General features: G+C 35.7%; 2 protein-coding genes across 3 annotated transcripts; both read right to left on the reverse strand.

Annotated features, from left to right (window-relative positions):
• Positions 1-3,078: 3,078 nt before the first annotated feature.
• Positions 3,079-97,467, reverse strand: LOC145673412 (uncharacterized). Of its 2 annotated transcripts, none has more exons than XM_081743098.1 (3): positions 96,545-97,467; positions 65,654-66,205; positions 3,079-8,478 (listed from the first exon to the last, which is right to left on the reverse strand). In XM_081743098.1, the coding sequence occupies exon 3, from the start codon at positions 8,448-8,450 to the stop codon at positions 7,677-7,679; it is 774 nt and encodes a 257-aa protein (XP_081599224.1). In that variant the 5' UTR covers positions 8,451-8,478; positions 65,654-66,205; positions 96,545-97,467; the 3' UTR covers positions 3,079-7,676. The 2 variants fall into 2 exon arrangements, with proteins under 2 accessions (XP_081599224.1, XP_081599223.1); XM_081743097.1 differs by lacking the exon at positions 3,079-8,478 and adding an exon at positions 24,902-29,863 and having other exon boundaries at positions 96,545-97,400.
• LOC145672616 (uncharacterized) lies at positions 97,003-98,844 on the reverse strand. The gene has a single exon (XM_081741774.1). The coding sequence runs from the start codon at positions 98,842-98,844 to the stop codon at positions 97,003-97,005; it is 1,842 nt and encodes a 613-aa protein (XP_081597900.1).
• Between the last annotated feature and the right edge of the window lie 45,335 nt (positions 98,845-144,179).

Genomic DNA, 144,179 nt, shown 5'->3' on the forward strand with positions numbered 1-144,179 from the left:
GTCATTGAATTGCGAATGACTTCAATCTTTTCAAACATGAAAATGGCCTTTCACATGTAGCACTAGAAACTGATACAGTTATAGAGATAGGCTGGTTTTTAGGAATGCGCTTTTGTAGACGCAAACATCAACAAAATTCATCAAGGAATCAACTTTGGTTTTCTCTCGTTTTCATACAACTTAATTGTGTTTGGGAGGATTTTGAGTTCACGTTTGAGTATTTCCAGATCACTTCCATAATAGTGGGCCATAGGCTCCACACTGTTGTAATTTAGAAAGTTTTCACTTTTCGGACGTAGCGTGGTGATTGACCTAATGATTTTGCTACATGATCCAAAGCATTTTTCCGTCTTACTGATTGCCTTATCAATATTAGGCAGAAAAAGTCTCTTAGTACATTATGTTTAGAAAATTGATTTTCTGCCTCCAATGAAGGAAGAGCTACCTTCAAAATAAATTTTTGATGTTTCCACGAGGAACCCTTATAGTTTATCAGTTCCCGGCTCTGGAATTTCAAGACCATTTTCTTTGAATATCTCCAAACATTCATGATAAATTTGTTCGAATGTTGTTTGTTGAGAGTCATATTCTCTGGGCCTCATCTTCCGCAGGTTTGAACTGGTGAATCTACAAGAATCAAACGTTCCGACATGTCTGCATCTACTTCAGATAAAGCGAAGTTCAAAGTTATAGCATTGCAGCAGTCACCTCAAATTTTATCAGCTCGAAAACATTCCTCTTCGTACAGATCACACTAATTTCCTTGATAGAATAATGGAAGTAAATAAATATTACAAGTTCCAGACTTGGTTTAATACTGCATAATTAAATAAAAAGTTGTTTGGTAGATAAACTGTATTAATACTAATAATAATAAAGTAAAAAGTAATGGACAAGGACAAATGTTCTTAAGAGACAAACGTCGCACAGAAACAGGAGCTGAACTCTAACAGGACGCTGATTTGCCGTCCCAGCCCACTTTAAATTTTAAGCCTTTTTTTTTTTTTAAGGTTAAGTTTCACTTTAAAGTAAACTGCCAATAATTATCATGTATTCTTAATATTTCAGAAAAATGTCCCGATTTCAAGCTCTAAAAAATGGTAGGCTAATCAGTGAGGAAACTATACATTTGGTGCTCAGGGCAAATTTTGCGATAAGCATTCCCTTCATCTACGTCAATAAACACATAGATTAGTTTGCTGGCGCCCGGAGCAACTGCCGTAGCATCTGGCCGTAGTTTAATTATTTTTACTACTTTTACCCTTGAGCTCTAAAACTGAGTAATGAGTGTGCCTTTACTTTATTAAAATGATAAAGTGAACACTTTTTGAAGCAAAAAGAGGAAATGCGTTTTTCTTTCCCTAATATCAGTGTTAGAACAGACATTTCAATCGGGACTCCTTGCAGCAAAAGAAGTATACGTGGCATTTATATTTTTCTCGTTTGTTTACCTTCACTAGTTTTTAGAATTTGACGTGAATTCAAATACATAAACATTTCACACCCACATTGAATGGCCAAAGCTCAGCGTTAGACCATCAGCTTAAGATTAGGAAGATGGTGTGATCGATCTCTCGTGGATAAATATTTCGACTGAGATTACCAAGATTCTTCCTCGGTATCACTGGGAAACTTTTTATGCCCCTAATTACTCAGTTCCCTCATTTCTATCCTACGAGGCTCAGATGTGCCTTAAAATAAATTCAGAAGTAGTTTAAATAACTTAACGCTACTATCCTGTAGTCGATGCTAAATGAATATTGTTAGTTTTGAGATTAGATTTGAAGGAGGGTCATTAATTAGTATATCCTGTTGAATATTAAAAACACCACTGATTTACTGTTCTGTATAATTCCTACATTGTAACTTTCTCAGAAATTCTTAATGCATAATTTTCTCAGAAATGCATATTTTGACGAAGAACAAATATAAATCTGTGATAAAAATGGGTATTCACTGACTGAACTTACTGAATGGAATATCTCTGGACTAGTCCCATATACTCTGATATATCTCTGATTACTAAACATCATATAACGAGATGACACAATCTGGTTACGGGAGTAACTACCACTTTTACACAAAATAGCATTACCGTCGCGACTAAGTTATATCATCTCGCTATCTACCTGATGGTTAGTAATCAGAAGATTGTAGCACTGGCTCTGTGATAAACTTCGTATTTCCTCTAGTAGTAGCAATTTTATGAATTTTTTAATCGTTTAAAATCGTTTAAAAGAAAATACTTTTGAACGATTTATTTATAAAGCATCACTGCTTTTTGTTATCCTCATTTTCCCAGGCTTAAGTAGTATAGGTCCACAAGTCGCTGACTCCGTTTTTCTTGGAGATCGCTAGTATCGCTTGTTAACATCGCATCAGAAGGCTTCTATTGAGTTGCCAACGGCCGAGAGCGTTAGGAAATTAGAAGTACTAGAGACAAAACCAGAAGATAATCGAGAAGGAGAACCAATATCAGTAGCAAATAGTAGGTGTTAGTAGTATTCAGTGTCTTAATTTTCTCGAACGATTGGGATACAAACAATGGAGAGAATGACAGAAATAATCAAAACTTCTGCTCCCTTCTTTTACTGTATATTAAACAAGACGGCAATATTGTATAATAATTATAATAATAATAATACAAAATTATTTAATGGATTATTACAGTATGTGGTTCGTGTCCAGCAGTTCCCTAGGAGGGCTTGGGCTTTTACAACAGTCCGAGATTCGATCCTCTAAGTTTTAAGCGTCTCCTTTAAACTTTAATAACAATTTGGACTTTTTGCCAAAGCCGACCATATAGCCACTGGACAACACGGTTCAGAGTTCGGGTCAGGACATTCTGGGAAATCGACATAAAAGCTGACTCTAATCGTATTCTCAATGCAGATACAATGTAATAACGCGGAAATTATTATGTTGTATAGGCATCAGTTATTTATGCTGGAAAGAAAAAGTAAATTAGGTTATTTCTTAAAACTAGAAAATATAAATTTACACCATAATCATTATTTTGGTAAAGGATATGCAAAATTTTACTTTTCGCTTTAATAAATAATACTAAAACTGCACGAACACATATTACATTATATTTTGGCAGTTTAATTTGAATGATTGAATATGATAAAGGAATTTAATACTCGGCCCAATTACTATTATTACAGTAACGGAAGGCGCGGTAGTCGCGGATTACCGGTTGTGTTTCGATACATCGTTGGTTTCCACAATTTCATACTGTCACTTTTCACTCACTTTGATGCCGAAAGAAAATTATTTTTGGTGGTTCCAGGGGGGATGTCCTGAACGTTGCGGGGTGCATTCCCTTTTCTACCATTTTGTCTTTTTTTGGATAGACTTGAAGTTTCTTCATTATGGTGCTGCTCCTTGCAGTCGAGATGATTTTAAAAGTATCTATTACGAACGAAGATTTTAAGATTTCAATCTTTCCCTTTGAGGCAACATTTTCATTATCATCCACGCACCATATAATTTGCATTGGTTCATCGTCACACCATTTACATTTGCCACATTTTGCACTAGTTAAAATAAAACATTATTTTGACACTAAGTGGTCACACGTTGTTGTCATGTTAGTTGCACCAGTCAGACTACAGAATTTTTCTCCCCGTCTCCTCGCATTTCTACGCAGTGGACAGGCTCACAATGCAGCCTGGTGATGTCAAAGCTAAAAATAGCTATGACAACCCATAGGCAGGAATTTTTAGAGACGAAGTTTTTTCTCTGTGCCGAATTTTAGCACCTTATTTGGGGAGACGAAAGGATCCCCAAGATTTCCGTCGCAGACGCGACGCACACACACATATGCATATTCGTCTGTTTGCTGAGAGAAAAATTTCTTAAGAGTGCTTTTATAGGAGGTTCATTTAAAAATTAAAAATTTTCTTCATCAATATTCGATGAGCTAGACCATATGGTTACATAGGCGCTCGACAAGACGTTTGTTTTGAGGGGACTGAAAAACAAACAGAACCCTGCAACACTGATCACTTTACTATTGTCACCAAATTTCTTCCACTAGTCTTTAAAGGATTAACATCAATTAAGTCTTCTTGTGGTAGTATGACGAAAAAATTTTTAAGTCCATTCGGAAGTACGGTAACGAACACGTGGGCCATACAAGATGAATTTCGGATTACGGTAGGGCCATAATTTTAATAAAGCTTATTAATGTATTTTATTATATTAATATTTGTCGTTTTAAAATACTTAAGTGCCGCAATTTCAAACACATCAAAATATTAACCAAATTATTATCATTTTCTTTCAAAATAGTATATTTGATAAATTGAATAACTAATTACTATCGTTGTTTATCATTAAACACAAAAATATTATACTTATAAGTATACTGAATAGTTATTGTAACATAAAATATTTTCTAGTGTAGTGCCTTGTACTCTTAAGTTTGACATGAAATAATTTTATTACTGTTATAAGAAAGCATTCATATTCAATATTTACTTTCATTAAAAACAACTTCGAACACATTGGAAAACTAACACAATAAATGTATACTTGTTTTCATTTTTTATTATTAGTAGTATTATTTTAATTTTCATTACTACTATGAAACAAGGATATGGCACACAATTTAAATTCAAGTAAGAATACACGTACATATTTTCAAAATATTAGTTTCGATATCAAAAATTTAGTTAAATCTACAACAACACTAATTGATCCTGATACTTTACATTTATTACATTCTGGCTAAGAATTGACCAAGAATGGACTGAGCAGTGGATGGTTTGTCAGACCATTACACTTTTATAGTGCCTGCCCTCCTAAGTTTAGAAGATACCACCCACATTAAAGTTATTTATTTCCAACCCGGAGATGAGGGTTAATTATAGAGTAAAAGGTTAAAATTTAAAAGAATAAAAAGGGGAATGATACGAAAATTACCTGCGCCGGGCTTTACATAAATATAATGTTAACCAAAACTGGGAGTGAATCTCATCTCATGCCTTGGTAAGCCATTTAGCATATGTTTTCTTCTTTAATAAAAAGGCTTCGGCCGTCCGGAAGTCACATAGTGTGTCACGGACGCCTACTAACGCCAACACCATAGATGGACATATCAAAGTGTTTTTACGCAACCTTTTTTTTGAATTACCAAAATCATTGCAAGTGTCAACTTCATAAGATACCAGCAGTCCGGCTAAACGAGATTTTTGTTTACCCTACACCTACTTTAGGTTTTTTCAACACAAAAACAATTTCGAAAGATTTCATTTGCCAACAGACAACTAATATGAATGTATAAACTACTATGTGGTTTTCACCAATTGTAATTGCTTGAGGAAGCAGTAGCTCAGAACACAAAATTGGTTTCTCAACATATATGACCACTGCATTACACAAGAAATTGACTAACTTATTACTGCTTAAGTTGCAATTACTTTTCTTTCGTGATGTTTTTCTATGCACACCAATTTCACTGTATTCACACTAGATTGCCTTTTTCGTTTCACTAGGTTTTTTCGTTTACCTGTGTGCTTGACCTTCGCTATGGCGTCACAATCAGCTGATGGAACATCACTAATAGTAATTGGTGATTGACATTTAATCTTCCTATTACATTCATTTTAAAATCGCTTAAACGTAAGAGGTTTATTCACCCAATTACCACATTCTCCCTGAAAAGGTTTGTGATTTTTGACTGCAGGTGATGCGTGGTCAGCACCTGACTTCTTTGCTAAATCATTAACTGCTAAACTTCTAGTATGATTCGATTAAAAATTTTGATCACCTGTTTCAAGAATACATGTGGAATATTGGTTATCATGGTGTGACAACAAAACTTTACGTTTACGGCTACTTGTTGATACATTGTATTGACTATGTCATTTATTTCTCAAAGAACATTTACGAGCAAACTTAGAAAATTTAGAAAAACGATACAACATACGTTTAACTCTTTTTAATTTCCGTCTGACTTTATGTACTTTCTTTTTATGTTGCCGGTGCCTTTTGCTACGACGAACTTGCAAATTATATTTCCTTACAATTTGACAAACGACATATTGTAACCTACTAAAATGTTCTTGACAGGTTTTTAATTTCTTTTCCAACGTTACTGAGTTGTAGATACTATCATAAGGCCTACAAGGCATAAAGCCATTTTTAATATCTTCTAAATTCACGATTTGTGTGCAAATAACTACGCAGAAAGTAACGCATCTCATTTGTTTTATCTGTATTTCTTTGACTTTCAACTCACAGCTTAAAAAAACTACTCTGCTCTTGACGTACTTCAACAACCGTAACAGACACAAAAAATGAACAAGTTTTGTAAGAGGGAACACATTTTAATTTATTGGCTAGCAAGGTGCTATAGAAGCAGTTTTGCTTTAACAAACATAATACACTACAAGGATGCGTGAATGGGCTACTCTTGCCTTCATTTTCAACGCAATTTATTACTATTTTATCTCAGGGATATCAAAAGCACTGTTTTCGTACGGGTTGGACGCTTCTTGCTCTTGATTGCCACTATCAGGAATGCTTTTCCGGTTCTCAGAACCTGGTATCCCTTTGTGTACTTTCTTTCTATTGCCAGAACGCTTGTTGTTTTCTTTCGCTGAAAACTTCTCAAGGCGATCCTTTTTTCGATTTTCTTTTTCTTCTTCCTTCCTTCGTTTCATTTCTTCCTTTCCCTCATAATAATTTTTCCATTCTGTTGAAGATATGGCAAATGGAATTTTGTTCGAAGATCTCAATCTAGTTCCCCGGTAACGTGTTTTCTCAGAGTCTACCTTTGTTGGCCACCACAGATGCTGCTCAAAATTTTCCAATGAAGCTTGATTACTTCCACATTCGGGAGGAACATCTTGCCCGCTGCTGAGAGGAGAATCATTAAATGTCAATGGACTAGTGCTTGTATGCCTAACATCAACTGCTAAAGCCTCAGGAGTTGAGAGTAAGGAGCATTGTTCATTCTAAGTTTCACTGTTGTGTTCAGTTTGTTTCTTTGCTTTCTGTTGTACTTTCAGCCAGAACTGAAATAACATTGTTTCTTCATCACGTACACTTGATTCGCCCTGCGATTCTCTCACCATCTCAAATTTGTCCAATGTTTCCAATTCTAGTTCATACTTCATCATTTTAAGAGTATTTCTATATGCCGCAACTGTTGGCTCACAAGCTGATGGGGTTTCACTCGTAGATTGAGGTGGTGGGATTTCACACACACTTACCGCGTGACTGGATTGTGAGGCGTTTGGTGGGACAATGTATTTTGTGTAATCAGCGGCATTTGGGTCAAAGGGAAAGAATCAACACTTTCGAAAGGCATTCTTTATGATTTCAGGGCTGGCACGATTTTGTATAACTTTAACTAGAAGTGGACAAAAATCTAACTTTGTTAGGATCTTATACGAATTTTCGGCTTGTCATTTGTGGACAGCTTTCCGCCAAGCAACCATTAAGCTTCTAAATACACCTACATTTGCCGGTTGTAATATGTGGGTCGCGTTGGGGTACAAGGCATACAGAATAATACCATTTTCAGGGCACAAGTTACTAGTGTTCAAGTTTAAGTGAATTCTATGTCCGTCAACGAGGAAAAGCACGGGAAACTTTGTATTTCTTCTTTTCAACCAAGGGAGCAAAACGTTAGCAATATATTCATAGAATGTTTCAGATTTCATTCACCCACTATCAGATAATCTTAATCCCCATTCTTTTGGTACAGTATTTATCAAATCTTTGACTGGCTTCACATAGGGGAACACTACCATAGTTGGCAAAATGCTTCCTACAGCATTAAATTCAGCTAGAACTGTGATTGTATCCTTTTCTGTTTCAGGAGCCACTTCATATAAGTTTTTCCAACCTTTGGGTCCCAAAATTACCCCAGTTCGAAGACACAGTTGAAAGTTTTTCTCATCAGCATTTAGAATTCTTTCTGGATCTTCCAGCAAATCACGACAATTAACACTAGTTAGGTACTCCTTCAGTTCCTGAAACCAAGATCTGATTGCAGTCTCTGTAACACACGCACGTGCTTTAGATACTGTTTCCGCTGTCCTCTCAGTCACTTCTGGGTGCCTTTTCAAAAATGAATGATACCAGGTAGGACCAGGTATTCCATTCCTGAACGGCGTCGTTCTGTTATTATGCTGAACAATGAGTTGAACGGCATTTAATAAATCGTCCTTCTTCCTTGGAAAGCCCAATTTCGCCGCGGATATTAACCACTCAGCGAGCTTATTCTCCTCTTCTTTGGACAAGACTGTTTTGGGGCCCATTTGTCGACCTTCTGGACATCGGCCACTCAGCTTATCGAGTTGCGTTGTTTTTGGCACACAGTATGATTCTGAAGCTTTACGCACACTCATGTTCCTTGATCGTACAGCGTGAAGAGCATTCTGCAATGCTTCCTCACTATATTTCAACAGTTGTCGTTTTTTGAATGGAGCCATCACGTAAGCCTCTTGTAGGATAAGTTATCTGTAATGAAAAAAGAAATAAAAACATAAGTGGACCCACGCCATCTCAAATCTTTAATACTGAGCAGATAAGCACACAGAATTTTTGGTTGGGGTGTATTTCTGATACGCAATTAATTCTTAGTAAACAAATACAACTATATAGTATCTGAAGCGGTGTGAGTTGGATTGAACGAAAAAGTGAACATGTATTCGAACTACGCAATGTACTTTTAATTATCATGAACTCGAAAAATTAGAAAAAAATAGAAGCGCGACTGATAAGCACCAAACATCAAAATTTTACAAGGCATGAAATATTTGTTGACGTCAAAGCCCCACACCTCAAAAACCAGAAAAAAGATTGCCTCATCAACTAACCGTTGTCTTGTCCAAGCCAGTTCCTTCATGTCAGAACTTGGAAACTTCCTGCAAATTAATCAGAATGTTGAAAATTTCCTACATTTTAAATGTATCGTACATGAACATAACACTAGTTGATTATAGAAAGTGAAAGCTCTACCTCTGCTGTGCCCACAGGAAGTAATAGAAGAACATTTGCTACTTCGGACAGAGTTGGGAACATAATTCTTCTTTCTTCTCCACAGGCAAGATCCAAGAGTTTTTGATGGATGCTGATGATAAGACCTGTAGGAACTTTTTTGTAAATGTTATACTCTAGTTCGAGTTTAGATTTACTAACATTAGAAATGCTGGCCACTTCAGTTATATCCGGTGAGTCGGGGGTGCTTTTAAGCACATCATAGAAGCGAGACAGCTGTTTGAGAGGACCGCCAAGCCTTTCCTTCATGTTGCTAATAATTTTTGATTTGTAACTGGAGAGAAGAGCCTTGAATTCTTGGGGTTTCATGTTTTCTTCCATTCTGGCAGCCTGAGAGTTGTGTTCAGCCTTTCTTACAACTCTTTCAGCACGTTCTGAAATCTCGTCAAAAGTGATACCTTCCAAATGTGCAATGACACCTTCTACCAACTTCAGAGCTGTAACCATATCATTTCTACTTGACATTTGCAGATTTTGCTTAGTTTTGCAAGTGGCTACAAAATGTATTTAAGAGTACTAGTGTAAAAGTTGTCGATGACTTACTTAATTCCAGCAATAGTCCACCAGCTGTCTCTTGCATCAACACAGATATGCTCTAACGCAATGCACATTGCAGCATAATGTTTGATGAACACATAAATACTGCCTTCATATGAAAGCCCCCTAGTGGAAGCAGATTGCACCATTTTGTGGGAAGTAGTGTCTATTGAAGATTCTACTTCCTGCAGAACTTTCAGCCGCTTGTGACTCCCATGAAATGCTGTGTACAGTTTAGTCACTACATTTACAACACTTTTAATATCTTTTCAAGTTCCACGTGCTGTTATCAAAGTCAGTTGCAAAAAATAGTTTTTGCACTGAAGGAAAATCAACCTAGGTGAATCTTCTTCGAGACGTGCATGAACTCCAGATTTTTCACCGCTGACATTTGAAGCACCATCAAAAGCCACAGCAATCAGTTTGCAGTACTAAGCCCTACTTTATGTATTTCTAGTTGTCTCTTTGATGATTCCTTCCTAAAGTAGACTGAACTGGAACAGTACAAACGAAGGTCTCCTTCAGTTTGCAAGTCTTTATGTAACGTATACAATTACTCAGAATTTCTCTTCCATTTGTATCTGTGCACTCGTCTGACATGAGTGAGAATTTACTAATTCTAAAGAACTTGGCTTTTGTACATTCAGTGGTGGCAATACCAAAAGATTCTAGAGTAGAAGGAATAGAATAATGCGACAAGTGATGTGCATTCTATGCTGAGTTTCTTATATACTACTTTATTGTTCCTTACTGGTTTAGCGATGCCATTGTACTAACTAGGAGCCTCCGTTTGGATGTGTGTGGTATTTCTTCGGAAACAGGAAATATTTGATTTTGAATAAGTCTTCGGTTACTACCGAAATTCCTTCACGCTGAATGTTAAACTGCTGATCGACTTGAGTAGCAACACTGTTCCTTTGCAATCAGGTTTGTACCGAGCACATAATGGACTTTACGTTTGTCATGTTTTCTTGCGTTTTCTGAAAGTTCTCTAAATGAATATAAAAACACAAGGAGTAATAATGACAGTGCGCTTTTTTCAAATTATTCTGTCCATTCATTTGACAGACTTATGCTCTCACACCACCATTTCTTGTTTCAAGATTGTCATCGAGTGAATGAAACAAGAACAGTTTTCAATGCTGAAATTGACCGAACTGCCTCCGTGCGCCACTATCACGGATAGCGTTTCAAGTTTCTATTGCTCGTTTGGAGTTACCTAATTACCTTTATTTTACTGGTTATAGTGAGCCAGCTGTAATGTACCATTAGTCAAGGTAATGAAATTTTTGTTTGGAGGAACCGTACTTTTCGAACGTACCGTGTGCTGTAAATTTTTCAACATACGATTTTCGGACTATGTATTAAATATGTTTGTTCTGCAGTTAAACAAAAATTTAATGTGGAAGCTTCGGAAAGTATTCTAGAAAAAAATATATTTTGGGGAATAATTTCTTTACTTATATATTATTTCATTAAAAACTCGTATATTGCTATTTTTCATTTGCTTTGTAATTTCCGCAGTTAAAATTCTTTGCTCTGATTGGAACTATATTTTCCGCCTTAGTATTAAGGCGCGCCTTCACGTTATTCGGCTTGACGTTGGGCTACATCAATCCTGCTCCTGGTAAATTGAGATTTTGACAGGAAAACTAACCAGAAATCACGTGATACTCTACAAATGGGACCGCGCCAAGGTTGGACGACGACAAGCCTGGATACTTTTTGTGTCCAAGCTTGTCGTTGGCCAACTTTGTCGTCATCGACTGAAAATGAGATTTGCCAAGCATCTCGGGGTCGATCCCGACAAGCCTGAACACCTTCAGGAATATGTCCAGGCTTGTCGTTGGTCAACCTTGTCGTCAGCGACCCAAAATGAGATGTGTCCAGGCTTGTCGGGATCGACCACGACAAGCTTGGACACCCCAGGAATGTGTCCAGGCTTGTCGTCAACGACCCAATTTGAAATGTCTGTTCCAATAAACTACCAGTTAAGGCGTTTTCAGTTCATACATACATGCCCTTCAATATAGAGTTGCATGGCTCGCATCTATATCACGGTGGTATAAAAATAACACTGCAGTATAATCAGAGAGAACAATTGCCCTTGTACATTGATAACACTAACTGACCTTGTACACCCGTAGAAGTGAATAAACAGTTGTATTTGTCAGATCATTTAATTTAGAAAACGAACATCTGGTTGCTTAGTGGATTAATACCAAGGTTCTTCGAGATCTTTCGTATTCACCCACCAAATGACCACAAATGATGGTTAGTTGTCCAATATTGAAGGATATGACGAACACAACTATATAACCATTTATTTATTAAGTTTCCAGGCTTGTTGTTGGCCAACCTTGTCGCCAGCGATCCAAAATCGATCCCGATAAGCCTGGACACCTCAGGAATGTGTCCAGGCTTGTCGTCAGCGACCCAAAATGAGATGTGTCCAGGCTTGTCGGGATCGACCACGACAAGCTTGGACACCTCAGGAATTCGTTCGAGTCTGGCGCAAGAGGATACATTGAGAAGTGTCCAAGCTTGTCGTTGTCCAACCTTGTCGGAAGCGACCAAAATTAAGTGTCCAGGCTTGTCGTCGTCCAACCTTGTCTGCGTCCCGTACAAATTAATTAAATAAACACTTCAGAAGTAAAAGTGAGCCCTGAACAGTTAAATTCTCCAGTGGAAACAGAGTGAAAACCGTAAAATATAGAATGCTGCTCAAAAGACGCCATGTTTACATTAACAAGTAGCTGTGGACAGGTTCATACAGTGAAGTGAGTTAATTTTCCGATATTGTGATTTCATCAGTGTACGTGTGAAATTAGTGCCTTTCATTAAAACTCTTTCTTCCCCTAAAAATTGAGAATCGGGTTGCGGTAGTCTGTCCAGATATAGGTAGTTGTGTGTAGTATATGTGATATTTTTATTAACATGGCTGTATTTGTAGGCCTCCTTGTAATTAAGTTAAATTTTATTATGTCAGTGTAAGTTAGCACGAGACTCTCATTTATTCCTAAATTGATCACAACTTCCAACGCATCATGGGTTAAAAAAGTCAAAAAGGTTCTTTTCCCTTCAGGAAAGGGACCTTTCTTCGTTAATAGTTTCGATATGTCCCTCCAAGGGCATTGAGATAATCTTGTAATTGGAAAAATGAATTAGTTTGATGGAAGGGCCATTCGGCTCTGATTGTTGCCATCCTTTCCAGTTCCTGAGCAGGTTGAGTGATTTGTTCAGATTAATATTGAGGTGGGGTAATATTAGTGATTTGTTAAGATTATACCTAGTAATTATGTATTGTTATATGTGTTAGCATATATATGTGTACTTTAGTATGTAATATAGCACGAGTGATGTGTGTGAAAGTATGCTTTACTTATTTAAAGACAGTGTATTGTTGCTCATTATTCATCTCTTTTGGTCGATCGTAATAAGTGCAATGATTCATAAGGAAAATTTATAGTAATTCCGTACAGTTATTCCATAATATACTACTTTTAGTTAACCGATAATAGAGTATAAAGCGTGTTTAGTAGTGCAAAGTTTTTCATACTACCAACTCCATCTCGTGCCGGGCTAAGAACCTCTCGCCGCTAGTGTTTTGTTTCTTCAAAACTTAAGAATCTAGTCATGTCGGAAATTACCTTTTTTTTTTGTAATTATTGATGCATAAATATTAGTTCGGACCCATATGAATAGATACGTAGAAAAATTACATTATAAATTAGCTTTTGTACTGAAAGAATCTAGTATTAGTTCATACAAATTCTCGCGTATTGATCAATGTACTATAGTTCACGTAGTGGCTTGTTGATTTTTATATGTAATGACACTGTTTTGTACATCTAGGACAGAATGATGGAACAGGATGCCTATAAAGGAGTATGTTATAAATGACAATAAATATACATGAATTAAAATAGTGATAACTTATATATTGTAGTAAGCATGAATAAACAATAGGAGAGCCATGCATATATGTGCCCAGTTGTTATTTTTGCCACAAAGTATTGATTATATATATATATATATATAATAAATGTTTCGTGCACTGAATTAGAATTTTATTGTTACGTGAGAATTTTGTGTGAGGATACTGTGTCGTGTGAAAATGACGGCTTGTATTTTCACTTCGTGGCCCGACATTTAATAGTAACCATACATACTAACTGCTCATCTGGTGTGGCGATGCGAACAGTGGCTTATGTAGCAAATGATTCCGGATAGTTTCCAAGTAACCACAGAACAGAATAGCGGTTTGCAGAATTGGTAAAGTTTAAATATATGCCTTCGGCTTACATTTGCGATACTAGTCTCCAACTTTGATTTTTTTCCCACGTCATTTGACTAAGCCACATTCATTACTGTTCGCAGCGGTAAGGAAGTGGATAGGACTGAATAATATAGTAAATTTATTACAGTAGAATCTCTTATTTCCGAACCAAGCTGTCGATCCTCCCCCCTAAATATTTACATTTTCATTAGTTTCTGAACCAAGTAGTGCTTGAAATTAAATGACACTTCAAGATGTAGCGAATCTTGCGGATTGGGAGCTATTAGCAAGATTTTGGCAATCAACTCACTAGCACAAAATTTATTTTATACTTTTTTTTTTATTTTGGCAAATCCCTCTTAGATTTTGTCTAGTTATTGACTTTATTCTAGTTTCCATACTTTACTCGGAACTATTCTCAGCTCTTGAGGGATCGCATATTTTTTTATTTAGAAATTCTAAATTAGAGACCACACTGACCTTTCGGTAGGGTTGGAGTCTCCAAGGTTTAAGCCGAACATGGCGAGAAGTAGGATTTCCAAAAGGTCAGTCTTTGTAGAAGTCCAGCTCACAACGCAGACTAGGTTGTGGGCTTGGAGATACATATTTAAGATAAATATTTAGTAGGGTACCTATTTCGGCATATAAAATTATATTTGGCTGTGGATTGTTATATGTGTAAATTCGACCACTTATCTTTGTAGTATTTAGTGTGTTTTTCTTTGCCGCACCGCTTTTTCTTTTCTCTTCTCTATCTATCTCGCTATTCTCTTCTTCAAGATTTTTTTATTTTTCCGATCTTCCCTCCCAAGTTTTAACTAGACAGATATCAACCACTTAATATATATCATTTGAACCTGAATTTCCGACTGAGATGTTGCGAGACACGATTCGTTGAAGTATTTCTTGATGTAGAATATCAAAGGACCGTTTTCCATCACAATTGGACACACCGCGATAGTTCAGTGTATGATTCAATTTTTGCTTTCGTTTCTGTTATCGCTATACATTTGAAATTCTCTGTGGTACTATTCGTATTTTGTACTTTTGTTTGCATTGATTAACATAGAGATATATGTTGTTTAAATTTTGGGCTCATAAGTATTATTGTCATTGTTAGAGTCGTTTATATATATATATATATATATATATATATATAATTTCAGTGTTTACGTGCGTGCCTTGTACATTAAATGACTACTTTTTTAAAAATTATTTGAGAATATAAAGTTTCATTATTATGCTCGGTTAATCAGTTGTATAGTCGAATTTTCCTTATGTGAAGTGTTGCAACCTTAGAATTTTATTAATCGAGGTCATTGATTTGAAAGATTAAATGATAATTGAGTATATGTATGTTGAGATGTAAATACGTGTTGAATATAAATGTGATATCTAAGTAAAATGTATAATGTTGAATTACATATGTGTTAAGGGGCTTGATATCTTGCCCTGAACGGTTGTTGGTTGCCATAGTTTTTCTTTCCTTTGAATTTCTCTTTTCGCTTACAAAGACGCCACAGTTCCTTGGAACTCAACTTTTTTACCAAAATATTCTATCATGTATTTATTAAATCATGTCAAAATCTATCACTAACACTTGATTAGTTACGGAAAAAAGAAAACTTATACTAAGTAAAGCACATTCTGGCGAAGCCCTTGAATTTACAGAAAAAATATTTTGTAAAATGGTATTCGCTTATTTTTGTTTTAAGACAATATATATATACGATTGAAACATATTGAAATTTCTTAAGATTTTTTTTCTTTTACTCAATTCACAGAAAAAAATAATCCTATAAAAATGTGTTTATCTTAACTGTAAGCCAATATTTGCATGATTCAAACATTGTTAAAATTCTAAAAGCATGGCTTCCTTCCCAAGACCACCTTGAAAGTGTTCCAACCATGCAATTTAGATCCGTTTTGTAACATTGAAATTATTACAAATTTTTCAGATATAGAAATGGATAATGGTGTATTACGTAGCTATTAAGATATTCAAGATACTCTATACTTTCCCTAGCTATACATTGATTAATTAGAATATCTTTTATTGTGGACAAGAATTTGTTAATTGTAATGGAGCTATAGAAAATTTCTAACTATTGAAACTTATATAATTATCAATTTAGGTCTGAAAGCCCGTAAAAATAATACATTGCTTGAATTATCATTGATGAAACATTTACAGTCAGGAAACGTGGTAAATGATCCATAACTAATATAATGATTCCATTACATAATGACAAAAAATAAATGACGCTAACATAACAAATGATGTTAAATGAACATGTTTCGAAACATTTCCAAAATACTGCATGTTGTGTAAACAGCATTTTAATATTATTTCTAACTATTACAGGTTGCATTCAATGTTACATAAAAAAAAATAATGACATTAGTCTACACATATTTGTGAGGTCTCACTGGGTTTGGTCTTTATGTAATGATACATGTTTAAGATTTATGATCGCAATACGGCCTATCAAAGTTAGCACTCATCTTCTGAATACTCTGAAATGAAATGAAATCTTTAAGCTTTACGTCCCACGATTATGTCGGCTAGACTAAACGAGACGGTGATGATGAGAAATGAAGATGGTGGAATGAAGAAAATGGAAGGAAGCGGGAGAACCCAGAGAAAACCAACACACACAGTGTCTGTCCACCACAAAATTTACTTGGAGCGAGCTGGAATCGAACCAGGGACCCCATGCACCAAGGGTGAACACCCTACTTCTGAGCCACTGCCCCCTTGAATAATCTGAAATATCTCATAAGCTGCCTACTGGCAGGAGATTAATATTATTTTCTTTTCCATCATCATCAACTAAAGTATGAGTACTGCCATCCGTAACCAAGGTATTCAATATATTTTTAGGTAAAACGGGACCCTCTGACCACATCGGTTCTAAAAACTTTTCAAAAATTTGCCAACCATGTAGAATTGGGCTTGGAATCTCTGGATTTGGTATACGTGATTGCTAGCATGTACCACATCTATAATTTATACGATTGATATGTGGAAGTAGCGAATGTTTGCATTGTGGCAACTGAAAGAGGTCTACTTTGGAAGAACCTTTTATCAGTTTATTTTCTCCAACCATTATCTTCAACATAAACATGCAAACTTTATTAACGTCTTTCAAGCAAAAGTGTCCATACGTCAAGAAGTAAATTCATTTAATTTTACTGTTAATGCTTCAGAAACATTCCATTCGTTTCCTAAAGCAGCAAAAGTGTCCTGAAATTTTTTCTTCTCCATTTTCTTCAAAGGTATATCTTTATCTTTCCCCTTGAAAGCGCTGTTGCAATTGCAATCCACCCCCCCCCCCCAAAAAAAAGGATCACAAAAAGCTTCGCAAAATTTCCTTGCAATATCAGAAATATTTACAAGTCGTCTGTTTCGTCCATTTCCTCTATGCAAATAAACTAGCAAGGGATCTAAAATATGTCACTATCAGGTTCCGAACAACTGCATTCTTAATTATTTTATTTCCAGTAAACGAGGAACAATATTACTGTAGTATCTTTTTCTTCTTGAGTAGAATGACGAGACTCAATCTCTCTCTCCTCAACTGATTTTCAATCAGATGTCAAAAGGAAAATCTTTCCTTCAAAACATAACTTTTTTTTTTTACCAACAAGTAGTGTTGCAACTGAGTCACTCTTCCACACACAATGCATTAGGTCCACCAATCACTCCTTATTTTCATCGTTTTGCAGAAAAGCGTGGAAATCTAAAAGTTTTCTGAGTTCTGTTAGTTTAGGTCCTTGAAGTAATAGTTTCTCATTACATCCCCGAGGCAAACGTCTTGAGATTTTATAGAAATCTCCACGTCAGTATCAATTGAAAATATTACATGTGCTTTACGACTGTGGGAGTCCAGTACTTTGAGAAAAATTTCCTCAAAAGTTGGTGGTAGACCCTTCATTGCATGAAAATGGGCATTGCGATCTTCTATGAAAAGGGTTTCTTCTGTAAGAGGAGGATATGCAGTATCTAGAAAATCTCTAGTAAGGAATTGCACTATTTTGCTCTTGTTTGTTTTCGCTACTAATCCATTAGGTGTGCCCTGACTGTGAGGAACAGATATTATACAAGATATCATGAGCTCATCAATGTTCACAAGTTGTTCTTCAAGCTGAGATTTAATAGTATTTTGAAAGCACCATCACTCTGTTCGTGGTATTTTATAAGTATCGCATCGAATGCTTTCTACTTGGACATTTTACTTTTGTGGGCCATGGATTTCGATTAAATTGTGGCAGTCTGTCCAAGTATTTTTTTTTTTTTTTTTTGGGAGGGGTTACCTAACTTTCTTAAACTTGAAGCCTCTCCTGTAGAAATTTCTTTTTCTCTCTCGTTTCTCTGCTCTTTGAGCAGCAGAACATCGCATGCCATATCTGAAGGAAGAGGAGCACAATATCAAATTATGTACAAATTATTTTTATCAGCAAATGCAAACGGATTAACAAAACCCTGTAGTGTATCCATTACACGCTGAACTGGAACTTCGTTTCGACAAATTTCCGTTCACGAAAGTTTAGGATGTTTGCCGTTTTGGAGAGTGTCTTCACCGAGAATCATTCCAGTCATTTCATAATACTTGCTTCCTTGAGAAGTTTAACGGATCCAACATTGGTGAAAACCACAGTTAACCATGACACCACTGAGTCCAGCTCTACGAGAACTAAGACGAGATTCAGCAAATCTCATGAATGTTTTCTCCAGAGTTCTATCAACAGAACACCGGTTACCTCGAATGAATGAGAGAGCGACTGAAGTGCCCCTTTATTCAACATCTGAGTAGCTGCTGGATGAGTGGTTTCGATATTTGCAAGGAACACATCAAACTAATTTAAACTACTCACCGAGCAAAACAATACGAGTGGTTTAATCCGGTTTTAAGTCTACTAAAACAAAGCTTGTACAATGGAAAATATTTCATCAAAAAAGTAAGGTAACGGGCATAATTGTGGCCACTAAGGCTGAAGAATTGATTCGCCATATTTCCCATACATTTATGAAAAAGCATGCATTTGTTTGTCTTGACTTCGTACAACAGCATGAACACAAGCTGAGCATGGTCCAAAAAGCTTAATCAGAACTTGACAGTTTTGCCTATTTCGCCATTTCTAAGTTTCTCTGAAAGAGAATCTAATCTTTCATCTGACGTTGGGTAATAGCGACTTGGAGAGCTGTGTCAACATTGTTGGCAGTGCAAGTTTTTACTAGAGTTTCATGTAAACGACTCTTTAAGATCTCATTAGTTTTTCGCCATATTATGACAACTATGCGTCAAGAAATAGACGTTGCAATGCTTCACTTACTATCCTCAAGCACCACAAATTTGTTGTAGTTTTTCCCATTAAGGACGCCATTTAAGTAACCGGCAGACATTTGGTTGGCTTCCAATATTATTTCGGAGTAACCTGATCCTTCCACCTTGCGGTCAATCATATTTAAGAAGTTCATTATCATATGAAAAGCTCCAATAAGCACTAAATGATATGCATATTCTTCTGGATTACTCCAATTAACTGCAAGTGCTTTCATACATACCCCTAGATCAAATGTGATAGTGTTTACCTGACCCACCTCTGCTGTAGCCTCTTCACGCCGTTTAAAAAGTTCTATCACAACATTGTACTCCGTGATAGGCTCTGCGATTGACGGAAAATTATCAATAGTTTGTTAGGCGAGTTTCTGTCTATCCGGTTGCTGATATTTATCCTTTAAAACTAGATACTTTGCTATTTTGTGCTGCGAGTACATATTATTGAAGTGCCGATATTATATGAAATAACATTATTTTAAATTTGCACTTATAACTATGATCAAGTACTAAGAAAAGTTATTTTGAGAAGGAAACCATTCTTTTAGAAATTTAAATATGTTTCAATCTTATATGTATTGTCTTAAAATGAGATAAAGGGACTGGTCTTTATATTTTTTCTGTAAATTCAGGGTTTCACCAGGATTTGCTTTACTCCATATATTTTTTTTTATCCGTAACTAATCAAGTGTTACTCAGAGATTTCCGTATGTCGTCGGATACATGATAGAATATTTTGGTAATAAACTTCACTTAAAAGTAACTGTGGTTTCTCTGTAAGCGAAGAGAAATTCAAAGGAAAAATGTATATTTCTGATGTTTCTTCTTTTTTCTTCTAAACCTAAGAAATATGGGGACAATAATACACTACGCTCTTAATTGCTTGTTATATACCAAACAAAACAAGGTATGTTTTATAATTCTATTGTTGTTAATTTTTGTTCTGTAAATCTTTGAAGAAAACAGTTATTTCATACGTAAGGAATGTTGCGACTGGCGGCCATCTTCAATTTTCATTCTTCAGAGCACTTTTTTCTTTTTTTGCGTGTTAACATCTTAAATCTGATTCACGAAAGTATGAAGCTTCTGAAAAGATTACTTTCATTTAGTACTAGATACCTAGATACCCTACTATCGATATTAGTTGAGAAATAATTGTTAATTGAGAAACAAAAACTACTCTGCTTCGCATTTTATACCCATTGCTTTCTATTAAAATAATTGGTGAAGTTTGTGTTTATTATATGGAGCGTTCAGAGTAGAATGCAATCAAGCGATAAAGTTGTGAGCAAAATAGACATAAAATTTGTACTGTAAGCTTAATTACACGGAAATTTTAAGTTTGTTAGTAGGGTTAATTATAGGCAGAAGTTATGCATTTTCTCATTTACTTTGATCTACTGTACCTTGATTTGGGACTTTCAAGTTTCAACCTTTTTTTTTTTTTTTTTTTACTGAAAAGTATCTAATTCAACAGGGAAATAATTATATATAATACTTAAATTGAAATTCACCGTAATATGGCCCACCATTTTATATCGTAAAAGTCAGATTCACCGGTATTGTAATGGAACGGTGTTCGAGCCATTGCCCATAGAAATTCAAACTCCGATTAATGATCATTTCATAGCTTTGTTTTATTACAAGTGTAAACTCGTAAACTCTTTAAAGTTTGGGAGACCTGGGATCGATTCCCAGCGGGAGTTCATGTAGTTCAGATTCCATGTTTCATATAGCTTCGCTGCTGAAGGGATGTTAAATTGAAATCAACTTAACTGATTAGCGGAGAGGAGGGCGAGGATCATGTATTTTTATGGCTCACAATGGGTCAGGGTGGTTCATGGTGGGTGGTAGGCCAGAGTTGTGGGTCAGAGTGAGTGATAGTTGGTCGTGAGTTGTGGGTCACGATGGGTGGTGGTCAGTGGGTAGTAGGTAAAGTTTTCATTGACCCACGTCATCTCTGGTAAAAATGTGGTTTTAGGGCAGTAGGACTCCCGCGAATTTGCAACCCTGATTGTAACGCTTTGTTAAGATTGTGCGGGAAGTAAGTATGCGTGTGTTATTTTCGTAAATAATTCAGGAATAGTCGTACGTGTAGTATCATCAGAATGCCCGAATGGACCAAGTGTGGATTTTTTTTTTTTTTTGGAAATCCATTTTCTGACTGTTCATTTGAAAATAAGTGCTTCTGAAATAAAGTAGACCAACACTGAAACTAAACATTGCGGACAAAGATGGTACCTTAGCTACAGATTTCGGCGCCTCTACACTCACCTTAAAAGCTTTTATTTCTTCTTTTTGTTTACAAATATAGAAGCAGCTTATGTTGTTATGATACACGGAATTTTTATGAAACTTCTTAGACAGATCATTACAACAATCAAAATTGATCATTATGTGTAAGAGGTGTTTCCGAGAGGCTTATCTCGGAGTTCATTTAATTAAACTTAATAAAACCATGTTTGGTTGTACTATACAAATCCACTTGGAGAAGTTATGGAACTTTACAATTATTAAGAAAGTTTCATAGTATCGATAAGAAATTAAATTTCAATTCATCATTGTAAATTTCTGTAATTTTATTCTGTACGTGGCCACATAAATAGCATTGTAACAGGAGCGTCATTTCAGATTTTGCTTGGGGGGGGCAAAACCCCTTGATATAAGTCACATTTCGCGTATTTCAATGATTTACTACTATTTTATTGATAAAATTTATAGAAATTTCAAACACAGGGGGGGGGGGCAATTGCCCCTTCTTGCCCCCCCTAAATGACACCCCGGCATTGTAACTTCGATTCTTTTACGGCAAAAAAATGAAAAACGAATATTTTGTAAATGTAACAGAAGTTCAGAAGGAGCCTTGTTTGTGAATTTCTTAATATTGATAGATGGAGGTGAAGAGTATATTTATTATGTGTATTTAAAGTCCAAAATATACTTTAGCTAGTACATGTGTTTGAAATTATAATAATTACTGAGTTCCTTAACGACTGAATATTCTGAGTTTAAAGTTACTTACTATTAATTGACATATTAAAACATACTCTCATACACATTATATGTATATATACATATATATATATACAGGGTATCTGAAAAGTCCCATGACATAGCGTAGCTGTTCTGTACAATGTATTACGCCCACTGTCAAGTGAAAATGCAACGTTGTCATTTACCTGTTAACATATTTCAACAAATTTTACTGCATTTAGAAGGTGTATGTTTGATCTATGGAACTCTCAGTTCAGATAAATCATATCATCCTCCTCCTATCAGCCTCCTATCTTGATTCATTTTTGAGACTCTTCAGATCGCTTTAAAATATATAATCACTAAAGAACAGGAGAAATAGGATTTCGTTGCCAAATTAATTGTAAACAGAAAAATATATTACTTTGCATTAATTGATTATTGGAATAATGCATAATATTAGCACTAACAAAATACAAATACTGGCAGTTACAACGTCATATATTAATATTCCGTTCTTTCTTCACATGAACAAAATACAATCTCGACCGAACACGGACCCGAGCAGTGTTTTTCTAGCAAAATATATGAAAATGAAATGATATCTTTGAGTTTTACGTCCCACGGTTATGCCGGCTAGGCTAAAGGAGACGGTGATGTTGAGTAATGAATGAAATGGTGGAAACGGTAGAACCCCAAGAAAACCCACGCACACAGTGTTTGTCCATCACAAAGTTCACTTGGCGGGGGCTGGGATCGGACCTGGGACCCCAAGCACCAGAGGTGAACGCTCTACCACTGAGCCACCGCAGCCCCTCTAGCAAAATATAATTTGAGGTACACATAATTTAATATTTACTTATGCTCAATATTTTTTTTATTAACGTAGACAAAGTCACTCCCTTTCACTAAAGAAAGTAAAGAGCGAAATATATAAACAAACATACTACGACGAATAATCTTCCATCAATGAAACTACTTGTGCGTGTATATCTTTATGAAGGGTAAAAGTGGATTTGAAAAGGTGGGGGACAGTAAGTAGCGTAATGACGTCAAACCGTTCCCTCAGTTTATTTTTAATCACTGTAATTTTTGAAAACTGGAGGGACTCTGTACATATTTTTTCAAAGTGGGGTAACGGCATTCCCCCTGATTTTTACCCCTGTCTTTATAGGAATAATCAGAATAAACGTCAGATAGTAAAGGAAAGGAATATCATAATTATTCACTTCTTTAACGCACACACTTTGAATACCGGTTTTGAATGTCGCGTATAACTTAGCAGTTTAAATATTATAAGTAAGCTTATATAAAATAATATCGCAAAGTTGTTCACAGAATATAACATCTGAGATATATAGATCTATTAATTTTAATATTTATTGACAATCTATGCAGAATAACTCAATATATCTAAAAAGAGAAAAATATACTCATAAATACTTACGTTAGCCTCGCTTTATACATCTAGAATACGGAACTGGAACATCAGTTTTGATACAAAGAGCAGCTACAAGCAAGGGATTTACAAAGGTAACCAAAAAGGTTCTGTTGGCTTTTCTGGAGGTCTGTGTTAAATTGGCTCTCATGCCGTGAGTTGAATGCAAATGGAGATAAGTTGAAGGTCAGTGTAAGTGTGAGTATATCCAATATACAACCTGGTTGTGGCAGTTCAATTACACCGTGAACATGCGTAAGGACAGAGTAAACATGGGACTTCCACAGAGCGTCATAAGGACGTATATGCTGGACGCTTCAAAACTGGAGTCAAACGCTGCTGCAGCGGGACAGAAGATACGCCTGGCCTTTGGTGAGGGTGTCGTGACTACGCGGACAGTGCGGCGGTGGTTTAACAAGTTTAAGAACAGAGACGAAACACTCGAAGAGTTATCATGTGAAGGAAGACTAACACATGTACAAAATGAAGATCTTCAGGCAGGAAATGAGGCGAACAATGGCGAGATATGTGAGGAAATTGGACTACGATAAACTGTGAGTGAAAAAAACATTCAGCATGACCTCAATCAACTTGGGAAGAACTACAATTCCTGTCGATGTGTCCCATATGATTTGACTCCAGGCTACAAGGCAATGCGAGCAGGGACCTGTGTTTGTTTACTATCTCGTCTGAGGAAGGAGCCATTTCTGGACAGAGTGTTGACATGTGATGAGAAGTGAGTCTTGTACGAAGCTCCATGGCGCCGTCATCATTGGTTAGCATCCCAAGTACCGGTCCAAAGCAGCCGAAACCAACACTGCACCAGAATAAGGTCCTCCTGTGTGATCGTGGACTGCTCGCGGCATCTTGTATCGGGAACTCCTATCAGCTACTAAGAACATTAATGAAACTGTATACTGTCAGCTGTTGAGCCGTGTTCAAGAAGGACTCAAAACTCTGGAGCCAGCAGTTCTGTATCGGTTTCGGGAACTCGTGTTATAGGACAACGCTGAACCCCACGCCAATGGGATATCCCGGGAAACGATTCTAAGCCTTGGATAAGAAAACCATTGCATCCGCCATACTCTCCGGACATTGCAGCGTGCAATTATCACATTTTCCTTTCCTTGTACAACCACCTTTGGGGACTCCAGTTCAAATGAATGGTGAAGGTGCAAAATGCAGTTACCTTCTTCGCCTCATGGCTCACTAAATTCTACCGCGATGGAATCTATGGGCTTCTCGACAATTACCAAAAGGTAATCAATACTGATGGGAATTATGGTGGAAGATGTTGATGATGCAGAATAGTGGAAGGAAAAGCGACAGAACTTTCTTGGCTAAATTTATAATTTAAATTCACAACGATACACTATATAATATACTGAGCCGTTTATCTAGGTAACACCTTGCTATCACTGCACATTCTGTTGGATCTGCAGGCCACCTCTACTGGCTATTTTCCGGTACCTACGTTCCGATTCCAGGAGAATGAGTTCCAGCTGAATCACGTGTATGGCACGCTATCCCCGTTTGCAGAATTTTCACACGCCAGTGACGGTGCGGACTGGATGATGAGATAGGTGCCACTTGAAGAGTCCGAAAACACCAAAGTAGAATGAGCTTGCATCTAGACTCTTGCAGAATTTCACTCGGGAATTGCAGAAATTTGTGTTTCCTGTTCTGTTTTTACTTTGTCTCGACGCAGCTCAACTGGCTCAAAATATCCTAATCTCGTCTAGCATAGGTAATTCTTGATATCGATTTATCTCCGTCTAGTTTATATGGTGTAATCGTAAACGTCTAAAGAATAAAGACAGTAAGTGTTATCCATTCTAACGCGTTGTTAACTATTGCTAATTTCATTTCATGTTCGCGTACTTAATTTCAAAAATAACAGAAAGCTAGATAAACAACGAAGTGAACTCACTCATAGTTACACGGTCACAGTAATCTTGTGGCTTTTATTTCATATAAAGCTATAAGTCCGAGTCTCATATAGCCCTGATTCTGTAAAAAAAAAAAACTCCAAAATCCAATTCAACTAACCAGAAGGGATAGTGAGGGTATTAAGAAAACGAAATAGGCACGCTGGACACTTCAGAAGTTCGGGGAGATATTACTTAACGGTTATCTTAAGGCAACACAAAATGATGAACTCTAGTCTAGGAAGAAGTGAGACGTTTAAATTTGATTTCCAAAATTCGTATGGCAGTTTTTCACTGCTATGCTGAATGATGTTTTTCCAAGGTTTTGTTCATTCACCTTAGCCAAATGCCAAAATTGTACAGACAATATATGTATATGTATCACACACTGAAAACCTAATGCGTGCCCTAGAATATTATATTCAATGCAGAAAAGTGCCCGATATATAGACAATAAATGCGACTGTTAGTATCACAGTTAACAATTGCTTCTAAGATTCTAAAATAGATTGAAAGATCCTTAAATATACTCTAAAAATCACTAAATCGAATAAACGATTACTTTAAAAACATTGATTTGTTATGCGTTAAAAGTCAACTTTAAAAATGGAAAGATGTAAACAAATTGAAGTATAGCAACTGATTCGTACTTAGAAACCACGTTCTAAATAACATTATTTTTTTATACTTTCTCATTATATCGCCGATTTTCCTAGGTATGAATAAAGTATTTTTCAATATGAAAAACGAGTTTTTAATATTTAATACGCCGAACAATTCACAAATATATTAAGTTTGGTATGAAAAGTCGAACTGTGAATTTTATGTCTACGAATTATTTTAAGCTGAATGCAATCTTCAAGACTAATACTCACTCAATCTTTAATGCTTAAAGATTGCCCACTCTCATTTCTGAATGTTTCTTCCCTCTTCAGCCATAATTATGTAAATAGCTTGCAGATATTACCACCATGTTTTTCTCACGCTTTATCTTTTAACTTTCATAATAGATTTTTCTTAGTTTTATCAGACGGAGTTGAATGTTATCGAACTATTCAGTGTTGAAAACTGACCATCTAGTACACACCATTGGCTTCGAGGTAGTATGTTCCTTCTCCAAAAGAAAATTAAACAAAATCATACAATACGATTTTGAGATTGCTCATTTTGCAATAATTTTTATGGTACTTAAACACTTTCATTTTTGATAAAACTTTTACTATTGTGCAATGGGCTTATTACTTGTGAACAATAAATATTAATTGAATGCTAGCGTGGTCAATTGGTAAAAAACAATATTATTCAACCGATGATTTCTTCTCGATTTCCACCATATTAGCTTATGTTTAAATACGTTCTTATTCTAAAGACAGAATAACACTGCACATTGATGGCAAGTCTATATGTACACTATCTGACTTCAGTACGGTAGCCAGAGCTTTTTATATAACGGGATTACATTCTTTTTATATATATCTGGCTCGAAAAATAGCGAGAGAACATATGAATCTTTTGCCTAGCTAATCTAAGTCCGAAACATGTATTATTATGTATCGTATTGGTCGCAAATCCAATTGGATTGGGAAGAATGTTCTGGAACAATTACAGCACTCCGAGAAAAAAATGCTTATTTGGATACTGAGCATAGTAATAAAATTTCGAAATCTCCCATTATATATATCAAAGAATAGTTTGACCGTTACAAATATGGCTTCAGAAAGGAAGCACTAAACAGTGTGAAGACAACATATCTCACAAAACTTGGATGTTATACTAAATATTATTCCAACACTCTCAACGGCTACGTTTTTTAATGAACCATATGTGTAAGTTTTGTCTAGTAGTTTGAACTTTGTGACTAAATTCTCACTCCCATCTTTGGCGATAAAACTTCTTAAATTTATTCATACAATATGTGTTGCCAAGCATGTATGATATGCAAGCATTTCAATGCTCCCCACTCGTAAGATTTTTACCTTCTGAATGTCTTATTATGCGTCTTGCTAAATACGAACTATTTCCTCTCCACACCACTGGCATATGTTCTTTGAAATACATTTTTGACATGTGTTTTCAACTTTCATTTTGCCTATACTTCTTTGTAAACTTCCAGGTGTGAAGTTTTAATGGTATCTATTGATATGTGTGTTGCCGAATTAGACCTTAAACTACATCCTTTCACTTTCGCGATCTTTATATGTATATTAATGTTTTAGCTAGAACTCAGGGAAAACTAAATCACTTTCCACACACTTCGAATGTGAGAGGATTTCACCAGTATGTAGTACTGTGTTACCAAGCGTGTTCTTTCAGTAAATACGATTCCACCATTTTGGCATTAGGCGATTTTTATCTCTATGTATCAACGTGTGTTGACAAATCTAAGGTTATTACTTGTATGAATTATGTGTCTTGCCAAATGTAATATACAATAAAACCTTTTCGAACATTCTTGGCACATCCAAGACATTCACCTGCATGTACTCGCATGTCTTGCAAAAAATGACCTGTAAAAAATTTCCTTTCCACACTCTTAACAAGAGAGATTTTTCACAAGTATGTCGTAAAATGTTATGCCAAGACTGACTTTTGACTAAATCCCTTTCCACACGTGAGGTTGACCCGTATATATAAATATGCGCTGTTGCAAACATGAGTTATCGCTGAATCCACATCCACACTCTTGGTACGTGAGAGTTTTTAAGCTCTATGTGTTGAAATGTCTTGCCAAATCTGACCTAATTCTAAATCGCTTTCCACACTCTCGGAACATATGGGGTTTTGTCACTAGTATGTATCAATATGTGTGGAGAAGTGTGAGTTTTGACTAAATCTCTTACTATACTCTTGACACGCGTCAGGTTTTACACCCGTATGTATAAAGATATGCCTTGCAAACCTTGTCACTGAATCCCTTTCCGCAGTCTTACCATGAATGAGAATACTCACCTGTTTATATTAACATGTACGTTTTCAACGTTGACCTTTCACTAAATTTTTTTCACTCCTGGCACGTGTGACTTTTTATCTGTATGTATTTACACGTATCTTGCTAAATTTGACCTACTTCTAAATCCCTTTCTGCACCACTGCTACGCGTGAAGTTCCATACTACTGTTTAAAAACATAGGCATGCAAAACTTTAAAACTGAATCCCTTTCCACAGTCTTAGCTTATATGAGGTTTCTCACCAGTATGTAACAGGTGTGTTCAAAAGTGTGAACTTTGACTAAATCCCCGTTTACACTTCTGCCACGTATGACGTTTTTCACCCGTTATGTATGAATATATGTCTTGTCAAAACTGACCTAATTAAAAATCGCTTTCCACACTCTTCGCACCTATGAGCTTTACACCAGTATATATTGATTTGAGTCTTAATAAGGGCGACCTTCCTGTAAATCACTTCCACATTTTTAGCACGCGTCACGTTTCACATGCGTATGAGTAAACATGTGCCTCTCCAAACTAGAAATAAGGCTGAATCCCTTTCCACACTCTTGACATGTATGAGGTTTTCCATTAGTATGTATTAACATGTGCGTTGCTAAATATGACCTATGTCTAAATTTTTGACCACACTCATGGCACGTGTGATGTTTTTCTCCTGTATGTATTGACGTGTGTTGTCATATATGACCTTTCTCTAAATCTTTTACCACACTCATGGCACGTGTGACGTTTTTCTCCTGTATGTGTTGACATGTGTCTTGCCAAATTTGACCTACAATTAAAACCCTGACCACAATCTTTGCATATGTAAGGATTTTCACCAGTATGTATTAACATGTGTGTCAGCAAGTATGACCTTAGACTAAATCGCTTTCCACACGCTACGCAGCTATGAGACTTTTTACCAGTATGTATTGACATGTGTCTTGTCAGAGTTGACCTAATTCTAAATTGCCTTCCGCACTCTTCGCAGCTATGTCGCTTATCACCAGTATGTATTGACATGTGTCTCATCAAGTATGACCTTTGACTAAATCCCTTACCACACTCTTGGCACACGAAACCTTTTTCACCTGTATGCATTGACATGTGTCTTGTTAAATCTGACCTAACTCTAAATCGCTTTCCACACTTTTCGCAACTATGAGGCTTTTCACCAGTATGTATTAACATGTGTCTCGCCAGAGCTGACCTAATTGTAAATCGTCTTCCACACTCTTCGCAACTATGAGACTTTTCACCAGTATGGATTGACATGTGTGTTAGTAAGTCTGACCTTCGACTAAATCCTCTTCCACACTCCTGGCACGTGTGACATTTTTCACTGTTATGTGTTATCATGTGGTTTGCCAAATATGATTTTTCAATAAATCCTTTTCCCTGCTCTTGCCTCATTCTGAATATTAAAAAGATAAAAGTGAAATGTTGTATATTATCTCTTAAAAGTAAGAAAGTTGACCTGTGTGGAAAATATTTTACAATATTCTAGATGAATTCCTTGGACTGGCATTTTTTTTTTTATCGCTTTATTTTCATTGAAAAGAGGATCGTAAGAAGAGGACATGGATTTAAAAATATATACCAAAAATTGTCATCTCATTAGTTTGTCTTGTTAGAAAGAGAAGATTTGGAACATTATCTTTAACATTTGAAATAAACTTTTGCTTGCACAAATTTTTTAGAAAATGCCATATTTAGAACGACGTGAGACAATGGCCTTATTAGTTACCAATATCTAAAAAGGCATCCTGCTAGGCATTAGATTTGGAAGGGATGAGTTGGTTAATATTAAATTTTATGCTGCAGGTAGAACTGTCCCTAAAAGGGCTCCTTTAATTTTTTACGTTATCTTCTTTTGAATGAGGACACCATGAGAAGTGGTGCTCTTCAGCCGGTTCACAATAACCGGCTGCAAAATATTTTTGTTCGCCAAACCGTTTTTTATAACCAATCATAACAGTAAAATTTATCAATTACACCAAAAAATAGTCAATTTTAGTTTAACTGTTTTTGTTTTAAGAAATTTGTCCAGCTACAGGTTAACCAACGATTTCTCAGAACACGGTATAAGCGTTTATTCTTTAATCTCAAATCCTCAGATATCAAGAATGAGAACTGGAATCACATGAATGTAGTGGTGAACACTATTTATATTTGAAACGCATCGACATATTATTATCAATTATCGACCCGTTGCTGGATGAAGGTCTTTCCAATACAGTATGACAAATATCTATGTTCGATAATTCGTTTCCAATGTATAAGCAGAACTACGCTAATTTTGTAGTAATAGCAACCTGTGTAAGTCTACTTGTCGTCTGCGGTATCTAGTAAAAAAATTGGTTTTGGTCTACATTGTTTGTATCTACCTATCCATTTTTCTCTCTCTGATATATATATATATATATATATATGATTGAAAAATGAAGATAACACCACTGCCTATGAGTAATAGGACGGGTTTAAATTGTATACCAAATCTAGGATCTGTAAAGAATGGATTATGTCAGCGTGGCGAAATACGAAACAGAAAATCTTTGCTGAAACCCAGTGGGGAAATGATCTACGCTTCATGGTATAAATTGGCAATTTGCGTGGTTTTCTTATTAATATTATTCCTGTACGATACAAAATTAACACATGAAATACAGACTTCCATCACACGTCATGTGATGCAATTTAGTGTGGACCGTTTCCTAGAATAAAACAAAACTTTTGGAAAACTAGGTTCCTATGCAGATGTTGCGAAATAATATTGAAATGTAAACCTATACACTGTAACGTTCGCTCCCATGTATAAGTATTCTTATGTATTTTAAATAATATTGATAATTATTTTTAATTAGAACATCCATTTTTTGTAGAGGTAAAGTTTGTTTTTTGAAGTAAACATCCGATCTCCTATACTACGAGAACAGTTTGCGTTACATCCAGCATCTACCTCACTGAAGAAGTGTCAGAAACGTTCCCTCTTACTTTGACTATGAGTTAAGCACACCACCCAAGTTGAAAAACGTATATATATATATTTTTTTTGTAAAAAAAGAGCAGAAAACTGGAAAGTTGTCTCCAGAACAATATGTCGTCTAGTCTTACAAAAACGTCATCCTTCACAACGATTTTTTAGGGAAATAAAGTAGCCTGTAACACAGACAGGTTGCAATTGTTAAATTTATGCTATAGTAAAATATAACAATGATCACTTCAGATGTGCGATGCTTGTTATTTGGTAATCTACTTGGTAACTTCTTTACACTAAGCATATAATTGCATTTTTAAACATATATTACGTTAATTAATCATGGCACAAACTCGAATTATATTCTGCATGGTCATGATAATATACAAATGGAGATAAATCATTATGGCTAGTGATGGCAATTACATATAAATAAAAAATAAGGTTTATAAATTGTTCATTCCGTCCAACGACAGAAGATTGGATAATCGTTCCGACCTGATGACAGACAGAATTTATAGGTAAGTTAATGGGATCGGCAAAAGTACTACGGCTTTTTGTTGTAATAGCGGGGAAAAATTTTAAAAGCTTGTCCTACTTTTCAGTGTAGCCCTGCATCCTTGGATTGTCCACTATAGATATATCTACCCTTCCATTGATGTGAATCCATGGCACTGCACTACACGAAATGTCGCTCCTATAATTCATTCAATCGTGGCTTATGGAAGTCCTTCCTTTGTATTCTGACGGTTGCATATCTGGTAGATGAACCTCTTCTGTTCGTCGAAGTATCTCCTGACGACACTTGGCTTCTGGACAGTGTTGCACCCGAATACATGAATCTCCTCCTGGTCATCTAGTCTGACTTTTTTGCTTTAATTTAAAAGGAGTTCCATCGCATTCTTCACTGAGTTCCTTCATAAAGAAATAATACAATCGTGCTTGTCTCACTACTCGGAGTGGAAATGTAACTTCTCCACTACACTACGTTTGGTTTTAACGTGATTAACTCTTTGGGGCACGGTGTTTCTAAACCGTTATGTAAAAGGTGGTATAATATAACTACTACCGTGCTTCAAAGAGTTAAAAAAAGTTTCAAAACGCAATTTAGAAAAAATTGAGAACGATAACCTTTTAATATATATATTATATGTATGAGTTTTGGAGCGCTTAAGTATAATTTAAGTCGCCGCGCGGTTGACCACCCCAAAGCAAAACTATTTTTTTATATTAGCCGTCCATGCTGATTTTGCACTTCACGCACAGAAAATAATATGTCGAAGTAATGTCAATCTTGTGTTGAGTGTGTCTTTGAAGAACCACCAGCCTGCACCAAACTAACTTTGGGTGCTTTCCAAATAATTTCACATAAAAAACTTAGATTTTACTTCTTTTTCGAAACTTTAACAACTGCAATTTCTGTGTGTTAGTGGTTGCTTTATTTCCTGGAAAAAAATTCATTTTGAAGGATGGTGTGTTATGGAGACTATTCAACCTTTTTACTTCTTTTTTTTTAAAAAAAAAACCTCCTTCAACTTGGGTGGTATGCTTCCCTCATAGCGAAAGTAAGAGGGTACGTTTGTGCCACTTCTTCAGTGAGGTAGGTGGTCGATGCAAGCCAAACGATACTCGGAGGTTAGGAGAAGGGATGTTTATTTTAAAAAAAGAAACTGCCTCTGTCAGAAATAAATGTTCTAATGTAAAATAATCTTCAACGTTATTAAAAAACATAAGAATAATAGCTCACGGGAGCGAATGTTACAAGTACCCCCTGCTAAGACGTTGCAAGTCATGCAATTAAGTTGTAGCACGGTTTCGTCCTAAGAGAATCGATGTTTACATCTGTCTACTAATAAAATATTTCATAAAAATTAGATCACTAATAGAAATTTTCGAAGTTCAAATAAATACACACAAATCTTGACTTTACTGTAGGCTATTTAATGTTCTCTTTTATGTTCCTAATCCACTGTTCCTTCCTCTTCTCTGTACATTTCCATACCGACAAATTATCGATATGCTAGGGAACCAGTTCTTTTTCCATGCCGGATTCTATAATACTGAAGGTATTTGCTCCCTTGCTTTCCTTTACACAATAAGGACCCTCCTAAAAGTCGAAGAATTTTCGAATGGTGTGATCTGCTGCAGTGGTTAACGCTTGCCCCTTCAGGAACACCAGGCCCCGGGAAGGACAACAGATCCTTTTCTTGCCAGTCTGTTATTCCTTCTCTTTCTCAAGGTTATATTCTTGCGAGATGCGCAGAACAATCTGTCATGCCATGCTTCTCGCTTTTCTCTTGGGATCCTAAAAGGCTCTACAATTGGGTTTCTTCGTAATGTGTCTAAGAATAACTCTACCGGTGAGTAAAATAGCGATTTGGTTACAGTATGACTCGCAATGGTAGGTGAATGTATCGCGCATGTAGTATGATTCTTAGCACAGAAGACGCTGAATAGCCGCTGGAGATTTGCATGAGTTCGTTCCACTAGATTTGACTTAGGATGGTAAGGTGGGGTGTACAACACCTTGATGCCAAGACATTCCATTTCATCTTTCCATCTCTGAGAAGTAAATTGTGTTCCATGATCAGTGGAAATAGCGGTTTGTTCTCCAATGATGGGTAAGAAATACCGTTTAAGATATTTGAGGACCAAATTCGCCGAACTGTTTCTTGACGCGATTGCCACTATATCTTGTGCACCCATGCGTCACAGTGAGAATGTACTTTTCTTATGTAGGTGTTCTCGGTAGGGAACCGACTAAGTCCACATAATAAATATATTTCGGTCTCCCTGCAGTGTATAAGGTTAATGTTCGTTGTGGAGAATGACGATCGACTTTGGACCTGGCACAAACTTCGCAGTCAGCTATCCACTGCTTCAAGTCCCACCTCATGGTCTTCCAGAAGTATAAATTGCTGAGCGACTCCAAGGATTTATAAAATCCGAAGTGACCGATCCTGTCATTTACATACTGCAGAGCTTTCTGTCGTAGTGTCAGCGGAAAGCAGATTGTCAACATTTGCGGACAATGAAAATTTCGGAGACACAAGACTTGGTCAACAGGGTGATAATTTCGGTTCTAATTTCTAGTCCTAGTATTTACATCATCAGCGAAACACGTTGCAAAGGAACTTTTGATGGTTGTCCACTGGGGATGCTCCTGCATTTTCGCTAGCTGGGATTTGGTGTTGTCTAGTATTAATGCTTGCTGTTCAATAGCGTTCACACTGAGTGTGCTAGCAGGACCTTCTTAATAATATCGTTACAGTGAATCAGCCACGACATTATCCTTGCCTTTGCATTGTTTTACATCAAAGGTATAATCTTGTCTTACACTCTTCTGCGGATTAATCTGCTGTTCCAATTCTTGCTGTGTTGCAGCCACTGCAGATTAAACCGCTGCTGTTTGCAACTACCAGATTATAATTGTGATGTGGAACATTGCAAAAGCCAGGATAATATCTTGGCTGATTCAGTCACGGTATTACGAAGAAGGTCCTGCCAGCACACCCAGTGAGAATGCTATTCAACATCAGACCAAACCGGCGTCACCAAATCCGACCTAGCGAAAATGCAAGATCCCCAGTGGACACCCATCATAGATTGCCTCAGAGCGAGAAACGCTGATAATGTAAACACTAGGACTCGAAATTGGAACCAAAGTTATCACCTTCTTGACAAAGTCTTGTGACTCAAAAATTTCCATGGTCCGGGAATGCTGACAATCTGCCTTCCGCAGGCACCGCGACAGAAAACTTTGCAGGTTGTCCATGACAAGAGCGGACACTTCGGACTTTATAAATCCTGGAAGTCGTTCAGCAATTTATACTTTTGGAAGATCATGAGGCGAGACTTGAAGCAGTAGATAGGTGTGAAGTATGCGCCAAGTACAAAGTCAATCATCATCTTCCACAAAGGATATTAACCTCAGGGAGACCGAGATATTTATTGTGTGGACTTAGTCGGCTCCCTACCGAGAACACCTAGAGGAGAAAAGTACATTCTCACTGTGACGGATAGGTGCACAAGGTATCTAGTGGTAATCGCTTTAAGAAACACTTCGGCGAATTTGATCCTCAAATATCTTAGACTGTATGTCTTAGCCATCGTTGCAGAACCAAACGTTATTCTCACTGATCAAGGACAACTCACTTGTAAGAGATGGAAAGATGAAATAGAATATCATGATATCAAGGTGTTGTACCATCCTAAGTGAAATCTAGTGGAACGAACTCATGCAGAACTCCAGCGGCTTTTCAGTCTTCTGTGCTAAGAATCATACAACATGGGCAATACATCTACCTTACGATGGAGGTATCAAGTAGCCTAGACTAAAGTCAAGGTTTGTATGTATTTTATTTGAACTTCGAAAATTTCTTTTAGGGATCGGATTTTTATTAAATGTGTTATTAGTATACGGGTGTAATCATGGACTCCTTTAGGATGAAGCCGTGCTACTACTTCATAGCAGCACTTGCTCCATTTTGGGAGGGGAGTATTTGTAACTTTCGCTCCCATAAGCAAATGTTCTTATGTATTTTTAATAGCATTGAAAATTATTTTATATTAGAACATCTATTTGTGACAGAGGCAAACTTTCTTTCTTTAGAAGTAAACATTCCTTCTCTTATCCTCCGAGAACCGTTTTCCTTGCGTCGACAACCTACCTCACTGAAGAAGTGCTAGAAACGTTTCCTCCTACTTTCGCTATGAGGGAAGCACACCACTTAAGTTGAAAAAGGTATTTTTCAAAAAAAAAAAAAAAAAAAAAAAAAAAAAAAAAAAAAAAAAAAAGAGCAGAAACCTGGAGAGTGGTCTTCTTAACAATATGTCATTTAGTCTAAGCCACGCATCCTTCACATCGATTTTTTTAGGAAATAAACAAGCCACTAACACAGAGAAGTTGCTGTTTTTTAAATTTTCTGACAAAAAGAAAAAAGTTATTTTTCTGTTTGGAGCTAGTTGCAAATCAACCCGAACAGTCAGTTTGGTGCAAGGTCGTAGTTCTTCAAAGACACGTGCTACACAACTCACCTTATTTAGACATATTTTTCGTGTGCATGAACTGTAAAATCAGCATCAGCGGCTAATTGAAGTAGTGGTGCTTTGGAGCGGTCACCGGCGTGACGACTTAAATTGTACTCACGCGCTCCAGAACCCATATATATCCAGAAAGCGTCATCTACCAGAGATGCAGCCGTCAGGATACGAAGGAACGACTTCCATAACTCACGGTGGAATGAATTATAGGAGCGATATCTCGTTTAGTGCAGTGCAATGGATTCACATCAATGGGAAGGTAGATATATCTATAGTGGACAATCCAAGCATGCAGGGCTACATTAGAAAGGGAGGAGAAGCTTTCAAAACTTTTCTCCCCTATTACAAAGAAAAGCCGGAGTATTTTAGCCGATCGCAGCCACTTATGTATAAACTATGTTAGTCATCATGTCGGAACAATTGTCACTATGCCAATCTTCTGTCGTTGGACGGAATGAACAATTTAAGAACTTCATTTTTTTTTATTCATATATGATAGCCATAAATAGCCAGGATGATTTTTCTATATTTTTAGTATCATGACCATGCAGAATATAATTGGAGTTTGTGCCATATTTAATTAACGTAATATCATATGTTTAAAAATAGAGTTATATGGTCAGTGTAAATAAATTACCAAATAACATTGATTGCACATCTCAGGTCAGCATTGCACCACTTTACTGTTGCAAAAATTTGATAATTGTTCTTGTATTTCTGTTAATCATTCAGTGCTGGAAAGTACAAACTTAAATTCTTGAATGTGTATTTCCCGCATAGAGAAAAATTTACCGTGATGACAAGAGTATTTAGTTTGAGGCTGTTATGTCAATCCGTAGTTGATACAGACCAAGTGATAGAGCATGAATAAGTAGAATGAAATAAAGTGCCATCAAATTACTAATTAAGATGTGACTCACATTACGTTAGAATAGGAATATTAGATATAGACAAATCCGTCGAGAAAGAACTATTTAGAAATAGAAAAGTCACGCATCCTTATTACTACGATAATTAGGTTACTACGAAATAAATATTTTTAATGTATCTAAAAATTCAAATGTCGACATTCCATGGAGTACTTGGACAAATACTCGATTAACGTCCCTAATTATGAGCATGAATAATTGTGTAAATATAAATATATATATTCTATGTATGTATCAATGTGTATAATAATACTGTATATTATTATCATAGATATGATAGAAATTACTAAAAGTTTGGTTTTGATGTGATTTAATAATTTTTATGGTGAATATATATGGAGGAATTTACTTACGTGAGTACCTTGTAGGCCAATGCGTGAACATTAAGGTTTTATAAGGCATATCTGTCCTATCTCCTTTTCTATATTTTTTGTGATTGTTCCCATGTTCCTAGGAAGTTAAAACTTACTTCTTTTATAAATTTTAAATTACCTAATTATCTACCGATAACTCACCCACTTACTACTTTAGTCAATTTCCTTTTATGGTTCTCTTTGTGCTTAATGACCATCATTTGTGCTCAACGAGCACTTTTATAGTCGCTGAAACGATAATTTCGCTATAGTGTTACGCTATATAAATCATAAAAACAGAGATTTAGTTTCCTGATGTATCTAGAATCAATGCCAGTTTAATCTTTTTTATGTAACTGTTTTAAACTGTCAAAATAATAGTTTCTTAGAAGTGCTGTGATTCTGAAGTATGTTGTAAAAGCAATAAGAATAATAGTAAAAATACAAACTGGAACACTCGTATATCCAGGGTGTTAATGAACTACGCCGACAAACTGTAAGAGTTGATTCGTCATATCAAAATATGTTAAAAAAATCCTATGGAACTGTGGGGGAAAATGCATAGTTGCAGAGCTACGACTGTCCAAAATTACGATAAAACCAAACTTTAAGAGGCTATATTTCGAATTCGAGAAACCATAGAGTGGTGGTCCTTCTCAGCGTAAAGGAAATTACGTGTATACAATCCAAAAATGCATATTTCGATAATGTAAAATGGGTGTGTAGAATATTCCCGCAGGGTATAATTCCCAGGCATGCCATCAACCGAATTTTGAGATATGCTCTGACATTATGATTGATCCAAAGTAGGCAACCGATAAGCCTTGAAAGCAGTGAACACGGAATCCTTTAGCGCGATGTCAGAAGTGTTAAAGATCAACACTCGGTATCTCGTGCTCGGGAAAAATATACTGCGATGTTTTCTTTCACGCTTATAAGTGATGAAAACGTGAAATATACCGTGACGAAATACATTGCATTACATGTTATTCCGAACACAAAAGACAAGGAGTTGCCAGTTCCTAACACATCTGACTTCCCTCCAAAGCTGTGAATGTCCATTGTTTTCAAGGCTTATCTCCAGTCTACTTTGGATTCTGCTTGAAATTAGGGTATATCTGAAAACTCTTTTAAGAGCATATTTGAAAATTATGACCTCCACACAGAATCAAAATAGATGTAGTACGCATTTTTGGATTGTGTATGCGTGATTTTCTTTACGCTCATAAGGACCACTAGCCACAGTTTATGGAATTCGAAATACGGCCTGTTAAATTTAGTTTTATCGCGATTTTGCACAGCCGTAGCTCTGAAATTATTCACTTTTTGCAATAGGTTTATATGAACTTTTCTCTTATTTTAATGTGAGAAATCGTGTATATATATATATATATATATATATATATATATATATATATATATATATATATATATATATCAACAGAAAGAATATTGTATTTTGGGATACTTTTTCGTTTTATACAACACGATTTAAAACTTGTTATAACTGTATTTAAGGATATAAGTTCCCTATTTTAGAGAGAAGGATTAACACGTACTCCATATACTCGTAATCCCCGATTTAAACGCTGGTGGAGCATAGCCTTGGAAAGAAGTCAGCAATACCTAGGGTCACATTTCGATATTAGATTCGCTATTTTATATTTTTATGAATGATTTGAACTAGTGATGATTTCAAGGGGTGTTATGGATAGAAAATTGTATACTGCTCCAAAAGTAAAGAAATTTTCCTCGGTGTCCACAAAAAAGGAATAACAATAGTTTAGCTGATTTTATATTACCGAATGGCTTACATAAGTTGTGTCGTATATGCAGCTGATGTTCAAACGTGTTTTGCTAACATTATCAGATATGTTTTATCCATATAGAAAACATACAAATATCTGGAAAGCATTTTTAACCTCCTGGAAAACAGGTGAAGAATGTTTTAATGATGCAACTGTTTTTGAAATTTAGTGTTCATTAGTAGTATTTTAAAGTGATGTACTTTTTCCTTTCGTGTGAAAGACACTGGTTAATTACTTTCCGTAAAAGCGTAGAATCCAGGTAGATAATTACAAACGAAACAGGAATAGAAGAAAAATTTACAAGACGTCTATTTGAATGTATTCCAAGATAAAGTCACAATTTAACCTTGTTGCTAACAGTACGGAATTTACTAATAAAAATTATGCACTTTTGCGTTGGTTTGGTTTGTATATGTGTAAGGTAAATTCTAGTCTAATAGGGAGAAGACAGTGCGTGTCTTATTCAAAGATGCTTCCAAGTATTTTGTCTTACTTGTTTGTACAGGACAAAAACAATTTTGCATGCAATGCCTGAAACTTAGCTAAGGTGAAAGGACACCAGTCTTTGCTTTAATATTCCTTTTTGACCAATACGACAGAACTTCTTTCTTATTTTCTTTGTTTGCTTGCTGCTCAATAAGTAAGAACTTTTATACTTATGTTGAGAGAAGTTTCGTGGTAGCTCGGAATCTAAACGTGTCACCACAAAAAAATCTCATTCTTGTGGCTGCAAGTAAAGAAACTGACTTATAACATACGTGTACAAGCACATGCTAACCAGTCAAGATTAGCATCATAACAAATATCGATGGGATTTACCACTATATTAATATAGAGAAGTTAACTAAGAAAAAATATTTCACATAGGGATAAAAATGAACAAAAAGAGAGATAGCTTAATGAAGAAATTGCCCTACCAGCTTCTATCAAAAGTAATCCTTTTATTTCTCACGCTACGCATAGATCTCAAGTACCCTTGTTATTTGTAATCTTTGAGACCAAAAATTTCTCCACATAATTTTCATAACCCTTTGTGATCTTGAGCTACATAGAACTGGCATTCATTCCATATAATAAAATACAGACAAGCATTATCTAAATACACAATCTACTTCTAGTAAATAACGGTGTAAATTTCCCTTAAGGAGAATATATCCAACAAATGTTCTTTAAATCACAACTCATTGAAGATCTTAAATAAGTTAATCAATTGCTTGCTGGCAATAACTCAAAGAATTTGATACTTAATTATTTACTAAACGAATCACATTACACATTATCTTAATAGTTTATGCCTGCCATTGCATTAAACAATTATTAAGCACTGTTTGCAATATGTGTGTTTATCTCTTTATTTACCCAGAGTACTTTAAAGTGCCACCAGAAAGAAATCATTATGGAAAGAAACTCGTACGTTGTGTTCGAACGGTACTCCTTGAAAAAAAAAATCTGTTTTGCAAATCTAATGCCTGTCAGCATGTTGTAGAAGAAAGATATTTCCCTCTAATGCCATTTTGTTTCTGATAATCAATAGGCTGAGTCGCTCTTTTCACATCAAGTTTTTAAGAGACAAGCTAACTTCATCTAACAAAGTTAGGTGCTCGGACATTTTTTATTCTAATCAATCTGCTTGGTTGTCATGTACTCATTGTAATGTTTCGGAATCCTTTGAGTGTTGTGTACGAGAGAGCAAGTTGCTCTTTTTTTTTACTTTGAAGTACCGTCCGGGCTGGAAAATTTTGATTTATGACTTTCTTTTATATCTTTTTTGACGTTTTAGGAAAAATTTTCAGTATCCTTCTTGCCGAGCTGTATTTGAAATTTTTTTGAAGCGGACACATATCTTACTCAGATGTAAGCAGTGGCACATGCAGTTGTCATTTCTCTCCACAAACGTTTTTTTAACACACATAATATATATATTTCGAAGTAATCTCAAAAATGGATACCAAACATATAACGTGATGGATTTCAGATAAATTAGTCGTAAATATTGATATTAATTGGTGGTAAATTGGTGCATGTGATAGAGGCTGGCATGATGGATTCTTCTCTCATATTTTATTATAGTCAGTTTTTCTAGTCTTCAGATAGATCCAGCGGTATGAATGAAATTTGACATTACTTTTGCGACACGTTTGTATCTCTGGATCCATCTGATGAAATGTGAGAATTGTTAATACATTCGGAAATAAATGTAAGCTCAAGAAGTGTTGCGGTGCACCATGCATTATCAATTTATTGCGAAGAATGGTTGAGCAAGAATAACTTAGGCGTAAGAAAAGCGTATCTGTAGCGGTACGTAGCAATTTTTCTCAGAAAATACCTTATTCCTAATACTGAAAAAGCAGAGAAACAAATACCGAGCGCAAAGCAGTATAAAATATTAGAGTCAATTAACAACGGCATGAAATACATGTGGTATTCTTTGTTAGGAGTCAAAATGACATGTGTGAGCAAGCAGCCGGGGGGATGGGGCAAGTGCGAATGTCCAGTAGCTAAATAAATTTACTTTTACGATATTTATGTAATTCTTGTAGGGTCGAAATTAATATTGATGTACACACTAAGTTCGACATTATTGATGTTAGTACTTAAGCTACTTTGACTTGTTAGTAATGCGCGAATTTATTTCTAAGTGCTAATCTCGGTCAAAAGCTCATTTAAATGTCACAAGCTATTAAAGAAATACAGAAGAAACGTTTATAACAATTTTCTGGTATGCTGTACATTTTGGAACAATTGGAATTTCTGATCTGACAGTATTTTGAGTCAAAGTTACAGCCAAATATTCAGAAATGACTTTTTTTTGCAATTGTTACGCAAAAATATTTCATTCTGGTCCGATTCAAGCACAAACGCATCACAAGTTCATGTCTGCCTGCATTGTTTCAAAATGTCGTAAATAAATAGTTAAACGATAAAGTAACGAATAATCCTTAATCATGAAGCAGAAAATTCTAAAGTTATAATTTGATGATATTTCGTTTCTGTCTTGACCAAAGTAAAACGAAGTATCGAAAAATGTACATATTCGTTTGAAGAAATCGAAACAGCACAATGATTAAATAAATGATTCACACATTTCTATTCATTTTAATAATATCAGATCCTATCGTTTCTAATTGAATTTGAATTCTCTTGAACATATTCCTTCTTATTTTTAAGTTTAATGTCCCACGTTTATGCACCCAGGCTAAGAGAGAGGACGAGGATTAGATGCACGGAAATGGTGGAATGAGAAAAGTGGGAGGCAAAGGAGAAGTCCAAGAAACACAAACAAACGGTGCTCGTTTGTATGGCGGCAAATGTAATACATAGTAGCAAAAATGCTCTATTATTTATAAGCTTTGCCCCGCGGTACAAGGTCATATCGTCGTTTAAGATGTGATACCTCGCATGTCCGAATTTTTGCAATTCTGAGTTCTGGCACTAACCAGATGAGAAAACAATAACCTATGTTCTAGCAACCCTTGTACGTCACAAGAAACCGATTGTTGAGAAACAATGTATTATTCTGTAGCGCGCATGTCGATTCTTGGCAATTTAAAGTGATACCTCGAATGGCAGCGAGTTCGAAGTATTATAGCCGTTCGTGTTATGATGAGAGTACCCAACGCAATTTCGAGAGGTCTGAACTATTTATATTGTGAATAGATGCCGTGAAGTTCTTTTCGTCTCCTGAACAATTAACATATTGGACATACAAGTTATCACAAACGAAGATGTGATGAGACTCGCCGTCATAAGGTATAAAATTCTGAGACACGAGCCTTTATGTGTGAAGTTAATTAAGCCCAGGCCCGTAAGAAGAGGGGTCTGGAGGGCCTGAACCCTACAAAATATTTGCTGGTCCTCCGTAAAATTTTCACAGTAGGCTTGAAAATGAACTACAATATGGTGATGAACTATAATATGGTTTGATCTCTCCCCATTACAGTTTCAAAGCGATAAATAAATAAATAAATGCAAAAACATAGTTGTTTCCAAAGCTAAACCAAGTTTTCTTGTCAACAATAAAAGTATCAAAAGGTTATTAGCGTTCATATGCGGTTAGTCAATCTGCTGGATGTTGCTGGTATTTGAAAATTTAGCTGGTTTACCTGTCTCCAGAATAAACAATGAAAACGAACTATTTTGCGTACTCAGCGTTGCAAACCGATAAGCAAATAAATAAAACAAGAATAACCACAGGTCATTCAACGAACAATTTTTTTTTGTAATTATATAATTATTACAATATGATTTTCGGTAATGGTCGGAAGATAGATCGACCCTGGACCGCCTGTTGGACCGATATTGTATTTTTACCCATATGAATCGGGTTTGTCCGATTGAATAGTATGAATATGGTTGGCCTGATAACCCCATATTTGAGAACAAAGTTAGTCTGCCATTATTGTAAATGGTGTGTTGTTTCACTTTATTATCGCAATACAAATTGTTTGGGGATGCGGCACAGGATCGACACGGCACAGGATCGACACGGCATACGACCGACAATTCAGCTCAGAAACCTGTTTCGGTCCTGTGCCGTGTCGATCCTGTGCCGTTTCGGTCCTATGCCGTGTCGATCCTGTGCCGTTTTGCTCTCACGCCGCTGCTCTGAAATAATTTAACTTTTAATCATGTGCCTAAAAAAATAATATTTTTATTATCTGTTTAATCCTTGCTCTTACAAATTATAAACTCCTGTCGATTCTATGCCTGTGCAAGTTATATGCATAGAATACGTACGATCGAAACGGCATAGAGCCGACACGGCATAGGATCGACACGGCACAGGATCGACACGGCATAGGACCGAAACGGCACAGGATCGACACGTCATAGGAACGAAACGGCACAGGATCGACACGGCACAGGATCGACACGGCACAGGACCGAAACGGCATAGGACCGAAACAACGCACGATCATCCCCACTGCGTAGTATCTATAAAACCAAATATTTATTTCTCATAAAAGCAATCAGAGACCTGTCAATTGATTTTAAAATATAAGAATTATAAGATATTTACTATATGAATATTAATAATTGTGAGTGACAAAAGAATGATAGTGCTAAATGGACAAAATATAATTTCTTGTGTGCTTGGTCAAAAGCATTTCTATATGTATGGAATACTTATATTTATTATTATTATTATTATTATTATTATTATTATTATTATTATTATTATTATTACGTTTTAACTCGTTTTGAAATCATGGCCTGATTCCACTAGAAAGCGAAAGCCATGAGAAATGTAAGCTAAGTAGTAATATGGAATACTTTTAATGTTGCTCACTAGAGGAAACATGCTCGCATGTCTTCTCGTCTCGATATCGAGACCACAAGAGACTTTTTTAATAAGAAGCTCAGTTGGGAAGTAATAACTGAGCCGATGGCTCGAGCCGGCTCGCTCGGGGTGAACCATCGGCTCGAGCTGGCTTGGTTGGATGAACCATCTGCTCGGTTCGGCTCATCTGGGCCGAAGGCTCTTGCTGACACGGTTCGGTGAGCTGTTGGCTCGGCTCACTTCTCGGTTCGGGTCCATAGTGAGTGAGCTGTGAGCCCAGCTGCTCAAGTTGTTTACAATTGTAAACCCGGGCCGAACAGTTTTGAAGATATTTGGCCAGTGCCCTATAACTTTTAACAATGTTTGGCTCGAGCCCGAATACTCAACCTAAACCCTCAACCCAAATTCACAAGCTCGTGAACAATATCCTTGACTCCTAGAATTCACGACTACCGAGGTTAGCAATCAACTAGTTTTTTAGTATTCAAACACAGACCGCGTTTCTTTCATGTTTAAACACAGTGTTGTTATAATTATAATTATAATTATTATTTATTATTATTAATAATAATAATAAAAGTTGTACTAGTAGTAGTACTAGTATCATTGATAACCTATATTGTCTATGCAAGATACTTGAAGAGAATACTCGAAACTACAAACCAGATTTGGTTCGACTCGACCCGAATTCGAGTCGAGTTGGAGGAAATTTTTCGAATCGCGTTCAAAGATGTCTGTTTTTAGTCGAATCGAGTTTCAAAGAATACTCGCTCGTACTCACTCGTGCCCATCGTAGGATGACCACATTCTAACAATCGAAAAGTAGGACACAAGTATAATAGTACTGTATATGATATCTTACTGCGTCGGCAATACGCATATCATTATTTCAATTAATGTTAACCTTAAGTTAATGAACATTTTTGTTAAGAAGAAGCACTGAACAAAATTATTAAAGGAATTAAACACAACTCCAAATGCTTTGATGAATAACAAATTGGTTTATTTTATGAACGTACAGTCAAAGTTCGTGTTGGGCTAAATAATAATAATAATAATAATAATAATAATAATAATAATAATAATAATAATAATAAATTTCGAAGCGTGGTATTATTTTAAGAAATGAAAGAAAATTTAGACCGGCACAAAGGAACTTCTATTTAACTTGGTTAGCATCACTGTCATAAGTTCAATAAGAAACCTTTCCTACTTTACCGATATCTCAACAAGGCCTTCTCAGTAAAAGCGATGTATTGTAAAAAATGGTTTGTTGATTGTTCTCCATCCCTAGTCTTCTGAGGTGTGTTAAAAAACACAGCGGTTCATCATTCAGGAAAAGAGTGTGTTTGATTCAAAATATTGTGAATAAAGAATGAAACATTAAGATATTGCAAATAAATTAACTCTGGACATTTCGCAGGACATTTTAAAGAAGAAGGATATTTCTCGATTTCCTAGACATCTTCGCAACACACAGGACAGCTCTTTGAAAAACAGTACTGTACTGCGAAAATCAGTACGTCTGGTTACCCTAGCCCATCCCTACGAGTAACGCAGTATGGCATTTTAGCCAATGTTACCTTATATGAAAATATTCATAACTTATAGCTGTCAAGTAAAAATGTGTCCTTGCATTTACATAAAGCAATTCAGAAAGGGCAATAATAATAATAATAATAATAATAATAATAATAATAATAATAATAATAATAATAATAATAATAATAATAAAAGCGATAGTAATAGTAGTACGGAAAATTGAAGTGATAACATTTGTTCACATATTCTAAGTTTCAGACCTAAAAGTAACGCGTTACTTTCGAAGTAAAGTAACAGTTACTTTTTGGGGGCAAGTAACGCGTTACATTTTAGGAAAAAGTAAAGTAACTTGTAACGCGTTACATTTTTACATGTAACTTACCCAAAACTGTCCATGGGAAAATTGTTCACTGCTCGGGCCAAGATTGTTTCTGACTGTCGACAGATGGATGCCGTTTATGGCAGACCTTTGCCTGAAGTACTGCCCAAAGTTTGTAGTCCAACGGGTTAAGATCCGGGCTGCTAGAAGGCCAATCAGTGGTAGAAATGAAGTGAGGGACGTTCCGCGCCAGCCAGTCCTAAGTTGGTTTCGCTGTGTGGCCTGGAGCGGAATCCTGTTGGAAGGTCCACCTTTCTCCAGGGAACATGGTAGCAGATAGTGGTTACACTATAGGTGTTAGCACTGTGTCCTGGTATACCTTGGCAGATGTTTTAACACCTTGTTCGCAAAAATACAGCTGGGTTGTGCTTGAGTAGCTCACTCCCCACCAAACCATCACTGAGGCAGCATGATGTGTCGGGTGTCATCCAGAAGTCCTAAACGGCAGAACTCCTAAAAATATAGGCACTAGACCTGAATTTTAGTACTTCTGCAGTTTAGGACTTGTGGCACGGTATGATTTTTAGGATTTCTGCCGTTTAGGACTTGTGCCGCGATATGATTTTTAGGACTTCTGGCGTTTAGGACTTCTGGCTTTTAGGACTTGTGCCGTTTAGGTCTTGTGCCTTTTTCATTCACTTGCTTTAGTTCTGAAATTCGCCACCACCCCACGAAATTGCGACGATGCAGCAACTAGTTGGCAATAATGTCACGAACGTAGCTAATTCCAACAATAACAGCTATATTTGTACTACTAAGATTATTATTATCACTATCTGTTCTGCACTTATACGTGAATTACATAATACAACTTATTTCATTCTAAGAATTAATTACATAATTAGTTAAGAAATTCGTTTCTTTCGAATGGAGATACGAGAATCCCAAGACAAATTCCTAAAACAAAAATAAATAAATAAAAAATTGAAAAAATGTTTAAAAAGCATATTTTACCAGACTTCTGAAAGCAAGAAAGCATTCAGAATTTCAATATATACTGTGTGGAGCGAATTTTATTAAGAGTAAGACAAAAATCCACCAAAGTTTACTTAATTAAGACAAAAGCTCACTAGACATTTCACGAGTGAACATTAAATACCAACGGTATACATAAAGAACGCAGTAGATTTAAAATTGAACAAAGAACATTTATTATGCAATACATTGGGTGACATTCATAAGTTCTAAACGGCACAAGTCCTAAAAATATAGGCACTAGACCTAAATTTTAGGTCCTGTGCCATTTTTGCAGAAATTACTACATAGTCATTTAGGCGTGTAGCCTGCAATTTTTTCTAGGGGAGCTTGATTTTTATATATTAAAAGCAAATCAAAAGTTTATTTTCAGATTACGAAAGCTTCAATAAGACAATAAATTTATACATATTACACATGTACATAAATACATAATATTATTGTATTTCCAGTTACTTCCTTTTTGAAACCTGGACCTTGACAGAGCGTAAATTTAAAACCACAGCTTGTGGGAAATGTACGAATAAGTTAGTTATAAGAAATCGGAAACTGTTCATGGAAGTCCATTTGTTTGACTGTATTTATCTTCTGTACTCTTATATAAAAGAGTAAAGATGAGTGATTTTTGGGCAAACTACTACAAGTAGAGTCGATAAATTTTAGTTATAAAATATAATTTTCTTATAAAAGCAGTACATAAGAAAGAATTTTTGGAAATAAGTATCGTAAAAAGGGTGGGGTAAGATTTTTTTAAAGGGTAGTGTATCTCGGAAGTTTCTAAAGCTAGTAAAATAAAACTTGGCATATAAGCTTTCCTATTAAAAAAAAAAAAAAAAAAAAAACTGAAAATTGAAAATTGAACACATAAAAGGGAAAGAGCAAAGGGAGCACATTTTTTTATGTTCGATTTCCCCATTACTTACTCAGAAAATATGTAAATAAATTAAGGAAGGATTTGTTTAAGCTAGATGCGTGAAACTCGGCATTTGAACTTTTAACTAAAAGTAATAAAATACTATATGTTTCAGCGTCTTGAAAATTACACTTCTAAGCGAAAGGAGGGTCAGTTTCTATAATATTTAAATATCCCACTGCTTATGAGATTTGGGCAGAAAACTCTTTTTCCTTTGGGCCTCGGTTCATCCAGTTAAGCAAACGAGAGTACAAAGTGGCTGATTAATTAGGTTCTTTTAATTATTGTAACATGTTGACGTAGTTTAATTCTTTTAAAACTGTATTCTTTCACATTCTATTATAAACATATTTCATTTGCTGTAATTATTAAACACGTTTAATAAACATAAAACAGACTAACCTCCGGTCCCGGCCAGAATATGTTTTTGGTGTTAAGCCATCATTTGCCGTCCGTAACATAACCTTTGATTTAAACTTCACGTACTATCAAGACTCAAGTCTCAGAAATGTAGCATATATGAAATATACTACTTCTACTACTACTACTACTAAATATTATTATTATTAATAATAATAATAATAATAATAATAATAATAATAATAATAATAATAATAATAATATGTACTTCTGAAATACATATGTATCTATGTGTTATTAATTCTTTCATAATCTTGAAAGAAACTTTTGATTTGTTTTTAGTTTGTAAAAATGAAGGCCCTCTAGAAAAACTTGCTGGCTATACCCTGAATGACTATGTATTGGTTTCTGTACACGTATTGTGTTATCACTTACTAGTATAGTGTTATTTTTAGAACAAGACAATGGTTCTTGTCTTGGAATATTACTAGTTTGGTTTGGTAGTACAGTGATAGAGTGTGACCTATGATTTTATTTCCCTGTAGGGTATGCTATCTGCAATGCAATAAACTGTATATGCTTCTTTTTCCTAACAAGGCTGGGCGATAAGCCCCTGCAATTCCATTACAAATAAGGACGATATTATTTTATAAACTACTTGGTGAACCTTTGTTAATATAACGCTATTAGTTCTTACAACCTTTTGTTAATCTTATTTAACAATTGCAAAATGGAATAAGAGAGAAAATATATAATGATGATGATAGTTTATTTACATAAGGTATACATACAACAAAAGGGAATCTGTTGGTCACTACTGTGTATCTGCTAAACCAGGGTCAAACTCTGTGTGTCACAAAGGTTAGTTTAACAGAGTTTAAAATAATAATAGATATTTTGTTTGACTTACAAAGATTATCATATTAGCAAAATGATTTGAAATAACACGCCAGACATAGGATAAGCCTTGGGCTATATCGCTTAGAATTGTTTTAAGAGTAAATATATCATTTATGCATTAAATTTCATTACTGGCTACTTACACGTTTCGGCCTCGTATTGGAAGTCAGCTTTTCGTGTTCTTTTCATATTCCACGATAACTGTTTTAATTGCACACTCCGCCAAATTACCTTTCCGACCTTACAATACTTTCTTAGAAAACTTCGGCTAACATATATCACCAGACGTTTCGAAAACCGACATCCTTTACTTCAGGATACAATGCGTTATTTAGCACTTCACCCAACACCTCACCGTTACTATCATTCTCCACTTTCGCTCCTATAATCTACCACCGTTAGATCCCTCTTTACTTATCATCGCCGATTACGTCATTCATGAACATCTTCCTCATTCACCCATCATTTCCAGCACAGTGATTACCATTATTTACTAACATGGGACTCATTCATTTTCATCATTGAATAGAGCAGCCTCTAGGCTAAAGATAAGCTCATTTGTCTAACTAATATCACCCACGTGTTGTTCTGTGTATGCATCTCGCCACATCATTCACGCCCATTACTATATCATACGTATCGTGCATTCTATACCTAATCCTTCGTTATGATCATTAATGTTCTTTCCTTATAATATACTGCCTGATTATTTTCTTATTTATCTTCTTACTAATAACAATCATATATATGTAAAGTAACTTGGCTTCAGTTATCGCATCCTTATTGGTATGCAACCGTGCACATCACATTGCATCAGTTTGAGGGAATATTATTGATGAATTGGCAATGGCTTTCATGTTCTTGACGCTAATCCTTACATTTCCGACGATTTGAACTCACGTTTACTGAGTATAAGTGCATTCTGGGGATTTTTCGTAAAGTGTTTCCACACATTTGAATCACCCTGCTTCACTGTTATGCTCTACCGACACTGCAGATGTCTTTCTAGAGCATTTGAGTACAAATTCGCTATACTTAATACTCAGAACATCACTGTTGTCCGGCATCCATACCTGGCGATTATGCAACCACACACAACGGGCATGGTGTCCGCCATTTTATATTTGTTCCAGATATCGACTTAATACAAACGAATTATTGTTACCTGGTACAAGCCTATCAATTCATATCCATTTAGACCAAGTTTCACTTGGAAGATTATCCGGGACTCCCTACGTTCCTTTGGGGAACCCTTGCGCGTGCATGGTAGGATTGTGAAACATGTAAAATTCAATGGAGCAGGCATGACTTCTTCAGTGAATTTTTTACCCGCCCTCTTTATGTTGGTTAGTTTCCGAACTATTGGCGTCCGAAACTCATTTTTCCACGCTTTGTAGATCTGAAACTATGTCCGATAGCCGAAAGTTCAAGAGAACTTTTTTTCTTGTCTCAGTGGCAGGAGTCACCTCTCAAGAGTTGTAACACTTATTTTGCAACACTCGATATCTATCTATCTATCTATCTATCTATATATATATATATATATATATATATATATATAGTAAGTAAAGATCTAAGGGTTTACTTGTCCCTACCATAAATCCTTCATTGTAACCAGATTCCGGCGTTGCCGCTCTAACTCAGGTAGAACTGTATAAAGCTCTCAGTATGGCTAACCCCATTACGGTTATCATAGTAGCCCGAGCCCGTGCAGACCTATAAACACATTACCCCACAGAAATGAGTGCCATTAGTCCATGCCTTCTAAAGGCTGTTGCGCCATGAATTTAGTTATCATTATTATTATTGCTAATATTAATATGTAATATTAGTAATAGGCTTAATAAAGATTCTGCCTGTTTATGTGCTCTGCTTGTAAGTATATTATTTCTAACTTTAAGATATAGTTATAGAGGTCATTATATAATTGATCAGTTTCTTTCTAATGTGATTCGTCACGTATATAAAAACTGGACAAACTACAAATTAGGATACTATACACAGGAAATTAATAATGATAGCTTTATTACTCAGATATTAACCTGCATACATTAATACATATGAGATTTAGATACTTAATAGAATGCTTTTTAATCATTTCTTTCTTTAAAAATAAAGTTTTAAATTGTCATTATAGACAGATGGCCTGTCGAATATTATTATTATTATTATTATTATTATTATTATTATTATTATTATTAATATTAATAATAATAATAATAATAATAATAATAATAATAATAATGTTTTCCCAGGACATTGAACAAAGTTACCGTGTCTTGCAAAATATTTTTGTTGGAGACAAAGATCATGTTGTCATCGAGATAGTTCAATCGTCGTCAGAAACTGAGGAAAACGAAAACGAGGACATGGTTTGAACTCTTGAAGTGTTAAGTTCCAATTGTTAATTTTATCTATTTATATGAGAATTTTCAAAATAATGTTCAATCAGGTCTGATACAGTACTCTATGTGAGATTGATTCTAAGTTGCATGAAGGGCATAAACAAATAATAATAATAATAATAATAATAATAATAATAATAATAATAATAATAACATTTATAAGACTAACATTAGTGCATCACGCTAACTCCTAATAGTAAATCACGTTGATGCTCATTGCAATAATATAATACAATAATTTAGATTTGAGCATTTATATTTATGTATCCTCAAGTTCGTTGGTCGGCTACCTAAAAAAAGAAAGAAAAAAGTGAATGCAAACAATTAGAGCTCTTAAGTATTGACTTTAACCTATAATTAGTGATTGAACTTTTCGGGTAAACTGTATCCGCCCGATACCCATTGCGTTTGGTATACTCGATCCTTAGACCTGATAAACCCGTTTGACCCGTGTTTGTCCTGTTTGGACCGTTTGTACCGATAGACTCGTTATGAGTTCGTACATGATAATTAGAACAATTTGTGTTATGATAATAAAGTGAAACAACACATCATTTACCATAATGACAGACTAAGCTTGTTTTCATAAAAACGGGATTATCAGGTCATCCCTATTCATACGGTTCAATCGGGCAAACCCGATTCATACGGGTAAAAATATAATATCGGTCCAACGTGCGGTCCAGTTTCTATTCTATTTTCCGAGCATTACCGCAAATGCACAGTACCCGAAATGGCTCGGACGTAAAAACTATCATATTATTATTATTATTATTATTATTATTATTATTATTATTATTATTATTATTATTATTATTATTATTATTATAGGACAACAGTGATGGCTTATTGCTTGCAGTGCCCAGTAGTAGTTGTTTCTTTTCATCTTCTCAGTTAGAACTTCAGACTGCAGGTCAAAGTGAGCTTCATGGATCACCTGCAAATGCATCTAAGAAGATAGTGTAGATAGATGATCTCCTGAACATGTATGGTTCTATCCAAAATCTGGAACTAGAAAACTGACAGCTCGGAAAAGGAAGAGATGTGCTATTCTCACAGACACTCTAGAAAAAAGTACTTTCGAAATGAAAAAGAAGCATCTAAAAGCAACCGAAAACGTAAAATCATCAGCTGAGAAGAATTTATTCTCAAGTCGTCTGTTTGGTTTCTGAAGAACCGTACGAAGAACAGGATACAGAAGAAGACTAGGTACAGTGTTTATGTTGTGAGAAGTGGTCTCATTGGTCGTGTTCCGAGAGAAATCCGTACTACATCTGTATAGTTTATAGACATTGACTGCCACAGTGAAAATGAGTGAAGCGATGTTCAAGCTGTAGATTTGATAGCATTAAATTTCTGAATCAAGTCCGATTGTTGCAACTTACCCCAGATGATGTTGCAATTTACCCCATGGGTGGGGCAAGTGTCAACAGTCGGACTTAGTTCAAAAAGTGGATGCTATCAAAACTGCCGTTCGATGTTTTGCACTTCTCTTTTTATGGTATGTAGTTAAGGCATGTACCTTTTAGTACACTCAATATAGTTTTTATATCTATAATAATTTTCGAGTAAAAAAACAGACCTGAAAATTGTTGCAACTAGCCCCATCTTCCCCTACAATCACTTTTTCAAAAAAGTGTATAAAGCCAGTAAAGCAATTAACATGTAGGTCTATTTTCGAAGATAATATAGGAATTTTTCGTGCTGCTAATTATTTATTTTTAAAAAATCAGATGCTGAAACCAATCGATATAGCGCAGTTTAAGCAATTCAGTTTGTTTTATTTAAAAAGAAAACTCTCTATTTACAAATTTGATTGTTCCTATGTATTAGAGCAGTCTTCGAAAAATCAGTGCCTATTGTATTTCTAAAATATAGCTGGAGCCGCGGTGGGTCAGTGGTAGAGCGTTCACCCCTGGTGCATGGGGTCTCGGGTTCAAACCCTGCTCCCGCCAAGTGAACTTTGTGGTCGATAAACGCCGTGTGCGTGGATATTCTCGGGGTTCTCCCGTTTCCTCCCACTTTCTTCATTCCACCATTTCATTCATTTCTCATAATCACCGTCTCCTTCAGCCTAACCGGCATAACCGTGGGACGTAAAACTCAAAGATTTCATTTCATTTTCTAAAATATAGCTGTATTGATTTATTGGTATATATTTACCTTCAGTTTGTTTGAGAGAAAATTATTACAAGAACTAAAAAGTGTTTCTCTAGTAAATACGTTTACATAGTTTAGATATTGACGTTACTAAACAAATTTGGTTTTTTTAATACATAAAATGGCGCCCGTATATATATAGGGTGTAACTTAATTAATATAACAAACGTCGTTAGGTGATTCCTGACACCGAAATAAAACAAAAACTATACAACAACCTGGGTGTAACACCCGAAAATTTGTCGGAAAAATGTATAAACCGCCATAACTCATGAACAAAACGTCGGATTGAAGTCGGGCAAAAGAATGTCCATTGTTTTTAGTCGTAGATTCGATTAGTGTACAGTGACGATGCAAGGATGACTTCCAAAGAAACTGGAGTATTCCTTTGAGTATTTTATCAAACGTTGAATGAAGAAATGATCAATCAAGTACAAGATTTAACATTAAAAAATAATAGTGCATCGTTCAAGTTAGAAGAACACTCAGAATTCGAAAGAAAGAGAGATACACATGTGTGATTCATCTATTTTGTCTCAGTACATAATGACGTCTCGGAAGAAGATTTTAAATGGAACGAAGTCTTTAACGTATCACACTTATAATATATCTTCTAGGCTAATGGTAACGGATGATAAATGAACGGCTTCCTGTCCAAGAGTGTGTGAAAAAGGAAAAATAACTTTGATCCAGATTAGGTTTAAAACGACTGTGCATAGGACAGTCAGGCGGCATGTAAATAAATATAACATCGAAAAATGCAAAGATCATATGTGATGAACGAGTGTACAAGGAATTCTCCACATGACCCAGGGATTCCAAATATTGTGTGAATAGATATGGGGCAAAAGTAAGCTGCATTAAACGGTTTCTTCCTCGTAATATGTAATTCCGTGGAATATGGTACTTCTGTGCACAGAAGCAACAAAAGTGGAGAAACAAGGGATGTTGTACACGTTGCATAACGATACCAAGAAGTGCGCTGGAATAGTATACTTGATTTATCCGTTAGATGAATCTTCTCCCAGGAATACTTTTGATGGCGTTTTCCCCTTCCTTCGAGTTGGCAAACCTCAACTTTTCCTTGAGCTATGAAAAACTTCATTGCTATTGTGAATATACCAAAATACTATCCTAGTGTAGACCACTTACATTTTGATTTTATCATTGCCGGAGAAATTTTCTCAAAGGAAGCTCGTTGAAAGTACATTTTAAAAAAAGGATAGTCTTTTTTCGACATTCTAATGTACATACCTTAGAGCTGTATGGAATACCTACACGGAGGAATACCTACGGAACTATCGTCCCTTGTGTGCCAATTGCGAGTGGCTTACAGAAGGCTGTCTTGAAGTTTTATTGTGGAATGGCTTCAGTTAGCATGGCTGAGTTGTAATAAGCATCTACGCAACTTGTGAGTGATATACATAGTCAGATGCTCTACTGTTACACGTGTAATTGCTGTATAACAGGATGGGAAATGTTGTGTTCAACGGTAGAGGGTTGTGTCCAGGTATTTAAGGTCGTGTAAAAGTGTAGACGTTGGTGTTTAAGTAAAATTGATTGTGTTAACCTGTACACGCCTGCGCGATGGAAGATTACCCTGTCCACGAGCTGGCAGATATGCAACTCATTTATGGAGTAGCAAAGGGCAATAGCCCAGAAGTGAGGCGTTTATATCGTGACCGTCGCCCTCAAAAGAGAGTAACTTTCCTTGTATTTTTCCACGCCTCCATATTCGACTTCGAGAGAGGGGTCCCTTCGGTTTCTCGTACGTGAAATCGGAGGAAATAGCCCCATATGGACAGCTGAACTTGAAGACAGCGTACGTCGAATGATCAAAACCGTCTTGAAACTATCATGTGTATGGCGTAAAAACCCACATGCAACTCTAGTAAACGATCAGCAGCAGAAATTTGGTGTGGTGTGGTGGATAATTTTGTGGTAGGAACTTATTTATTATCGGTCTGCCTGTGTGGGAGTACGTATCTTTTATTTTTACGTAATTTTCTCCCAAAATTGATAGAACATGTGCCCTTGAAGATAAGACAGCAGATGTGATTTCAGTATGATAGTACACCTGCACATTTTGACAGGAATATGCAGACTTACCTAAATGAAACATTCCCAGATTGGGAGAGAAAAACCTGTGTTATGACAACCTCGTTCATTCTACCTCACGCTGCTTGATTTTTATTTCGGGGATACGTTTGAAACTCCGGCCACGACAGTCGAAGAACTTGTAGCTCGATGTAATATAGCTGCGGCAATCATCTACGAAATTTCAGATGTGCTTGATCACACGCGGAAAAATTTGCTTCGCCGATGTCATCTTTGCAATGCGGTCAACGGTCGACAATATCAGACTGTGAACTGTTATTCTTCATAGCTGTCTCGTGTACACATACTGCATTGCACAAATACTGTACAAGGTACCTCTGAGTATTTCAGTTATCCTACCTTCTCCGAAACAGAATAAATCGATAATTTGAAATTGTATTTCTTTCTTTCCTTGTGCAACACGCGCAAAACCTTGAGTATCGTCGAGTTTCATTCCTTCTGTAGTCGTAGTTATTATCTTCCACGAATTTACGCATTACGGGGAGGAAATCTTTTAATCTAGCTTACTTTGGCTCAAATTATATTCACATAATTAGTGGGAATCACTGTTGTTATGTGAAGAATCCCTTATACTCTAGTTCATCGTACATGATCTTTTGCCCCTGACTGTCTTATGCACAGTCGTTATAAACCTACTCTGGATCAAAGTTATTTTTTTTTTCATTTTTACACACTCTTAAGTTGAACAGGAAGCCGTTGATTGATCATCCGTTACTATTGGCATAGAAGTTATAATTATGATAAGCTAAAGACTTCGTTTCATTTAAATTCTTCTTCCGAGTCCAGGAATCACCTCCAGACGTTCATTACATTAATGAAGTTACACACTATATATATAATGATAAAAAATAATACCGATATTAGTGTCGATGAAATAGTATTTGGAGTCACTCAGACGAACAGTAACACTCCCGATGCAGTTTAAATCCATACTCAGATTCCATTGCCCTTTATGCTCAAAATGAAACTATTCTCCCCGTGCGAAGAACGGGTATTCGGTTAATAATTTATTATTAAACATCACACCATAAAATACAAAGTGTACCACGTAATGTACACGTTATACTGTTACTTCTTAATGTATAAATGGAGGATGAAGGACTATTATTGGATCAAAAGATCCAATATATTTCAGACAATAAATTTCTTGTAGGCTTTATATCTGGAGAACAACATATAGTGTACCCAAACCTAAACTATGACTGAACTCAGTATGATGTGCTTAGTGCCTGAATAAAACGAAAGCTCGATTTAGGGGCCATTCAAAAATTCTGTTGCCCTTGATCCAAAAAATCTAATATATTTCATTCAATAAAAAAAAAAAAAACTTGTACGTCTTACATCTGAAGAACTACATATAGTGCAGCCAAACCAAAACTATCACTTAACTCAGCATGATGTGCTTATTCCGAAAGTAATACGAAACCTTGATTTAGGGACCGTCCAAACGTTTGTAGCCCCTGATCCAAAAAGTCCAATATATTTCATTCAATCAATAATTTTATTGTATGTCTTATATATGGAGAACTACATATAGTGTAACCCAACCCAAGATATCACTTAACTCAGTGAGATATGCTTATTGCGTAAAAAATATGAAAAGTCGATTTAGGGACCGTCCAAAAATTTTGTGGCCCGTTATAAAAAAAATCCAAAATATTTAATTAATCGAAATTTTTCTTGTACTCCTTATACCTGGAAAACTACATATCTGGAGAAAACTCGATTTAGAGACCGTTCGAATATTTTATGGTAACTGATCCAAAAATTAATATTAGCCAAGATCATAATACTTTGATCCATTTTTTAGATCATTCCTAAAATTCTTGTTTTTATCCAATCTTTCTTTTAAACAGTATCACTCTCTTTGTTCTCAATTTGAAATTTATCAATTATAAAGCATTGCTTATTATCCAATTTGTATTCGGTGTAGAGCTTCAATTTTCTCAAAGTTTCAAATAAGATAATAAAATATGATTTACTATCGGAATTCGTGTAAGGTATTATTATTACTTTTATTGGTGTTTTCCTTTCTTTCAATTGTTAAAACAAGAAACTACCTTGCACTGTCGTAAAATATGTGCTCTTTTCCAATAGCATAATAAGTGCTCATATAATTTTGAACTTTAAAATTAAGGATTGAATCAGTACAAGAAGTACAATTTGGATAACGAATGACTTATAATTGATGTTTAGTGGCGTACTGAAGTAAAGGGATTAAGGACTTTGAAACCCCCCTTGAGCAAGGTATTATGCAAAATTAAGCACGTTTATCATATTAGCACGTTTATATATATAAACACTTGATATATTTGGTCTAGGAATTAATTTGTGCGGGTGGACAAGAGATGGCGCAATGAACGGAGCGTCCCACAGTTTCATGTATCCACACATGTGCTGCAAACCCCTGTCATCGCGTATCGTTCGTAGTATAGGGCAGTGGATTAAAGCGTCAACAACACCAGTTTGTAGTTAAGTGAACATGGCGCAATTTGTGCCTGATAAAGTGTTTTTGCGGGGTGTCCTGCTGCATTACTTTAACATGCAGAAAAGTGCGACTGAAAGTCATCGTATTTTGGTGGAAGTGTATGGTGACCATGCTCTAGCTGAGCGAACGTGTCAGAAGTGGTTTGCACGGTTTAGAAGTGGTGATTTCGGCTTGGCAGACCAAGAGCGAGCTGGACAGCCAAAAAAATTTCAAGACGAAGAATTGACAGCATTGCTCGAGCAGGATTCGTGTCAAACGCAGGAACAACTTGCAGCAGCATTAGGCGTTGATCAAACAACAGTCTCCAAACGCTTGAAAGCCATGGGAATGATTCAAAAGATGTCACATTGGGTTCCACATGAATTGAAAGACAGAGACGTTGAAAGACGAAAAACCATTTGCGAATTGCTGCTTCAACGACAGAGCAGAAAGGGGTTTCTGCATCGAATTATTACGGGTGATGAGAAGTGGATCCATTACGAGAACCCTAAACGAAAAAAGGCCTGGGTGAAACCAGGTGAACCAGGTCCATCACAACCAAAACGAGATATTCACTGTGCAAAGGTTATGCTGTGCATATGGTGAGATATGAAAGGTGTGGTGTACTATGAGCTGCTGCAACCGGGTGAAACTATGAATGGAGAACGTTATCGACGACAATTAATGCGTTTGAAGCAAGCTCTGGCCAGAACACGACCAGAATGGGAGAACAGACATGATAAACTTATTGTTCAACATAATAACGCTCGCCCACATGTCGCAAAACCGGTCAAAACCTATTTAGAAAATGTCGGATGGGAAGTTTTACCCCACCCGCCGTATTCACCAGACGTTGCTCCTTCGGACTACTACTTGTTCGATTGCATGAACAACGATTTGACTGGACAGCGGTTTACTTCTTCAGAAGATATCGAAACATGGGTCTCTGACTGGATCGCTTCCAAGGATGAGGACTTCTTTCGCCACGGAATCCGTACATTGCCTGAAAGATGGGAGAAAGTGGTGGCTAGCGATGGACAATATTTCTCTTAAGGTATTTATGTATTTTGTGTTTGTACTACAGCTTCAATGTGTGCGTACCAACCGCACGAATTAATTCCTAGACCAAATATAAACTTGTGTTCCTAAAGCCCCTGAACCCCCTAAACATTTGCGTAGAGTACTGATTGTGTTTCTCTTATTATTTTAACCGTTTTATGCTTTGAACGAAATTTGAAGTGCAGGAACCCTGTGAAGGTGACCACCTTTACTATAAAAATTTCTTTAATGGTTCTTAGTTTTTCTTCAAAACAATCAATAACGAACGAAAAATAAATGATTGAGTTTGATTTTAAATCGAAATTTGAAATACCACCAAAAAGTTGGCCCACCCAACCTTATTTTGTAAATGACTCTTAATAATTTTCAAAACAAACTATTTCCTCTTCAAACCAATCAATAAGAAAGGAAAACATGTTATTAGCTTGAGTATTGAATCGATATTTAAAAGCAGAAAAAACAGTATGAAGTTGACCACCAAATGTATCCTGGAAATAGATATATTTTACTGGTTGTTTTGAAACAAGTGATTTTTTCTTCAAAATAAGCAAACCGCCCCGAAACAAATCACCCTCATCAACATTATTTCTTAATTATATTCTTATGTTTTTCGAATCAAATTACTTTTCTTCCAAACAAGCAACAACAAATCCATATCAAACGATTGATTTTGGTCTTGAATCGAAATTTGTAAGTAAAGGAATCAGATTGAATTTGATCACATTCTAAATTTATTTTGTAAATCTCTTTATCTATTTTTTCGAAACAAGCGATTTGCTCTTAAAATCAACCAATAAGAAACGCTTGGCTTCGGTTTTGATTCGAGACTTTAAAGTGGAGCCAATATGAAATTCCATCACCCATTTCTCTTGAAAAGACTCTTTATGTTTTTCGAAACAGACTATTCTTTTTCAAAATAATTAGTAGCATACGCATATCAAACAATTGATTTTGATTTTCAATCAAAATTTTAAGTGGAGGAACAAGGGTAAATTTGGCCATATACCAACTTTATTTTGTAAACATCTCTTTATGTTTTAAGAAAGATACGATTTTTACTATTTTTCTTCAAAAAAGTTAATAACAAACGAAAAACAAACGATTGGCTTCCGATTTCAATTCGAAATTTGAAAGGAGGCAACTTAACATAGGTGCATTGCTTCGCTTAAAAAAAAAAAAATCCAAACGCAAATTCTAAGCCTACAGTTTTAAAATTGCAGTTACATGTACATACTTCAACTTAGTATACATAAAAAATTACAGCATTATAAAAATATCAGACAAATAATATTATTTATTCGGTATTGAAAACCTCGAATCAACTATTGGAGTTATTTAGCGTATTTTTTTTAATATCACAAAATTAAAGGTGTATTTATTACGGCATGGATATATTACGCACAATATTTTTATACAATTTGTATATATATATATATATATATATATATATATATATATATATATATATATACATAATTTTTTAAAAAATAGACCATTTAGAGTTATTTATCCTTACAATTTTTTATATCCACAAATTCAAGGTGAGGGATATGCGATATTGATATTTTCAGAAAGTGTTGACCACCCTACAGTGTCGATCCTGTGCCGTGTCGATCCTGTGCCGTGTCGATCCTATGCCGTTTCGGTCCTGTGCCGTGTCGATCCTGTGCCGTTTCGGTCCTATGCCGTGTCGGCCCTGTGCCGTGTCGATCCTATGCCGTGTCGATCCTACGCCGTTTCGTTCCTATGCCGTTTCGATCGTATGACGGTTCTCTCCTATATATCCTTGAGAAAATAATTGTTACTTAATATTGCGTAATTATAAAATAATGTATTTTTTATTATTTCGATCGTATGAAAGTTCTGCTGTCGATCCTATGCCGTGTCGATCCTGTGCCGTTTCGGTTCTGTGCCGTGTCGATCCTATGCCGTGTCGATCCTACGCCGTGTCGATCCTACGCCGTGTCGATCCTATGCCGTGTCGATCCTATGCCGTGTCGATCCTATGCCGTGTCGGTCCTGTGCATGTAACCCAATTGTTTTGCTTATTACGTAAGAACTCGTAGAGTCTATCGGGTCAAACGTTCCATACCGGTCAAACGGTCCAAACAGGTCAAAACGGGCATAGGGCGGGTACCTGGTTACGTGAAAATTTCAAGCATTAATTATAGGTTAAAATCATAATTGAGCTCTAATGGTTTGCATTCACTTTTTTTGTAGTTAGCAAACCAATGAACTTGCGGATACATAAATACAAATGTCAAATCTAAATTATTGCATTATATTATTGCAATGAGCATGAACGTGATTTACTATTAGGAGTTAGCGTCACGCACTAATGATAGTGTTTTATAAATAGCATTCCTTTTCTTCTTCTTCTTCTTATTATTATTATTCGATGGGCCATCTGTCTATAATGACAATTCAAAAAGATCTTCTAAAAAGGAAATGTTTAAAAAGCATTCTATTAAGTACATTGATCCTCACATTTATTAATGTATGCAGGATAATATCTGAGTAATAAAGCTATCATTTTTAATTTCCTGTGTGTGATATTCTAATTTGAGTTTGTCCAGATTTTATACATGTTATAAAATATATTAGAAAGAAACTGACCAAATATTGACCTGCCTAACTATATCATAAAGTGAGATAATATACTTCCGAGCAGAGCAAACACGCAGAAACTTTATTAAACGCACGACTAATATTATTATTAATAATAATAATAATAATAATAATTAAATTCCTGGCGCAGCAGCCCTTAGAAAGTCTGGAATTATAGCACTCATTCCTGTGGGGTGATGTGTTGCCAGCAGATCGGCTACACTCGTGGTTGATGCTGTCTTCGTACACTGCAGTTTGATCCTTTTTTCTTTCAAGTAGCTTTGCAATTGTTCTCACGACGCTAAATGGGCGCCGAAACGCCGTCTCCTAAGTACGAATGGTCATACCTATATTTGTTCCCACCAGACCCGGCACTGCTTGACCTCGCATTCCAGTGTAGCTAGGGATTTGATAATAAAATAATAAGAGGAAATTAGCTAGGAAATATAGAGAAGTATTAAACTGACTCCCTAGAGCTACGCAACGGTCCATGAAGGGCTGTGCCAGAACAATGGCACAATACAACCATCAGCTACGCAGCTAAATATTCGGAACAGGAAGATCTCGATTTTAAAACTGTGTTGCTATTCCTTTACACAGTGCTCGAAGTGAAATATTTAAGGAAGTATACACCACATACTTCCCCTCTGCTATTTAGAGCATTGCCTTTACGACACTTATGGAGAAAACATAATGGAAAGCCTCGGATAGGGAATACACAAGTTTTGGTCTATTCGATAATATTTACATACTTCCCGACATAATTTATATCAAAGTAATTAGTGTTTTAAGCTTAACAAAGTATCAAGGTAACCAACAACGTTCTGTAGCTTTTTTTTTTACCCAGCACCTTCGAACATCAATATGTCACCTATGACGTACCTGAAAGATCAAATAGTCCCCATCAGCATCGACGACCTGCTGCCAATGTTGTGGATGGTCATTGATTCCATCTTGGTAGAAGTAGGTGGGCCATAAAGTGAAGAGCGTATCAAGTGTATTTTGAAAATCTACTAGGGATTTGACCTGGGGTCCCCTAAAATGAATGTCCCAGAAACTGAACAGGTGGAACCCAGACGGTGTAATGTCCGGGGAGTATGACGGAGGCAATAGTGTTTCCCATTTAAGGGATAAAATGGTATCCCGGGTGACCTATCTACTCTGGTTTACCGTTGTCCTGTAACAGGAGGAACCCTTTGCGATTCAGTACTGCTGACTCCAGAATTTCGAGTTTATCTTAAACACGGCTCAACTGCTGACAGTACAAAGTTGCACTGATGCTGTGACCAGCTGGTAGCAGTTCCCGGTGCACGATGCTGTGAACAGTACACCAAACACAGAGAAAGACCTTCTGGGGCAGTGCTGGTTTCCACTGGTTGGGAACCGCATCAAGGGATGTTAAACAATTATAATGGCGCCGTGGAGCTTCGTACAAGACCCACTTCTCATCACATGTCAACACCGTGTTCAGAAACTGCTTCTTCCTCAGACGAGACAGTAAAGAAACATTGGTGTCTGTTCGCGTTGCCTTCTGGCACGGAGTCAAATCAAGTGGGACACATCGACCCAACTTGTAGCACTTCCCAATTTGATGGAGATGCTGCTGAATAGTTCTTCCACTCACACGGAATTATAGTCTTAGTTTCTCGCATGTCTGGCCATTGTTCGCCTCAATCGCTGCTTGCAGTTTTTCATTTTGTACGTGTGCTAGTTTTTTTCGCACGTGGTGTGTCTTCAAGTGTTTGGCCACAGTCCTTAAACTTGTTAAACCACCGCTGCACTGTCCGCATATTCAGGACACCCTCACCAAAGGCTTGGCATATCTTTCGCCGCACTGCAGCGGCATTTGACCGCAGTTTGAACTCGTAGATCATACACGCCCTTATCACGTTATGTGGAAGTGCAACGTTCACTCTATCCTTACGCAAGTTCACGGTGTAACTAAACTGCCACAATCAGGTAGTGTGTTAGATATAACTACACCAACAACTCACCTACGCCTTAACTCCATTCGCATTCAACTCACGGCGTGAGGGCTAATTGAACACGGTCCTAAACAAAAAGCGACAGAACTTTCTTGGTTAATTTATAAAATAAAATATCTTGTCACATTACATGAGCATGGCAAAGCGTACGGGTAGCTACAGAAATGTACGTTCTTCAATCACGCTAATACTAGCCTATACTAATGTAAAAGCTACGGATGCCAGACGGAACAAACGCCATATGAAGCTACTATTCTAACCGCAATGAGGTTAGCCATATTGAGAATTGAATACAATTATATCTGAGTTTGAGCGGCAACGCCGAAATCTGGTTACAAATGATTTATTATAGGGACAACTAAACACTTAGATCTTGACCTTCGAGGAAATAATTGATTATGTTCTGTGACGTACTATATGAGATTTCGTATCACGAAAATATCTAGAGTCAGAGGGTACTGTTATAGATAAGCCAGAAAGGTAATATTCTCACGAATAGAAAACATACAACTGAACTATGTGCCCACAAAATACACATACCTCCTATTGCAGTTAGTGTTTCACAAGAGTCCTATTTAATAATCTTGAGATTTGACAGAACTTTAAAGTATTACTGATTGATCGTTTTACTTCAAAGCAGTTTTTATAAGTAGAATTGCTCTTGGCATTACTCAGTAGCTTTCAATTATAACACTCAAAGCTTGCTGTAAGGAGGAAGTTTACAGTGATTTGCCGTTACGTTTGGAAACTTATTTCACTGCTGAACTGTTTTACCTCATACATAGCTAAGCATTAGCTTGCGTTGTTTTATGTATTCTAATGTTTGCAACTCTACTAACTCTGTTCAAATTATACGTAACGAATATTCATGTAAGTATTGCAAGGGTTAAAAAGAAATATTTATATAGAGATGACTGTGAGGAAATAAACGAATTAAACGTACCTGAGGGCCTGAATATTGTTATCTGTCTCTCGATCACCATTTTCTTCAACGTCCTCTCTGTGACAGATTTGACCTGCAATACCGACAGAGTTGTCACTGCTTAACTGTTTTGTATTGCGTATAAAATCGGAAGACTTCGGCTTGGTGTTACTCTGAAAACGTTTGGTTATTACAAGTACTTCAGCTGTTGATAAACGTTTGTCCACACATATAGATTCCGAATTTAGTTTCCAATCTGACATTGTTTCATCCTGATTACTTTCTGAAGCGATGTTTTTTCCTTCCATTGCACTTTCTGGTTCTTTACAATCCAAACGTACTGCAAGAGGATCTTTATCATCATTTATGTAACTAGTACATAGTTTATAATTACATTCCTCAAATGCCTCGTTCTCAGTTTTTACTTCAACTTGAATAGGAACGTGTTCTGTTTCCATTTCAATTTTATTACGAGGGAAGTTCAAATACTAAAAAAACATTTCGCTAGCTAAAGACGGTTCACGTTGGACATCAGAAACTTCAGTACTTAATGTTAAAGGAAAACAAACAAATCTGAAAACAACAAGAAAAATATTATTCGTTTTAACCAAATTTATGAGCGTACTGGGAGAAAATGTCGGTAACTTCCGGCAAGGTTCCAGAACAATGGTCCCCCTTCCCATTAGCAATAATAAAGACAGAAAACAACGTGCTCTACGGGGCGCTAACGCTCCTTGATTCACTAGCGTTCGCTTGACAATATTAAGTGAAGTAAATATTAAACTTTGGTACAGAAAGAAAGCAACCTAACTCCAAATCTCTAAGGAGGGACCTGTGTTCTAGAATCTTTCCGTAAGTTCCATTTCAGATGAAATTAGGTTTGCGGGGACAATTGTTTGTGATCAGACTAGGGATGTAAAATCTACTAAAACTACTATTTTAAAGTATCTGAAATTTTCCTGCAACTCGTTCGAAAACGTCGATGTACCTAAATACGAAAAATACGATAACATACCAAAATATCGAAATACTGACCAACATCCGTTGTTTCCTTTCTTGGTAAAGCAAAACCTATTATAGTTTTCTTCTACTATACATACAAGTATATTATAGGGCTATATTATGTTCATGCTCTATTTGCTAAACATACGTAAATTTTTCATTTTTATAAAATTTATTTTTAAATGAACTCACGAATTCACAACGTATGATCAGTGTTGCATGAGGACAGAAATCGCCAACACTAAAATTTTCTCTGCCATATTACTAGATTGCATACCTTAAATACAATAAAATATGAGAAGCAATGCTATATACACTTTCTACTTAAAAATCGATAAGATTTTCAACAACTACTGTAATATTTTCTAGACAGATTTACTTATTCTCTGCAGCCTTTCGTCTTTCCTCAAATACCACGTTATCATAAAATAAGTATCACTGTTCAGAGAACTGGAGACGTAATCACTCAACAGAATGCAACCAAATTTGGTTGGAGCATATTTGGGAGAAGCGATTGGCGTAGAAAAAATATCAGTTCCTATCTTCTCTACCAGAGGTAATTGTGTCGCTGTACAACGCAATGTAAGTGCAGCAGTGATGCTAAATGATAAGAAAGACTGCAATTATCTCTCCAGTCGCTTACCCACGCCTGCATGTGTTTCAGTGATACGTGTTTGAGGCCCACTATAAGCCAGAAATGAATTGATGGTGATCCGATGTTTTCACCTTTCCTCTTCCTCTCTTTACCTTGTGTTCAAAGAGTCCTGGGTTTGATTTCCGGTGATAAAACACGTGAGTTGTATCCCATGTTACAATGTAGGTCTATTAATAGATCGCCATCATCTCATACGGTTCTAGTCACCATTCATTTTCCATGCTCAGGGAACTTCACGTCAAAGACTTGACTTTGGGCAGGACCCCACATAATCGTCATCGTTCATAACACATCACAACAGTACAGGATTATTAATAAGAGGGCAAATCAATGCCACGCGTCGCACGGGGGCATAATTACGGCCTTCTTTCATTGAATATCAATAATATCATTTGACTTCCATACCACACTTGTAATGCCCCGGTATTCTCAATCTATAGCGTGCATTACATATATTTTAATTCGTGTTTTATAGTTATATTTTTGTTTACTTTCATTTGTGAAAAGTCCAGTTAAGAAATTTAATTGTGTTTAATGTTATACATTTAGAAGATGCGGGCGGTGAGTTTTGTGGTTTGTAGCACCCGGAGATTAAAACAGAGATCAATAGAACAAAAATTTATTAAATTAGTGGTTGTCTGTTTTTAAAAACAGAATATATAGCTGAATGTATAAAAAAAGGAAAACTTATACGCAAGTTAAGAAAGTTTTGCAGAATTTTGTTTATTTCCCTATACATCTGGAAAATGATCAGCCATATTCGTTTCTGCGAAAGAAAATTGCTACAGGTAACATTGCAATTATTGTAAAATAAATTTGTTTGTTTAAGGCCGAAAATATAATGATCATGGTTACGAGCTAAAAGTTATATGCTCGGGAAACTAATATTCCAAAAAGTTCCTGTTCCTCCTAAGAATATTCCTTCCTGAAATATTATGACAAAATTTAAGTAACTAACGGTTTGGAAACAACGGTTTGACGGTTTTACTAAATAACAATTAAACTGACTTCACATGAACTAATTTAACAACTAATTCCGATAGAAGTACATTAACATAATAAAGTGATATATTTGTATATGTATTAATTGTTTGGCCCTATATATTCTACTCGTTTCTAACACCTCAAGGATAGTATATTTATGTTGTACGGTATTTATGTAGAGCTACGCAGCAACATCTTCATTCAAATGTAAAAGATGTCATTAATTCGTGCAAGTGATTTGTAGGTAATTGATGATTTCGGTTCCCTGTAAAGAAAATAATGTAGGTGAAAATAAAATGAAGATACTTACAGAGAAGATAGTAAAATAATGAGGAGAATAAATGAAAATATATAACAATAAGGTGATGTAAACGTTCATAATTATAAATAATTGACGTTAATGAAATGTCATTTCGATATGGGGAAGAAGAATTAACGCAATACCTACGGTGATTATTCTGTCCACGTTGATGTTTTCTGCTGCATCTGCTACATTAGACTAATTATTATATAAAACTAATAAATAAAAAGCTAGCTCTACAACGTACCTGATCAAAGACAAATAACAATGGCTACAGCAATTTCTCAAACAATTGAATACACATATGTTTTCCAAGATATGTATATCTATTGGGAAACGTCATGGCTACATAGCTATTGGGATTTACTTATCTGGATCCCTACTAAATACTTACCTTTTGAAAATAAACCTTACTTACCTGGAATCCTCTGGAACTACCATTACAAACTGTAACCTAACCTAACAAAACAATATTAATACTATTAGGAATTATTAATACTTACCTGAAACTTCAACTATGAACTCTCTTACCATAAGCATAATTAAATTTTGCAAAATTCATTTATTGAAATGTAAAATATGCAAATTTGAAAGTTCATTTGAATATTGAAGTATTACTGTACGAAATTTTGTAAAATAATTCTTCGTTCTGCTACATGTTTGTGATGGAATGGATAATATATTGTTTTTCGTAAAAGCACTCTTTGTATGTAATTCTTTTGTTATTATTATTACCGACTTTGTTAACGCAGACAAGGCTGGCGTCCTATATGTAGGACACTACGTAGGGTACCACAAAATGGTCTGTACAGTTGGTTATTGGTTGATAATAAATTGCAGGCCTGTTCAGTTTTCGAGTAGTCCACATTCTCTGTGCTGTAACATTGGGCGCACTTTTCGTGCTTCAGGTAAAGTTACAGGACACTGCTTTTTATGTAGTTCTCAAACAACTCTTACGGATTCCTGCAGTTTGAAACTAGGAAGGTAAAATAATGTACTGATTAGTTATTTATTTGTAAACTAATGTACGGAAATTAGCTAAAAATTGCTTAGATTTATTTGGAAAGTTGTTCTGAATGTTTTATGAATAATCGCTATTGAATAAGAACGTCGAACATAGCAGTGTCCTATGTATAGTTCGCCACGCTAATAGGGATGCCTGAGGTATTAGTTTTTTTCTATACAGCTCGTAATATTTTTTAAAAGGCCTGACGCATAACGATGTCTTAGATATCCTAAATTAGGAGAATGGTTTGATATCTAATGTTGATGCCGTTGACACAACACTGCTCCCTTCTACTAATGCACGTGATGACGCCACAAACGAAGATTTCCAGAGATGAAGAAGCGAAAGATATTGGCAATTTGCCGGGAAGTCAACAATTAGCGCACGTGGTGACAATGGCGACAAACTTCCTGCCAGTGGATTCTCTGCGTACCGTACAGATTTTCACAGAAGAAGAAACGTATTTGCGGCGAACAACCACATTTACTTAATGTATATAAGAAAAGTATGGGAGGCGGAGATCTTTCTGATCAAAATATTGCGCTATATAGGATATCAATTAGAGGTAAAAAGTGGTATTTCAGATTATTGTGCCATTTGATTGAGGCATGTGTGTAGAATTTCTGACACTTTTGATCACGGGAAGCTTGATGAACTCGCTTTTTGGCGAAAAATTGTTTGTGGAAAATAAAATATCTGTGAACCAAAATCCAAACCTTGAAAAGATCTTGATGAAGCAATCCGTTGTGATCATAAAGATCACTAGGTACTAGATCAAGAAGTAAAAAATTAGACAAGGTGTGGTCTTTGTCACAAGAAGGCAACAATTCGCTGTGTGAAGTGTGATGTATGACTCCTTACAAAATGTAACCTTTAGTATCATGCAAAACCAAAAGCAGAATACTATGAGAAAAGGAACAAAACATAGTTTGTGATTCTTATTATGAAATATAAGTAACCAAATCTGTAGTTATTCCTTTGAAATATAATTAGCCAGAACTCATTTAATGTTTTTATTAGGATTTCTGTGATATTGCAACAAAATTGTAGTTAACCACAGAACAAGACAGACAAAAAGTGAAATTCAAATAAAAATGCTATGTATACATGTTTTTTCATGTGCTTTAACTATTTTCCTATGAATAGTTAGACTATTATTAAAGATAAGATTAAAAATATGTTATTGATGTAGAATACAAATTATTTATGTTTAGTAAGCCTGGCGACATCGTATTCCTATATACGGAAGAAATCTAGTATAAGTGTCAGTACATACGTAGCGTGGCTGTATATGAGCCTGGCGTCCTATATAGAGGACACCTGTTATCACACATCTCCAACCAAGTTAGTTAAAAATTCATTCAGGAATGTACTTATTTATGCTAAATCGATAAAATAAAACAGTTATTAACAAAAAAGGACTTAAAAAATATTTTCGTCCTATCTGGGTTAATAAATTCATATGTCATGTGTTTCCCAGCATTTTTACATGGCATTGCAAACATTTTGTTTAGTGTGATCTTACACGTTTTGTCACGAACCGACCTAACATAAAATTTCTCGATTCCGCAAGTCGAGATGACGACGTTTGACTGGACTGCAATTTCAGTTCTTCGTGGTTTTCAGGATGCTGGAAAATGGAGGACTGCACCAAAAAACTTCAACATCATTGTAAGAGATTGATACAATAACATCTGGATTATGCTAATGCAGGGTAAATTTTACGGTATATATATATGAACAAGTGTTCTAAGAAAATAATATTGCAATACGGAGCATTATACACTCACCGTATTTAATACTGAACAGAAACATAATAGTCTCTGGAGTCGAGATTTGACATTAATTTTTCCTGGAATTTTGGATAGAGCTTGCATTTTAGGGAGCACACGAAAGACTAACATTTAACTTCGCTTTTGTAAGATATCTAAGAATTTTAAAGGGACGATTCACTTCGAAAGTTCCCTCGTCCGTAAATCCGCTACTGACCATGGGGTATTAATAGCATACGTAATCAATGCCATGAGATCCACAAGAAGTGTAATTACACCTTTCTTATCATTTAGCATCACTAGTGTCGTTTTTCTTCCACGCTGCACTTAGTTGTACATCACCACAACTACCTCTGGTGGTTGAAACTGGAACTAATTTTGTTTTCGACACCAATCGCTTCTGCACGTTCCGAAATGTACTTCTGCCAGGTTTGGTTGCATTCCGTCAAATGGTTACGTCTCCAGAGTTCTCTGAACAGCGATACTTACTGTGATAGCCTGGTACATCAACGCTAGCAATTTCAAACTAAATTTACATTGTCCTCTTTCCTATATGTTTGTTTCCAGGTCTCACTCTTTTATGGTAATTTTAGTTATCCAGTATTTAATTGTCACCGGATAGTTTTTGTAGTAACTTTGGTATTTCATGATTGTATTGATGTACAGCGTCCATTCTAGTACCAATGTTATGTTAAATATGTATTTACTTGTTAATGTTGGATCTTAACAACATGAGTGCTTACCAGAAATGAACGGATCCTTCGCACAGAAGGCGCTCACCCGAACCAAATTACATCTAGAGAGCTTTTGTATTGGATGTAATGGGGCATATACCCACTTAATGTTTTTACAGTACAGAACATACCCATCTTTTAACGAACGAACAAGTATATTACAAGCGTAGGTATATGATATACTTTACTAAACTATTTCACAAAACTGTATCCGTTGTCACAATATTTTTGTTTTGCGATGTAATAATGTCTTTCGATATTTAAATCACCAATATCAATATCACCAAATCTTAACACTGAACTGTCCTATCGGAACATATCCTAACGAAAATACCCATTTCTTTTTAAAATTAAAGTAAACAAAAAGTTTAAAGAACTATTTCATTACTACTTAATGATATTCTCAAAATAAATTTGTTTAACATATATAAAGGTCTATTCACACAATTTTTTTAACGATCGAAATGGTCAGGTTAACTATCTTATAAATGAACAATAATAGTTTATTTCTGTTTAATAAATATTTGTTTGAGTCAAACGTAAGTTTTGGTCGTTTATACAATAGCTGTTAGCCAAACTGCTCCCAAAACCGCCATAGAAGTTTCATTCCGTACCACAATTAATTCCATCCCAAAGACGATTCCTTTCCCGATACGACCTAATCAGGATTACCAGTGATTTCTCAGGATCACTTTCAATTTCAGGGAGACACATTCTGAATTTATCATTGCTACAGCACATTACTCGAATGACATATTAACACCGTGATTACTAATTAAGTATACACACGGATTGTTCCAATAAACGGAAACTTAGATCACATATAAAAACGTCTACCAAATCAAAGTGTATTTTATGTTTTCTTTCATATTTGTACAGAGTTAGAGATCTTGGATTATACATAGATTTCAAAGAATGTAATTTAGATACTAGGAGATTCGGAAATACTCGTTACCATATTCTGGGTGTATTAGGTACTCATGTGGGTGTTTTTTTTACGGCAAAAAAAGTCGATAAAATATCTCTGCTGATGTCTTACAAATTTGGAACAGGAATTAGGCGAAAGTGCAACAAATTGTTCTTGCAGAGGTATTTAATATATTTCAATGGTTTGGATCAATATTTGTATATTGCACAACAGAAATACCCGAAACAACTATTCCTTTGGAATATGTGAAAATTATTTCCGAGGCACTGATTGTACACTCCGCATCAAAAAAATTGCGACACCTAACGCCGTGCAGCTAGGCCACCCAATATACACCTTCTTATCCCATAATCGTGTCTGGTAGAGAGACTCTCTCCCTCTCCTCCTTTCTTCTCTCCCATACTAAAATTAGCTAACAACATGAACGCAATTCTAATTTCAAACTACACATGTATTAGTATCGATAAAATGAAATAACAAAACCGAGACGAAACAAGATTCATAAGTTAATTTAGGGAGAAACTGTAACACACACAATGAAAAATTGAAACCAATGAATGTCTATTACACAGTGGTTCAGAAATGAGGCAGAGAGAGAGAGACAAGGCGAGAGAAGAAGAAAAAGAAAAGGGAGAACAGATAAAAATGTGGAATTTAAACTTAGCAAGAAAACAACCTAACATTATAAAGTTCCGTTACCAGAAATCCAACAGTTACATAGAAATAACGTTTGCTTTTGTGTGTGTGTTTTTTTTAGGACTGTTAGAATATATAGAGGATGCTTGAAACATTCATTAAGTCACTTTCAAAAAGGATAGCATACTCAATTTCCAGTAGAACTGTAGATCTAACGGGACACATCTAAGATAATGTCAACAGTTTAACACAAATGCTTTGTTTCTGCGTGGTTCGGTTGTAAATTCAGTAGTGTTCATTGGACGTACTGATGCAAACTACGTTCTAATAAACCCTAGGTAGCATAGGTCATATCTTCAATTCCAGACTACTAATGCAAAGTGAAAAAAAAAAGAAAAAAGGAAGGAAGAAAGAAAGATAAAAGTGAATGAGTGCTATTTTACTGGTAAATTTTTATCAGAAATATCCTATGTTAAAAGTCCAAACCGTATCATAATGAAAAGTTACAAATGTTCAAATGGAAAATTGGATGTTCCTTATAGATGTAGCAGACCTTGCATGTTTCAAATTTCAACATGAATAAATCACATTGAATTATAAGATGGAAACAAATTTGTGTCGAACTAGTATAAATAAAATTTTGTTTTCAAATAACCAAAGAGGTTGCCATTTTCTAGTCTTTTCCGAAGATTTATCCGTACGGACCATCCAGCATCACTTTCATCTCTTGCGAATATAACGTTGTAATTTGCACAGAGAGAATGAACACGCTAGAACTCAAACGGATCATAGTGTCAGTCGGATGATGTTGGTTAGCTTATGGACCACCACTTGATTGAGGATTCAAACCCATAGTGACCCGGTAATTTTACTGAGACTCGGTAACCCAGATGATAAAAAAGATGTTTTGCTTATTCTCTTGCGTTTAAACAGTATTTCTTTCAGAGATGACCACGACTGGAGATGTTATCCCCAGAGAACGGAAAACTCGACGCTGAAGTTGCCAGTTAATTACATTCTCCAGACCACGTCTATCGTTCTCTTGCTCCGTTTTAACTTTGAAACACGCACACGCAGATGAAATGCGTGTGTACGTGAGAGAGAGGGGGGAGAAGTGAAAGATGCAACGTCAGAATAGGGAAACGACAAGAAAGAGAGAGAGAGAGAGAGAGAGAGAGATGGACGAATATAAATATGAAACATACTTATCATTACAGTGTATGATAAAGAACGCACACACTGTTTATTCGAATTCTCGCCAGTGATGCTTTGTAAGTTCTCCAACAGAAGATAAATCTCTGTTTGCAGCCATTATTTTATACGAAAAAGTTACACTAGCTGGTGGGGAATCAAACCCACATTTTCTGCTTGGAAGTCTGATACTTTACCACTACACCACGGATTGCTTTACCCAAACTTTGTTAAAGAAATGCTGTAATATTTCTTTCTGAGAACGGTAATACAAAAAGTGTTTACTGCAGATCAATGAAGTGTTTTGAATGTCCTGGTAAATCCCTTGCCCTTTCCCAACCAACATTCGTAAATCGTCTCTATCATGATAAAGGTGTTTGCTTCCACATTCTTAAGCATTGCACGTATAATATGAGAAATCGATTCTTCACTATCACTTTGTAAAAAATGCAAGTTTGGCATGAAAAAGATTTGAACCCATGCTAGACACCTTTATTAATCGTTACTCCATTACGTTACCGCTACACTACCATGCAACCTGAAGCTTGAAGGCAAATATTACTTACTTTACCCTTGATTATTAAAACGATCAAGCTTCTTCATGTAAGGTTATTTGCACCTAAGTGCGCAAAAAATTCATTTATTCGACTACCTAGAGAGAAATTAGTGCCCAGTACGGATGCACACCCCAGCTGTTGCACGGTACACTAGATTCGAACAGCCTGGCTCTGTTATACAGCATTCGTGCTGTTTTGTAACCACATATGAAGGAATGAGTTATGAAAAGACATTTTGCACAATGGATTTCAATTTCAGTGTGCATGCAATTTTATTTCTCGTTTTTGTACTATTTTTAGGTGGGCTCATTCTTCAGAGAATTCCTAGTTTTACTGCAAGTTCGATAAAGTTTTGCGTCAACGACGAATTCCCATTCACCCACCTATGAAATATACCAACTGCTGTAATCAAGCTTGCATTTAATTTTCTTGTTTTAGAAAAACAATTAGTGTTTGATTCTGAGATATTTCGAAGTTTATCACGTGAATAAGTGATAATATTATATTTTCAGTCTGTTAACGGTAGCATTATTAACCAGAAGAATATTTAAATTCCAATAGAACGAACTTTAGCAGAAACAATCCATCCTTTGCTCAAGGCAGGAAGACGCTACGTAGTGACATTCATTTACCGGGAAGGATTCAAAATGGCAACATCTAGTTAATTAAGTAAAGAATATTCTCGACTTTTATCTTAAGGAACAACAAACATTTCTAAAATGTACAAATTCTCAAAATAACAACCCACAAAGTAGTTAAATAATACAAAACTGCATTCCACTACGATTTTTATGATGTAGTGTTTAGGGTTCTATTTGTATTCAAGATTTGCTAGTGTTACGAAGTGCACCGTACGCTGAGGCAAAACTCTCTATCAACAACGTTTTTAATACACAATAATAATCATCTACGCGCAACACAGTGTTTGACTGCAAAGGAATTTGCATCACATGTGAAACTTCCGAATACTCCACTTGCGTATTTCCCCGGTTCTCGCGTTCGTAAACTTTACTAGGGCCAAAGCTGAATTATAATAATTAATAAATATTTTGAAGTAGTGAAGTTTTTCTTTGGTGCTTGCTAAAATAAAATCTCAGTAAGTATGAAATAAGTTTTGGTTTATTTAAGATCAGATGGTATAAAAGTTAGTTGCCATTAAATGACATGTATCATTGATTTCTTTTTATCGGGTGAGTCACAAAATATATATTTTGAAACGTTTATTCGCATGTTAGGTAAACAATATATTTCATGTATTACCTCGCTCAGCGCAGTGCAGTGCCTAACTTTATGGGTTCAATGTTAGTCTTAAATTCGTGACTTCCTTATCTGGGACATTACCAAGATTCGAACCCACAACTCAACGAAAGTATTTCTCTTGTCTTAATTCACAGAATGTCACTAATTAACTCTAGCGTCGGGTATGCACTTTTGGGTTTCGGGTAGAACGACGATGAATTACGAAAAGGTACTTATTGAGGCTTAAGAACAATTGAAAATGTATTATTATGCAAAATTTGGTACCAATGGGTTTCGGAGGTACCTTGGGGTACCTAAGTTATGAATTTTTTAATTTTTTGAAGCATATGTCTACGAAATGTTTCAAAGAAGGTTACAAATACTAGATAATAGAAAACCACATCTCGCTACACCTCTTGGTTACCGAAATAAGGGGGAAATAAAAAGTGATACCACAGATGTGTGGGGTTTGCGTATTAGTTGGAACGATTTCGAAAAACTAATTACCGGTACTCATTCCTAATAACAATCTCAAAAGACGCTTAAATCCAAAACAAACATACACAGCTGCGGGGCAATGGGGGTACTATGGGGTCGCAAACAATCCATTTCTTAACATTGACAAAACACGTCATAACACACTTTTAAAGACCATTACAAAGATGTGTTTACCGAATATCCCAAGTCAGTACACGTAACTGTTACCGAAATATGGGGAAATAAAAAAACGGCACCATACACTAGTGTGGTTCACGTGCTTAAAAGTGCAGTTTTGAAAAACTAATTTGTATGGCCTAACAATAATTTCATGAATATTCATTATCAATAAAAACACATACTAATGGGGTTAAGGGGTACCATGGGGTTTATGAAAACCCCACATCTACTTCATTTTTTTCAGTTAGCTTAACCACTACCCTCAGCTGGGTCGAATACCGAAAACTCATGCCAATATCTAACAAAGTAACCCAGATTTCAAGAACTGTATTTTTGATGACATAAATATAGAGATTCTTAAGGATATGGACTTTTGGGTTTCTACTATGAGGAGGAGAAATTACACAAAACTAATATATGTGCATTAATATACAATCTAATAGACGTTCTGTAGTAAAATATTATGGTACTCCTATAGGTTAAGTGAGAACCCCCCACTAGTTTTTATTAAAAGATTACTTCGTTTACCAATTTATTTCGGGTACCTAAAACAATGCACTCAGCTGTGTCGAATAGTGAAAACTGAATGCCAATATGGAAAAAAGTAAGCGAGATTTTAAGAATTGTATTTTTGATGACGTCATAAATATAGAGATTCTTATAAATATGGACTTTTCGGTTTCTACTATAAGGAGAAATTTCACAAAACCAATATATATACATTAATATACAATCTAATACACGTTTTGCAGTAAAATATGATGGTACTCGTATGGGTTAAGTAAGAACCCCACTATAGTTTCTATTAAAAAAATATTCCATTTATTAATTTCTTTCGGGCACCTTAAACAATGCACTCAGCTGTGTCGAGTACTGAAAACTGCATTTCAATATCTAGAAAAGTAACCGAGATTTTAAGAATTGTATTTTTGATGACGTCATAGAGATTCTTATGGATATGGACTTTTGGGTTTCTACTATGAGGAGGAGAAATTTCACAAAACGAATATATGTGCATTAATATAGTATCTAATAGACGTTCTGTAGCAAAATATGATGGTACCCCTATGGGTTGAGTGAGAACCAGGGTGGAAAAAAATCATGATTTTTTTAAAAAAAAAAATCATTTTTGTTGATTTTTTTGATTTAAATCGATTTTTTTGATTTAAATCAAATCTTTTTCTTCATATAATACAAGTCGCGAACTGAAGAAAAAACATTAGGAATTAGTATTAAATGTTAATTATGTCATTTAAGTGAAAGTATTGGGTTTTAATTTTGAATTAATTCCCAATCGTTAACCTATTTTAATCCCAAACAATGTTTCTTAAGCATTAAGGAAAAAGTACAGCAATGTATGTCAACATGACACTTTTCTTTTCACGAAAGTTACTGATATTTGGCAGGGGCATATTTTTAAACAATTGGAACTAGCTAGCGGCACGAAATACATATAAAGTACGTAAATTTCGCCTAAAATTAACTAACTTACTCTATGACCTATGGAACCCGGAGGTTCAATGCCATGTTCACAAAAGCTCTCCACTAACTTCTATCCTTAGTCAACTGGATCCAGTTTTTACTTTGTATTCCTATTTCTACGAGATGCAACTTAATATTGTCCTCATATCTGCGCCTAGGCCTTCCTAATGATCGTTTTCCGATTGGACTTCCAGTTAAAACTTTGAAAGCGTTCATACTTTCTTCCATTCTCGCTACATGTCCTGCCCACCTGAGCCTCCAAGATTTGATGATCCTAACAATATTTGATGAATGGTATAAATTATGCAGTTCCTCATCATGAAGATTTCGCCATTCCTCATTTCTGTTACTTTTGGTTCCGAATATTCGTTTCAGGATTTTATTCTCAATTACTTTCAGTCTACGTTCTTCCCTCAGCGTAAGCGACCATGTTTCACAACCATACAGCACAACAGGCATAATTATCGTTTTATATATTTTAAAGCTTCAAATTCCTCGACACAATTCGCGACGATAAGAGATTTTGAACTGAATAATAACACGAATTCCCTGCAGCAATTCCAAAATAAAAAAATCAAGATGATCAGTTCCAGAAGAAGAAACACTTGTGATTGTTAAAAATATGCTTTATGTGATGCGAAAAACAGTTCAAATGCGAGTTGTCCGTGCATTTAAGACATCTATACATAGCAGGCACGTTTTTATACTTTTCTGTTGGCTATTTTATTTCCTCTGAAAATTTTTCCTGCACAGGCGCGGCAAATTTTCTGCGATCACATCGCAGATTGCGGCATGTTCTGCAATGGGGTCAAATATCCACTTTATCAAAAGTATTATTCGATATTTTAACGCATCCAAAATTTGTCGTATTACGATCCCGAGGAACTTCTATGTATTTAGTACATACATTTCGCCCAAAATTTTAAAATCTTTTTTTTTTTTTTTTGTTTCGCAGAGAGGATCGGACCCCTCTAAATACGCTCCTATTATCTGGAAACAAACAAATAGACGTGGACACAAAAGAGTTTTCATCTTAAATGTCCATGATGATTTCCCCGTTGGAATAGAAATTTTAAAACCCTGTGTTACAAAGACAAGAAAGCAGGGTTCACCCGTTACCCGTTCAAACGGGATTTTCCCTGATCATTCCCTACATGATACTCGTTTTCATACTGTGCTTACATACATTTGAGTCTCATTGTATTATGATTATTATCTTCCATGATCGAAATGACAGAAGAGAAACGGGATTTTACTTACTTTCACTTTAAATTAATTCATTTCGGAATTGGATTTAAATCAACGATTTTTATTTAAAAAATCAAGTGATTTAAATCTTGATTAAAATCGTGATTTAAATCAGACTGATTTAAATCAATCCACCCTGGTGAGAACCTCACTATAGTTTTATAAAAAGATTACTTCATTTATTAATTTCTTTTGGGTACCTTGAACAGTGCATTCAGAGTATCGAGTACTGAAAACTGCATATCAATATCTAAGAAAATAACCTAAATTGTATGAATTGTTAATTTTTGATGACGTCACCATTATGGAGGCGCTGATAAATGTTGAATTTTGGCTATTTTGTAGAAGAATGAAATTTCCATATAACTAAGAAATACACGAACCGTATCTGAATATACGAGTTAATAAGAGCTGTTTGGGTTAACGGAGTGGGTTAAACGAATACAACAGTCGAATGTTTTCCCGAAGTTCTTACGTTTTAAGTTTTACTTTAAGGCAATTTTAGTATACATGGATTGGTGTACAAGGGGCGAAAACTCCACATGAAGATCAAATAGAGCCACCAAGATATAAATTAATTAACTTTTTGATGACATGTTCAGAATATAAACCAATATGAGTTTGAAATTATTCCTATACGGAAAAGAAAGTCGAGAGAACTAAATGCCTAATTCAGTTTTAAGGAAGTCCTATGTTCAAGGCTAGTACATAATTCTGGTTAACGTTTGCCTAGAGCTTTCCAGCTTCTGTATAACTATAGTTCCGTTTAAAGAAAGTGAATATTCTTGTTCATATACGTATAATTGCATTGCAGTTTTGCAGTGGAAATCAAAATCTATATTCATTACAGTAGGCATTTATTTTATATATCTTTTAGTGGCCGTGTTACACGTTAATAATCTTTTGGTTATTTGTGTTTGTTATTGCCTTTAAAGTACTTTTGGATATGAATATCAAAGTACTTGTCGACCTGTACTATGTTTTTAAATATTTCAGTTAGGAGGATCATTGCCATTACTGTAAAATGTGAACAACTGTTAAGGGACAAGTTTCTGTGTAAGGAACCTGCCCGCCGGATTGGCCTAATGCTCCGTCACTGGATTGGAAACTATGGAAAATAAGAGGCTCAAAGAAGTTAAATATCATCCATTTTGAATGTTTGGACATGTATGTGTTATTTTTTGCAATTAAAAATGTATGTTTTCGAAGGGTAATATCTTTCCACTTACTATGAGAATGAAATCAGTACGCGTATCTTTTTATCACTTCGCGATTTAATCAAATCTTTTAAATCTTTTAACCCTAGATTATAAAGCTTTCGTAATTTTTACGACGCGATTTATATATATATATATATATATATATATATATATATATATATATATATATATACTTAATCGTTGTATATTTTCAAAATTTAAAAATTATGTAGGATTCAGTTATATGCCTATATTACAAACATATATAAATTTTGTTTATCTTCAGAGCGGGGAAAATAAAACAATATTTTTGTGTGATGTGTATTTCTAGTTCTAGCGTTTTTGCAAATGGCGCGTCGTAAAATTTACGAAGGCTTTGTAATCGAGGATTTTAAAGGCCCAGTCCCTAAAAAAATCGATTAATGCATTATTTTTCTCTTTGCAATTTACCCGAGATACCAGGGATGTAAATGAGCGCGCTCATCTGAGCTAGCTCACATAAGCGTGCTCGTTTATCGTAAGTTTTATCATGAGCTAACTCCTTTTGAAAGATGTGAGCGTGAGTTCAGTTTAACTCGAAATGTAGGTGAGTTTGATCGTAAAATCCCGCTCAACGCCACGTAGTTTGATTTTCACAAAATAATGTAATTGTCCATTTGTAGGTTTGCTGTTATCCGATCTCTGAGAAGAGACTTTAAATACTAATTTGTAATTATATAAATTATGTAGGTTACCGACTTAAGAACTAGAAATAGCTCAAGGCGACTGTAGTCTGGAATTGCATCTATTTCAAGTGACAGTATTAGTTTAGCTGGCGGAATTTATCACATTTTTTTTTTAATGTTTGTCCAAAATTATAACCCCATAGTTATGTATGAACCAAAGACAGAGAAAATATCTTGCCTTGTTTATAGTTGATCAGTTATTTCATTTTTAATCAAATCAAAGGAAATAGATATTGTTGTATCCTACAAATTTTTAGCAGAGAATCATCTTATTAAAAAGATCAACTCGGTATTTTTAAATCAGTTACTTCTTGAATTTCTCAATGCAATAACAAAACGTAGTAGTCCCAGATTTATGACATTTTAGGTTTCCTGGCTGAAGCCTCGCAAATTTTATTTACTATGTTTACTAGGTACTTTTATTATGTGTACTTTTACTAAGTAAATGAAATATCTTGCAGAATTTTCACATTTCCAGGACTAAAGTTAGCAAAGATCCCCGAAACAAAATCCTAAATACGCCACTGCGTACCATTGTAAATATTTTTAGTTATTAAATCATCAGAGTGTGTTTTCATTATGTTGAGAATGAACTTGAGCGTAACTTAAAAAAGAAACTGAACGTCAGTAGAACTCGCTTCTAAAAAGCTTGAGTGTGAATGTGAATTAACTCACTTTTTACACTCTGAGTTTGAGCTAGGCTCGTTTCAAAAGTGAGAGTTTACAACCCTGCAAGATACTATAGATATATGATGAAACTTAGTGGAAAGAAGAAAATAAAACTAGCAATAATACCTGCCTCATTGGATCCGCACACGACTCACGGCCCGTGCTCGATTCTGTGTTGTGTCTAGCTTTTGATTTTTCATTGATCAGGTAGGACAACAGCAAAAAGAAAAATATGAAAAAAAAAATTTAGTTGGGATTCAATATTCTGTACTTTTTTTTAAGTAATCAGGATGAAATAGGATTCTCGATATTCTCCATCTTTATTCCTCTGCAGATTACCCACTTCATTTGGAGCTCCCTTGTACAACCTGATGACATGCCCATTGTTTTATATTTGTTTTTCGTACTAAAGTAGTGTAGAAAATATTAGGAGATTTAACCCGTTCTTTGTTACTGTTGTTTTTTTTTATTATTTAGGATGTCTCAGTGGCACATAACACAATTGTTTTTATATTCATTGTACCGTAAAGCGCACAGTGTTTGTTTCCTATTTTTTAACTGCAGTGACGGAATCCAAGCTGTAGTAGGGCATGGAAATTTCTACTTTTCGTACCGTGATGTAACCCATGTGGAATAGTAGATCTTACAGTGTTACTTTCACATTTTTCGATTGTCTCACGGTGTCTCAGCAGTATTGGAACATGGATAAAATTGTGTTACTTTTACTTCTCTTACCACAATGTGAACCATATGCCAAAACAGATTTTGCACTGCTATTGTCTTATTTTCCGTCTGCTAAGGTATTCCAGCTATAGTGGTATATGTGAGCATTCATCATCAGTCTTTTACTGCCTACATTCTGATTTCATTATAATGTGGAACATAGTCTTCAGTTTCCTGTATTTTACGTAAGAGGACTCCCCAGTTTCTGTGAAAGTCCTATTGCGCACTTCAAATTGGGCCTCAATTGCAGCACCATTGTATTCTTCAAGTACGACTTCCTTTATCTTCTCTTAATCTGACGTTGCTATCTCAATTTCTTCTTGCGTTATTGTGTTTTATACATAGTATGTGGCGATTTTCGGACACCTTTCACCCGCAAACTTACCACTTCCACCTTTTTTCATATAATATTTTGTCCTTGTTTTACTTGAAAATCACCTTCCAAGCATTATAACGTGTATTTTAAAATGCCCTGTATATATACGGTGTATCAAAACTACACCAACAGGGGCGTATGCACACGGGGGTCCACAGGATCCGACTCCCACCCGAAAAAAACTTCCTAAATCAACCTACACTTTTATATTTTCTTAATAAAACTATACTTGTCTAGCATTGAAATGATTGATGTGGCATGAATATTTGATCTTACTCTTCATCCGTACTCTCTCATAAAACAATCTAGTTCTATCACTTTTTGCTGAAAATATAAAACAATCTAGTTCTATCATTTTTTACAATTACTTATCATTTTTTCTGGTGCAGAATAATCCGTTCAATACTACGTAAATGTAATGGCTTGTAACATTGGACCCCTCCCTACAAATTCTGGGGGCGCGCCTGAACACCAACAATGTTTGAGAGTTGATTCATGATATGAGATAAAAACAGACAGCACAGACTTACCTGGATATAGAAATGCCTCGATTTGGCAATATAACTTGCCGAAAATTTATCGGAAAAATACAAAAGCAGCCTTAACGCAAGAACAAAATGTCGGATCGAAGTTGGGTAAAAAGGAATGTCCATTACGTTTAGTCGTAGATTCCACTTATACACAATTGGAAGTGGTGCAGGGGCGGCACAATGGTGACCCCAAAGAAACTGGAGAATTCCTTAAATATTTTATCAAAAGTTGAACGACGAAAATAAACGCAATAAAATGAAGTTGAGTGACCACATACAATATCTCAACGAATAAAAATCATAGTGCAACGAGTAAGAATTAAGCCAGAAGACGGCCAATTTGAAAGAAAAAGAAGAGATACACGTGTTTGATTGCTCTACTTTGTCTCAATGCAGGACAAACTCTCGGAAGATCTGTCTTCTCCTTGGACATATCTTTTGAATGTATTATATACTTTAAAAACTATTAAGATATGTATTTTGTTGGAGTTAGCAGGTTGTACTGCACGAACAATCCAACACTTGAAATTTCCTCTAGTTCGTTCGTTTTTTTTTTTTTTTTTTTTTAATCTGTCCTTGCTGTATTTATATTCTTGAGTTGATGCACTGTCGAGCTGCCGACTATAGGATATTTTTATCTTCCCTATTACATGTTATCTGACAATCTCTGTTTTAACTCTTACTCTTGAAGTACTCGTAGTTGAAGTTTCATAGTCGTATTTCCTTCACAACGTCTTCCTACTGCTTTACGTTTGCGATGCATTGAATTATGTAAAAGTAAAGTATCAGTGACTTCGTCAGAGGGAGCAAAGAGGACGAGCTCCTTCACTGATGACGACGCCTGCTCCATAGACACATGGTATTGTAATGTAGGTCAAAAACTACCTTTTCGTGTATATAAAAATTTGTCGTCTCCTATTTTCTCTCCACTGCACTTACTTCCCCCCGACCCGCAAGAAATTAATGATTGCGCAGTCAGTTCATTGTATCAATTTCCTCAAAATTAAGAATAAAAACCTCTTCTGAATGATTTACAGGTTATGAAATTGTTATTCTGATGCGATGAGGCAGTCTGTAGAAATTAGTTTCCTATTGTTGACTACGTAGGTCTTGTAGAATCGATGTTCAAATGTCCACAAATGACGTACATTGTAATATCGAATACCCTTATATGAAGGACGCCCAATAAATATTCTCAATTATTGAACATTGACCTTATCCTATATGATTTGAAGTTATTTGCATTATTTCTTGGCGTATTTCCATTCGCTTACAAAATGATTTTCCCATTTGGCTACGATTTTCTTTGTACTACAGTATCCTAGAACAATATTCTCCAGTCCATTAAGCAATAGAAAACTGTCTGAATTATTTAGGTAACCATGATAGGACTAATAATGGGTAAGACTCATGAACAAAATCTGCTTGATGTCTCTCTCTATGATATTCAGGCAATTTGCATTTTCCTACAACTAATCTAGAGCTGTAGTTCTCAGCCTTTTGAACATGATCCTCTTTGTTGGTAGCTCTTCTTCCTTACAAATAATAGCAACCGTAATGAAACTATTTGAAACCACCTTAACCAGCAACCATTAACAATTCGTGAGCCCTGGAGAACCAGTTAAGAATAAGTTACCTAGAAAAACGTATTTCCCTATTAGGAAAAAAAACTACGAATTCCACATTTGCGAGCATCAGTACTTTCTCTACATTGTTTTATCACATGTGGGATATACTCGACAAATACATCTTTCATAGTTACAGTTCTTCCTCCAAAGTGGGAAAACAGTGGAATAGCGATAGAGAACTAACTTCAAGTATCAGACCATAAGTGCTAGTGGATAACATCTATCATTGAGTTTTGTAAGAGTTATCCTGTTTTCCTTTTCCTAAGATGATTTTGTGGTTAGGAAAGTAGGATCGATTTATCTATATATAAAATAAGAAGTCCTGACTGACTGAGTGCTCAGCAGGCCCGTAGCCAGCCCAAAAATGTAGAGGGGGCCCGGAAGAAGTTTGGGGGGGAGGGGGCTGAGCCAACCATATTATAGTTCATCAAATTGTAACATCAGCAATTCATTATATCTGCTCTTGAACACTGGGAAAAAAATTGTAGGTGGCGTACTTAAAAAGATAGGTTACATGCGTAATTCCTGTAGTTTTTGGACTTAACGTACAGCAGACGTATAACTGAAAACGCATGTTTTATAATACTTTCTGTATAAGTATTCTATCTATACGTACTTTCCGTATGAAACAATGTAGGCGGTCCGGATCTCACATACAAATGGACGTATATAACATATAGCTGACGAAGGTAACATAAGTATATGCATGTGATATACGGACAACTGTTCGTAGTCAGACATCCTGCAACGCCATGATGTAACATCTAAGGGCAGTGCCTATGTAGCATACGGATAACGTATGCTTCGTACTGATTTCTATAGTAAGCAAGAGGATACCGTATATTTGTACAACATACCACTGTCCGGAGAAGGGATTTTTCTCTGTGAATGTTTAAGTATTTTGCATCTACTTAATTCTATTATCCCTCTATACACACACACACATTAAGTTAACATTCTGTAATCTACATAAAAAAACGTAAATTTTATTAAAAAGTTATTACTAACTACACGAATCAGAATTAAAATATAAATGTTTTAATAGTCCCACATGTAATACTTACATTAAGATCAAGAACGAGAGATGATCTGTGAAATAAGGAACTTCAACTTTACTGAGGCTCTTGTTTAGGGTCAACTTGGGAAGTTGCCCTTCCGTTTTTTATCAAAATTTTGAAAATTTACCTAGAAGAAATAGATAATTTGATTGCTTGTGTGCTTGATAACATGTAAGTGAAGCGTAATTTATGTGTAATATATTTTGATAAGCGGTTATAGACGGGTCTAATTCGCAAGTAGAGGGAACTACTTGTCTCTAGGTTCAGAACGGTTGGATTGTGTATAATTTTCGAGTAAACATGCCTGCAAGTGTACAGGGTCTTTGCGCTGGATGTGAATTGAGAGTACTAAAATTTGTAAAACATGATGTTGATAATGACGTCAATCTTTTGAATATTCATGGGTTAATAAATGAAAGAACAAAGACCACCAACAATCGGTCATGAGTTTTTGCTTGAGATAGGAGAGCTCTAAAAACCTAAGTACGTACTAAGGTAAGTGCGAAGTAAACATAACCTAGCCTAAGTAACCTAGTAGTGAGTTATCCCCCCTTATTTTAGCTACTCGTTTCGCTCGTTCTTCCCTCTCAACTCCACCCTCCCCATTAACTACCCACAACCGTGCTCCACGCGGTCCGAAAGTTTCCCCTTTAGGTTAATAATGGTTGTCGATATGTAATTGTGGTTCCTCCCCCATACTCACACCCTCGAGGTAACTTAAAAGACCATAAAATGAGTAAAGTTTAAGTAGAAATTGATGATTGTAGATTTTATTATGTTTTTTGTTGAAAATTTGGTGGACGGGTAACTTTGAAGTAATTCCCTTCTTTACAATTACAGTTGTATTTTTTAAAAATATTTATACTAAGTTCTTGTTTAAAATCTTAAACTCGTTCAAAGCTACACTGAGAAAAAAAATGTATGCGGCATACGTAATATCGTATGTTACATTTGTAAATCCTGTAGTTTTTGGACTTAACGTACAGAAAGCGTATAACTGAAAACGCATGTTTTATAATACTTTCTGTATAAGTGTTCCATCTCTACATACTTTTCGTATGAAACAATATAGGCGGTTAGGATCTCACATACAAATGGACGTATATAACACATCTACACATCTCCCCAGACTTGATTCTATTCTTAATTTCTTTATCGCTATAGTCCGTTTCCGTGTTCCTGCACTTCGAATATCATCCAAGAAGGAACTCTTGCGACATCTCAATATCCAGATTCCGGAAGTACGTAGAATTATCTCTGACCTGAAATATCTTCATAAAATAGTGAATGGAGACTTAAGATCGGAAATATTACTTCAGGAACTATCCTTACTTGTCCCTTCTCGCATCACCCGAAACACTACCTATACCATCTTGCCCGTCCTAGGCTGGCAATTATACAGAGGGCTCTCTTTCTCTCTCTCTCTTTTTTTTTTTTTTTTTTTTTTTACAGAATACCAAAGTGTTATAATCAAGTAACAACTAATGTGGACATTTTTTCGAGCAACCCGGTGTTTGATAGAGCAATTAAACGAGTTTTGACGGAATAACATCAATTTTACACTCTTTTTTTATACTGTTCTACGTTGTTGTTGTTATTATTGTCTTCTTTTCTTTTTTCTTTCTTTTGTTAACATTTCCCAGTGTAAAATGGCAAAGTTATGCTGTATCTGGGAAATTGTTCAACAAATAAATAAATATAGCTGACGAAGGCAACATACATATATGTATGTAATATAAGGAAGATTGCTAGACATCAAACATCCTGCAACGGCATGATGTAACACCTAAGGGCAGTGCCTATGTAGCATACGGATAACGTATGCTCCGCTCTGATTTTTGTAGTAAGCAAGAGGATTCCGTATATTTGTACAATATACCACTGTCCGGAGAACGTATTTTTCTCAATCTACGTAAAACGTTACAACCATCTAGTATCGAGTAAAAGCAATACTGCTTCTTTAATGTTGAATTACAACATTATTACGCGTACGCAACTAAGAAATAGTTCCAATTTACGTTTTTTATATGAAAGCTAGCTACTTCCACGGGATCCCCCACCCCAAGTACAATACAAAACATTCTGCTACTTAATTGCTACTGCCTACAGGGTGTCCATAAAGTCTGGGTACATGGGTAAAAGCACAATTTAGTCAATTTAATGCTAATGAATAATATTTTCTACATTATTTGCGTGCTGTTCAATGCATAATTTGATGCGCTTTGCAAGATTAAGGTGAAATCGATGGAATAGGTCTGAATTGCCGTCGATTTCAGCACACCGATTGATAATGCGTTCTGTCAGGTGATTCAAATTTCTAATCTTCATCGAATATACTTTCTCTTTCAGCATATCCCAGAAAAAGAAAACAAATGGAGAAAGGTTTGGCGAACGAGGGGACCACTTCACATGACCTCTTCTCCCAATCCAGTGAGTGAAATTGTCATTCAACCAATCTCTAACAGCTGCAGCAAAATGGGCAGGGGCCCCATCCTGCTGAAACCAGTCTGGAAGTCCCTCACTCAGACGCTCAATTTGAGACATCAGTTTGTCTCTCATCATGTTTAGAAAGTCTCACTAGTTACATGTTCATCAAAGAAGAAAGGTCCTAGCACGGAACGGGGTTTGTCCAACATACTGCCTGTTTCTTTAAACTTGGTAATTAATTTCCCGACAGCAGTAAAACAAATATATTGACAATGAGGGTGTCGAAGGTTAAATTCTTGCTCATTTTTGCGATACGATCGTCCTTTCCGTCCACTTAAGAGTACCAACTCGACTCGTTCTTCTTTAGTCAGTCATCATTGAATCTGGAAAAATAAAAACAAATTACTAAAATTCCCTATGTGGGTATCTGTTTATGGACACCCAGTATGCGGGTATCTGTTTGTGTGTGTCACGCGATAACTCCTGAGCACACCAACCAATTCGAATAAAACTTTCACAGATTAATTATTTGTTCAAATGTCTCAACTGCCGTGTCGTATACAGTGTTAAGTGAAGAGTACAGGACAGTACCGATTGAAGTAGTGAGTCCGCTACAACAACTACAGCCGCAGCATTGCAGCACACGTAGTCGAAAGCAAGGTGGGCAAAAATACTTACGAGTACTCCGCACAAAAACGATTTTGAAGCTGCCTCTACTTCATCACAACGGGCCTTTACCTCATCATTGCAATTAAAAAGATGTTTAGCTTTCTAAGCCCCACCCAACAAAATCCAATCGAAACAGCCAAAGAAAGGGACTTCACACTACTACAAATTCGATAGTTAATCCGAAGAATCAATGAGTGACTTGAACGAAAGTAGTGACAGTTTAAATGATTCTACTGATGATGTTGACGATGATGAGGAAAGCGGACATTGTGGTAAATTGTAGTCGCTCAGTGCAGGGGAGAGAGATTGGTTAAAATGGCCAGTTTGTAAAAGGTAATCCCACGAAATGTCTCCCGTGAAAGGTGGAGAAAAATATGTTTGTGGCCATTGTTCTGTAAAGTAAAACTGGAATCAAAATTTAGACGCCATAAGACATGCTAATTTAGTATGTTTGAAATTTTTCTTTTATATAGTTTTTTTTTTAAGTTTATTTGTCGCACGTAGTTTGATTCCCGTTCTAATATTTTTTTTTATTGGTTGTAGCTAATAAACGTACTTATTCCAAGTTAAAATATATTAAACCTATTCCAAAAGTTAAAATAAGTAGATATTATAGCCTATTACAGTAATTTACAAACATAGACCTAATAATGAAGAAGTCAAGTCAAGTTCGATAATTATCTTTGTACTACTTAAAATTCTGGTATTTCTGCTGTTTTATATTTTAATTATCTTAAGAATGTTTTGTAATTTTATGTGCACTTGTCTTATAGACCTACCAAATATAATATATAGGCTACAGCGCGTATGCCTACAACGCGACATTTGGATAATTCGATCATGGGCACGATTCTTGCTCAGACCACCCATCCTGAGTGAAGTTTTTGTGGTTTTCCTCAGTCCTATCAGGCGTATGTCGAGATGGTTCTTTCCCTGAGGTCAGGATCGAATCCTTTCCAATTCGTAGATTTATCTTAAGGGCCGATGTGATCTCAGAGTTGGGACTTTGCTCTTTTCTGGAACTAATAAACTAATTTATTTCTTAAATAAGCAAATAAACTGCTCGAATGCATTGCCCATGCTCGAAATAACCAAATGTCGCATTGTACGCAAACGCGCATATTTTGTTCTAGTATTCCATTCTAAGAGCAGGTAGTGTTCCATATTAGGAGCGGGGTGTGCCTAATTTCCGTTACTTTTTTAGATATTGACATGCAGTTTTCAGTACTCGACACAGCTGAGTGCATTGTTTAAGGTAGCCGAAAGAAATTGGTAAATGAAGTAACCTTTTTATAAAAACTATAGTGGGGTTCTCACTTAACTCATAGGACAACAATCATATCTTACTACAGAATGTCTATTAGACTGTATATTAATGCACATATTTTCGTTTTGTGAAATATCTCCTCTTTATGGTAGAAACCCAAAAGTCAATATCGATAAGAATCTCTATATTTATGACGTCATCAAAAATACAATTCTTAAAATCTCGGTTACTTTTCTAGATATTGGCATGCAGTTTTCAGTATTCGACTCAGCTGAGCGTATTGTTTAAGGTACCCGAAAGAAATTAATAAATGAAGTAATGTATTTGTAGAAAATATAGTGGAGTTCTCACTTAACCCATAGGGGTAGCACCATATTTTACTACAGAATGTCTATTAGATTATATATTAATGCACATATATTCGTTTTGTGCAATTTCTCCTCCTTATAGTAGAAACCCAAAAGTCCATATCCATAAGAATCTATCTATATGACGTCATCAAAAATACAATTCTTAAAATGTCGGTTACTTTTTTAGATATTGACATGCAGTTTTTACTATTCGACACAGTTGAGTGCATTGTTCATGGTACACGACAAAAGTTAAGAAGTGAGGTAATTTTTTTATAAAAACTATAGTGGGGTTCTCACTTAACCCATACGGGTATCATCATATTTTACTACAGAACGTCTATTAGATAGTATATTAATGCATATATATTCGTTTTGTGAAATTTCTCCTCCATATAGTAGAAACCCAAAAGTCAATATCCATAACAATCTCTATATTTATGACGTCATCAAAAATACAATTCTTAAAATCTGGGTTACCTTCTTAGATATTAACATGCAGTTTTCGGTATTCGACCTAGCTGAGGATAGTTGTTAAGCTAGCTGAAAAAAATTAAAAACTGAAGTAGATGTGGAGTTTCACAAACCCTATGGTACCCCTATATCTCATTAGTGTGTGTTTTTTTTTAATTGATTATGAATATTCATGTTATTATTCTCAACCCATGATAATTAGTTATTTTTTTCAACTGTACTTTTAAGCACGTGAAACCCACTAGCGTATGGTGCCGTTTCTTTATTTCCCCATATTTCGGTAACAGTTACGTGTACTGACTTGGGATTTTCGGTAAACACATCTTTGTAATGGTCTTTAAAGGTGTGTTAAGACGTGTTTTGTCAATGTTTAGAAATGGATGGTTTGAGACCCCATGGTATCCCCATAACCCCGCAACTGTGTGTGTTTGTTTTGCATTGAAACGTCTTTTGAGATTGTTATTAGGAATAAGTAAATAGTTTTTCGAAATTGTTCCAACTAGTACGCAAACCCCACACATCTATGGTATCACTGTTTTTTCCCCCCACATTTCGGTAAACAAGAGGTGTAGCGAGATGTTGTGTCCGATTATCTAGTATTTGTAACGTTCTTTGAAAGATCTCGTAGACATATGTTTCAAAATATTTAATAGTTCTCAAATTAAGTACCACATGGTACCCCCGAACCCCGTTGGGGTACCTACTAGTGATGGGCAAATTCCCGGGAAGATACTTTTCGGGAATCTTAACCGCGATGATTCCCGAAAAGATTCCCAAAATGGGATTTTTTTCGGGAATTTATGTACAATTTTAAATAAAATTGCATTCTATTACTATATTATGGTTTCAAAGTTAAGTTCGTTTTTTTAATCACAGTAGCTATATTATTACAGTTGTCGCCAGGCCCGTATTCAGGGGGGTCTAGGGGACCGCCCTAAAATGTTCACGGTAGACTGGCAACTGAACTATAATATGGTGATGAAATATAATTTTGTTGCATCGCTCCCCCTAACTTCAATCGGCCTAGTGATGGATAAATTCTCGGGAAGATATTTTCCGGGAAGATTCCCCAAAATGGGAATTTTTGTACAATCACAAAGAAAATTGCATTATATTACTATATTATGATTCGTTTATATATCGCAGTATATTATTACTGTTGTCCCCAGAGAAGTCTTTAGTGTGTATATTCTGAACGATGTTATGTTATTTTATTAACATTTTATTATATTTTGAGAGTATAGTAAATGGATATTTATTTACAATATGTTTTATGAAAATAAATATGTTTCAAAAATGGTATATAAATCCACATACTTTTAAACCACTAAACAGTTTAAATTTACATGTTGGTGGATTTTCTAAACTTCTACTACTGATATTATAAACATATTAAATTTTTAAATGTTATAAACAAATTAGGTTGGGTAACTGCCAGAACACAGATGTCCCACCATTTTATCACCATTTGCGCATAAATGTGTATGTTCACAATATTTGAATCTCTTTCCTGTCTTTATAATTTTGCACGTAATATTGCCACACACGACTTTTCTTCCTGCCCATTTCTCAAAATTCCATGCGTTAATTCACATGTAAAAGAAGTTCGAGTACCTCTTCAGAAATTCGAGTCAGAGAGAGGAGACAGACTGACGTCTATTAAAAACGGTGGTTCATGGTTTATTAATAGTACTTCATTTCTATTTCTACATAATTCTACATTACTTTACAAAACGGTTTCTTTCAATCATTTGTAAATTAGTACTTTGCTACTTTTGCCGATTGTTTAGCTTTGACGGGTCAGATTTTCACCTACTTTTTTGCGATATTCTATTCCGATGTTGTAGTTTTATGGTTTCATACGTTAAATTAAGTTACCAACATTAAATTTGGAGAGCATTGCCGAGCAAGCGTTAGCGATTGAAGGCGGATTACAGCCCCGCATAGCACGTTGTTTTCTATCTTCGTTACCAACAATTCACTTTCTTTTCTCACATAAATCACTTCCACTTACCTTTACGGTTTGTACAAATTCCCTACTACCCTTAAAAAAGAAAAAAAAAAAGTGTTCGATACTTTCTTGACTATTTGAACACTACTTTCAACTCATTTCTGCCGTAAATCATCCTTGTTATTGCCAGTTTTGCCCCCCCCCCCAATACTAAACAATTACTGTAGTTTATAGTGCAAATAGAAATGGAACTTAAAAAAAATCATATTATTAGTTATATAAAGTAGTCAAAGAATTTTAAATTTTTTAACCTCCAAATTCTTTAAAACCTAGAAGTAAATCATAATATATTAAGATAATGTAATTATTCATATGGTTCTTATAATTTGGAAGATAAAGTAAAGAAATGGAAATAAATTCCTTCCCGGGAATATTCCCATTTTTTAAATTCCTTCCCACCGGTAATATTCCCACTGCCCATCACTAGTACCTACCAAATTTTGCATAATAATACATTTTCAATTGTTGTTAAGCCTCAATAAGTACTTTTTCGAAATTCATCGTTGTTCTATTTGAAACCCAAAAGTCCATACCCGACCTAATGCTAGTTAAACCTTTCGCTAAGGGAATAAATGATTTAACTTTGCTTTTGGATGCCCGGAACTTTCAAAAAGTTGTCTTCGTTCACATACAGAATTTTGGTACTTCAAGGAAACAGACACTGACTACTGACACATTATAACTGAGCACAAATTCATTTGCGTTTTGCATTTAAACTTACTATTATTGGGTGGCATTCAGAATCTCCACAAACTCGTTTCATGACTTACAGATGGATTTGATTTTGAGTTTACCGTCCCTTTCAGTAGCGAGGCTATAAGACGTAGTGTTGGGCAGTGGGAATATTCCCGGTGGGAAGGAATTTAAAAATGGGAATATTCCCGGGTTTTTTCCCTGATCTATAAATTCCCGGGAAGGAATTTATTTCCAACTGTTTACTTTATCTTCCAAATTATGAAGACCATATGACTAATTACTTTATTTTAATATATTATTATTTACTTCTAGATTTTAAAGAATTTGGAGGTTTGAATTTGCACTAAAAATTAAGCTAATTGTTTACATTGGAGGGCCAAAACTAGCAAAAAGTAGGATGATTTACGGAAGAAATGAGTTGATAGTGATATTCAAGTAGTCATGAAAGTATCGAACACAATTTTTTAGGGCAGTACGAGATTTGTACAAACCGTAAAGATACGTGAAAGTGATTTATGTGAGAAAAGAAAGTGAATTGTTGGTAACGAAGATATAAAACAACGTGCCATACAGGGTTCTAACCCTCCTTCACTCGCTAACGCTCGCTCTGCATTGCTGTCTGAATTTAATGTTGGTAACGTAATTTAACGTATGAAATCATAAAAAACCGCATCGGAATAGAAGATCAAGAAAAGAAGGTGCAAAAGCTGGCCGCCAATGCTAAACAATAGCCAAAATTAGAGAGTACTAATTTACAAATGATGAAAAGGAACCATTTTGTAAAGTAATATAGAATTAAGGAAACTTATGTAGAAATAGAGACAAATGCGCAAATGTTGACAAAATTGTTTATAACATTTAAAAATTTAGTATGTTTATAATATCAGTAGTAGAGTCAAGTTTAGAAAAGCCACTTACATGTAAATTTAAACTGTTAAGCGGTTTAAAAGTATGGGACTTACTATAACATTTTTGAAATATATTTACTTTCATAGGACTCTACTGTAAATAAATATCCATTTATGCGTACACTCTAAATATAATAGAATATTAATAAAATAACATCGTTCAGAATATACATTTTAAAGACTCCTCTGGGGACAACAGTAATAATATGCTGTGTTAAAAAAAAATAATTCAACTTTGAAATCATAATATAGTAATAGAATGCAATTTTCTTTCTGATTCTACATAAATTCCCGAATAAATTCCCATTCTGGGAATCTTCCCGGGAATATTCCCGAAAAATATCTTCCCGGGAATTTACCCATCACTAATGAGACGGGACCTACTGATTAACCTGGTTTCCGAAACCCATGGGTTATAGCCAGGATTCGAACCGGGGCCTCCCATGACGACTTCACAATTGAGTACCTTGTTTTTGTATAAATTCTGATAAAGGTAGGAAACAAAGATTCCCAGGGGACTTCTAACCGCTTTTTCTCGCTCAGCAATATTTTGTAAAGTAAGGAACACTGGGTATCTTATACGTGCAAGATAGGGGGAGAAATTGAAAGCTATCATTATTATTATTATTACTGAACCCAGAGTTATGATACAAATTGTGAAAGAAATTATTACTCAACGATTACTTCTGGTGAATAACGTGAATTTAATTTATGCTAAGTAGGATTCCAGCCTGTGGCTTAGCGAAAAATATTCTAAATAACAATTAGAATGGCCGTTAAGAGTAAATAATCTTTGAGAGAGTCACTAACCTGATTTACAAATATATTCAAATGCACGTCAATATATTTACTTTTCTTCTCTGAAACCACTAATCGTTATTGAAATAAGAACCTCGGACATATATCCTACCAGCAACAAATGTAAAATTGTTTTTGTGTATCTCACAAGGAGGATTTTTCAAATTAAAAGTAAATTGTCCATGTGATAACAGTTCCTTTGACTGAGAGTGAGAGTCTCTCTCTCTCTCTCTCTCTCTCTCTCTCTCAATGTTTTGATGCTCCAGGAACTCGTCCGTTGAGCAATACAAACGGTTAGATGGGGATCTATACTTGTAGAGATGATTGGTCCAGAATCAATTTGGGAACAAAATAAGTAAACACAATCGAAACAATCACTTCATGTGCAACACTAACTATGTCGAAGATACAATATATTACAAACTGCTATGAATAACAAGAACACTGCACAGTTGATCACTTTGACACCATTACAAGTCGTAGTTGTTCACTATGTAATATTGAAGCAGATGATAAAGAACAAGGTGGTTTTTGTTGGCTAGTAAGAAAGACACTGTTACGGGGCTTGTGAAATAAACAGAATGAATGACTGTGTTGAGTATCGGACGGTAACCAGGCGTTAGAGAGCACTGAAAGGTCAGGTGGTCAATAGAACCCTCATTTATGCCACAATAACACATACGTGAGGGGCGCTGCTGTTGTTTATATTGCTGGATGGGAGTCTGAGCAGTATTAAGACGCAGGCGAGAATATAAACAATGATGTTTTCTTGTCCAATTGTGAGGGGCCTCCCATTTTTTCGTGGTGGGAATCGGTTCTAGTTGCCAATAATAAATCCCTGGTCCTGATCGTTGTTGTTGTTGGTAGATTCGCCATTCGGTTTGTCGTTTCTGGAGCAGCATCTCGGCGAAAGAAGATGCTGGAAGCCGGAGATCAATCGGTGTGCCATGTTGTGTTGCATATCTGCTCAGGATATCGCTAACTTCGTTCCCGAGGATGTCGCAGTGTGAGGGTGTATGAATTAACGTAATCACTTGATGATTATTATGTAATATTCGAAGCTGTTGGCGAATATTGATTTGTAACCATGTATTGGCAGATGTCCATGGGGTTCTACATATTCCTTGTAACGCACTAAGGCTATCACTACAAATACCCACGATAGGTAGTTGTCGTTGTAGGCCTACTTTCAATGCCATGCGAATTGCCCAGCTTTCTGCTAAATAGCTGGATGTATTCGGTGGAAGTCTGTGAGTCTCTGCGTAATTAAGCGCTGGTATATAAATTCCTGCTCCAACCACAGATCCATGTTCGGTATGCTGTTTAGAAGCATCCGTGTAAATTAAAATGGTATTGGAGTGATGAGATTGAATGTGGTGTTCCCAGAGATGGCGCACTATCTGAGGCTGAGTGGAGCGAAGACGTTTAAAAGAGACCACCGGTTGCTCAAGTGTGGGAGAATGAAGAAGAGTATTATATTGTGCAGTATAACATGGTAGTTTCGGTCCTCGATGCAATTGATTGAGCCAGTTGTGAATACTAACGAATGCTCGATAAATCCAAGGTAGCTGTTTATAATATGGAAGTCGGGTATGAAGGTTGCTATTGTATAGGAATTGTAATTTCGGTAGTAATAGGGATGAGGTGCAGCATATGCGTTGAAGGAGGAATTTTTTAGCCACAAAATATGTTTTCACTGGGAAAGGAATTATTCCAGTTTCTTCTAAAAGTGCTGAGGAAGGTGCCGTCTTTGGTTGTCGGAATATAATTCGCTGTGTTGTGGCTTGAAGACGGATGTGATGTTCGCTGATCCGTTTGGGTAGTGGAGAGAGTAATATTCCGCCATATTGAAGTTTTGCATCCACACATTGAGTACTGACTTGTTGCAGGGAGGATATATCTGTTCCCCACCCCTTGTGGCTGATGCAAGACAACAACTTAAAATAAGGTTGGGCTTTAAGTGCTATTGTTTTGAGATGATGTTTCCAATTTAGTTTAGAATCGAGATGAAAACCAAGATATTGTAAAGTAGGTGTAACTGGTAAAGGATTGTTATTTACCGTGAGATGGATGGGAGGTTGAAAACGTTTCCGGGTGAAGAGAGTGCAAGAAGATTTCGCCCAGTTGACTGACATGCCGTTTTCAGAGGTCCAGGAGTGAAGTTCTAGGAGAGCGTCGTGCAAAATCCGTATCCCATCCACTATATTGGAAGTTTTGACAGACTGAGAGTCATTGCTTAACGCCTTATCATTTTTGCCCTTCGGCTCCAGTGATGCCAGTTTTGTAACAGCGAAATTCCCGTCCGAAACCATAAATTTCCCGATTAGATACAAAATTTCCCGTCAACTTCAATAGATATAATTTACAATATCTATAGCAGGCCAAAATTTAAAAAAAATAGAATGTACACTTTTTTTTCGAACACTATGGTGTTTTTTGTGGTTTGGAAGGGATGTTGTGCTCAGCAAAACAACACTTAATTAAATTGTATTGGCCTTAACATGATTCTAGTGTTGCTTGTACACCGCTTGTTCCTTGCCACAAAAACAAATAAATCAAAATTTAAAATGTTCAAAAATGCAGCGATAAGCAGGGTATTTTCCAATTGTTTACATTAGCTTGAGGTTTCAAGTCTTTTGTGTGTTTGTAATTTTCACTTTTACCCAGGGATAAAGTAGATCTGAGAAGGTAGGGGGACGCATTACGTAAAGCCACTCCCTGAACCTATCTTTCTCCATTGTAATTTTTAGAAGTGAAGGATACCACAGATATTTTCTAGAAGTGGGGAGACGACATCCACCTCCGTTCCCCCTCACTTTTAGCCCTACTTTACCCAGGGGTAAAAGTGGATCTGAAAAGGTGGGGGGACGGTAGGTAGCGGCATGACGTCACGCCGTTTCCCTGCCTATCTTTGCCCATTGTAATTTTTTTAGGAACAAGGGGGACGGCGTACATATTTTTTCGAGGTGAGGGAACGGCGTCCACTCGCATTACCCCGCACTTTTACCCATGCTTTTACCCAGAAAGAGCTCAATGTTGCAAGCTAGGTTGTTGTACACCTAGAAAAGTTGAGAATACCAGAATTTCCCGTTTTCAGCCTATTTTCAAGAAAAATTCCCGCATTCCCGTCAGTGCTCAGAATATCCCGTTTACGGAAAATTTCCCGGCAACTGGCATCACTGCTCTTCGCCATATCATCGTTATCTATAACTGGTTTATTCTTCTTCTTCTGCTGCTGCTGCTGCTGCTGCTGTTTTTATCTTGTTTAGTGAAGATTTCGCTCTCGGCAATTATAGACGGTTTTATCAAATGAAACAGATGATGAAATGAGATGAATCTTTAGATATGCTTATAAGATGCGAAATAACGTGGATCGTCGTAAATAAAGATAATAGGCATTAAGAACAGGTGGAGATAAGGTGAAAATTAACGAACGAACGAACTAACTAACTATATGGCCTATGGAACCCGGAGGTTCAGTGCCGCGTTCACAAAAGCTCTCCACTGACTTCTATCCTTAGCTAATTGCATCCAGTTTCTACTTTGTATTTCTATCTCTGCGAGATCCATCTTAATATTATCCTCCCATCTGCGCCTAGGTCTTCCTAATGGTCGTTTTCCTATGGGTCTACCAGTCAAGACTTTGAAAGCGTTTCTACTTTCTTCCATTCTAGCTACATGACCTGCCCACCTAAGCCTCCTAGACTTGACGACCCTAGCAATGTTGGGTAAACCGTATAAACTATGTAGTTCCTCGTTATGAAGCTTCCGCCATTCCCCATTCTCGTTCCTCTTGGGTCCGAATATTCTTCTCAGGATCCTGTTCTCAAATACTTTCAGTCTATGTTCTTCCCTCAGAGTGGGCGACCATGTTTCGCAACCATACAGAACAACAGGCATGATTATCGTTTTATATATTTTAAGCTTCAAATTCCTCGACAGAATTCGCGTCGACAAGAGATTTTGAACCGAATAGTAACACGAATTCCCTGCTTTTAGTCGACATTTAATTTCTTCGTGAATATGATTTTCGTCTGTTAATATTGATCCTAAATATTTGAAAGTATCCACTTTATCAAAAGTATTATTTAATATTTTAACGCCTCCACAATTTGCCGTATTACGGTCCCGACGCATTTCCATGTATTTAGTTTTCTCTGCATTTACTTCTAAACCCATGTCCCTCCGAGCGTTTAATAAGATCTCTGCATTTATTTCTACTGTTCTCCTATCATCACTTATTAAATTTACATCATCAGCATATGCCATAACCTGGTGAATGACATTCAACTCTAGGCCCTGGTTGCTATCTTTGATTTTCCTTATGGCGTATTCCAGCACAAAGTTAAATAATAATGGCGACAACGCATCTCCTTGTTTCAGGCCATTTTCGACGTGGAAGCTCGTGGACAAAAATTTTCCTACCCAGACTTTACTTTGGGATTCACTTAAACATATCTTAATTAATCTAATTAGCTTTCTCGGTATTCCAAGTTCTGTAAGAACGTTGTATAGTGTTTCTCTCCTAACCGAGTCGTAAGCCTTTCTAAAATCAATAAATAGTTGATGTACCGGGGTATTGTATTCCCGCTTCTTTTCGAGTATTTGGCGAATGGTAAATATTTGGTCGGTAGTTGATTGATTCCGTCTAAATCCGCACTGATAATCTCCAATAATTTCATCTGCGTGTGGCGTCAATCTTGCTAATAGAATATTTGAAAGGATTTTATAGGATGTTGACAGAAGAGAAATGCCTCGATAATTGTTACAGTCAGTTTTGTCGCCTTTCTTGTGAATTGGAACAATGATTGACTCTTTCCACTCTTGTGGCAATTCTTCCTTGTTCCAGATAAGGAGAATGAGTTTGTGTATCTTGTTCCACAATTTTTCGCCTCCAGCTAAAATTAACTCAGCCGGAATTTCATCTACACCCGGAGATTTGTGTTTCTTTAATTTCTTTATAGCGGCTTCCACTTCTATTCGATTGGGTTCTGGAATATACAGTTCTGCGGTGTGTATCTCCTTTTCTCCACGCACATTAGTTTTTGGCTGCGTGTTCAGCAAATCGTCAAAGAAATCTTTCCATCTATTTAAGAGGCTATCCTAATCAGTGAGAACTGTTCCGTCAGATTTCTTTAAAATATAAGCACGAGGTTGACAGCCTTTCTTAAATTCGCTGATCCCCTTATACATGTCCAGAATATTTTTATTTTTACTATTATCTTCAAGTTCCTTAATTTTAGCTTTCAAAAAATCCCGTTTCTTTGTTCTAAAAGTTTTGGAAGTTTCCCGCCTGATATCTGCGAAATTTTGTGTAGTTATTTCATTCGGATTTTGTAGCCACCGTAATTTTGCCTGTTTTCTCTTCTCTGCTAGTTTAATGCATTCTTGGTCGAACCATGGTTTGTTCCTACGTATTTCCGCGTGTCCCAATTTTTCTATTGCTGAACTTTTAATGCTATCTCTAATTTCAATCCAAGTATCCTCAACACTAGTGCACTCCGAGTCTTCTAACACCGAGAATCTATTCGAAACTTCAATCTGGTATTCCTCTCTTACCTGGCTCTCTTCTAATTTCTTTAAATTAAATCTCTCCGTTTTCGGACATTGACTATTACCTTTATTCAACGATAATCTCTCCCGTATTATCGATGCTACCAGGTAGTGATCAGTGTCACAATCAGCCCCTCTAAACGACCGGACGTTAATTATGCTAGATTGTCTTCTTCTATCAACTAAAACGTGATCAATTTGATTATATGTTTTTCCGTCTGGTGATGTCCAAGTGTATTTATGAACGTCGCGATGTGGGAATTTTGTACTCTTCACTATTAGGTTTTTGGATGTTGCAAAGTTCACGAGTCTAACACCGTTGTCATTACTTTCCTTATGCAAACTTTCGTTCCCTATAATCGGTTTGAAAATATCCTCTCCTTCTACCTTCGCATTGAAATCCCCTAATAGAATCTTCATATGGTATCGCGGGAGTTGCTCAAATATCCGTTCCACTTCTTCGTAAAAACTATCTTTTATATCGTCACCCTTATCTTCAGTTGGAGCATGTACATTTAAAACAATAATATCACACCACCGTCCCTTAAGAGTAATAAAATAAAGTCTGTCAGTAACAAATTCAACCCGTTTAATTGCTGGTAATATTCGTTTGTGAACGAAAAACCCTGTTCCTAACTGGTGATTTTTATTTTCTTCCCCGTAAAAGAACGTAAAATTTCCGGATTTCTCAGATCCATTTCCTTTCCACCTAACTTCCTGAACTCCTACTAAGTCCATCCTGTATTTCTCTAACTCACTCGTTACAGATTTTAACGCGCCTGCCCTATAAAGACTTCTAATATTCCATGTTCCAAATCTCATGTCCATTTTCTTTTGCTGATGTCGTGCCAAGTTATCAGTCCTTGTCCGAGGCTTTTGTGAATGTTTCTGAACAAGTACCTTTTTTTACAGGATGAGGGTGTTAGCCTTACCCAAACCCCCAAGCTGGAGGACCACTCCTAGTCGTCTGTCCGCGACTGCTTATTCAGTATATTCGCAGCTAACCTCTATATCTAGAGGCCTTCTCCTCGATCCGCAACCTGAGGATGCGCCATGCCGTGCTGACAGGAAACCACGTTAGAAAATTAACGAATCTACATTAAATGCACCATTACCGTGAAATTTATGAGGAATGGCGAGAAATGACTGGCGATATTGTTGGTAGAGAGGACAAGAGAAAATGAGATGAATGATTGAGCCAGTATCGAGACCACAGTTACAAAGTGGAGTAGTGCGTTTTCGGAGAAGTTATAAACGTTGGGGAGTATACAGAATGTGAAGTTTATTACGGAGAAGAAAATGGAAGCAGGAGAGAGAGATTATGATGAATGAACCAAGATGGTGAACGGAGAGAACAGGGATGAAACCAGTACCAACCTGCCTTTGTACATGGGGCATTATAAGCAGTCCAGCGGTGATAATGAAGTGTAGTAAGTCGTGGAAAAAGGTCAATAGGCGAGACTCAAAGGTCAATGGGAGTGCCATGCAGAGCTCAGAAACGGGCTACGGCATCAGCTAAGAAATTCCCGAGGATACCTACATGACCTTTGGACCAGATTAAGCTAGTACTATAGTTGAGACAGGTACGATGGTATAGGAGAAGACGAATTTCATAAAGAATCCAGGAGAGTTCGAAGTCCAGGGGGAGATTGTAGGGATTGGAAGAGAGATTTAGAATCAGTTGCGATGGATATATGGATACTGATAGATGGATATATGGATATATGGATCAGGTAGATGGATGCTGATACTGAAGAGAATGAAGAAGAGTCGCAAATAAGGCATAAGCTTCAGTGAGAAAAGTAGTGACATAATGAAGCAGTTTAAAATTGAAACATTGCTGAATAGAGGAATCGTAAAAGGCTGCTCCGAAAAGCAAGCCCTGGCCAGAACCGTCGCAGTACAAATGCAAGGTGTCCTGTGGGAGAGGATAAACAATGTTGGTAAGAGACGGAATTGGAAAGATGGGCGACGAGGGAGTTGGAGAGAAATGGTCAAAGCAGGAAGAATAAATGGACCAATCGACGGTAGTAGAATATGGACGAACTGTAGGGGATAAGGAAGGAAAGCGAGGAGAAGTATCGTTATATAAAATGATGGGGAAGTGATCACTGCCGTATGGATTGAAATAAACAGTCCATGTAAGGTGGCTAGAGTAAGCAGGAGAAAAAAAGGTAAGGTCGGGAGCGGTAGGAAGTTCGTGGGGAGGGGAAAAAGTGTAGGAGTGCCAGTATTCAGAAGAGTAAGGTGGGAAGTAGGCGATACAGGACAGAACCAGCTGGGTTGGAAAAGGGAGCCCCCCAGAACGGGTGATTACAATTTACGTCGCCGCCTAGAATCCAGGGAGGAGAAAGAAAATTAAAAAGATAGTGAAAGAGATGATCAGGAAGGTGAATGTGAGGGGAATATAAAGGTTAACCAGGGTGAGAGAGTGGACAGTGACCATTTGGCATTGAACGTCAGGGTATTGGATAGGAGGAGGGTGTAGAACGTAAGGTATAATATTATGGATACCGAGAGAGAGTCCCCCTCGACCATCTGGACGAACATCATGAAGCCAATGATAGGAAGGGATGTTAAAGCGGTAGGAATCTGTAAGCCAAGTTTCTTGGAGTAGAAGAAGAGACGGATGGAACAAAAATATTAGGTGATGTAAGGCGTACAGTTTACTGCGAGAACTCCTCATATTCCATTGTAAGAGATTGGAAAAGAGTAAGCCAGATGATGTTATACTAAATGTGATTGTAATTGCTTGAGTATGGTAATGCATGATTTATAGTCAGGAGGAGAAAAATTATGTTGAGATTTTTCCAAAATAGAAAGTGTAGCAGAGACAGCGGATGAAAAAGAAGGTGTAGGGTCTGCCGTATGTAGCGGTTTCTGAAATGCTGTAACGGTGCTGAGAAGGGGAGAAAATGCTAAAGGGGATCGTTCATTTGGAAGAGATGGGGGCCGGGCGAAGAGTGAGGACTAAGATAGCTCTTTTTTCTAACACCTGACGGAGAATTAGAAGAGGAGGGCCGAGAGAAACGGATGAATATGAAAAGAAAAACATAGATAGAGATGGAGGGCGGAGTAAAGCTAGAATTAACGAAAGAGGACGAATGAGAATGTGGAGGTTGATCTTCCTTTAAGGAGCTCAACGACAGACGTGCTTAAAATGGTCGTAAAATAGGTAGTTAATACACTGTTTTAGGCGTGGGATATATATTTCAACGGGGAGGTGAAAATAAAAAAGAGTTCAATGGAAGGGAAGAGTGTTGATATCAAAAGTAACAACTATTGTGCCGGTGGGAATTGAAGAGGATGTAGAATCCATGACAGAAAGGTTAGTGGGTAAAGAAGAGTCAGATGGGTGGTTATTAGGGTAATGATCAGAGGAAGATCGTTTACGAAATATGCTGCGAACATGCAAAATACATCGCAATGCTGTAAGAATTTCATCGTCCCTGAAGGACGGATCGACTCTGATAAGAAACAGCATAGTTGGCAATATAAGCAGGGACGTAGTGTCCATTAAGGCTACAAGGCTTAGCCTATCCATTTATTTATACATCAGCCTCAAATGTTGCTTTTGGACATTGATACAATTAATTTTATTAAAATGGATTTATTTTATAATACGCTGTTGAAACATCAAGCGAGTTGAAGCGAAGCTTCTGCAAGAACGCATTGAAGGCTATGGGTGGCTAGCCTTCCGCTTCTCTCATGGAATTTGAAGAATGGGGCGGTGACAATCACTTTCCCGCCACCCTCAGCAGACGAAAACTTCTTGAGCTATACACAAATTCATGATGCAACGAAAGTGGACGAATGTTGCCGAAAGGCTAGCCTTTTGGATGTTTGGCAAACAAAAGCGACAGGATGCGGTCTTGGAAGAAAGTATAGAACAGAGACTATGAAAAATTTAGAAGCTCACATTCAGTAACGAGTTTTGAACAAGAAAACAAAAAGAGAGACATAGAGAATAAAAATGTTATGTTATTATGAATAGTATTAATACATCAGGGACCTTACTGCGTACTGGTTTGCGTTATCACAGCGTAAAATTTACATTTTAGTTTTCGATAATTCACATAGGAGTTATGTTGTATTTTTTGCGTTGCGTTGCTATCCTCAAGTTTTTCGAAGATCGATACTGAAGGAGACCTCAGATGAGGTCTGGTTTTCTTTACATACTTTCAATCTAAAAATAGCTTTTTCTGTAAAAATCATCAATTGACTGTGAGCTACTGCTCCGCTGTTTTCCATTAGTATGCTGATATGTGTTGTTGTGGATGAAGTGCTTAAGTTTGTCTATGATTTGGGGAAGTTACATCTAAGATCGTCCTATAGCTATCCGTTTTTATTTGTTTCTTTGAAACAGTAATAAAGTGTATGTGTGATATGCGAGTATCGCATATGTAAGGAAACCGTATGTGTAAGAGAGATATGAAGCAGAACCACTCTTATACTTTTTCTTGCATTGTATGAAAAATTTATTGCATGAATTAGCATTTTTTTACCAAGCATTACAGCGTAGTCAGAACACTAAGACGTGATCGTTTAAATAAGGGCGGGATAGTTTTAATTCACTTTACACTCATATATAAGTCTTACATACAACAAAAATTGCAAGTTTCAGGGGATAGGGCCCCTCCTAGCCACCCTCTAGCTACGAATCTAATTTCAGCCTACCCATTTGAAAACTTCACGCTACGTTACTGAATATAAGCACGACAATTACGTGCGAGCAATAATGGGTGTTGAAGGATTTTGTTGGCAGCTTTGCCGGTACGAAAAAATACCTTTAAGCCCAGAGTGCCAAGAGTATGGATGTCTGTAACATCAGTGAGATTATTAGTGTATAGAAGCCTACCAAGATTCATGGGGTGTTTTGCCCAGTGAAGAAGTGGATGCAACATTGACAACAAAAGGACCAAGATGATGGTCCTTGTACGAATTATGGTTAGGATGTGCGTATGGCACATTTGATGAATGGGAAGTTGCCAAATTGGAAGGCGGAGATGTGTCCATATTGTCCGATCAAAGCACGTGACCATCAGATGAGGCTGCCATGCATGGCCGGCGCGAGGGGGGTCGATCCGTGCCACCGCCCAGGGCGGCAGCATGTCTAGTGGCGGCAAAAATTTTGAAAAGAAAAGAATAGTATCAAAATATAGTGGTTCATAATAGGCCCACATGGAAAAATAAAATTGCGTTCACCTGAGAATGTAAGTAAACTTAATTCACTCGCATTCAGGAAAATACTCACCCAGGAAATTCAGAGCATTCCCCCTCATTTTCAATGATCAAACTACTAGCCACAAGTATCTCGTTCAAGATTTCCCTTGCAGCGGCGTAGATAAGATTTTCAACTAGGGCGGATAAGATTATCAAGTGTCTTTTATATTTTTTTTTCATTCAGCAATATTCTAACGCTCCACTCCAAGTATGCAAAAGGTACAATCCCACTTGAGACAGGCGGTTCTACCCTACAACACCTAGAGACATTTAGGTTCTAGCAGTGAGTTTTTAACTAATTTACAAATTGTTCATATCTTATCAACAATATATATATTTTAGAGAACACGTTATATATAATTGTTTTTATATTTAAGCAATATAAGTTTGACAGAGTCATGACCGAACACATTAAAAGAACCATGGGAGGACAAAATAAATACCACCATTACTAAGGAAAAGATGTCCAAAATGAAATTATTCCAATTCTTAGTGAGTAAATTGAAAGTAAAATACTGTCTTTGTTGAGAGCTGCAACATATTATAGTATAATACTGTGACGATGTGCAGTATCTTTTTCTGTTTACTTAGCTCGTTAATTTCCACATCTTATTGAGAACTGCTCACGCTATATCTTAGCGGGTGTCACGAAAGAAATATACTTAAATTACACCATGATTTTCATGGGAAAAAGTGGTTTAATCTAGGGGAATGACAACATTATTTATAAAAAATAAGTTTATTACATAATTAAAATGGTAATATACAACAACATTTAATTTAGTAATTCAACAAGAGTAATTTGATATCAGATAGTTCATTTGATAGTTTGATACCTTAATATAGATTGATTAACAGGCTAGATATTCAAATATTTAAGTTAGAAGAAACGGAAGATGAAATATGAATATGCGACTTCAGTCCTTAACCTTGAAAGTTTTACAGTAGGTAGACAAATCATTTTGAAGTACCGCATGACATCTCTAAACTTGAATTTTATGATGCAACAAGGGATTATACATACCTTATGGTAGTAAACTTTGACGATGGTTCTGTCTGGTCACAACCGACGTCTCGAACCTCTGCACCTCTGCACCGGAACTTCTGAACTTCTGAACAACCGTTTGAGACCTTGAGGTTCTTTTATATTATTCTCGAGAACACACCCAAATCTCCTATCCGTCAGTACATCCGTTTTATAATCTCCACAAATATGGAAACTTATTGCTCTTTTGCATTTTGATTGGCTCTTAGAGACTGCCGCACCCAAAATACGTGGCGTGACACACATGTACATATGTGTACTGTTACAGCCGGAAGAATTCAATAGCGTGATTTCTAGACTTATCTATAGATTCATAACTATATAACCAATTTCAACATATTAATGCGGTGTCACGTTGCCAAAATCATGATTATGTATCCTGTAGGATGACTATGAGTAACCTTCGACAAGTAAACTTCTTACAAAATTGCGCAGCAAAAGCTACATTAGTCACCTTCAGAAGGTTTTACGTATTTCCTTCTTCTGTCGCTAGCTTGTAGCAAGTCAAGAGAGAAAAATGTCTTTTAAAGTGCATATTAATCAAAATAATCTTTTTCAATTCCTTCAATAAAGAGCAATGTAACCATATTTTTGAACTCAGCGTCACATTCCCACTGCTTCATAATTTTGACCTCGAAAATCATCGAGAAGCGAGCGTTGAAGCTGGAACATACATATCCTTACTTTCCGAGAGACCCTCGTTAAAAAAAAATTATATTGAAAAAAAAGTTTTCGCAAAATGAAGAAAGCATAGGTTATGTATACTTATGAGTCTGTTGTCAGCATAGTCGCATTTCATCTTTTCTTAACAATAATACACCATCTTTATAACAAAATGGTGTCTCTGTTCCTTCACATATCACAACTAAAATGGAAATACAGGTGATTATGAATGAGTTACATCAACTAATAAGAATATTTTAGTGATAATGAATGAGTAACATCAACTAACAAAAATATTTTAGTGACACATCATATAACATTACCGATGTATTATATCAAAGTAAAGATGAACAACATTTCAATGTGCTAAAATTTGCAAGAAGTCACTCGAATGAAATATTACACTAAAGTTGAAAAGTCAATGACATATTGAACATGCTACATTAAGAGAAAAAGTCAATTTTCTCAATTCTCACAAATGCTACGATTGCAAGAATGCAACAGGAGAACAACCTACATAATGTTCATTAACAACTAACAGTTCTCAGTTCTAAAGATTCATTACTAAAAAAAATCTTGCATAAAAACCTTAACGACAAGCATCCACATTTTATTGGAATTGTAATATATGCAAAAAGGACAGAGAATAAAGTAATGACAGAGAGTGAATTAGACTACTGGACAATAACAAAGAATCGTTCGGTTTATCATTCTAACGGTGATTTTGTAATGTTCAGCACACTATCTTAAATTCAATTCAGTTTCTTTAGTACAGTAAATTCACTAATGGCAAATTCTGAACTTTAATAATACGATTACGTACGTTAAATACTACAATCTAGTGAGATGTGTACCATCTCATATTCAACGAAATAGGGTCCCATTAGAAATTTAACACTACACAAGTAAGTAAGAAATAGTATTGTTATAATTAGTAACAATGTAATATACTCAGGAGCACAATAGTTTGCATTATTTCATTACATCACACACATATTTTAATTTCAATATTGTGCTTATGAAGTGATTGAATGAAATAAGAGAACATAAACCATTGATTAAGAGATTGGCACCTAAGATGAATGGAAAAGAAGATATGCCAAAACATAATTTGTGGTAATTACATAGGAAGACAGCCTTGTTTCGTTGTTTACAAGGATAAATGAATGATTACAATTTAGTCACCCCAAGTAACTGGTAATGAGTAATTAGTAACGTAAACTATTAATGGGGTTTAAATAGAGATCTATACCGTTACAGAGCTAGTAGAGATTTGGTTACATAAGGATTCGAGATATCAACAAAGGTTGAATTACTATTATTGACTACCATTGATTTGTTTAATTTATTATAATGAATTTCCAATATTTAAGTTCATGTAGATTCAAGGGGGGACTACCGTCAAACTGTTGATATTCTGATCTTGAATTTTAATTTATCTCTTTACTATAGGTTATATTATTTTAAGCGTGACAAAACAAACAAATAATAGTACATTATTGAGTTTACTCGTAGCTATTGCCTTGAGTCTACATGTTATGAATTTTAAAATTTATTGGAACCCTGTTTCGTTTTAAGTAATCCTCCAAAATAATGAATAATCATATCTTTTTTTCTCCTTTTTTGTGCGTTTTAGAAAGCTTACAGGTGTATTCAAAGGAGCGAGGAAGGAAAAGGATCCTTTGTTGTTTATTATTCGGGAACTTCCGAGAATCGAACCAATACTTAGTTAGATTTGGGACCTTCACACCTAGTGGTTTTTACTTCCGCCTGGTCATGGGCGAGTTTTTAGGTATACCGAATTGAGCCAATTAAAGAAGTTTCATCATTCACATATTATTAATTTCTTGCCGGCATCAAAGTATATTGCCATGGGCGGTTATTTGCAACCTTAGATTTAGGAGGAGCAGGGGCAACAGTCGTTTTTTTAACCTTTCGATTAAGGAGCAATCGTCTCCCCTTTCTCCTATTATTTACTTTAAGTAGCCAATGTAGCGAGGAGAGAGGATTTTAGATTGTCGATCTGTGACGAGGGGGAATCGAACCTCAGAGTACTTGTATTCAGGAACTAATTCCTTCCTTAATATAATTTTGAATCAATATGGAATCAACCTGGAATCAACGTTTCCAGGGGGCTATTTCACAAACATCACGACAATTGAACAGATACATAGAATTAAAAAAATACAATTTCATGCATAGACGAGTTACATCAGAGGAAATATTAGATAACAAGTATTATGAGCTACGCCGTGGACAACCACAATGCTTCGATAGGGGTTTCCTGTTTACGCATTAAAAGGCTATTACAGGAACTTGTGTGAATGCAACGAAGAAAGTTGCAGCAATATTTCCATCTGTAAGTATGAGTTTTAAACCAAGATAGGGTATACATAATTCTACAATTTATATTCCTTCAAGCTGTTTATGCGCGATACCGATATACTAGTGAAAAAAATGTGGGGATGGAACGTTTTAATTCTTACTAATGTTAGCAAGCGAACCCATAACGCCTAATATGGGTTGAAAATATGTTTTCTGTTATTCGATTGGTGGCTGCAATTTATTAGTGGTAATCCGTTCGGGCGTTGGTCGGAAACGTTGATTCGTATCGAAGTGTAATATTGTTCTTCAATATTCGATATTAGGGATTCAGAAGGTATGCCACGTAGGTGGTGTACAGTGTAAAATTTGGGTGGCGTTTATTTAGTGCAATTTAGTGCATTTATTTAGTGAAGTGAAGGATTAAGCAAAAAAAATTGAGGTAGAATTAGTATTAAAACGAAAGTATTAAAGCGAGAACGAAAGTATTAAAACGAGTACAAGAAAAGGAAAGTTTCGTTAACCAGGTAAGTAAATAGGCATTTTCGAATGTCTTTTACTTAGTCCTACCAAATATCATATAGACTACCACGAATAATACATTAGTGATACTGCAGGTGCTCCAGGAATACTATTTTTGAAGGGTGAACTTATCCTTGTAAAGATCACAGTAGTAGAATAGAGGCTGGATAGATGGCCGAGTCAGCAAAAAATTATCTTGTTTTCCTAGAAATCGATATCATTTCCTGGAATTGGGAGGCAAGTTTCGACAAGCCTTTAGTTGCTATGTTCATAGCCTTTTACGGCTACCACAGAAGCCCGTGGGAAAATTTTGGTTTATCTGAACCGCCGTCACCCACTACTCCTGGAAAGCCAAAGAGCATAAGCGATTTAGCCCCTTGGTCCTATTCCCACGAGATGACTGTAGATTATGAACTGAAAAGCATGATATTCAAATGATCAAAGCTTCTCAGCAGATTGTGTGAAATTGGTCTTAGTTGCTAAGGTAAATATTATATGTCATGATTTTTTTTAAAGCGTGTGATTAGACACAGTATATGAGTCTCATAACGAAACACATACCCATGCAAAATCCTGTTGATTAGCCCCTTGGCCCTATTCCCACAAAGTGTCTGTAGAAGACGTGATATTCAAATGATCAAAGCTTCTCACGAAATTGACTTAGTTGCTAAGGTAAATATTGTATTTCATAATTTTTTTTAAGACGTGGGACAAGAAACCATATATGAGTCTCATAACGAAACACATACCTATACACTCCTCCTCCAGACCTCCTGCGAATGGATTTCAATGATTGAGCATATTCTAATAGCGCAGGCTTCTCATAGCATATCATATTGTTTAAAACGTAGGATGTGAAATATGTTATATGGATATTCACATGATGATGTCTGCTATGACAAGTAAATCGATATCACTTCATGTTTAGTTGTTATGTTCATAGCCCTTTACGGCTATACCACAGGAGCGCATGGAAAATGATGATTTGTGAGAACATCCTGTTGCTAGAAACAAGATAAAATATGCCTTTTAGGGTTACCATCAGCTATAGGTTCATGAAAAAACATGCCTTTTCTAGTCGTCTTGTATTGGTTAGCTAATTTGAATTCCCAAGCCCCCGCCCCCTCCCGCAAAGACTCTTGAACGGCTACCGGATCTTCATCAGAGTCCTTTCAGTTATCACGATTGAAGCCTGCCAATTGATTGTGTTTTCAGCTTAAACTGTAGTGTGAGTTTTGTGCTTTCAGTTATTACGATTAAAGTCTACCAATTGATTGTGTTTTCAGTATAAAACTGTAGTGTGTGTTTTGTGATACCGGTCGTTCTTATTAAAATAGGTAAGTAAAATATATATATGTTCTTTCTTCATTTAGTTATAAAGGCAGTTGAAAGAACAAGTGTATTTATTCATAGTTCCGTTCATGTTCTAACATTAAAAAAAACACAGACACATATGTGAATGTCTGTTTTGCTAGTCTCTTTCTTTCTCAGTTTGTTAGCACATTGAACTCCATCTTAAAATGGTTTAGTTTCAAGAGCAACAGATAAGATGCCATTGTCAAATGTTTTGATGATTCGTATTGCAACTAGATAACAGACTGACCTAGTTAAAAACACATACATATAAGTGAGCTTGTATGATGCTTCTGCTCGCTGTACGTTGATTTCTAAGAAAATGATAAGATGGAATTTTTGAATGTTTTCTGGCTCGCATTGCAATTATATATCAGTTGACGCAAGAAGTGTCTGTAGACTTGATGTTTTAATTTTGATAATATGATGTATACTTGTCTGTCTTTCTGTCTGTAAATGAAATCTTTTGCACAATGAAGAGTTTTACGTCCAACATAAAGCCAACAAGGTCTGTCTGTCTTTCTATGTCGGCTATGCTAATGGAGACGGTGGTGATGAGTTGAGTTGATTTTAGTTTAGCGTCCCTTTCAGCAGCGAGGCTATATGAGACGTGGACCTACTGATTAACGTGGAATCCGAACCACATGAGCTCCCCGCCGGGACGGTGGTGATGAGAAATGAATGAAATGTTGGAAAGAAAAGAGTTGGATTAAATTCACGTACACGGTGTTTGTCCACCACAAAGTTCATTCTGGTTGGAACAGGATTTTGAACCTACGATCTTTCATGTATACGGTGTTTGTCCGCCACAAAGTTCACTTGAGGGAAACAGGATATTGAACCTGTGACCCCATACACCAGAGGTGAACGCTTTACCAGTGAACCACCGTCACCCCCAAATCCCCCCGAGCTAAGATCTAACGAGAGAAACAATGAAATGAAATCTGAGTTTTACGTCCCACTCTTATGACGATTAGGCTAATGGGAAATCTTTAAGTTTTACGTCCCACAGTTATGTCGGCTATGCTAATGGAGACGGTGGTGTTGAGTTGAGTTGATTTTAGTTTAGCGTCCCTTTCAACAGCAAGGCTATATGAGACGTGGACCTACTGATTAACGTGGAATCCGAACCACATGAGCTCCCAGCCGGGACGGTGGTGATGAGAAATGAATGAAATGTTGGAAAGGAAAGAGTTGGATTAAATTCACGTACACGGTGTTTGTCCACCACAAAGTTCATTCTGATTGGAACAGGATTTTGAACCTACGATCTTTCATGTATACGGTGTTTGTCCACCACAAAGTTCACTTGAGGGGAACAGGATATTGAACCTGTGGCCCCATACACCAGAGGTGAACGCTTTACCAGTGAACCACCGTCACCCCCAAATCCCCCCGAGCTAAGATCTAACGAGAGAAACAAAGAAATGAAATCTGAATTTTACGTCCCACTCTTATGACGATTAGGCTAATGGGAAATCTTTAAGTTTTACGTCCCACAGTTATGTCGGCTATGCTAATGGAGACGGTGATAATGAGAAATGAATGAAATGTTGGAAAGGAGATAGTTGAATTAAATTTACGTACACGATGTTTGTCCCCATAGTTTTCGGGGTCGCTGTGTTCAATGATGATATTCTGAACTTAATAACACATCATCTAAGGGGGTTAAGTAAAAAATTCACGTACAGATTGTTTATACATTACATAATACACTTGAAGCAAACTGTGAACATACATTTGTTTCACTCCCAGAGAATACGAAAAAAAAGTTACAATTCATTTTAACTACTTAAAAGGTATGCTATTTTTTTCCCTTGAAACTTCTGCTTTTTCCGTATAACGAATTGAAATTTATGTGTATATATACTGTTTATATTTATTTGGAATATGCTTATAAGTAACCAGTTCATTTCTTTTTTATTTTAGGTTGAATATAAATAAAGATAAGTGTATCAGACTTTCCTTATCCTTATCGACATTATTATCCCATTGTTAATAACATATATATATATAGCCTTTTTTATTTATTCATATATTCTTTTAAAGCGCTTTTATTTATATTCTATTTGAAATAATACTTATATATCCACTATTTACATATACATATCGAAAAAGTTTTGTTTTGCATTACGTATATACATCCGGGGAGTAAAAATGGAAAAGAAGTGTACGCAAGAGTTATTAAAAGAGATTACCGCATTTAATAATGACATAGAAGAAGAAGAAGAAGAGGTAATCGAAGTAAATTTAGAGACGCAAGTCCTTCTAAGAGAAATAGATGCCGTAATTAGAATAAAAGAAGAAGAAGAAGAAGTAGATCATCAGGGGAGGAAGGAAGATGATGATGAAATGAAGAAAGGTACACAAAAGGAGGAAGAACTCATAGAAGAAGAAGAAGAAGAAAAAGAAGAAGAGATGATCATCAATACCGAAGAAAAAGAAGAAGAAAGAGATGCAGCTAGTGAAATTCAATTTGCAGAAGAAAAAGAAGAACAACTATTAGAAATATTGGAAAGTGCAAGTAATAGAATGATAACAGAAGAAGAAGAAGAGGAAGCATCCGAACATTTTGCCCAAATTAAAAAATGGTTACAAGAAGGAGCAAAAGAAGAAGAAGAAAACGTCGAAGAAAGAAAAAAGAAGAAGAAGAAGAAGAATTGCTAAATTTAACGTTCTCCCAAATAATAGGAGAAACTTGCAATGAGGAAGAGAAGACAGAAGAAGATGAGTTCTACGAAACTGAGCTAGAAAAATGAATTACCAATTTATTTCCTAATCCTGAAAAAGAAGAACATCAGCAAGAAGTAATATATCCATCAATTATGGAAATATTAGCTGAGGCTAATACAGAACATACAGAAATAGAATTAGACGAAATAGAAAAAAGAATGGACGAGTTGCTATCCGTATTTGAAACAGAACGAAACTCAAATGTACAAGTAGGATTTGGAAATAACAGCCGTAATGATGATGAAAACAATAGATTTCATATAATAGAAGAACGTAGAAGACAATACAGAAGATACAATATGACTGGTACAATGCTAAGATTCCGTCTAGCCCCCAATTGTACAGCTGTATGTTACCGATGTCATCAGAAGCCACCATGTGACTTTAAAGAAACCCATATTACTTGCAATGATTGTAATCGAGAATTTTATGGCCAGTCATGCTATGATTATCACAAGTCAGCGCCGTATCAAAATGGAAAGCCTTTATGTTCCATTGTGAAATGTTGTGCCCAGTGTTTGAAAATTTATGTAGTAAAAGAGAAAGGTTCTCACGTATGTGGAGAAACTTATTGCAACATTTGCTATGCTATAGTACCACCCAATCATGAATGTTACATGAAAGTGAATGAAAGAAGAAAATCAAAAAAAGCCAATGAAAAAATTATCGTGGAGAAGAAAGCTATGATTGTGTTTTATGATATTGAATGCACACAAGATACGAAAATAGAAGAGGAGGACGCAAACATATATGAGCATATACCTAATGTCTTGGTTAGTCAACATACATGTTACAGATGTTATGAAGACAACGACATCAAAAATAATTGAATCGTGTGTGGAAAACGAAAAAATATATTTGACGGAGAAAATGTAATAGAAGACTTTCTAAAACACCTTCAACAGCGACTTCCAAACATTAAATCAGTAACATGTGTAGCCCATAATTCTAAGGGCTATGATGCACATTTCATCATTAAGACCATGGTTGAGAAGATGAATTGGACTCCAGAAGTAATCATGAATGGGGCGAAAATTCTATCTCTTAAAATAGGGAACGTAACATTCATTGATTCACTAAGCTTTCTTCCTATGCCCTTAAGTAAATTAAGTGGTGGATTTGGTCTTCAATCGTGCAAAGGATATTTCCCACACTTTTTCAATCGACGTGAGAATCAAACATATGAAGGTACACTTCCAGACATTAGATATTATGGAGCAGATACCATGAAAGTAGACGAAAGACGCAAATTTCTCCAATGGTATACTGAACATCAAAACGATACCTTTGAAATGAAAGAAGAACTCATCAAATATTGTGTACAGGATGTTGAAGTATTACGTCAAGCATGTATTTCCTTTATGAATACATTTGAATCTGAAACAAATGCAAATCCCTTACTTGAATGCATTACAATTGCCAGTGCATGTAATTTGGTGTATCGTAGAAATTTCTGAAAGGAAAATACTATTGGTATCATACCAAAGAACGGGTATCGATGGAGAGATGTCCAGTCAATTGAAGCAGTACAATGGATAGCTTGGGAAGAAAAAACAAGAAACATACAAATTACCAATGCTGCATGTAGTAAGCAAAAACGAATTGCATCAATGAAAGTAGATGGTGTATGGACAGATCCCAATACAGGAAGAATACACGTGTGGGAGTATGAAGGTGATTTCACACATGGCTGTATCTACTGCTACCCAAACGAAAGAGATAAACCCATCTATAACAATGATACAGATACCATGGGATTTCGATATGAAGCAACAAAGAAGAAAATCCAAAAATTAAAAGATTTTGGCTGTGAAGTGCATGAAATATGGGGTTGTGAATTTAAAAAACAATTGACAGGAAATGAAGAAGTATGTTAGTAATCATCCGTATACAAAGAAATCACCATTAAATCCTCGTGACGCTTTTTATGGAGGACGTGTGAATGCCATACGTTTGTATCATAAAGCACAAGAATCTGAAGGAGAAACCACCCAAAACAAAGATGTTATTTCGCTTTATCCATTTATCTCTAAGACTAAGAAGTTTCCAATTCGTCATCCTACTATCTATCTGCCTGGAGATTCAAATATTCCCACCATTGAAGAAGTTGAAGGATTAGTTAAACTAAGTATTCTACCTTCAAAAAATCTCTTACACACAGTTCTTCCTTACAAGTCAAATGATAGATTGATGTTTCCACTTTGTCGTACATGTTGTGATGAATTAAACCAGTCATCTTGTAATCACAACGATGAAGACCGAGTTCTACATGGTACATGGGTAGCAGATGAAGTAAGAAAAGCATTAGAAAAAGGATACAAAATAATAGATATTCATGAAATTTGGGCATATGATGTTGTTCAATACGATGAAGAAACAAAAAGTGGCGGCTTATTTACAAAGTACATAAACACCTTCCTGAAAGCAAAAACGGAAGCTAGTGGATGGCCAGCATGGTGTGAAACGGATGAGCTAAAGCAGAAGTACATTCAGCGATTTTATGAAAAGGAAGGAATACGTCTCGATGAAAATAAAATTCAACATAATCCAGCACTTAGAAGTTTAGCTAAATTAATGTTAAATTCATTTTGGGGAAAATTTGGACAACGTGAGAACATGAGTCATGTAAGCATTATTAATGATCCAAAGGAATTATATGAGAAATTAACATCTCATGATATAGACGTTCATCAAATATTTCCAGTAAATGATGATATGGTATATGTATATTGGCAATACACAGATGAAGTTCCTGTTTCACTACCAACAGTAAATGTCGTCATAGCCGCGTACACAACAGCACAAGGAAGATTAGAATTGTACAAGTATTTAGATCAACTGCAAGAAAGAGTATTGTATTTTGATACAGATTCAGTCATTTATACGCAAAAACCTGGTGAAACTACAATTCCAACTGGTGACTTTTTAGGCGATTTAACAAATGAAGTACTCGAGTATGGTAAAGAAGCCTATATTTCAGAATACGTCTCGGCTGGACCCAAGAACTATGGATTACGTATTTTTTATCCCAGTACGAAGAAGGAGTTTCAAGTATGCAAGATATGGGGCTTTTCATTAAACTATGAATCTTCAAAACACCTAAATTTTGATGTAATGAAGAAAATGATAGTAGATAGTGAAGAGGATGCGGAAGAAGAAGAGGAAGAATCTCGTCCCACTGAAGTCAAACTTACCAATGAGAAAAAAATTTGCCGCAGGAAAGACCATACTATCGTCAGCATGCCCGAAACAAAAATTTATAAGATAAATTATATAAAACGACGTAGAATACCAAATTCATATGATACTCTTCCATATGGCTACACTACTTCCAACAAAAGAAGAAGAGAAATGTAATAAGGTCCTTTTATAAATATACGTATGAAGAAAGAATGATCATACTCTTTAACATGGACACTACATGGAAACATCCCTTTTCATGTATTGTAGCCGGACCAAGTGGATGTGGAAAAACTTCCTTTGTAATACGATTCCTGTCCAATTTATCACGTATGGTTAATACATCGTTTCGTCATATTTATTGGTACTATGCAGAATGGCAAAATGCATACAGAGAAATTTCGACAAAAGTACAATTTATTGAAGGATTACCTCGAACAAAAGACTTTTTACCTGAAACTGGACCACATCTTATTATTATTGATGATCAAATGTGTGAAGTGAACCGCAATATAGTTGATTTCTTTACAAAGGGTTCTCATCATAGAAATCTTAGTGTACTATTTATTACACAAAACATATTTCATCAGGGTAAAGGAAGCAGAGATATGAGCTTGAATTGTTCTTATCTCGTATTATTTAAAAATCCAAGAGATAAATCACAAATTAAACATTTGAGTTATCAACTAACTCCTGAGAATCCAAAATTTCTTCAAGAAAGTTTCAACGACGCAACAAAGATACCATATGGATATTTCTTTATTGATTTAAAACAGGATACGCCAGATGAACTTCGTTTTCAAACAAATATCTTTCCTGATGATATTTATCATTACGTTTATGTTCCATCCAAATAGAAGAAGATATGTTTATAATGTTTGTTTTAAGCTGTGTTTCTTCATTCTGACAATATGTCTCCAAGAGTAAAACACGGAGATCTTCTTCGTACGCTGAGCAAAGCAAATCCTAAATTACGTAAAGCTATACTGGCCAATGCAGACTCTTCAGTGATTCGAAGTATTTGCGAATGTTGTTATAATGTATTAAAAGGGAATGTACCTCTTACAAAGACACAGAAAGCAAGATTAAAGCGATACAAGAGGACGCTTCGATATCTTGTGAAGAAAGGAAACTCCATCCAAAAGAAGAAGAAGCATTTATTAGTGCAGCAGCAGGGTGGATTCCTACCGGCATTATTAGCTCCTATTTTTACTGGTGCATTATCAAGTTTACTATTCCGTTAGTACAATGAAACACGCAAAGAAGATGATTTTAGTTCCACCTGAAGTTCTGAATCGTATACAAACACCAGCATCATCATCATCATCAGCCCTGGAGAAACGTGAATCTAATTTGGATCAAGAAATGCAAGAGATTTTACAGTTATCATCGCCTAGTGCTGAAGAAAAGTGGAATCAGTATAACAATATTCTTCAAAAATATTTACATTTAATACGAAAACAAGAAGAACCTGTGACACTTTCAATTACGCAACTAAATCAGAGAAGCCTGAAGTAGAAGAAGAAATATTATTATCTATACCCAAAATGTTTCGTAAAAGAGCTGAATTACTACTACATAGAATGAAACATGATGATAATATAACGTGGGATAATAAAGGAACTGTTTACATCAGGGGTGATAAACTAGAAGGATCTCACATTGTAGATTTAATTTCTGATGTGTCGCGACCCCGGAAACACACAAATCCACCGGGATGGGGGAAATTTTGTAATTATTTATCTTCTAATAACACACCTCAAGAACTTATTGGAAATCCAAAACGTTTGTCATATATTTTACGACGAACTAAAGTATCACCAACAGCTTCATCGTTAAGGGAAAAAATACCTCTGAAATCGTTTCCAGAAGACGACGAAGAAGAAGCAGAAGAAGAAAAGGAAAAAGTAATATCTCCTATAAGGAAAAGGAAACGTGCCTGTAAACGTCCAGTATGGTCAAGGTGGAAACCGTAAACAAACAGTTAAGCATTATTTACTACAACCCTTCACATCCTGCCTCGTTTTCAACTGTTAAAAAATTGTGAATAGCTACAAAGAAGAAAATTCCTATACATTGTATAAGAAGATGGTTACTGCAACAAACAACATATACGTTACACAAACCTGTACGTCGTCGTTTTAAAAGAGATTTCTATGTAGTGAATAACATTGATGATGAGTGGGAAAGTGATATTAATGATCTTCAATCTCTTCATAAATATAATGATGGATATCGTTATATGCTTACAGTGATAGATGTGTTCAGTCGATTTGCATGGGCTGTACCATTAAAATCTAAAAGTACAAATGATGTTTTAAAAGCATTGAAACTTATGTTCAAAGACAGAAAACCAATTACATTCCGAACAGATAAAGGAAGTGAGTTTACTAATAAAACAATACAGAAGTACTTAGAGGACAACAAAATAAAACATATTACAACTAAAAATCCTGATATGAAAGCTAGTATTGTAGAACGTTTTAACAGAACTCTAAAAGAAAAAATGTGGAAGTATTTTACAAAATATCAAACGTATAATTATTTAAATGTATTACCTCTTCTTGTGAAATCATACAATGAAGGTTATCATTCAAGCATAAAGATGTCACCTGCAAATGTTTCTCAAAATAACCTATTACAAGTATGGCATAATCAATATGATAATAAAATAAAGAAGAAGAAGAAGAATCCAAATTTCTCAAAACATCTTAAGATTGGTGATACAGTACGAATTAGTAAAACTAAACGTACATTTGATAAAGGATATATGCAAAATTGGACTTGGGAAATATTAAAAGTGAAGAAGATAATACCAAGAGATCCACCTGTTTATGAAATTGAAGATTTAAACAAGGAACCACTGGATGGATTGTTTTACAGAGAGGAATTACAACCTGTGACGTTATCAAAGACATTTTACATAGATAAAATCATACGTACAAGAAGAAAAGGCAGCAGAAAAGAATATCTTGTTCATTGGAAAGGATATCCTTCTTCTTTCGATTCCTGGATACCTGCATCATCCGTAAAGAAGATCGAGAAGTACAATGGAACCTGATGGAGATTTTTACGTTACGCTTCCCAGTAATAGTTCTATGGAATATTTTCCTGACAACACCTTAACATCATACACTACGAAACTTCATCAAAGAATGGAATTCCATGAAAAGTGGGAAGTGGCTATTGTTGAAATTCATTATCCTCATTCAATATTAAATATTAATGATGAAAATAATAAAATTTTTCACAAACCTGCAAAAAGTGATGAATGGAAATTTATAACTATTCCTGTACGTTATTACACTGACATATCAGAATTGATAAAGATAATAAATACGTACAACAGATTTACAAATTTACATATTTCTTATACTCGTGAGAGTAATACCTGTTTTATACGACGTCTTCATAAAGATATAGATGTAGACGTTGCATTATCACCAAGTGTTAGTGCGATGTTGGGGTTTGTTCCAAGCGTTGATTTAAAGGATATGCAACAAGGCCAAAGCATTCCAAATTTACGTTTAGGACTTCCATCTACAATGTATGTGTATTGTGATATAATTCAATCTGTATTTGTTGGAGATACAGTAGCACCATTATTACGTATCATAAATATGAATCCTGTGAATCATACATTTGGAAGTAGTGTTATAGAAATATTTAATCCGCCACATTGTGTGCCTATAGAGAAGATGCATTTTGAACACATCAAAATAGATATAAGAGATAGTACAGGCTCTCCACTGGCATTCACTTTCGGAACTGTATGCGTTAAACTACATTTTCGACCAGTGCGTCAACATAGACAAATATGAATAATCCATATTTACAATATTATCAAAAACAAGCTCTTTCTGGAACTGGAAACGTTTATGTTGGTTCCCCTTATCAAGTTGGACATGGTATTGGAAGTTTCCTTGGAGGATTATTTCGTTCTGTCATGCCACTAGTAAAACAAGGAGCTAAAACAGTAGGAAAGGAATTATTAAAATCTGGAGCAAACGTTATTACTGATGTCATCATCGATAATCAACCTATTAACGAATCCTTTCATCAACGAATGGGTGAAGCGAGATCCGTCTTGCAAGATAAAGCAAAAAATAAACTGAAATCTATGCTAGGATCTGGATATCAACGAAGGAAAAGAAGAATTACACATCATTCCATCTTTAACCCTTCATCATTACACATCATCAAGCGCAAGAAGAAGAAGAAGAAGGGCAAGAAGAAACATACACTGAAAACAAAGAAAAATCAGTCTTATAAGAAGAGGAAGTTATCACACGATATCTTTGATTAAATCATCACCATTATGGCTTTCTTACATCATCAATCCTGAGAGTGTGTAAAAAGTGAACTAGATATTTTTTCTACAAAACCAACGCAAACCAGTATATTGGATAATCATGTTGTTACATACAAACCAACCAGTTCACTAGCTGATAATGCTCCTATAGAGTTTGTCATCCCAGGAACAAGTGATGAATACATAGATCTACCACATACTATTCTTTACATCGAAGCTCAAATCGTTAAGCCTGATGGATCAGCATTTGGTGAAAGTGATAAAGCTGTGGCTCCTATTAATGACTTTTTTAAATTCTATGTTCAGTGAAGTGGAAGTGTATTTAAATAACAAACTGATTTCATTTCCATCTCATAAGCATCCATATCGATCATACATTGAAAAACTGTTAAATTATGATGATTCTGCTAAAAATACTCATCTTCAATGTGCATTCTGGTTTCAAGATACTGCTGGACATATGGATGCAACATCTAGTGGTAATAGAGGATTTCAACAACGTTATGAATTAACAAAAAAAAGTGCAAAATTCGACATGCTTGGACATCTTCATTGTGATATTTTTAATCAAGATAAATTTTTAATCCAAGGAGTAGAATTACGTCTCAAGTTAATTCCTGCAAAGCCAAACTTTTGTCTCATCGCTAGTGATACGTTTGTTGAGGCTAAAGTGAATATTTTAGACGCTGATTTACATATTAAAAAGATTAATGTTAGTCCTACAATAACACTAGCACATAACAAGCTTCTACAATCAACAATAGTCAAATATCCTCTTACAAGAGTGCAAATGAAGTCATTCGTCATTCCAAAGGATCTTCAATCAAAAACAATTGATAATTTATTTATGGGAGTATTACCAACTCGAGTGATTGTGGCGTTTACACAAAATGATGCCTATACAGGAACAATAACTTCAAATCCATTTCATTTCAAACATTTTGACATCAATTTCTTCTCTCTATACATTGATGGAAAACCTGTACCTTCAAAACCATTACAACCAAATTTCGAAAACAACCTCTATGTTTCCTCATATCATACCTTATTCTGTGGATCAGGTATTCACTTTTCCAATCATGGCAACAATATTCCTCGCCTTGACTTTCCTCAAGGATACACTATCTTTGTTTTCGACATTACTCAAGATGGAGAAGCCAGCGCTGTGCAGCATTGGAACCTTATACGTCACGGCTGTGTTCGTCTGAAAGTTCATTTTACGAAGCCTCTACCAGCACCTATCTCCTGCATTGTGTATGGAGAATTCCAATCTCTCTTAGAAGTGGATCATCAGAGGAACATCATCATGGATTTTTAAAGGTACGTTATTTAAATATCATATCATATATGTACATGTCTGCATTTTTATACATGATGTCCTCTACACTAGATTTATTGAATGCTTTGCAAACCAATTCTTTATTTCACAATCATTTCGTTGGCGTATATGCAGCCAATGAATTACCAGCACATGTTCCACTACCTGCAGCTATCATCATAAATACAGATCCCTCGAACAAACTTGGCACACACTGGACTTCCGTATATATTCATACTGATGGACGTGCCCACTACTTCGATACATTTGGATTTCCTCCATATGTAATGCAACATATTCAATTTCTACGTAGAAATTCCACTTCTTATACATTTAATAATAAACAAATTAAAAGTGTGAAATCGTCCCTATGTGGTCATTATTCATATCTTTTCCTATGCTTCAAAGCTAAAGGAAAGTCCTTAAATGAATTTCATTACACTTTCTCATCAACTCCAGAAAAAAATGATCGTCGCTTGTTGTATTTACTTTTACAAGTAATCATGTCTTCATTCTTCTTCTTCGTTTGTTTTGATTACTTTCTTTTCATATTATTGCAGGTAGTCATTTCTTCTTCTTCTTCGTCTTCTTCTTCTTCTTTATTATAATGTGTTTGTATGTATTATCATTTGTTGTTTTATTTCTTCATGATTATAGATAAAATAAATTTTAAGTTTGTTTTTCATTTTTTTTCATTTCAGAGAGTAAAAGATCGTCATTGTGTGTATGGACATCATCTTCATTGTACAGATTGACTTCTATCTACGTTTCATCACCATCATCAACAGCAGTAGTATCATTAATTGAACTATGTATAGCCATCATAAGTGAACAGTATATGGCAGTTGTGAAGTTATCATCACATGAACAATGAAAAAAACTCTAACGTTCTTTTAAAAATGTACTATACTTACCGTCGTTTTAATTGTGTAAATAGTTTCATCAGCAATAAACACTTTGTATTCTTTTTTCTCTTTGAAAACAAATGTTTTATTTCTTATTTTCTCCGTTTCCTAATAAATAAATATGTTTTCTGATCAGTTATGTAATTAAATACACATATCATAAAACATATTTTTAAGTCATTGAATTAAAGAATTTCATAGTGTTTTTTTAAAAAAAGATTCTAAAACTGATTTTTAATTCAATGATGTAATCACATAACTACATAATAATAATGAATTCAAATACTTAATCAGTTATTATTTCGTAAATTAAATCAAGTATGTGAATTCAATATTATTATTATTATTATAGGACTTTTGTTTTTAAAATTTTAATATTAATTATTTTAGTTCCTTTTTTAAAAAAATAAAAAAAAGTTCTATCATACTTAAGACAAAGTTGTATAATACTAATAATAATAATTTCAAATACTAACCGTCATTTCATTTTAACCGTCATTTTAACCGTCATTTTTATTTTAACCGTCATTTCAAGAATTTGAATTCATTATGATTATTATTATTATTATACGTATCACATAATATACGAGGAAAAAAATATGTTAGGATTTTTTTCTTATAAAAAATTAAAAATTCTATCATATTGAGGTGTATGAAACGAACACAAAACACACACACAAATAAAACATTTCACTTTCCACTATATATATTTTTATTACATTTGATATTACGTTGTTTAGTATACATGAAAAAAACAAATTAATTTTCTTCTTCTTTATGAAGAGTCGTTCACTTCATTGATTCCCTCCGAAGGTTGAGTTTCGGTTTCCCCCACCATGGCTGTGTCGATACACTATCAAATAAATCAGCCATAATTGAATCTATGAGTTTTTGTTTGCAAAATACTTTCATTTCCAATTTTAATCGTTCACCATCAATGTACACATCACTGTTCTTATCAAGAGAGATACTTGGAAAACTGATGTTCATACCATTAATAATACTCTGTTCATCTACACAGGTATGGATTCCAGCAAGTCCTCTGCATGTAAGACACTGCGATTGTACATGATTACGAATAGTATCTGTACACAAGTCAAAATATTCAAGTAGCACAACACTACAAACTTTACTGTTTTTCACAGCATGTTCAATACACGGCAATATTTCCAAGAAATAAAGCCAATCACTTGAAATTAAGTACACAGTGTTTCGAGGAGCATGAAGTGTTCCTTTCTTCTCTAACATCACTAATTTTTCACCCATTAGTTTTCGCACCACCAGTTCGTTTTTTCGACCAAGAGATTTTATAAATTTAATTTCCACTTGAGAATTTAAATAGTCCGTAACAAATGGTGTTAAATGTACAAGTTTCTCCCACTCTGCCAAATTTAACTCCACTCCAAACACAAGTCCTTTGCCAACACGAATCACTGGTTCAAATGTATCACTATCCAGTCCAATACAAATTAATTTGGTTTTCATTGAATTAAGTCCATATTCAACATTTAACAAGTACTCTTTCTTGGTATCCATAGTTGATGCACAAGCACTCAAAGACATGTTACTCCAGTCGATGGTCAGCACAGAATAACGACACTATGCATACAGATGACTGTGTATGCATGAAGAGGAAGGGGGCGAAGAGGAAAATTCATGTTTCATCTTGTTTGTACATGCTACCATAAACTTACGATGAGTAAACCAGTTCAGTAAATTCAAGATCGTGCATGTTACGTCCAGATACATTAATCTTCATTCCTTTATATATTAAACAGACATTCCCACTTTGTAAATACGTTAATAATGCACCATTATCTGCTTCCAATTTTTCAGTACAACGTCCAGGTAAAATCACTTTTTCGCCTCCTTCAAATGTCACACATGCCTTCCTGCCATATACCGTTGTAATTATCTCACAGTTTACAATACGAAATGGTACTCCAATCTCCAAATCTCGCATTTTTGTAAAGGGTACCATTGATGGCTTATTAAGCTTATCTAATAAACTCATTGACGATGACATCTTTAAATTTTGACGTTTCTTCCTTTGCAACAGCTGCTAACAGAATGATCTACACAAGCACATACGTTCCGCTTACGCTCTTCGCAGGAGGGGTGGGGGGTTTGGGACTCAAATTATTAGCCAATAAACGACAAGAACACGAAAAAGGCATGTTTTATCTTGTTTTTTACATCTGGTAGGCGTCCAAGACTATGAGCATAGCAACAGCAAACCAACATTTTCCCACGGGCTTCTGTGGTAGCCGTAAAAGGCTATGAACATAGCAACTAAAGAGTAGTAGGGGGTGACGGGGGTTCAGATAAACCAACATTTTACCACGGGCTTCTGTGGTAGCCGTAAAAGGCTATGAACATAGCAACTAAAGGCTTGTCGAAACTTGCCTCCCAATTCCAGGAAATGATATCGATTTCTAGGAAAACAAGATAATTTTTTGCTGACTCGGCCATCTATCCAGCCTCTATTCTATTACAGTCATTCACTTGTCCGTCCAATAGCTGTTCCAAATGTCTGAAGATTTAACCAAATTTTTTTTTTGAAGTATCCCCTTCTAGTGCTGGCCGTTAATTTTGAACGAGGCGCCTCTCGAGCCTTAGTCTAGAGTTACTTATGAAAAGACAATTGAAAATATATTAATTCATAATCTTATAAGCTCTAAATAACAACTAAATAAACTCTAATTAACAAATCCAAATCATTAATACATAACAATAATATTAATCACCATTAACGAATTTTAATATTAATACTTAATGATAACTTCTTTAACAGCACAACACAATTAATAGAATGAATATATAGTAAGGAAGGATAAATAATTTATTCTATATTCTTATATTGTTATTTTATATTCTTGCTCACCCCTTGTTTTTTTTTTATGAGTATGAAAACGTTGGTAGTATAATCTAAAGTGCATGCGTAGCCGCATAATAATGCATTTGTCTGTTCATTCATATGTGTGTCCTTGTTCTGCTGATAGCGAGTCGTTGGAATTTTGTGATGATAAAGTCTTCCGGGCTTCCAACTTTACGTAATGATTTGTTACATAAGATTAAGTAATAGTGAAGTTGAAGAGTATAAAATGTTTGCATAGACTTTCTCTTTATATATATATATATATATATATATATATATATATATATATATATATATATATATATATATATATATATATCTTAAAATAGTAAATAGATAAAAGGAATTGATATTAGGCAAACCCCTGTTCATATGATTAATTATTTATGGTGTTATTTGTCTATTTTACCTAATCAAGAGTCTACCTGTGTCTTTTAATAATAGAATTTGTATTAAGAGATAATAGGGGTCTGTCGTCGGCTGGAAATGAGAATACATTTTAAATAACTTGATTGTACTTACAACTTGTGGCAAAACAAGCTTTTATCTGTATAGAAAGGAACTAGATTATTACAAAATTACTTTAATTTTTTTTTAAATACCATGTTGTACCATATAAATTAGTGCGATAAAATTTATTAGATAATGAAAATGAATTGAATTTCTTGAATTACGTCCCATGATTATGCCTGTTAGGCTAATGGAGACGGTGGCGATGAGTAATGAATGAAAATGATGAAATGAAGGAAGTGGGAAGAAACGGGAAAATCCCGAGAAAACACACGGTGTTGTCCACCATAATTATTAAAATAAGAACACTAATGAGTAAGAACTTAGAATATAAGGTTAGAATGCAAGTTGAAGAGGAAGAAGGCACTCATCAACATTCAATGACATTTAAGAGGACACACTCACTGGCCGCTCAAAATACTTCCGGAACAATTTAGGAAAATTTACGCCAATCATTCGGGGACGCCGGTAGCAGAAAGTTAAACTATACCATAGATGTTTGCATGATGTAACGCCCTGCCTGGTGTGTGGATGGACCCTGACAGTCTGCAATGGGGTTGATGGCACTATATTGATTACTAATAACTTCCGTTAGGGGCAACCCTGACTCTAGCGTGATTTTAATTAAACTCCGTTAGGCAGGGGTGTCCCTGGGGGAATGTTGTTAATTCACCTCGCATGCTCTCAGCAAGTGGATGTGAGAGGACTGAAGAATTTTACCGATTAACACCTACACATTGGAACAAGACTTGAATGCATGGAGTCTGGAGTATATGTAGAATTAGTAATTAGAGGGAATGTAGCATGAGTAATGACATGTAATGCATGTAGTAGTGTAATATTTAGTATTGACATAACTTGCTTGATTTCCTTTTCACTTTTCTTATTATCAGAATATAGTTTATTATCAGTTATATAACAGATGCAACGCAAAGGTTTTATGCATGTTTCATGTGCAAGGTTTTGTTAAGTGTTTTTGTTTTATTTTATTTTAGTTTTTTTTTCATAATTAGTAGTGCATTCAAGGGAGTTATATCTATATGTGTGCTAACTGTATCCATAAGTAATATACTATTGGGATATATGAGTAATATACTAATTAATAAGTTAGCCTATAAGTTACTGAACATAGTGTTCTTATATAAAATATGTGAACGAAGTCAACACTCTATATATATATTACACATAAGGAATGATAATGACTCGGTCTTTGCTTAAAATCATCATAAGCTAATAGTATCTTGTGCAAATATATATATATATCGACAATGTGCAAAATATATAATAATCTAACAATTTAACTAAATAACTATTGCATATACATATTCAAATAAATCTAGCAATTATATAACGTTACTTCTACACTTCTAATGATAAAACAACAGTAAATCAATATTAATCAATAATACAAAGATAATCAACATTAGCCTGAAACATAACTTGCGCAACACATATAATTATGTACTAATAATATCACCATAACTACATTATCATCTGTAATCAAAGATCATCTGTAATCAAAGCAATATAACGTTCATAATAGTACATTAATAAGGAGTAGTAAAGCGCATAACTCAATAACATTTGATATATTCAGATAGTCAGCACAGGTAAGAGTCAAGCTGTCTAGGAAATGGAAATCACTCTTAGGACTAACGCTTCATCCAACCTAAAGCGGTCAGAGTAAGCGCACTCGTACGCAGAAGCCTTCTTGGGAGAGGCTACTGTGGAGCACATATTCCTTATTAGCCAGTGGTACAATAATATTTTCTTTTTGTTTTTAGCTAATTTAATGGTGACAATTAGATAATAATTTAAAGGTCATGATTAAAGACAAACGTCTAAACAGAGTTCGAAATGGAGCAGTGGGCGAACAAAGATCAGCCTCCATTTTGTAACACAATATCAAAGGCAATTCCGTGCTCACTCGAGAACGGAAGGCTTCCTATCCGAGGGCATCCTAAATTCTTTAAATTTTCAGCTTTGATTAAATAACTTTAGAATTCATTTAATGTTATTAATTTTCCTTGCAGTATAATTTGCTATTTGGTGTGAGTAAGGTGGAAAGCAGTTCCTTTACTGCTGAAATAGAGATCCCATCAGAATAGGACCAATCCAAACCATGAATTTAGTGGTCTGAAAGTGAATACGTTTTCATAATATGCACCCTTGAGAAAATAAAAGGTATTTATAGTGACTACTGCCTTGTAATTAGCAATGATGAATGAACTATGCCTATTAATGGATGTTAGTTAATTATTAATCTTATTATTGTTTCCAGATTATAGAATACATATGACTATTCATTTGTTTTAATGTACGGTACAATTTAGTTAACATTTTATTATTATTATTATTATTATTATTATTATTATTATTATTATTATTATTATTATTATTATTATTATTATTATTATTATTATTATTGTATGAAAACTTTCTGAATAATTCTGTTGCCATTCAACTTGACCTAATTCCAATAGTAGAGGATTCATCTCAATTAGTAATGATGGTGATTTTTATATCTTAAACCCTTCTTTTTAAAGTAACGCACTTCATTGCATACAAATTATAGATAAAGTTTGTTGTCCTGAGAGTGTGTGCTGATAACAGTTGAATAAGGAAGTAGATAACTTACTTCCGGAATGTAGAAACTACTCAAGAAAACACTATTACATAATAGCAGATAATACTGTTATAAAGTAAGATCGTTGAGAAAAGAACAATGTTTGATTTAACAAATATGAAGTATATCACAATATATTTTTTTGACAAGTATGAAATATATTACAAAACATATACTTGCTTAGAGAGAGAGACCTTTAAAAAAGGTACAGAACGTTGCTGGATCAGGCCGGAAATAAACCGGAAATAAAAAGAAGTAAAGGGGAAGAAGGCGTCCTTGCTTCGTAACAGAGTACTATACCTACATTCATGCCAATCCAAAAAAAATAAAGAGGGAGGGGTACACAGGTATTTCGGGGCTACCTATAGTGCTCAAACAAACGGTGAATTGTGAATTGTCATCCATCTGCAGTATCTGTAATACAATGATGTATGTAACTATAATACCTTTTTATAGAATATACTATAATGTTGCATTGCATTAATACAAACAAAGCAAGACGTAATTACTTACGACCAATGACAATTTATAGAGGCATTATCTGTAAAAGGAAGCAAAACATGATTATACAAAATTAAAATTATTGTTGCTCGTGTTCTTTTCTTGTCTGTTTCTGTTTTCAAATGACAATTTCATCGTTCTCACTGCTTCATTATCTAATGCTTTAGAGTAAAATAATACTAATAGAAATATGGAAACGTACACTTTTCTGCTATACGAGGACGAAGCACACAGTGATTCAAGATTGGTTATCTTATGATATAAGGGAATATAAATTATTATATCAGTCCCTTTTATATATTTTTATTTCCTTAACTATCTCTTCTAACTACTAATTACCTGCGCAGAAATTTAAACAGTAAAAGGAAAGAAAATAAAATTGAAAGAAATACAATGAATAAGATAAGAAAAATACCAATGCTCGCTTATTTTTGAGTTTTATCTATAGGTCTTACATTTTGAGAGTTCTATCCTTATTGTTAATCTGTCTATCACGGCTGGCCTCTATTATTATAATGACCTCCTATACCACGGCCTCTATTATTATAGAATCATTGTCCTCCATGATTTATCAGTACACTCTGTCGATTGATTTTAACTTGGGTTGACTATATGTCACATTATGGAGCTCCAAGAGAGCATCAAGGAGAGCACGTAAACCTACTTAACCTTAGCAGATCCACTCAACTTTAGTCAATCAACTTTATTTACTCACGACCTGGCTTAAGAGTAAGATATTTTCCAACGCGCGGGGTCCAAACCTTCTAATATTTATCGTTTTCACTCATATTAAATCTAGTTTATTACATACTCCTTGAACTGCAAAAATAATTCGAAAAACTTTCATGAGATGTTTTCTTCCATCTTGCCAATCAAGGCAAGTGGTTCACTAAGCTCAAATGAGGCTGCGAAGGCAAGAGCCTATCTTTACCTACAAAATACAAAGGCGTATCCTGTTTTTTAATTATTATTCTCTCTTTGTAATTATATTCTCATTAATGCGATTCTCAATTCTTCTAACGGAAGTTTTACCTTTAGCAAATAAAAATAACTTTTGTTTTTCTAACCACTTCTCTCTTTTCTTTCTCTTGGTATTTTTCTTTTTTGTTTGTCTGACTGTCTGTCTGGCCATCGGCCTGTCAACAAGAGGAATATAATACCTACGCAAGGAATCAAGCTGTTTCCTTAGTTGTATATATTTATATATTTTCTTCTTATTCTATTTTCTCCTTTTTTTATAGCAGGGTTTCCGACCATGCATGGATTTAAAACCATTTTGTACTTCTCTAAACTACTCTTTTCTCTATATATTCCTTCTATACATATAAATATTTGATTGGGTACCCATTTACTTACTTAATTATTTATTTAGGTATTAATATAACATTTCTTTCAGAAAGCCTGCATCAACATTGAATTTCACGTTAGAAGTTCCTACGCCTATCGCGATAACTTAACATTTTTTTTAACTATGAAATGATCGAACAATTCGATCAGGTTGAAACTAGAGAACTTGGACAATATAACTTCGTTCGTTCAACATTAACTTTCTGAATGATGCACGTTGCATACATTTAGGAAATAACCCCGGCTTAGTTACCAAATTTGTAATGAGGTCTAATCATTTTCTTTTTACGTATGGGCTTTCCTACGCTTATCAATTTTGGTTTCTGTTTTTACTGCTGACTAATTAAGGCCTTTTGTGCTAATTTCTTTATACGACCAAGATTCTTTTTCACGAGTTTTCCATACGGGGTTCGGCATGGAGTCTCGAGTTCGAGTCCTAATTCAGCCTTTCTACGAAACACCAATTCAAAAGGAGAACAAGGATGGTGTTTGTGTTTTATAGTATTATAAGAGTAACAAGCAGTTCTAACAAATAAAGACCAATCTTTCTGAGAAGTAGACACATATTTCTTCAAATAGTTTACCAAAGCTTGAACATATTTCTCCATTCGTGAATTTATTCTATGATGGTAATTAATACTAAACTTTTGATGTATACCGAGTACAGTCAGAATTTCGCTAGTTACTTGTGTGTGGAATTTAGAACCAAGGTCTAACAATATATGGCGGGGTGGACCAAAATAACAAATAATATCCTCCAATAAAAACTTTGCAACATTCTTGGCTGTTATTGTTCTTAATGGTCGTGCCACTACATAATTTGAAAACATATCGACAGCGGTGATGACATACTTATAACCATTAGAGGGGGGCAGTGGGCCAAATACTTCAAAATTTAAGGCATGGAAAGGAGCTAGTGGTTTAATTGGTTCATGCAACCCTAATGGTGTAGTGGTTGAGTCTTTACGTTCTTGACATTCGCGACATGTCTTAATATACTGTTTGATATCGAATCCCATTCGAGGCCAATAAAATCGCTCATTGACACGAGAAAACACTTTGCTCTCTACAAGATGTCCGCCTTCTAGACATGATGTATGGATAGCATATAAAATTTCAGGGATCATACATCGTGGAACACATTGTTTTAAATCGTTATTGGCTTTACGATATAACACCTCGTCTACTAATACATAAGGACGAGCCTCATTATTAGTAGGATCAGACCTTACTAATTCGCGTATTCTACCATAATATTCGTCTTCTTTCTGTGCCTTGATTACATCAGTCGCGTCAATCTTCATTGTATTTATACAAGGTCCTTTTTCGCGATTTGCATTCTCTTCCTCACTTAGAGTCTGCGTAGGAAATCTGGACATGCAATCGGAATGACGATTGGAGGGGTTACCTCTTATCGCTTTAATCGAACAGTTGTAAGATTGTAACCTTATCAACCAAAGAAGATATTTTCCTTTTAGATTTTTCATGTTCCTTAAATAGCAAACACAACAACTATCAGTAAATGCAGTGAAGTAGATATTCATGGAAATGTAGTACGGCTTGTACCAAAGCCATGGTCTCTTTTTCTGGGATCGTTAAGGACGTAGCTTCATGGTCTGAGATTTTTCTGCTAAAGCAATCGGCTTCTTCTCTCCATTCTTGATTTGCATTAATACGGCGCCAATTCCGTATTCACAAGCATCTACATACAATTCGGTAGCATCTGCTTCAGGATCAAAGATGGCTAATACTGGGGTAGTAACGAGCTTCTCCTTTAAGATATTAAAGGCTTGACGTTCTTTATCTCCAAATTGAAAGATTACGTCAGGCTTGGTCAAATCTATTAAGGGCTTCGCGATAACTGAAAAGTTTTTAATAAATATTCGATTATAACTAGCCAATCCAACGAAACTGCGTACATCACGAACTGTTTCTGGTTCGGGAAAGTTAGTGATAGCCTCGACTCGTTTAGGATCTATCTTAACCCCTTCGCGTCCTACGACGAATCCTAAGATTGGTAGTTCAGCATACATAAAGTGAGATTTTGAGGGATTTAATTTTAGATTGGCTTCTCGCAAACGAGTGAATACTTTCCGAAGTCTATCTAATTTTTCGTCTATTGATTTTCCAAAGACAATCAAGTAATCCACGAAGCATGCCATAATATTAAATTTTAACCCTGCAAATACTTTGTCGATCATTCTTTGAAATGCTACGGAGGAAGTGGAGAGACCTTTTGGGACCACATTAAAATTAAACAAACCGGCACTACAAATGAATGCAGTTTTTAATTTATCCTCTTCCTTTAAGGGAATTTGTAGAAAACTAGATCTGAGGTCTACTGAACTTATGAATTGAATATTTGTGAATAAATCTATTAGGTCGTTGAGTGATGGAAGAGCGTAACTGTCAGGAGATATGACGGAGTTCAATTTTTTATAGTCCACTATGAGTTTCTTAGAATTATCTCTCTTCTTAACTAAAATAACTGGTGATGCGTATGAAGACCGACAACTAGAAATGATGTTTTGTTTAAGCAAATTGTCAATCTCTTCTTTCATGGCTCTTTTTCTCCCTAATGTCTCTCTATAGGGTGGTGAAGATACAGGAATGTTTGAAATTAATTCTATGCTATGCTCATATTCGTGTGTTACAGTTATATCATTTATTGTCCACGCAATAATATCTTGAAATTCATTCAATAGATCTACTACCCTTTTTCGATCTTCAGACGAAAGGTCAGGGGAAATGTCAATTTCCTTGCCAACATCGTGTTGTAATTTAGATTTCGAATTTTCGACTTTCTCAGCGGAGAGTGGGCTGGCTTTAACCGTGTTCATTCTTATCTCTGGTGTAGGAACACATTTCTCCAAATGTCCTATGATTTGAGCATCTGGAATAGTCACGCCCCGCTTACTCAAATTAAACACAGGCAGTTTAGCATACCCATTTTCTTCTACATACATTGTAGGTGGTATTAAACATGAGTAAGTTCGATGCAAAACATCATTCGGTTCAACATAATGATCTCCAGTTATAGGATAACATGGCTTAACTTGCACTAAACCAACTTTCCCAGCAGGTATTTGCATGCGCTCGGCAGTTGTGGTCAAGTTACGAGATGTTTGCTGAACAATACAGTTGATTTTCAATATAGGACATTCGTCCTCAGGTTGGGAATCACAATGTGCGTCTTCAGAAAGGGAGATTGAATCATGAAGTTTTAAACTACTTTGAGGCACGTCAATGTTCGTAGGTGATACTGATGTTGAGCTAACGTTTCTATTCGTCCTAGGGTTACCATTTTTGTTGTAAAACTGAACATGCGATAAATTAAGTACTGTTTGCTCCTTACGACTTGGCAAATACTGAACATAAAACTTCATGTTAGGATGTCTTTGATTGCCATTAATAGTTATAGACTGTAACCCTATATCGTATGTGTAACGCTGAATGAAATCTATTCCTAGAACCATTTTCTCGTCTAATTGAGACTGTTTAACTAATGTCACATTTAACCATAAACGACGCGATCTTCGACCATAAGTTCCAACTAGGAAACTTAACCGAACCACTGGGAGTGGTTCAGTTAACTTATCCCCTAATGTGCGCAAACGAATAGTGGCACGCATTCGCTTAGCAATTGGAAAATTTTGAGAGATCATTTCTTCAGCCAAAACAGAAATTTGCGAACCACTGTCTAATAATGCATCTACTTTTTTATTAAAAATTCGAATTGGAATCGTGGGCAATCTTTGATCGCACAAATTCGTTCGAGCTCTTTTCACTTCAATTGGCCTACCAGAAGACATAGAATAGAAAAGGAAAGATGTCATAGCAGCACCACAAAATTTTTCGTCCCGAAAAATGAAAAAAAAGAAGAAAAGCTTTGGACGAGCCCCCATTTGTGACGATGTGCAGTCGCTTTTTCTGTTTACTTAGCTCGTTAATTTCCACATCTTATTGAGAACTGCTCACGCTATATATTAGCGGGTGTCACGAAAGAAATATACTTAAATTACACCATGATTTTCATGGGAAAAAGTGGTTTAATCTAGGGGAATGACAACATTATTTATAAAAAGTAAGTTTATTACATAACTAAAATGGTAATATACAACAACATTTAATTTAGTAATTCAACAAGAGTAATTTGATATCTGATAGTTCATTTGATAGTTTGATACCTTAATATAGATTGATTAACAGGCTAGATATTCAAATATTTAAGTTAGAAGAAACGGAAGATGAAATACGAATATGCGACTTCAGTCCTTAACCTTGAAAGTTTTACAGTAGGTAGATAAATCATTTTGAAGTACCGCATGACATCTCTAAACTTGAATTTTATGATGCAACAAGGGATTATACATACCTTATGGTAGTAAACTTTGACGATGATTCTGTCTGGTCACAACCGACGTCTCGAACCTCTGCACCGGAACTTCTGAATTTCTGAACAACCGTTTGAGACCATGAGGTTCTTTTATATTATTCTCGAGAACACACCCAAACCTCCTATCCGTCAGTACATCCGTTTTATCATCTCCACAAATATGGAAACTTATTGCTCTTTTCATTTTGATTGGCTCTTAGAGACTGCCGCACCCAAAATACGTGGCGTGACACACATGTACATACGTGTACTGTCACAGCCGGAAGAATTCAATAGCGTGATTTCTAGACTTATCTATAGATTCATAACTATATAACCAATTTCAACATATTAATGCGGTGTCACGTTGCCAAAATCATGATTATGTATCCTGTAGGATGACTATGAGTAACCTTCGACAAGTAAACTTCCTACAAAATTGTGCAGCAAAAGCAACATTAGTCACCTTCAGAAGGTTTTACGTATTTCCTTTTTCTGTTGCTAGTTTGTAGCAAGTCAAGAGAGAAAAATGTCTTTTAAAATGCATATTAATCAAAATAATCTTTTTCAATTCCTTCAATAAAGAGCAATGTAACCATATTTTTGAACTCAGCGTCACAATACTAAACTGTACACCAGATATCTCTGGTACAGAGCAAATGAAAACAATCGTTTTGCACAAATTACATATAGTAATGAAGAATGCCTTGTAAAAATTTGCGAACGCTTTCTTGGTTTCGTAACAGTAACAGAAGCCACTGGTCTAGAACTGACAAAAGTAATAATTAAACAGCTAAAGGAAATGAATTTCCTATCGAAGACAAGAAGGGCCAAAGATATGACAATGGTGCCAATATGAAAAGCAAACATTCAGGTATTCACAAGAGAATATTAGAAGTAAATTCCCAAGCCTTTTATGTTCCTTTACTAAACTTTGTCGTTAACGATGCAACCAGAACACCTCAGTTCACCGTTTCATTTTTTTTTTGTATAGTTAAAAAAAATATGAGTTCTTTTCTGCGTCAGTTCAACGTTGGGCAATACTAAAGGAACATATTAGCAGCCTCACTTTAAACCTATTCGCACGGTGGGAGAGCCGAATTATGCTCTAACTCCACTTAGATATCAAATAGGACAGGTTTATGATGCCTTACTTCAAATAAGTAATGACAATAGAACAGACAGAAAGGTCGCCTACGATTCTCTATGTATAGCAAATCAGCTTCGTGGCTTTACTTTCTTTGCTCACTCATTATCTGATATAATTTTTCACTCCACATAAACATACTAAGCAAAAGTCTCCAAAGCATTGATTCTCATGTTTCGGATGCAGTCGGGTTTCTTCAAAATATATCTAAATACTTTGAGAGGAGCAGAAATTGTGCAAAGTTTCCATCTTACTTAGTTGATGCGATAGAGTTGGTATCAGCATTAGATGTGGATGGTCCACGGATAGATAATGCAGTGCAAGCTCAAAGTCGGAAGAAGAAACAGTTTCAGTACGAGGCAGAGGATGAAAATGTTGAAGATCCACAAACAAGATACAAGATCGATTTTTATTACAAACTTCTAAACGCCATTGTGTTAGCTTTAAGAGAAAGGTTTGGGCAACTTAAACATCACAGCGAGCATTTCGATTTTATTTACGACGCAAGTAATCCTAAAGATATGCCACCTCAACTTTGTCTGAAAAGTGCCTGCATTTTAATACGCGAAGAATCGAAAGATATTAACCCCAGTGATTTGAAAGACGAACTGAAACCACTATCTGCTATAATTAAGCCTAAAAGTTCAACAAAAATGACTAAAATTAATTAAGGAATATGACTTTGCCTCCAATGTCAGTGTTGCACTTATGATTTTGTTTACCTTCCAGTAACAGTGGCAAGTAGAGAAAGAAGTTTTTCGAAACTTACTCTAAGCTTATTAAAAACTGTCTACGTTCTTCCATATCTGAAAGCTTAAGTGGCCTATTGATGATATCAATGGAACATGAATTGACTGAAACATTGGACAACGCGAATGTGAGAAAGGAATTTGCTCATATCAAAGCAGGGGCCGCGGTGGCTCAGTGGTAGAGCGTTCACCTCTGGCGCTTGGGTCCCGGGTTCGATCCCAGCCCCCGCCAAGTGAACTTTATGGTGGACAAACACCGTGCTTGTGGGTTTTCTCGGGGTTGTCCCGTTTTTTCCACTTTCTTCATTCCACCATTTCATTCATTTCTCATAATCACGGTCTCCTTTAGCCTAGCCGGCATAACCGTGGGACGTAAGACAAAGGTTTTATTTCATTTTTCATATCAAACCAATAAAAGTTTTTTCAGTTAAAGCATCTAAAATTTGTGTACGTGTTTTAGTACACTATAAGGTTTAGGTTAATCACTTACTTTTGTCATAATATCTGATTCAATATATTATCTTCATGCTCCACATTGAAAATACCTTTTGATATAAAATAAGCTTAAAAATTAAAATTTTTAGTCGGACTAAAGCATATATATTTTTTAAAATTTTCTGTATGACCTACTGTATATTACGTACAGCGAAATCGATCATACTAAATATTGTGTCATGTATGGTGTCGTTTAAATATTACGTTAGCATTCGAGAGAGGTAGTTCAATTTTTTGTTTACTTCCCCTTTGGATACATGTTTTTAAATATGGTATCTTACTTTTTCTTAATACCTGAACGTCCTTTATCAAAATGTTTGCAGATTAAAGAGGCGGCATTTGAAAGTACCGCCCATGCGACAAAACTGCTAGCGCCGGCCCTGCTGCCATGATAGGCAGCAAATAGAGGACAAAAAAAAAACTTGCACTAGGTCACACCACACCAAGAATATAAAGTTAGAATAACACAACACAAGTCTTAAACACAATTACACCACTTGATTAACATCTTCGAAACACTTGTAATCTTCCGAATGCCGATCACAGGTGTTATTCCAACCGAAGTTATATCAAAAACCCATAAAATCTATCAGGTGTACTCCATGTACAATGTTGCAATAAGTGTTTCAGAAAGTGAGTACAATAATTTAAATTGAACAACACGAAATTTTAAGGTCGCCATACCCGAGAACGCCATTCCATACCACACATTCGCTAAATCTGGGGGCCTTATGACGAGTCGTCCTGAAAGATGATTAGTGCCATACTAAAGAATTCGACTAAGATATGTTTCCTGCAGTAGTCGGGATTTTAGCATGACGCTAATCAATCGTCAAAACGACTCTGCGCAAGAAGCGGGGAGTTTAATGCAAAAGAAAGTATATAAATATTTATAACTGTCAAGCCGATAATAGCAAACTGAAAAGTAAATTTTGCTTTGCGTTGGTTCTAACTAATATTACTAAATGTTCAATATGGTGTGGGGCGCGATGGCTCAGTGGTAGAGCGTTCACCTCAGGTGCCTGATGTCCCTGCTTCGATCCATGCTCGCGCCATGTGGACCTTGTGATGGACAAACACCGTGGTCATGGGTTTTCTCGGGGTTTTCCCGCTTCCTTCCACTTTCTTCATTCCACCATTTCATTCATTTCTCATCTTCATCGTCTCCTTTAGCCTAACCGGCATAGCTGTGGGACGTAAAACTTAAAAGATTTCATTTCATTTTCATTTTCAATATGATTTGATGGAACCCATTATTATCTGTTCGAAATAAGAAACAAATTGTTTTAGAGCAAAACTAATGATGGGCAAATTCCCGGCAAAATATTTTTCGGGAATATACCCTGGAAGTTTCCCAAAATTGAGAATATTACGGGATTTTGAGTACAAATACAAAGAAAATTGCATTTTTAATATACTATGATTTTAATATGAAATTCGTTCGGTTCATCACAGTATATTTATTACTATTACTCCAGAGGATTCTTTAATATGTCACTGCCCCCCGGAAGAGACAAAAATACTTATTTAATATATTAATAAATAAATAGTACCAGCAGTAACCCTAGGAATACTGAGTGTGCCCCCAAAAATATTGCTTCTGAAAGAAACACTGATTATATTTAGAGAGTACGTATAAATCTATATTTTACTATAATGTTTTATGCCAGTAAATACTGTATGTTGGTAAAACATTTGGAATAGGAAGTCAACATACTTTTACACCGTTAAACTGTTTAAATTTTTATAAGTGGATTTTCTAAATTTGACCCTTCTACTGATATAAACATATTAAATTGTTAAATATTATAAACCAATTCGTCTGCTAACTGCCGTCTGTTGAAAATTTCGTAAGGTAACCAGTGTATGGGATGGCATATATACAGAATGCAGTATTCGTAGTTTCAGTGAAATTTCCCTAATCTAGGGAAATTTGACAGGTAAATGTAGCAAAAAGGGGAAAAGGGAACTTTTTGGTAAAACATGAAAAATCCAGGGAAATTCTCCGGCTGACTGACGACCAATAGCAATGCTTAAATCTCTCTTTGTTCTCCAGAAATCAATCAATACAATAACAATAGTGTTTGGGTGTTGAGGTAGCGTACTTTGAAATCATTGTTGGCTGGATGAGGGCACGGTGGCTCAGTGGTAGAGCCATCTCTGGTGCATGGAGTCCCTAGTTCGATCCCTAGCCTAGTAAGCTTGTGGTAAACAACATCCTGTCCGTGGATTTTCTCGAGGCACTTCCGTTTCCTCCGACTTTCTTATTCTTCCATCATCATTCACTTGCTTTAATAATCGTTTCCCTTAGCCTAAAGGCATAGTCGTGCGAGGTTAAACTAAAAGATTTCATTTCATTTCATTTTGCTGGCTGGGTGTATTTGTGTGTATATGTCTGTAGAAAAAAAGGGAATGAAAAGTAAACGAAAAAATAGAAGCAAAATACAAATGAACAAAACAAAAGTGGTTGGGACTTCCTTTACTATAGCTACATTAATCGTATCACATAACCTCTGTCATATGCATTGGACACTCAACAAAGAAGGGAAAATTTGATAAAAAAGATAAAATTTTGTGGCAGTCGAGGGAAATTTTCTTAAAGAAACCTACGAACACTGACAGAATGTTGATTTGAGGAATAATGTGCTTTGTTACCTTGTTCTTACTGTGTTCTTGTCTCTAATTTAAGAGGATAGGTTATTTCGAACAATTGCAAAAATTCGCCAACAAAGCTTGTAGTGGATTAACTAAGATCTCATGGGCCCACCACAATATTTAAAATGGGCCAATTATATCAATCTTTCTAATTAATATTATTATTATTATATTGTAAAAATTACAATTGAATAAATAAGATTAAAAAGGGCTCCCTTATTCAGATTCTGATCCAATTCTAGTTTCCTACATTGCATTCTTACCCACTAAAGAAATATTATAATTAACTGACAACTCACCGGAAGTTACCCTCTCATTGTAGCGGACCGTCTTCGTCGGGGAGCGGGAGGAGCTGGAGGTGGAGGAGCGGTTTCATACGTCATTCATTTATCACCCCTCATCTTCATATCATTGCATGCCCTCTCAGCCGCGAATACCGCTACCGGACTCGCGGGTGGCTGGTGGGAGTCGGGAAGTGGAAGGTTTAGTGGACGTCTTCCTCCACTTGGGGAGGACGTGCACCCACCCGGCCTAACGTTGTGTGCGTCCAGTGTTTGTGTTGTCCAGAGTGTTGTCTTTGAAAATAAAAAAAACAAAAAATCGCAGAACTAAAAGTAATTTTTAAAAATTAAAAATACAAAATAAAAAAACCCGCACCTCTTTGTTTTGTTATGTTCTTCCCGGGCTGGTGGGGCTCTGTCCTTTTGTTTGCCAGGTTTCTTTCCTTTTGTTTCACTTCTTCTTTTTCCGGGGCCACGCGTTTTTGTCGACGGGAATGGTTTTCTTGCATTTCCATTTCCCTTGACCGCGTTGGCCCCACGCTGATCCTTAGGTGTGGGCGAGCTGATAGGATTGCCAGGGGGTAGCGTTAGTTCTCCCTGTTAAGGCCCCAGTGTGACATCACACCCTTTTTTCCTTTCTAAATGTTTTCATAAACTCTTTTTATATGGGTACAAAAACTTTAAAATCTGATCCGGGCTCTCCCTCACGGAAGAAGCTCAAACCGAGTGAAAACGAAAGTGTGGAAAAGACAAGTATCGCCGCGCCCGTCGTACGATATCTTGTAATTAAAGGTAAAGATGCTGATAGTGCCATTTCCGATGAACATCGTCCGAGTGCTATTAAGGGCTTATCCCCTTTTGTTATTAATAAAATTATTACTTACCAAGCCGGACAGCTTAAGGACATCAAGAAATTGCGGAATGGCACTTTATTGGTGGAAACGATCGATGAAA

The sequence above is a fragment of the Thermobia domestica genome, chromosome 16 (genome assembly GCF_964235325.1).
Source record: "Thermobia domestica chromosome 16, izTheDome1.hap1.1, whole genome shotgun sequence".
NCBI lineage: Eukaryota > Metazoa > Arthropoda > Insecta > Zygentoma > Lepismatidae > Thermobia > Thermobia domestica.

Excerpts from the sequence above, each read along its gene's own strand:
- LOC145672616 (XM_081741774.1), bottom strand. The coding sequence starts at position 98,844 with ATGGTTTCGGACGGGAATTTCGCTGTTACAAAACTGGCATCACTGGAG.
- LOC145673412 (XM_081743097.1), bottom strand. The coding sequence starts at position 66,090 with ATGGAAACAGAACACGTTCCTATTCAAGTTGAAGTAAAAACTGAGAAC. Across the intron at positions 29,864-65,653 it reads AACAATATTCAGGCCCTCAG|AATGAGGCAAGAGCAGGGAA; the intron begins GTACGTTTAATT and ends TTTAATATTCAG.